The sequence below is a fragment of the Parasteatoda tepidariorum genome, chromosome 7 (genome assembly GCF_043381705.1).
Source record: "Parasteatoda tepidariorum isolate YZ-2023 chromosome 7, CAS_Ptep_4.0, whole genome shotgun sequence".
Lineage (NCBI taxonomy): Eukaryota > Metazoa > Arthropoda > Arachnida > Araneae > Theridiidae > Parasteatoda > Parasteatoda tepidariorum.
The window spans coordinates 4,697,893-4,842,071 of NC_092210.1; the positions used below are offsets into that span (position 1 = coordinate 4,697,893).

The following is a 144,179-nucleotide window of genomic DNA, read 5'->3' on the forward strand; positions in this document are numbered from 1 at the left end:
TTCATTTCCTAAAGGTACTTATATAGATTATGATTTATCTAGTACTGTTGTAGATAAAGCTTCAAATAATTTCTGTATTATGTGTAAGTATTTTTTTAAAAAATTGATTATTGGAGAATATAATGCAAATAATACTTATTTAAAATTAAAAGAAGATAAAAAAAGTTATTGAAAAGAGAATTATTGCATTTAGTGAGAAATTAAAATTTAAGTTAAATAGGATTACATTTCCATATTTATTTCCAATTGTTAAATTTCATAAAAATCCGATTAAATTTAGGTTTATAGCGTGTGGTACTAATAGTTATAATTTTGATATTAGTAAAAGGTTTTTCAGCTTTTAAAAATTATTTTGCTTAAAATTAAAAAAGAGAAAAATATTGTTATAAAGAGTAATGTTGAAGTTTTGGATTATATTAATAATAATGATATTTCCAGCATTAATACTTTTGATTTCGAAAATTTGTATACCAGTATACCACATGGAAAGATTATTAAGATTTGTGAAGGAATTTATGATAGGTATTTATTTAATGAGAAAATTGATAAGTTTAATTGGTTGGATTTATGTAGGTTTAATCTTTTTGAGAATGTTCTTTTTAATGGTTTAGATTATTATAAACAAATTATTGGAATTCCACAAGGTAATTCCTTTTCTGGGGTTTTCGCCAATATTTTTTTGCATTTTTTTGAAGCTAAATTTCATGAGCATAATGAATTTAATGCTTTTAGATATATTGATGATTTGTTTAATTGTGATAATTATAATTTTATTTATAGTATTTATCCTGGAGATTTGGTCTTGAAGAAAACTAATGAGGATTGTTTTAATGTTGAATATTTAGATTTTAAAATTGATTTTGTTAACACCTTTATTAAAATTGGTGTCTTTGATAAAAGAAAAGCTTTTAAATTTAAAGTTATTTTTTTCTGCAACTTTAATACTAATTTGTGTAATAAAATATTTAAAAATTTAGTTTTTTCACAATTGGTTAGAATCAAAAGTATTTGCAATAATGTTGAAAGTTTTCAGGAAGCTGTGAATTGTTTTTTAAATAATTTGAGTAATAATGATTTTCCTTTTAATTTTTGTAATGTTAATTTTTTAATTAAAAAAATGATTGAAGGATTCTAGGTTTTTATATTTTTTTCTTTTAACAGGGCGCAATTCAAGTCTTAACTGAGCAGCCCCAGTTAAGCATTCTATTAATTTGTTACGTATTTCTTTCTCTTGACATTTTTCATTTTATTCTTCATTTGCGCATTGTAATAGAGGGCGTTGTTTTCTTTAGGTTTTAGTTTTTTCTTTTCATTCGGCTTGCTTGTGAAATTGATGTTTGACCTGTGACTATGTGAGTTTTTATTTTTCTGATGATTTTGTTTGAGTTTCTTTTCTTAATTTGTTATTTATATTGCTTTTTTTTTTTCCTGGACTTCTATGCAAAACCATCGGGGTACTGAGGGAGTTAATTTAAGCATTTGCTTCTCCCTCAATTAGAAATGGTTTTGTTTTTATGGCTACCGGAGCCGGTACCCCCTGAAGATGTCGGCTTCGGTGGTCATATTTTCATTTTTATTTCCTTCATTTTCTTTTTCTTTATTCTTATTTATTTATTTTAAATCCCTGCTGAACTTAACCATATATTCTAACTACATAAAATATCAATAAAAGAAAATTTCGATTGAAATTAGCAAATTTTGTTTGATCTTACAATCTCAGCTTTACGAACACTATAACTTAATTTCTTTCGCAGAGGAAAAATATTTACGCCCGGCATTTTAACTGTGTGCATGAGATTTTTCTAATTACTCTGTTAAGAAAAATAAATAAACTATTTGTGAGTTATTTTTTCTCCCTATAGTTATAGAAGGGACCTTTGTTAAAGAACACCGAAATAAATGTTCTAATTTGCAATTTGTTTGTTCTTAGACAAGGAACAAAAAGAGAAAAAAAAAATATGAGCTTACAAACCACGAACACCGAAACAGAATGTTCTGAACAACATCTTATTCCCTCTGTTTTATGTCCATAATCCTCTGATAGATGAGGACGCAATACGACCGACTAATCGTCTGACAAAGTATAGGATGAAGCTTACTTAACACCTTTATGATAGTGGCCGCCATCACATTTATTAGAATCGGAACGGTGAGTTAGGTTTTGCGCCAAATTGTTCTTTTTTTTTCTGCTTCTCCCAAAACGAATATTTCGTGAGTATCGTGAGAAAACCCCCTCAATTGCGATGGAATTTTTTTTTTAGAACAAAAATTGGGGAGAAAAAAAATAGGATGCATTGAGATGTCTCGCCATTTTTTTTCCTACCAATGAGTTGTAATCCTCCAAGCGTGTTTCTTGACTTAAAGATTTGGGGTTAGTATTTTAAGTTGAATTTAGTATTACATAATTCTGTCGATGTCTCTTATTAGCGGAACTTGAAAAAATTTTCAGATCTTAAACAGTACTTCTCGCAGTTTTAATGTTCTGTGTGGAAAGGATTTCAGTACAAAATGAATATTTGTAAACTTAATCACATAAGCTTCATAATTTTATTTTATTTTATTTTATAACCGTCGTTGAACAGCCGACCCAATTTTGGGTTTACGACTACGAATATTTCACTCCGTATCCTTGTAATTTTAAACCCAGTCCAGAAGATAACTCATGGATCAAGTATTCGGAGAAATTTGTCTTTGTGGAGGACTTTTTGATGGAACTAACCCGCATTTGCGTTACATGGAGAGGGAGACCACGAGAACCATCCACGGTTAACCTGATGGCAAAGGGACTTTTACCCATGATCCGTCTACCACGGAGGATATTTTACGTCAGCACCGTGGTCGAGGCGAGTTGGATGCTGAATTCGTATCGGTCAGTCATCGCTGGGATTCGAACCCGGTTCACCTCAATGGAAGGCTAACGCTCTATCCCCTGAGCTATCGCGGCTCTGAGCTTCATAATTGACAAAAACCAGCGCTAAATCAGTCTATACCTCTTATGAGCAGAACTTTAAATAAACTTTCAGAGCTTTAACAAAACTTTTCTAACTGCACTTTTTAATATTTTATTTTGTTTTAGTATTTTGAGTTAAACCTAGTACTAAATCAAACAATACCTGTCATAACCAGAGTTTTAGGTAAACTTTTAGAATTTCAACATGCGGATGCTGTTTCATAGTGTCCATGAATCTTAGTTTGTCTCACTATTTAATCTAAGAGTTCCCCTGTCTTCTGGGTTAAGTTCAAAGTTATGAGGACTTGGAACTTCATATTGATGGCCGTAAATACAAAAATGGGACTGCTGTCATCGCAGGATATAAAATAAAATTAAGCCTATGAAGCTTGCAGAAAATATCATGATTTCGTATAAATTGAAGATTTCTTATAAGTTTAAGAGTTAAAAAGATTATATTTAAACTGATGCATTACAATATAAAGGAAGTCGTTTTTGGAATTCTTATAAAACATTCTCTATATACCTCGGAATAAAAGGAAAGACAAGGCCCTCATTGAAAATTCCAGTTTGTCTATGCAAAGAGAGACACGGGCACGGGGATCGCATACCATTTACATACGCTCAACTATTGTAGAACCAGATGGAGTGTTCGATATACCCCTGAAATCCAAGTTTCAGATAAAAGAGGTTAATGCCGCTCAGAATCGTCTGTAATTCGTGTCTCTACCCTGGGAATCTATATCGAATCAATCACTCGGTGGACCAATTTTTGTCATCTTCTCTTTTTGACCTCCGATACTGTTTTAGCCTGCCCGAATAACTCTCGAATGTTTAAAGTTCCTCTTTCAGAATAATAATGAGGGTTCGCTTGCTAGAGTATGTTCGCTGTAAAAGTCAAATCGAACATTTTTATTCTATTTTATACTCTTCCTCTTTTTTTCTCTCTTTCTTTTTTTTAGAGAGATGAAAGTATACTATCTTCATACGGTTTAAGGAAAACGGGAGCTTTCGGGAGATGATCAGGCTCCTTTTTTTTATTATTGGGGGTAACATTTTCCTTTCTTCATTTTTTTTTTAATTTTATTTTTTTAAAGGGGTTCGATAGGGGAACATGCAAAAACTCAATTGACATAGAAGTAAGTGGAAAAAAGAGCAGAAAGATGGATGTGAGGTTTTCGGATAGAATGGACATTAAGTAAATTCTGGAGATGTCAGAGACTGATTTTCGATATCCTCGAACTTTTTAAAATGATTGGGAGACAATGTTTGACGTAAAATACTACGTCAAGAATATACTGTCAAATTACCTTTCCCTGGTTGGAAACAATCAAGTTTTTAATTTTACATTTTCTGGGAAAACCAAATGAATTTCGAGATCAAAAAGTTCTGTTTTGTCTGTGGCATGCAGAAATAATTCTAGGAAAGCGTTTTTTCTCTTTTTCTGCGATATTAAAATTATTCTCAAAAAGTATTTTTTCTTTTTCTCTCTGGCCACAAAATTATTCTCAAAAAGTGTTATATCTTTTGCTGTCTCAAAATTGTTTTAAATAAGGTGTTTCGCCTTTTCTCCTTCATGTCAAAATTACACTTTAAAAGTGTTTTTCCGTTTCTCTATTATTACAAATTGGTCTCAAAAAGTATTTTTCTTTTTCTCTGTGGTCTAAAAGTTATACTCAAAAAGTGTTTTATCTTTTGTGGTCTCAAAATTGTTCTAAATAAGGTGTTTCGCCTTTTCTCCATCATGTCAAAATTACACTTAAAAAGTGTTTTTCCGTTTCTCTATTATTGCAAATTTTTCTCAAAAAGTACTTTTCTTTTTCTCTGTGGTCTCAAAGTTATCCTCAAAAAGTGTTGTATCTTTTGTGGTCTCAAAATTACTCTTAAAAAGTGTTTTTCTCTTTTTCTATGATATTAAAATTATTCCAAAGAAAAAATGTTTTTTTTCTTCTGTGACCTCAAAAAGTGTTTATCATTTTTGGTCTACAATCGTTCTCGAAAAGTGTTTTTCTTTTTCTCTTTTATGTCAAAATTATTCTTAAAAAGCGTTTTTCGTTTTCTCTTTCATGTCAAAATTATTTGTAAAAAGTGCTTTTCGTTTTCTCTTTCATGTCAAATTTATTCTTGAAAAGTGTTTTTCGTTTTCTTTTTGGTGACGAATTATTCTCGGAAAGTGTTTTTCTGTTTTCTCTATGACATCAAAATTATTCTTGACATATGTTTTTCATTCGCTCTGCGTCGTCAAAATTATTTCATTATTTTTGAAAAGTAATATTCAATTTTACTACTAAATAGTACGAAGTAAAATGTAGTAAAAAGTGGTATTTAGCCTAAATATTTCAAACATTTTTTTTAGGGGAAGTAACAAAGTTTCCCGATTTCAATCAAATAGAAAAATACCTTCATTATTCAATTCCTACTATTAGTTCAGACTCTCCCTATATTATACTTATATATCTTGTTCAAATTTTCAATCGTTAATAAAATACTTTTTATTTATCCCCTCGAGTTCAAATAAATTTTTTTAAACTTGATGTTAATGCAGTTTTGTTAATTCTTTAATTAAATTTACATTAATTTTAGTTCCATATGTGAGAATAGTTATTTAATAAAAAGTTACTCAAATAAAATGTTTCTTTGTTGACCTAAGTAGGAATTGACTTTGCATTAATTAAATTGATTCAGTGATTTTACAGTAAATATTACAGTAAAAATTACGGTATATCATATATTTTATTCTATAAAGTTTCACGGTGCACTTTTTACAGTGCACTTCGTTTTATCTGTGGGTGAGAGTTTTATTTTTTTCTCAATCACTTTTCTTTTAAATGTAATAAATTAAAACCATACTAATATAAACGTGTATAACAGCATGATAGAAAGTTTACTTTATTAATTTATTAGAAGAGCTAATGATTCATTTATACTCATTTAAGCAATTATTAAAAAGGTTTATCGAAGTTACAATTGTTAGAAATCCGATTTTATAGCCATCAAAATGTTTTGGAAGAAATTTTTTTCCATTGTTGGGTATTACTTATTTATTTACTTCATTTATTTTTACTTTTCTTATTTATTTCTATTTTATTTATTTTTTCACAGAAACAATTTTTATGATAACTACGAAATATCCTGTAACATTTTTATAGTAAATTTCTCAAAAAAAAAAAGAAAAAATAAATAAAAGAAATAAGTAATAAATAAATAATAAAGAGATAATGCAGAGTCACAAAAAAGTAGAATTTATTATTTTTATATTTCGTAGCTTAAAACAAGACGATCGCCGCTAGTTTGTCAGCTAGTCAAAAAGTTTAGAAAAGCGAAAACTGTATGAATTTCGATTGAAGATAGATTTTGATTTTCTTTGGCGATGAAATGACGATTAATTTAGTAGTGGTAAAGAAATGATCGAAACCTACATTTTCACCAAGCAGTTCGAGATTCGAAGGCTCTAGCTAATCAAAAAGTTGAAATTTCGTTCCTCTTCGCAGCTCCGAAAACAAGAGAAGAGGAAGTAGTAAAATATTAAAGTGCCCACCGTTTCATAACCTTTGCACCCAATCTCTGAAGAAAAAAAAAGAAAAAAAAAGAAAAAAGAAACGCAAACCATCAAAATTCGGAAAAATCAGCAAAAACAGTGATTCCACCACATTGTTTAACTAATAAATCACGGCTATGCTTAATTAATTACTTCAACTGTTAGCAAGAATGGAAGAGGGCGTTGGAGGACGCTATTTTCTTGATCCTTTCTACCGCCAAAAGGTATTTTAAAGTATACTTTTAGAAACTGGGGGTGGGGTAGAAGAACGGAAGCAGAGGGGGTGGAGCCGCGTTCCCATGACAACCAGCATGATGGATCTTCTACAAGAGAAAGGATGGTTTACTAGGAGATCTTCCAAATCAAATGAGATCGAATCCGAATTTTTCATTTTACGGTCGGACTCTTGTTAAACGCGACTTTGTTCCCTTAGAAAACTATTAAATTGAAAAGGGGGGGATTGAAGAATTAAGATTCCCTGTTTTAATTCTAGTCCTCATTAATTCCTGGTGGCACAGTTGTAAGTAATTAGTTACTTTATAAGTTTTCATTATCTTCCATCCAATGATTACTTCATTAGAAAGGATCCGCCAATTGATGGCGAAAAGATTTTCCCCTCAAGTTATGCCCTCAATTGAGGATTACGATTATTTTATTTTAATCGTTCCTCCACTTGTCCCGCTTCAATCGATTTAATTTAAGATCCCATCATTCATTCTATGAGGGGCATCGTCATCCTATTTATCGAAATTAACGGTTCCCCCTTGGTGGAAGTTTGTGTCCTCCAAATGGCAACGTCTACGAAAATGAAGTGCTCTTCGATGGTAATTGACTTAATGATTTTACGGGAACTTTTCAATTTTTAAACAGTTGTCTTTTCCCTGCAGGGTTGTCTCATGTTTAGATTGATTTGCTTGTTCTTAACAGTGATCAAATTTATTTGAAAGTTACGCTTAGTTTGAAATATCTGTCCTCATATTTTGATTTTGAAAATGCAATCGGTGACAAGAGAGTGTGTCACAAAAGTTGAAAAGAAAAGTTGATCAAAAATGTTTCAAATAAAATAAGTCACTGTAGTTGAAAATACAGTAAGTCACTGTAGTTCAAAATACAGTCAGTCACAAAAGTTGAAAATACAGTCAGTCACAAAAGTTGAAAATACAGATACAGTCGGACATGAAAGTTAAAAATACAGTCAGTTAAAATAAGTTCAAAATACAATCGTCGGTATTATGCCTACATTTTACAGAATTGTGTTATTCATTTTATTGCAAATTTGTGCAGATCTATAACTTATGCTAAAATTTAAACTTAACGTATTTTAGTGAATAACAACCATTCTAAGAATACCGTCATTCGGGGCTACTTTGTGCAGCGGGGGCTACTTTGTGCAAATTCGAATTTGGCATTTTTCAAGTGCTGCTATTCAGTATTATGTTTATTTCACGTTAAAAATGTGTGGAATTTGAAGATAGAAGTCTCTTCTATTACTACAAACATTTTTTTGAATTTTAAAGCAGTCTCAGAGTGTGTTTCGTTTATCCAATGTCAACAACTTTCCGAGGACGTCGGATGTCGAAAAGTGTGCGTGGAAACTTTAGCTGTGAAATGCAAAGACGTTGATAAAACAATNCAGTCAGTCACAAAAGTTGAAAATACAGATACAGTCGGACATGAAAGTTAAAAATACAGTGAGTTAAAATAAGTTCAAAATACAATCGTTGGTATTATGCCTACATTTTACAGAATTGTGTTATTCATTTTATTGCAAATTTGTGCAGATCCATAACTTATGCTAAAATTTAAACTTAACGTATTTTAGTGAATAACAACCATTTTAAGAATATGTAATTTTATGAAGAATAAGAAACTTATATTTCGTTTCCACGCAAAATAAGTTACTTAAATATTATTGTTTCAATGTATAATAAGATACTTAAATATGTCTTTTTTTGTCGATAATTATAAATAACCCCAGAATCTATAATCAAGAAATTTAAACAGCAGGTGTGAGGGGTGGTTTATCTTCCAATTCTGAAAGTTGTTTCAAGTTTTTTAATCATTATATATGATTTTTTGCGTTAATCAGGTCGATGACATACGGGGGGGGGAGACACCTAATTAGTCATTAGGGAGCTGCCAGAAATCAGGTATACTTTGTTTTTAGTTGCGTTTTTAAAATGCTTTTATATGAACCTAAAAATGGCAAGTCCATTGGCATTTAAAAAAAAAAAAAAATTAGGAAAGAAAGTTAAGGTGGAGGCTATGCACTACAAGCCGATTCAAGTGCCGATTGCGATGAATCTGGACTGTGGACAAAGCTTGACCGCTATCTATAGGATTATTTTCAGTGCCCAATTATTTAATCTTCGCGAATTCATCTCCTAAAAGCTTAAACATAATTAATATTTTATTTTATTTTTGATTTATTTTTTTATTCTTTATTCTTCGTATTTTTTGTTTGTTCTTTTTAATTTTATTTTTATATAATTACTTATTTTTTTATTATTTTTTTAGTTATTTTCATTTTGCTCATTTAAATTTTTTTTATTTTTTTATTCAGTTTTTTGAGCTTTTTCATTCTTTTTTTTAATTTTATTTCATTTTATTTTACTTATTTTTTTATGAATTGTTCTATTTTTTTAAATTATATTTTATTAATAAAAAATATATTTTTTCATTTTTTTATTAATAAAAAAAGTAAATTATTTCAGATTTAATTGTTAAGCTGCATGCAATTTATATTTATGTAGTCTTAATTAATATCCATTTATTCATTATTTAATTTTTTTTCCACCTCACACAAAGAGCGGAGATTCAGCAATCGTAGAATGAATTACTTAAATTTGATTGTTTTTATGTAGAGTAAGTAACTTAAACATGATAATTTTAATGCAAAACAGAAAGAAAAGTTCGTGTAGTATTAAATATCTGCTTGCTACATTACAAAGAATTTTATTATCCAATGAAAATGACTCTCTTAAAAGATCTTTCGCTCAAAAAGAAACTAAGCGCCTAACTGCTTTCGTAAATATATGAACAAATCTTCCATAAAATTAGAAAATGCAAATTCTGAAGGAAAAAAAACGATTATATTTTACTCATTTTACTTAAAAACAAAGATATCTAAATTACGTATTCCACATACAAGCAATGATATCTAAATTACGTATTCTACATAAAAACAATGATATCTAAATTACGTATTCATCATAAAAACAATGATATCTAAATTACGTATTCCTCATAAAGACAATGATTTCTAAATTACGTATTCCACACAAAAACAATGATATCTAAATTACGTATTCCACAAAAAAAACAGTGATATCTAAATTACTCATTAATCATAAAAACAATGATATCTAAATTACGTATTCCTCATAAAAACAATGATATTTAACCCTTCCTACTCTACTTTTGCAGCATTAAAATTTAAGTATGGAAAGCAGTTTATGTTAATGCCGACATATTAAAACAATTATGCTATGAGTTTAAAGTTTTAAACTTTTCTCATTTTCCGGAATTTTACTGGGACAATATGTCCCAATCGTCTTGAATATAGTGTATGGGAATAACTAATGAAAATAATATAAATGCATTGAATTATTTATTCTTACCAGAAGTTGCCTTACCGGAAGTTATGGAAACCAGAATTTACCGTTATAAAATACTCAAAACAAAAACTAAAATTTTGTTTTATAACATTTTTATCACTAATGGGATATATTGTCCCACTGGTAAGTACGATTGGGATGTATTGTCCCAGTGGTAAGTATGACCGGGATATATTGTCCCAATGGTAAGTACGATCGGGATATATTGTCCCAATGGTAAGTACGATCGGATATACTGTCCCAATGGTAAGTACGATTGGGACAATACGACTAAAACGAGATTGACTGGCGTGCTCTCAGGCAGAAGTCCGCCATTTTGAAAATGAGAGTGTTGCCAAGTTTTAGTCATATTTTTATTCCGTAATGCCTAAAGAACCCTGAAAACATAAAAACCCATGCAAAATTGGGATCTGTTTATCCATTAGGGAGTAAAGTTTATTCTTTGGGACGTATATATCCCATTTGTGGGTCGAAAGGGTTAAATTACATCTGACGTCTTTAAATAATAATCTTAAATAAAATGACGTCTTTTTTCTTCAGTTTCTTATCGGAACCTTTTTTTCACTTTTAAACCTGAGCTTTTTTTTTTTTTTTTCCCCGCAGCATTTTTTTTTTACTATTCTGCATTTCATCTCGATAACGTCTTTTTATTTCTTCAGTATCTTTCCTTATCGGAATTTTTTTTCTCATCTGAATCTTATCTCCTCGGCTTTCTTTTTCCCATAGCACTTTTCTCTCTTCTGCATTCTATCTCGGCGACGTCTTTTTTTCTTCAGCATCTTTTCTTATCGGATTTTTTCTTTTTCTTTTCCACATCTGAATCCTAACTTCTACGCTTTTTATTTTTCTCTCTTCTGTATTCTTTCTGGGTGATGTCTTTTTTTCGTCAGCATCTTTTCTTATCGGAATCTTTTTTCTTTTCCACTTCTGAATCCTATCTCCTTGGCTTTTTATTTTTTTTTCACGGCATTTTTCTTTCCTCTGCATTCTATTTCGATGACATCTTTTCCCTTCATTATCTCTTTTTATCGAAATCTTTTTTTCTTCCATTTCTGAGTCTTATCTCCTCAGCTTGTTCGGCTTGTTTTTCTCTTCAGAATTTTTCTCTTTGTATCTTTACTGGGTGACGTCTTTTTTTCTTCAGTATGTTTTCTTATCGGAACTTTTTTTTCGCTTCTGAATTTTATCTTCTCGTCTTTTTTTTCTTTTCACAGCATTTTTCTCTCTTCTGCATTCACTCTAGGCGACATCTTTTTTTTTCAGTATCTTTTATCAGAATCCTTTTTCTTCACTTCTGAATACCTTCCTCGGCTTTATTTTTCTCTTTAGCATTTTTCTCTCTTCTGTATTCTTTCTTGGTAACGTCTTTTTTTTCTTCTTCCTGCATCTCTTTTTTCATCTGAATCTTCTTTTTTTTTTCCTCTTTTGAGTCACTCACTTATTTTGATCTGCACTTATCAATTAGCACATTTGAGGTCCTTTTTGTGAACCATTAAAAGACTTACAGGAAAGAAAGATTAAAAGATCAAATAGATCAAAATAAGCTAGTTATTCAGACTGCTCCTTTTTTCTAAGCATTACCAGAACATATTCTGCAGTATCATTAATTAACAAAGGGAGATTTAAACAGTTAGCAGAGAGATGTTCGAAACAACCAACCACAACAGCAATCCATTGATTAAATCATTAATTTCTTTCTCTTTAAATCATAAATTCTTGAAGTCATCTTCTTTAAACTTAGCTTAATTACAATTGTTTCGTTTCCAAAAAATAAATAAAAACAGGGAAAGCAGCAATAAAAAAAGAACATAATTTTTTTATAAAATTTAATTTTTACTTAAAATTGTGATAAATCAAGAAGTTTTATTTATTTTTTCATTTCATTAATTATTTATTTATTTAAAAAAATATTTATTCTGAAACAGATATTTTAAGCAAAGAATAAAAGCTCCAAACCATAATTGTGTAGTGAACAATTGATTCTTTACCGACGAACAACCCCTTCTGTAACCAAACAACAAAACACCCACTCCACCCCCAACAGGATGTTCCCGACAAGATCATCAAAAGAATAAGTACTTTCTCACAAACTTCCAGCGACGACTCACATACTTTAACTTTAACCGCAAGAAATGAAGGATGAGAAAGAAAAAGATCTTTTCTGGAAAACTGGATATTTTCTATTCTCCCCGGAACGAAGCCATATTCCCTTTGTGTGGGAACCCCAGCCCCGTCGGGGACCTAGGGGGCGTTTCACCAAAAGGCCGTCATGATGAATTCGCCTTCACCACCACTCGCACCTAATGTTTTGCGTCATCTCTGTGGAGAGCTTTCGATGAGGTCCGCGTTACAGACAACCCCCTTTTGCGAAATTCTTCTGACTTATTTTATTACAAAATACCCCCTCCTGGAAAAGGGGGGAGAAAAATCTGCTCATATAGCTATAAAATTTGAAAAGTCCTCCCTAGTCTTCCTACATTTTCGAACGAAATTCGAACGCGTGTGTTTTTGAAAAGCCGTGATGAATGGCTGTGGGAGGTGGTGAGAAAATTGCCGCTTTGGCGTTCGATTTTGCACCTTTTTTTTTCACGCTCTCTAACCAAAGTCTCGCCATCCACTTTTCCCGATCTTCTCTGGAAAATTTCGGGAAAAATCTCAGTAACTCGTGTTAAAACTTATTTAAGGAGGGATAAAATCAAAATAAAAGTTTTGAAATTGAAATCTTTTATCTTTTCGATTTTGTGCGCGGGGAAGCCTTTTCTAAGCGATGTTTGTTTGTGGTGTATGGGGTTGATTTTGATAAATGTTCGATAAGTATTTCGAAAAATGGAATATTTTGGTTTCCATGTAAAATTAATATTTATTCACAGTCTGCCGTCATCGGTTATTGTTTTGAGGAGATTAAATTAATGAAGCCTTTCGAACGTTTTTGACTCGATGTTTGTATTTTGTTCGATTGAGTAAGTCCTTGTTTGTTTGTACAGAATAATATAAAAGTTTTGCAGGCTTAAAAATAGAATTTTTAAAGCTGTATTTAGAAACTTTTTTTTTTACCGAAATAAAATGAAATACAATTTGATTCCTTAGACTTGAATTAAAATTTTTTTCATTCTATATAAGCTATTTTTCTGAAAAGAATTGATTCTTTCTGAAAACGAACATCATATTTAAAAAAAAAATGATTTTATTTTATTTTTATTTCTAAAATTCTCTACAGGATGACATTTTTGAAAGAAAAAAGAAGTTCAAAATTTGATTACTTTAAACTTGAAATAAAACAATTTTACTGTATGTAAACTATTTTACTGAAAGAACCTTTTCTTTAGAGAAACAAATGTTTTTTATAAATTGAAAAAAAAATTATTGGTTTATTGATTTTTTTAAAACTTTATTTTCATTATTCCTATTTTATTACTTTCTTTTTTATTTTATTTTAAATTACTTACTAGACCACATTTTTGGAAGAGAAAAAAAGTTAACAATTTGAGTAATTTTGAATAGAAATTTAACTTTATTAGTTGCTGAAAACAATACTCTTTTGGAAAACAAAACAGATATTTTCAAGAATTACAATATATAATTTACGTTTTAGAAAATTCACAGTGAGACGATATTTTTTTTTGACCAAAATGGGGAAAAAATTCAAACCATTAATAGGTTTCAATCCTTTCATGATTGTAAACTTAAAAGGAAATTCATATAACTTGAAAGTTTTAACCCTTTGCTTACTGTGTACTATGGTATGACATGTGGTCCACATGTCATACCAGCCGTAAAGAAAGATTAATAGACAGCTACGATTCCCTGCATGTTATGCAAATATCTTGTCACTGATGAAAGTATTGCTTAGTAAGAGTCTTCAACAAGCAATTTTAACCTCTTCGGGACGGGCGTTTCATACATGCATTGGTACAGAATGCACGTATGTCGTCTCGAAAAGGTTAAAAAAGAAACCTATTTTGAAGAATTACCGTTAACTTTTTTAGCACACATCACTGCAATTATCCTTAAAAAGAGTATTATTTATCCAGACCTATTACATAATTTATTCAAAATATCAGGACTTTTTTTACATGCTTCTAAATGTAACAAAATATTTTTTTAAACTTACTCAGTACTGTTGGCACAGTAAATAAACTTTTCTTTTTTGTTGTCCCAAGTCAAAATTTTTGATGGTTTTCCATTGATGGACCAACATGATCTTGATGATAACTATCAATAATTCCATCATAAACCATTTTATTCTTTGATGCTAACCAACATAAGTAACCATCACTTCAATGTAGGAATTCGGACAGATTAACGATGGGCTAACATAAGAATAACTACTTGTTTTGATGGTTTGTTCATGTTGAACCATCACGAATTTCAATCATAGTATCTTAGAAATCAAATGTTAGAACGATCATGAACAACCATCATTCCAATGTAGGAAATCTGACATATTTTTGATGGATCAACATAAGAAAGCCAAAACTTTTTTGATGGTATATTCCTGAGAACCAACCAGAATTCCCATTAACCCACCATGGAAATGTATAGTTTTCACCAACATGAACCTTCACGGATTGTTAGTCCATGAGAGTCAAACTTCTTCTGATGGTTAACCATCATAGTATTAAAGTAACATTTTCCATCGTGGAATGTAGGAAGTTCGTTGGCATATCAAAAACTAAGAACACGTAATGGAAAATGTTGGATGATGGTGATCATCAAATGATGTTGGACCATCATGAATCGCACTGAAACCAACATAAGCCATCAAAATGTTTTGATGGGACCATCAAGAATGTGGACTTGGGAAGACTAAGAACTGCGGTAAAAAATTTTTTTATTAACTTATAAAAGATCCGTGTGTTGTAGAAAAGCTGATGCGTAATAAATTGATTGTTTAAGTTCTAATTCGAACACACAAAATAGCATTTTGTTGTTGTTCTTTTTCGAATGACATGTGTAGAAATACATGTTATTGAACCACCGATAGATGGCGGAGTTTATCATTAGATTGTAACCGTAACTGCAAACTAAGATTTTGTAAAAAGCAAGAGCATCTACATTGTAATGTAGTAGTAGTTATGTCTACCATTGTATCGTATTAATCATGTCAACGATTTAAATATATTTTTGTTACTTACCCCTTGGTAATTATTGAGCAGTTTTCCTGTGCCGTCAAGAAAACGAGAAAAAGGATATATTCACTAAAAATAGTAATAAATCTTCGGTGTATTTACCCTATTAGAATAGCTTTAAGTTGAAAAGCGAAAACATGCTATCTTTATGACTGTTTTATTTTATATTTTATAACCGTGGTTGAACAGCCCACCCAATTTTTGGGGTTTGCGTCTACTAATATTCAACTCCGTAGCCTTGTAATTTTGAACCCAAACCACAAGACAAGCATACTTCTGGATCAAGTGATGGACTAAATTTACTTTCGATGGAACTAACCCGCATTTGCGTTGCATGGAGAACGGGGAGATAAACGAAAACCTCCCACGGTAAGCCTGACGGCAAGTCGACTCTAACCCGTGATCCGTCTACCACTGAGGATATTTTACGTCAGCACTGTGGTCGGTGCAAGCCGGATGCGGAATTCGTATTGACCAGCCATCGCTGGGATTGGAACCCAGTTCACCTGATTGAAAGGCAAACGCTCTATCCCCAAAACCATTACGGGTCCTTTATGACTGTTTTGCGTTTGCAATAGTATTTCACGGCTGTTTAATGAAGTTAAGCCTTCCTTCAGCCAGCTCATTCAACGCTCATTTCTGAAAGTCGCAGTTTTGTGAAAATACAAAAGTGTTTCATCTAATTTTTTGTAAGAAAAAAACTGATTTGGGGGCTCATTTAAATTTCCAAAAATTTAGAATCATTCATAGATTTTGATAATTTTCATCTAACTCAAAAATACTTACCAAATAACCGATTTTTTGAAAAAAAGTTTAATACTCTTTCATCTATTTTCTCCGTTCTAAGGCCCAGATAATTCAGCATAGCAAGATGGTGTATATAATTTAATACTATAGCTTTGCCTCAAGTGTGAAGCACTCAAACTGCTTATCTTTTTGCTTTATTTTCCCCGGTGAAAGAGCTTCAGGAGAAACTGTTAACTAGCCCAATTCAGGAAAAATAAACTTGACTTAATATGTTCCTACGTTTTATGATGCAGTTTTTGTTATTTTACAGTGATTTCCGCACATTCGACAATATCATCATCTTTTCATGCTCCCCGCTTATAACATTCAACGCTAAGAGGACGCCATACCAAAGGAGAAACTTTTGACAGCAAATTTTCTTTCACCTCCATTACTAATTTAATTTTTTTATGGCAGGTCTTGGACTTCACCTCGGAAGATGCCGGAAGTGTTGCCCATTTATCGTTACCCAGTGAGCACCTGTGAACCTAAGTCAATGAGGAGAGCAACATTACCCACGCCACACTGCCACAGATACCCGTTCATAGGGTGGGCTACATTCACACATCACACAACAGAGAACACACAGAACCCATGCCCTGAGCGGGATTCGAACCAGCAGCCACTTGCTTCACAGTCAGGCACGCTGACCGCTCAGCCACCTGGCCGGCAATTTAAAATGTAAGAGAAAGAAAAAATGAATGCAGGCAAACTTAGAGTAAGCAATGAAGTTTCAATTGCCGAAAAATCGAGATCAAGTTTCAATTCAAAATGAAGTTTCAATTGCTGTTAACAAATTATTGGAAGAGAACTTCTCCGCTCCGAAATCCTAAGTTATCTTCTCATAAAATATTTTCATTTGTATACTTTAAAAATTTCTTTTCAGTATTTGAAACATCATTAGTTACTCCAGTTTGCCTGTGAACTCACTTTCTCTCTACTTGAATTTTTAAATTAGTAATGAAGGAAAAAGAGAATTTGCAACGAAAATTTTCTTCCGCGTTGTGGCGTCCTCCTAAGCTACCGTAATAATAGGAAACTTCGAAAACACAAATCAAAGGAAAACGCAACGTAAAAATGAGTAGGCAGCTTCTTAAAAATAAAAATAGGGTGAGAAGAGAAAATCTTATTCTTTCTTTAAGATAATAAATTCTAAGAACCTTGAATAGTACATTAAAATTATTTTAAGAAAATTATCGGCATTTACTTGAAGAAAAAAATAAATCGACACGTACGATTACATAAAAAAAACACTCACCCCTCCCTGCCTTCTATCGACTTGGAAAGCTCTTAACGATAAGTTATTAATTGCAAAAACAAGCGGAAAATAAAACATAAAATCTTTTGATCAAAAATTTTTGTTTATTTTTTTCACGGACGTCGTTATTAGTTAGCGTGCTTTGGCATCAGCGCCGGTCTTTTCAACGATGCCATTTTCAATTGAGATTTGTTTACATTGACTGTTATCTATTTCTTCTTTTTTACAAATGCTCCTGTTCCTTTATGCCGCTTTCAATTCTTCTTTTAATTTTGCTGTTATTACTCGCCAGAAATTGTGACGTTTGCCGATTCTTAAAAAGATTACGTAAATTGCCAAGTGATGTTGGCGAACAGACGAAATTTTTCAACACCTCATGCGATGTGTGATAACATTCCCGAATGTTTCTTTTTTTTTTTTCATTCATTTTCAAATTATCGTTTTCTTCTTTTCTCCTCCATTTTTTCTTAATATATAGGGGGGGGGGCGGGAAATAGAAGGAAAAAATCGAAAAGGATAATTTGAAAATAAATGAAAATTTTTTTTCCTTCTGAATATATAGGGAAGAGCCGCGAATTCTCAGTGGATAGAGCATTCGCCTTCCAATGAGGTGAACCGGGTTCGAATCCCAACGATGGTTGGTCGATACGAATTCCGTCTCCGGCTTCACTAACCACAGTGCTGACGTGCAATATCCTCAGTGATAGTCGGATCTTGGTTTAGAGTCCCCTTGCAGTCAGGCTAACTGTGGGATGTTTTCGCAGTCTTTCTCTCCATGTAACGCAAATGAGGGATAGTTCCATTAAAAAAAAATTTTAAAGTCCTCCACGAAGGCAAAATTTCTCCCAATACTTGATCCAGGAGTTCTTTTGTTTTCTGGATTGGGTTTAAAATTACAGAGCTGCGGAGTGAAACATTAATAGTCGTACACCCCAAAATTGTGTCGGCTGTTCAACGACGGTTATAAAATAAAATATATAGGGGAGTGAGGCTATATGGCGTAGCTATTAATATACACTGCTATTAATATACAAATGTTGCTGTGAATGACGGAAATCGGTGGTTGTTGAATTTTAACCGGTAAATGTAAGCAATCGCATAGCCGCTTTTGTAAATACCCGAAATATATTTCAGGTGTAGTTAAGTACCACTGCCCAGTATACTCTACACAGATATTTTCGTAAGGTTAAGTGCCACTGCCTGGTACAACAAACAATGATATTTCTCCTAGTTTATACTCAGCAGATATTAAAACATCGAATAAATATAAGAATATCAACGAATAAATTAATATCAAATCGGATATTACAAATATTTTGGACATTCACCAAAGCTACTACGTGATTGTAGACATTCACCGGTGAAAGTCGATATTCTCTTGATTTCGGCGATTCACCGTAACGCATACACAACAGATCTTCTGCAAACATTTGAAACCTTATAAATAAATATAATACTGAAACTCCCACTAATATTTGAACTTGGTCATCTAAATTCCTAACATCTCAGCTGTGTTACAATTATTTGAGCTCTCACAAACATTTAAACTTTTACAATTATTTGAATTCCTATAAATATTTGAACTCCTGCATCAGGACTCCTATTAGCATCTAAGCTCCCACAATTATTTGATCCCCTACAAATTTTTCAACTCTTGCAAATATTTAAATTCCTGTATTTGAACTTCTATTTTACTTCGTAATGGGCAAAACAATTCTGAGTGTACGATTATTGAAGTTCAACTCCGTTTCCTACGAATTTTGAACCCAATCCAGAAGACAAGGAAACTCCTGGATTAGTACCCCTAGAAGATGATTTGTTATGAGAACAAGGAGGACTTTGTGACACAACAGATTAAAATATCTTACAATGCATAATCGTATTTTTGCCACCTTTCAAATTTTTTTTTCCGTTTGGAGTAATGCAATAATTGATTGAAAATAAAAAATATAATACGTAGCTAATTTATCATATTGATTACATTTACCAGAAAATTTAAGTTTTAAATGATTCGAAAATAAATTTTGATTACCCTAAGTCCAGTATACTGTTGCACTAAGAAGGAAAAATAAATTACCAAACTAAAAAACTTTTGCAGCTTACTAAAATTGCTATAAAAAAAGTATTATAATTAATATAATATTTATAATTAATGTATAATAACTATAATTATGATTAATATAATAAGTATTATAATTAGTAAAAGTATTAATCAAAAAAGTGCTTTTTTTCTATTATTATATTTTCTAATTAGTGCTAAGTGAGCAAGAACAGACAATATCGATAACTTTTACCAAATATTAATTTTAGCTATGTTATTGTGTTGTTGATTATCAATAAATATCGATTATATTTCGTTAAATATTAATTTTTCTATTTCTTATTCTAGTAATAGTTGATTATCAGTAAATACTCTTTTACATTTTCGAAACAATAATATATTTCGGTCCCTATAACTTGTTGACTAAACAATAAATATCTACTATACTTTGGCCCCGTAGTGGACTGATCATAAAGACACGATTCCCAGTAGAACACCAAAGTCGAGCAACACTGGATGCGGTCAGTAGGAGGATGGGTGACCAGTTTGATTAGCCTGCGTAGAGAGCGAGGATGCGCTGTGTCAGTCCTCGTTAAACTGTTCTACAGTAAAGTGCTCGACTTCGCAAGCAGGTCGTCAGGCTACCAAAATGGAGGAGGCATTCCCTATGCAGAGGATCAAAATTGAGATGGCATGTCTTCGGATTTCTCTCAGGGATGTTTTCCAGACCGTCGCCAATTGTCCACTGTGCAATTCTTGTGCGACGTAAATAATGTACCTGCCTATAGTTTGTCTAAAGTAAGAACTCCCCTAGCCATTTATCTGGACCCATGGGGTTGACTATGGTAATGAGGTGTAACTATTTCAAGTAGGGGTGTGGATAGTGGTTTAGGACAGCCTTTGGCTCGAGATGGTGAGAGAAAGGGAATCTTTTTCTTCAGTCTATTGTGTTAGTACCCAAGAATGAAGAGAGGCTACCCTCCTTGAAATACGCTATTCTTGTTTCCATAGCAGCAGACAGCCTCAGACTTCGTGGAGGGGGGAGTTCTTACCGAAGACAAACTATACTACTATACTTTGAAATATTTATTAGTATAACTTTAGTATAGAGCCTTCTATGATTATTGATTATCGGTAAATATATCTTTTGTTGATGACAAAAAAATATGTAATAGTGATGAAAAAAATAAGCTATAACGCTTAATGAGGAAACAAATGCTATTAAAAAATAAAAGAACGAAAGCAACAAAACAAGAGAGGAAAACGTGATTTATTAAATATTTGTTATTTACAATGCTTTGAGAAAGAGAGAATAATATTACTGGTGATATTATGCCCAGAACTATAATAACAATAACATTATTTACAGGGCGCGTTATATATATGTACATAATTTATTCTGGATAATAACTATAAAAAAAAAAAAAAAAGAAACATACTCTCTCTCTCTTTGTAGGGAAAATGCTTACATTAAAGCTATCACAGGCAAGTGATATAAGGGGAAAAGGGATCATTCTTTCTTTATTCTTGGATATTAAGAGAAGAAAAACAATTCAAGGACTTAGTGGAAGAATGTGTTATGCGCCATTTTGAAAACTCTGGTTTTTGAGCACTATGGAGTGTCCTTGTAAGTACTATAAAATAAAAATTTATTTTACCAAGTTTAAAAACAAGGTGGCTATAAATGGAAAATGATGTATTGCAAATGGCGTTTTTTTTTTAATAATTACAATTAGAATGTCGCTGAATACGTTTTTCCGTTAAGCTTCTCAATTTAAGAACGTTTTGGAAGAACATGTTTTTTACTATTTTGAAATCTTTGGAATAACATGAGTTTCGAACATGTTGTTTACTACGTAGTAGTAATTTACTAAGTGTTTAATTAGACGTTTTTAATGTAACAATTAAAATTTCGCATATTACGTTCTTCCGTTAAGCTTTTCAATTTAAGAACGCATCGGAAGAACATGTTATGCACCATTTTGAAATCTTTGGAATAACCCGAGTTTTGAACATGCTCTTTATTGCATAGTACCGAACATTAATTTACCAACTTCTTAAAAAAAGAGGTTTTTGATGTAAAATTATGCATTGTAAACAGCCTTCTGAATTTCGATATATCTTAACTGATTTTATCCAATACTTTAAAAAGTACTTTACTCATTCTTCCACTAAACTCGTTCTTAATTTAAGAACATAGTGGAAGAACGTGGTTTATCTTTGAGATTGTTTAATTTTTGAACACGTTTATTGTCTCTTGTAAGCACTACTAAAACACTAATTTATTATGTTTTAAAATAAAGTGGTTTTTAATGTAAATTGGCGTATTGTAAACAGCTATTTCTTAAATCAATACGTCTTAAAACTGATTTCATCAATTGCTTTAAAAAGTTACACAACACATTCTTCCAACGAGCTCTTCAATCTAAGAACATAGTGAAAGTACGTGTTATGTGCTTTAGAATTTATAGGCAATATTTTTTTCTTTTTAAGAACATCTTTATTGTCCTTTGTAAGCGTTAGAGAATATTGATCTATTTTGGTAACTTTTTGAATAAAGGTTTTCTTTATTGAAAATGAGGCATAGGCAAACAGCAATCTGTCATTTCTATAAATCTTAAATCTGATTTAAGCAAATACTATAAAAATTCACTTTACACATTCTTCCACAAAGTTCTTCAATTACTTTATAATTTGATTTAAATAATTTATAGATATATATATATTTATATATTTACAATATGCTAGTTAAACACAAATCTCCCCAAACAAGAGATATGAAAAAAACATTTTCCATAACTTTTAATCCAATTTAACTTCTAAAACATTTTATGTAATATAATACAAAGTGCAACTAAAAGGGAAAATATATCGGGATACAATAAGGGAAATCGCATCGTAAATAACATTACATTAAATGTATGCTGAAAATTGCACGAGGATATGTAAAACAAGTTGAAACATGATTTCAATGTCAGACAGACGTCTCTTTTTTAGATTTGATTTAACCCTTTGACGCAGGTGGAAGAACGGCGTTCCTTTTATATATTTTTTTTTCTGATGCTTTTATTACTAGAAAAAGTACATTTTGAAATATTTAAATTAAAAAAAAAACAGTCTAATAGTTCCTAAAAAAAATTCTACTAAGTTATCGGAATTAAATTCAAAAAAATTAGTTCAAAAATTTTTTTTCATTCATATTCAAAAAATTATCAATAATTGATTTTCAATGATTAAAAACTGTTTCTCTCAGATATAAATAATTTCAAATAAGTGTAACTTTAAAAAAATTATTGTTTGGAAGTGAATAGGTTTTGAAAAATTTCACCTCTAATCCCAAAAAGAAAGAAGAAAAAAACCACCTGTTTTTCATGTATTTTATAACCATAAATTATTAAAATACTAAATATAATATTTTTCGCTTATTTTGACCTAAATTAATATAAAATAATGAAAAAAGTGTGAAAAATATGTTTAATAAAAATTCTGCGTCAAAGGCTTAGTTGTACAAAATTAAATTTGTTTCAGTAAAATACTATGAAGCAAAAACTGACATATGTTAATCCCTTTCCAGTTTTTGCATCATAATATTGGAAATTGGATAATGAAATAAAGGAATTGGAATAAGTATATTGGATAAAGTGTGTAGCGAACTGCAATGCGATTACTTACATAACAGTGGTCATCACGTTTTTAAAAAATAAATATTTTGATGGTTTGAAGATAAAATAAGGAGAAAATCGCAATTTTGTCATGTAAAACTTTGATTAACTTGCAAAAAAAGAAAAAAAAAATTATAAAAATAATAGTTTTGTGAGTTTTTTGTATGTAATATTTATTTAGGGTAAACTAAATTTTAAAAACAAGAATGAAAAACTAATTGATTGTAACCTATTACTTGAAACTGCATTGTGGTTGAATAACAGTAAGAAGAAATAAAAGCAATACTATAAGTATTAACTCTTAAAAAAATAAAACACTGCGAAAATTTCAATAAATGTGATAACTATTTAGCATTATTATCTATCAAAGATAGTATTAATGAAGTGAAATTAAATTTATCAGATAAATTAAAGAATAATAGAAAAAGTAGATAAATTTGAAACATATCGGACTAAAAATAAATAGTGTGATAACGTGTGCTAATTGTGTTTTATTGCAAATACAACACTTGTATTATATTAGTCTATACGATTTGCAATGAACCATAATTATTTTATGTTCGGGGGGGGGGGATGATAGTGACCCTGTATCTAATCTTCAGTTTTTCATTTGTCCGAAAAGTAGTCATGAACTTTCCATACAAAATATTTTATGTGAGTTTGCTTTGAAGTTTCTGGAAGAAAACTACCTTGAAAATTTAGTTGCACAAAAAAGAGTCTTTTTTTTTAGTAAAATGATTGCAGATGAATGTCTTTATTGCAGGGATGTCGCCTTGAAATGTCCCGTTGCAGAATAATCCTCAGGTAGGGATTCTTGTCTAAAGGACCTGCCATGACTGTTTGCAGAATAAGATCCGCCGTTTTTACTGTCTGCAAATAAATAGTTTACATCAGAAAAGAATAAATTGGAAAAAGAAGAGATAAGTTTAAGTAAGAACAAAAACACATAATTTACATCAATAGTATTTAATTTAGGAAATTAATTTCGGGTGTTCCAAAAATGACAGACGATTTAAAAATTTATTCAAAATGGAAGAGGATTAAAATGATACAGATGAGATAACCATGCATTATTACAAGCAAATTTTAAAAATCTTCATCAGCTGATGGCACTACTAACCAAGAAAAACGGCTGCAACAACGTTTTCAAAATAACCAGCATTTGCAGCAATAACGTGGATAAGTTTTTGCAGTGCCAACTTTCACTCTCGCCGAGAATAGGTTTTCCAAGTCCTTGTTTTATGGTACTTCGGTTTTTCGGTACTGTGGTCGGTGCGAACCGGGAGCAGAATTTTTGTTGACCAGCTGTAGCTGGGATTAGGACCCTATTCAAAACTTGCTGGAAGTGACTGAGTGGAAACAAAAGTTTGTTAATTTATAACTTGTTTTTGTTTCTTCTCTTTCACGTCAGGACAGGCCTTGAGAATGGGCACCTATTTTTGAGCGCTAAAAGCATGTCGAGTGGTATTTCCTATTTATATATTTTTGAAGGGAAAGACGTTTTTTAATCAAGTAATACCTTTGGGATTATTTATTTTAATTAAAAAATATTAAAAATAATCACTTTCAACATAAACGGGTTACCACATTCATGTCTGTAATTCCTAAGAGGATTCATTTGCTTTACCGCAAACTTTCTCAAAGGTACTAATGTACCCTCACTACAAGAAAGCTTTTCTGATGGTTATCACCCAATCTTTACGGGCTATTGCTCCTCTTACCCCCCTCCCTAAATGTCATTCTAAACGGGACAGCTGGAAGCAACAGAAATAGTCGAAAATTGATATTTAACAGCTGTTGCTAATAATGACTTCGGAAGAAAAAATTACAATTTTTTATTGTTATTTTACTAATGAAAACCGAATGAAGTTTCGATAATTAAACTTTTAATACAAGTAGTTCTAGAATGCTATATGTTTGTTTAAGTAGACAGTGATAATATTTTTTACGAATTACTTTCTGTATCTTTCTGAAGAGATAGTTATCGCAAACACTTTTCTCCCTCACGTTAATTCTAATCACCCTGAATGTCAGAAAAAAATCTTTATTCATGCTACCGTTTTCCGTGAACTAGAATCGAACCGTTTCATTTTCCGTGAATTCAAACTCTTCTTATTTAAACTCCGAAGTTAAATTCTTCCGGTCGCTTTCTGCTAACCGTGGATTTAACCCTTCTGTAATTGATCCAGCTCAAGCTAAACTCACTAGACCCAAATGTCCCTCTTATTCCTTACAGAGAATGCGTTACTTTACCATTTTTTCCTTTCGTTTGTATTAAAATTGCTAATACCCTCTCCGTTTTAAGGCTATTTAACCAAATTAAAGTCTCTTAAATATTCTATTAGTTTTAATAATCGCTGGGGAATTTATCACATTCCTTGTCAGCGTGACCTAGACTACATCAGACAAACTAGACATGCCTTGAAATTTAGACTTAATATCAATGGCTGCACATTGTAGGAATCTTGGGACAAAATTATTATCACCAGAATCACATCATCTCATATTGCCCAGGAATCTTGTTTCATTTACTTATTTATTCATTTTTCTAACTGTCATTGGACAGCCAACCCAAATTTGGGTGTACGACTACCAGTGTTCAATGCCGTAGACTTGTAATTTTGAACCCAATCCAGAAGACAAGAGAACTCCAGGATTAAGTATTGGGAGAAATTTTGCCCTCGTAGCCAATTGCTTATGGAACTAACCGGCATATGCATTACATTGGGAAAGAAAACCACAAAAACCTCCCACGGTTAGCCTGATGGCAAGGAGACTCTTACCCATGATCCGTCTACCACTGAGGATATTTTATGTCAGCACTTGTGGTCGGGGCAAGTCGAATTCAGAATTCGTAGCAACCAGTCATCGCTGGGATTCGAACCCGGTCCACCTCATTGGGCGGCAAACGCTGTATTCCCTGAGCCATCACGGCTCAGATCTTGTTTTATTCATATGAATGCCGATTCCCTTACTTCCTCACCACAGTGCGTGGAAACTCATTTCACCCTGATTTGTCCTTCTGTGGTCCACTGTGGATTTTCTATATTTGTTTTTGACCTTCACGTTTTCATTTTTCGCTGACAACTTTACGTTTTATGTCTTAAATCACTTTTGCTTCTGATCATTTACATCTGGCTGGTCTTAAAAATCGGAGCCAATTTTTGAAACGTGTTCACTGTTATTTCCAATTTGTATCGTTGAAGTGATAGTTGGCAGCTTCAATTTCTTAGGGTCCCACAATGGACTGATCGTAAGGACACGGGTCCCAGTAGAACACAGAAATCAAGCATCACTGGCTGTGGTTAGTAAACGGATGGGTCACCACTTTGCTCAGTCTGCGTAGTGACCGAGGGTTAAACTGTTCGACCGTAAAGTGCTCGACTTTGCGTGCAGATCGTCTGGCTAAGAAAGCTGGGGAGCCATTCCCTCTGCAAAGGATCAAAATTACGTTAGCATGTTTTCGGATCATCCTCAGGGATGTTTCCCAGACCGTCGTCAATAGCCAGTTGTGCAATTCTTGTGAGTAGGGGAAAATTGAGCGTTCAACCCCACTTTTTTTACTATGGGATGAGCGTTCAACCCCACTTTGGGTCGATGTCCTCTTTTACTCTAGTTCTATGGGATGAGCGTTCAACCCCACTTCGGATCGATGACCTCTTTTACTATAGTTCTATGGGATGAGAGCTACACCCCACTTCNCATGCAAATGAAGAATGGTAGAGTAGGGCTCTCACAAATTTATTCCGAGCATGTTCAATACTTGTTGGAATCACAATAAATGATGGAATTTGATGCAGAAAACTCAGATAAGTATTAGAAAAACAAACCAGAGGCATGCTGAACAAAATCATTCTCTACTCGTTGCTCTCCCGCTACTGTTTCAATTTAACATCTATAAAAGAGATTAATTCAGCGGCGTGATAACCCATAGAGGAGCAAGGTCTACTGTGTTCATCCCAGTTTTCTTGTTCTTGCAGCAGGAACAAATGTTCCTATCGGGTGTTCAGCTATGCTCGGACCCACTGAAGATGGAAAGAAGAGATGAGTTAATCTTGTCTAGTCCGAGTATTGAACCCTGGACCTGTAGCATGAGAACGCGAAGCTCTACCTCTCAGCCATCGCACGGCCAAATGGGACATCACTACTTTTATATTTTATAACTGGAGTTGGCATTTAGTGACTACAACTTTTTTCCTAATTAGAAAAACTACATGTCAAAAAAAGTTTCAGCTCTTGGAAGAGGTGAAAAAGATGAAGATGGTGGTAAGCGAGTATGACTGGACATACGAAAACTGCCACAGCGAATGAAAAATACCTCGACGAATTTATAGAAAAATTGAAGAAAAGTTCAATCTTAAAAGTGATATAAATGTAATAGTAAACTAAAGTGCATTAATTTGTATAAATATAATAGTAATTTAATGAGGATTAATTTTTGCTTTAATGAAAAAAAATCCTGAATTCAGCTTTCGTGTAACGTAAACGTGGATTAGTTCCACTGAAAAAATTCTCCATTAAGGTGACTGAACTTAGTTTCTCTGTCTGAGTTTGGTTTTAAAAAGTTCTCTGAGTTTGGTTTTAAAAAAACAGTAGTTACAGATTCTAATCACCTCCTAAAACTTTTAGAAGTCCTCACGCAACATCATAAAAATAGTCTGCTTAGCTTAGCTACTAAATAGTACATTATTTAAATTATATAACTTTTTAAACAAAGAAATCAATTTTAGTAAGTTTGGGTGTTCCATACTGAACGCCCTTATTATATAATATTAGAATTCTTGTTAAAAGATGAAAAAAAAACATATACAATGGAGGACGTCTCAAATAAATATTTAATCAAGGTAATAACTATTTCAAATATTTAAAACTTTATCAAAAATTAAATTATATTAAAAACATAAGAACCTGTCTAATAGCCAGAGGTGACCCAGAAGTGACTATTAAAAACACCTTCAGGTAGGTGTGTCAGCTGGTCAAGAAGATTGCTGATTTTAAAGTCAAGTCTGAGCAGACTATCTTTAAGATCTCGTGTGGAAAGTTTCAGTCTTAGAAGGTGATACTCGAATCCATCATTTGAATAAACTGTTCTCATGATATCATTAATTTAGAAAAAGCAACTCACTTTGAATACTAGCAGATACACCACCGATAGCAGATGATTGATATAGATGACCACCTTGTCCACCCAGGAAGCCATTTGAGCCGGATACCTTCATGTTTGGTGGAGTTTGAGGTGGTGTGTCCGTCTGAGGAGGCACAAAACCTTGAGCAGATGAACATGACCCTCCGTGACCACTAGGGGGCGATGCGAATGACCCACCAGAGTGAGGATGATAACTTCCAAAGCCACCTAAGGATGCTGAGGCATTGGTCACTTGGTAAGGATTCACCGAAAACCATCCACAGTGTCCTAACATGTCCATCATACTGCCGGATGTCTCTTGAGTTGGACCACCAAGCAGAGGAGGGGGACTTTTACTCGTGGCTGTGTCCGCCAAAGACCATATTTTTGGTTTATTGGCTCCAGTCATGGATCGACCGGACATGTCCACGTCTTCGACAGCAGAAGGCGAGCTTTTCATCGAGTCCATGCTCGTCCTGTCTTTGGCTTCGAGGGGGGAGGTGGTGCGCATGAGGGCCTGAATGTCCGGCAAATTAGGCGATGAGGATGAGTCAGTAGGTGTGAATTCGGAGGTAGCGATGAGGGAAGTACTGTCCCTAGTACTGTTTTCTTGTTGTTGAGCACCGTTTGGAGTTATTTTGTTTCTGTGGTGAGGCAGGTGGGGATAGGGTCGTCCAGTTATGTGATTACCTGAGCCGTAATGTACTGCACCATCAACTGCAAATAATAAAAAAAAAACATTATCAAGATTTGATTCTGGTATTATACGAGATTTGAAAAAAAAAAATCAATTTTTAAAAACCGCTAATATACATTCTTCGATCGTAACTTTCGATTTATTGAACGGATTTTCAAGCATCCCTAAAGAAGAAACTTCATGGCAAATTCCCTCCATTGATAATTCAAAATACCAATGGTTTAGGTTTACGAGAACTCACTTTTCTCTAGAGTAAATGCCAAAAAAAAAATTTTTTTTTCTTCGAAATCTTAAAATGCAAACAAATTTTAACAGTTATCGTGAGCAAGCAGATATTCTGAGTAAGGTTGATACTTTGAACATTTTTCACCATTTGAATCTCCATAGTTTAATCTAGGTTCACCGAAACTTACTCTTCTCTATACTTCATATTTTAAATTACGAATATAAGTGAATTGGGGATTAAAGATTTCCCCCCGATATAACGTCCTTTTAATGGTTGCATGAAATATGAATCCAATTTAGAAGACAAGGGAACTCCTGGATCGAGTATTGTGAGAAATTCGCCTTCGTGGAGGACTTTTTTTGATGCAAATAACCCGTATTTGCGTTACATGGAGAGGAAAACCATGATAACCTCCCTCTGTTAGTCCGGCGGCAAGGGGATTCTAACCCATGATCCGTCTACCACTGAGGATATTTCACGCCAGCATTGTGGTTGTTGCAAGTCGGATTCTGAACTCGCATCGACCAGTGATCGCTGAGATTCGAACCGGGTTCACCTCATTGGAAAGCGAACGCTCTATCCCCTGAGCCCGCCCAAGCAAAGTATTCTAAGTAAGCAAAAGTAAAAAGTATTGTACCAATTGAATATACTTAATTTTCATTTTAATGGGATGAACTTCGAAAAACATGTTTTTCTTATTCTTAAAATGTAAAACCACCGAGAGAGAGAACCAATAATGATTATGAAACTATTTGAATTATTTCAGCTTTATCCATCGTGTCGGCCTTAAACAAAACTCAATGCCTTCAAGTTTGGTGCATGATTTTGTAGTGTTGACAAACACTAATTTAATGTTTAGTTACTTTTTTTTAACCCCGTGCGAAGAAAGTGTATTCAGCTAATATTTTTATAACTAACAATTTTTAAATAACATTAATATTTCCTATTAAATCATTCAACTATTTGAGACATATTACACTAGGCTTTTAACCGATTCATAAAGCTTTCAGCGTTGCTATTATTATAATAATTAAAAGTTTTTTTTCGGAATATTTTGTCTCTGGGATTTGTAATTAACACTATGATGCTGATAAGGTACTGACTTTTACGGATTCATTTTATTAAGAAATAAAAATCATCAGAACGAAATTAAAAGCTTATTTGCGAATTTAACGGATTTATACAAATATTTCAAAAGAAAAACTTTATATAATAGTTGTTGAAAAAAAGTAAATAAATACTATTAACAAGCTGACAAATTATTAATTTTTAACTGCGCCTCCATTTAAGGAGGCTTTTGCACCACAACTTCGCCAAAATTGGAGAAAAATACGCCGCCTAATTCTTGCATAATTAAACACAAGGAGACAACAAGTGGAGAGACTGGGTCAAAACAAAATCTCGGGTGCAGATAAATTAAAACATTTTCCAGGCGGAAGAAAATGTAATTAGGTAATGAATTAAAAGGAGAAAATGAGTACAAGAAAGAAATTTAAATAAAAAACAATTTAACGTTAAAAAAGCGTTGAAAGATGGTGAAAATGGGTAGATTAGCTCCACAGAAAGACGTGCGAAAGGTTGTGGGGGTGTGGAAGTGGTGTCGTGGGGAGATGGGGGGAGGTTTTAATAAATATGGCCAGCCGGGGGAATTTGTTCCGAAAGCTCTAAGACGGGAATATCTAAAAGGTGGGGGGGGGGGGGGTCNGGGGGGGGGGGGGGGTGGTCTAGGGGTGGTTGAGAGAGACCAGATGATCACTCCTGCTCAACCGTTTTCATTTACATGCAAATGAAGAATGGTAGAGTAGGGCTCTCACAAATTTATTCCGAGCATCCCTTTGAGATAGGGGATCATGTTAAAAATTGAATACTTCCACTTCGCAGGTGAACAGACCTCCCCCCAAATAGAACAAGGATTGCTGATAGAAGATGAAAATAATCTTCACTTTGAGAAGCCATAGTCGGCTTTAGTTTTTTTTTCGTACTGGCAACACGACTCGAATGGAAATCTTGCATGGGTGATTAGTTTCAAGGAAAGTTGCGTAGTAAAAGTGAGTGGGAAAGAAAATTTGCTTATTTTCATTTCTCCCTAGGATAAGCAGCTCGAGACTCATATAATTCCATCAAATTTCCATACTCATAACTGTGCAGTATTTTGATGGACAACAACTTATCCACAAGGAATCATATTTCAAAGTCTCATATCATTCCATCAAATTTCCATACGCATAACTGTGAAGTATTTTGGTGGACAACAACTTATCCACCAGGAATTATACTTCAAAGTCCGAATCAATGACAACAAATCACACTTTTCAAATCAAAAATTATAATTCAGGGTTTCACTTGATTTCTGCATATTCAAGTGCATGAAAATTGAATAAGGATTACAAAGACAAAAATAGTCAAATTTTTGCAATCCTTCTTCAGGGCTGTTTACACCCTATTACACAATGCATTACCGTATGAAATCTTTCAAAAACATTCAACAATCAAATGGCTCAATCTATTTCTACTATAATTTAGATGTGAATCGAAGTACGCAAGATAATATGGCAGAGAAAAATTACAGAATAATCGAGAAAGTGTGAGAAATGTTATAGTCGGTTGTTAGCTTAAATCTTTCGTTACCATTTGATGTTTCTAAGACTGACATGTTCTTTCATTATTTTATTTAACATGCCAATTTCAATAAAGTAATTAGACAAGTTTAGTCAGGCAAAAAATACTAAAAACTAACAAAAAGCGCTTACTGGAATCATCACACGATGCTGTTCTACGATCGCTTTCGTCTTCGCTTTCACATTTTGTCGTTCTGGACTCCCCATCAACGCGATCGTTTCTGTCCATCCTGTTCCTTTTAGTTGCTGCATCACCGTCATCTTCGACGTCATCATCATCGTCATAATCCTTGACGTCATCAGCGTCCATTTTGTTCCTTGGCTCCCACGTCATTTTGTTCTCTTTTTTCAGCCTCCTGCGAGCATTCGCAAACCACGTTGAGACTTGTGTGAGAGTCATTTTGGTGATGATGGCCAGCATGATCTTCTCACCTTTCGTCGGGTAAGGATTCTTACGGTGTTCGTTGAGCCATGCTTTCAGCGTGCTCGTTGAGTCTCTTGTTACGTTTTTCCGCCTGGCGCCATTGAAATCTAAACCACCATACCTATAAAAAAACACCAGTCAATAGAATAATTAATGATCTAACTGTAAACCCTATACTTAGTTCTGAGAGCTAAATTTTTTTTTTAAATTTTAGACATAGCTATAAATGAATATTTAAGAAAATGGATATAGCTTGCAAGGTGTGTTTAAAGAAAGTAGACATAGCTTAAAATACGCGTTTTTAATTATGGTATGTAGAATAGGATGACTGTTTATTTTTACAAACTATTCCTTTACGTACTTTAAAATTAGTTGCAGCGTAGTGCAGTGAAAAAAACAAAAGCAATTCACCATCGATCCTTAAAAAAAAAAAAAAAAAAAAAAAAAAAAAAACTACCGGAAGTTTTGAGGTCTTCTTCTGACGTCATAGCATTGACGTGACTATTTCTTCTTTTTTTCTATATACTCGGAATACCTAGTTGTTCTGAATTTAATTTATGTCTCGTGTTTTTGCGAAAAATATGTTCCTCAAATTTTTAAATATCAGATGAAGATATTAAAAAAAAAAGTACTTGGGAAAATTATAATATATTGATATGCAATTGCCGGATCGTTGAGATGCGGATTTATACAATTTAGTTTACAGCAGCAGAAATTCTTCTACCTGAATCTTCAACCGGAAGTTGAAACAACCTCTACAGACACTGCCCTCTACCGAGGAGAACATGAAACACGACCGGGAATAAGGTGAACAATGAGTGTGCATTTTGATGTCCTTTTTTTCAGCATTTGAAACTTTATAGCTTACTCTGTTTGCATTAACTCAGTTTTTCCCATTCTTTAAATTTTAAATAGATGTTGTAAAAGTTAATAGAAAGTACTGAAAATTATCAGTTATCAAAAGCATTAATAGGAAAAACATTACAACTAGATAACTACGCGATAAAAAAATTTTTTTTTAAATTATTAAAAGGGACAATTTTGGAACGTCGGAGAGTAGCAGATTTTTTGTAGAGATTGGTCTTTTTTCTTCTTTTTTTTTTAAGCTGTGTACTAACCCGTTACGGGAATTGTAAATGATGTAAGCCTTTTTATGCGTCGTTGATGTATTAAAGAAATATTTTCTTTTCATAAATACTCTTTCTACAGTACAGTTTGGTTCAGTACAATGTAAAACAGAATTTGCCATAAAAAATTCTCTTATCTTAACACTAAACATACCAACACTTAATGTATACCTATTTCTACCGTAGCCGATCAAATGACCGGACTTTATGTTTTTTAATTGAATATATGAATTGTGGATGTTAGGAAGGAAATAAACTAAAAACATTTTATTATAATTAGACAAAATTGAATATTGCCAATTTTATGTATTGCAAATACAAAGAATAAGATTTTTTAATTCATTGCTCAACGCATTTTTGACATATACAGGGTGTTTCCATTCTACGTTTTCCGCAAACATATTTCTTCTAATTATTATTCTTTCTATAATTCTTATAATTATTCTTATAATTACAAGAATTATAATTATTCTCATAATTAATATTATTTCGGGAAAAATATACTTGAGGGTGTCCCTTGGCGAAATTGGCGACTTATGTTTGGCGCCATACTTGTTTGTCCGGAACGCCGTGGTAACCCACAAACAGGACATTTATATCTATTACTAATTAAACCTTCATTCATACACCAGTCAATCACTGTTTTTTTTTTCATTGTTATTAAAATCGTACAGAAGCTTAAGATTTATCTTATTGACAGTATTCATTTTTAGTACCAGAAGCAAAAGTAACCTTACCAGCCGGTATCCAAAGTAGAACTAACGGATCTCTGAAATGACATTTAAAAATTCATTTAAAAACAACGCTAAATTCTAAACTAATCAGAATCACGATTAAAATCTAAACCAATCAGAATCACGATTGGTTTTCAACATCGCCCAGCTTGGCGATCAATCGCGATCACAACTTGGCGGGGGCACCCTCAAGTATAGTCTACCCATTATTTCTTCTAAGAACTTGTGCTGTCTTGATTGTTTTGACATTTTTCTGGATAAAAACTAACAGTTAGTTAGAAATGAAGTAAAACAATTAAAATAAAATATAAACTATTTACCAAAATACTTCGCTTTCGTCACCTTTTCTGACGCAAAAATGCCTAACTAAAATTTTAGGTACTTTCTTGAAATTTGAACTCATAGTTGTTAGTTCTGATTGAACTCACTATGCAACAGCCTTTGCAGAAATGGGCAACTCAACGAATGCAATACGTTGAACACTCATTACATCGTAATTTCTGATCCGATAACCTTATAAAGCAATAAATTGTTCTCCCGGTCAAATGACCGGTGGTGGTAGAAATAGGTATACGACAAGTATTATTCGAAACAAACAAAATACGAAAATAATAATAATAATAGAATATGAACTGCATATAATTGTTAGAAAAAGTCATGAAGTCAAATGTGCAAAAATGATAACATAACAAGCTCATTTTCGATGAAAAAGTTCTTAAACGGTCATTTGACCGGTAATGGTATGTTTAGTGTTAAATATGCATTTTAAACTATGTACAAAATTATAAAAGTTCATTGACGTTATTACAGTTGGGCGAAAAGGTGGGAAAGGAATTTTGTCTTATTACCAACTTTTATAAAATAAAAATAGAAAATGGAAACAATGTTTTATTTTTTTATATATTTACCCGTAAGCAGCCAGGCTTGGATCATAATAATAAGAAGCAGATGGCGTAATTCCTCTCCACGGGTCGCCAGCATCTTTCATACCATAGGCTGTACTCTAAACAAACAAAAAAAGAATAAACAATTTTTAGTTAAATGATCACATGAAGTTGCATTATAAGTTGAAATCGAACGGAAAAATTTAACACGATTCATACCAATGTCTTGAGTTATGGGAAGATTTAGAGAATATTTTTATTTGGCATACAAAAATAATTATCGAAAATTCTTTGAATCAGCTTGAGCCATAGCACAGCCCAAAAGAAGATCTAAGTGAAAAATAAGGTTAAATAACTATTCGAAATTTTCGAAATTTCCTGTTTTGAGAAACGATTAAGATGAAATTATTTGAAAAATCGTTCCATCTAGAAACTATTTCAGTCAAAGGTAATAATTAGTTAATGCTCATATATAAGTTTTAGTTAAATGCTCAGATGAAGTTGCTTTATAAGTTAAAATCGAACGAAGAAATTTAACATGATTCATACCAATGTCTTCAGTTTTTGGAAGATTTAGGAAACAGAATATTTTTATTTAGCACATCTATATAAAAAAAATTTGAATCAATTAACCATAGCACAGCCCAAAAGAAGATCTATATAAGAGATGAACGTTAAATAACGATTCGAAAACTCTCTAAATTTCCTGTTTTGAGAAATGATTAAGATGAAATTATTTGAAACATCGTTCTGCCTAGAAACTATTTCGTTTAAAGGTAATAATTTTATCTTACTTTCTTTTATCATATTCTCTAAATACCATTTTGTGTATAACAGAGGTTTGACGGAATTTTCGTTTTCGACAGAAAATCATCCCTCATGCCAACCACCCTCATAAATCACAGAAAGAGTTTTGACAACATCTTTCACTATCGTGACAGACATCAACCCCCAAAGTGTAACGACTTCCACCCTTCTGTCAACGGAAGAATTGCAAGAAATGCAGCACACGCAAATAGGAAGAATAAAAAGAAGCATCGCCCAAACAATGCCGAAGAGGTTAACAACAAGAGGCAACTGAAATCTAATTTTAGGTCAGAGATTTCCAAGGAATCCTAATTACGTCGCCGACGTCGAAAAAGAAGAACCAAACTTCAGGCTGAGCCTTACGCCAGAGAGCGCATACCTCATTATGGGGGTGACGAACGACTTGGCTACGAAAATATTCCTTTTTGACAAACATCTTCATAGTTCTTTAAGTAGCGCGTAACAGACACCCCTGTTAATGATGCTTGCAAAAACCTCCTGGGCGGACAAGAAAAAGAAGTGTTTTTGACGTCTGTCCTCTTGCCCATCTCGTGTCTGAATCACAATCCCAAAAACACACCCCACATCTCGCAATTGTTTCTCCAGATTATGGAATGTCATGCCAAAGATGAGGCACACGTCCGCCCTGATTCCAGTTTTTTTGTTATAAAAGTAACATAGAACACCTCCTTTGTGCGACACACACTATATGACTCACAAAAGATTTTTAAAATACTCTTGTCTCATTTCACTGACGTACCGTACCAACCATCTTTGCAAAACGTCGACGTTGAATCAAAACGCTCATAATAAGCGGTTTCTGGTAACTTTGAGTTTGTGTTTAGTTAGGAATTATTTTAGTGAATTTTGAAAAATTCAGTTAAGAAGTATCAATGGGGTATCGATAATAACAAATGCTTAATAGTGACTATGACTGAAAGTTTGTTTATATCGACACAATATATCATTTTCAAAATATTTTTTAAGAAGTATTAATGGGTTGTCAGCAATAAGAAGCCTTAATCGACACTATACAATTAAAACTTAGTTTACATGAGCAGTTTATATGAATGACAGTAATGAAACTGCTCAAAACGATCTTTCAAAACTGATTAAGTAATGAAACTGCTCAAAATGATCTTTCAAAACTGATCAGTAATGAAACTGCTCAAATTGATATTTCAAATCTGATCAGTAATGAAACTGTTAAAAATGATGTTTCAAAACTCATCAGTAATAAAACTGTTCAAAATAATATTTCAAAACTAATCAGTAATGAAACTGCTCATAATTATATTTCAAATCTGATCAGTAATGAAACTGCTCAAAATGATGTTTCAAAACTGATCAGTAATGAAACTATTCAAAATGATATTTCAAAACTGATCAGTAATGAAACTGACTCAAAATGATGTTTCAAAACTGATCAGTAATGAAACTGACTCAAAATGATGTTTCAAAACTGATCGGTGATGAAACTGCTCAAAATATTTTAAAACTGCTCAAAATGATATTTCAAAACTGATTAGTAATGAAACTGCTCAAAATGACATTTCAAAACTGATCAGTAATGAAACTGCTCAAAATTATATTTCAAAACTGATCAGTAATGAAACTGACTCAAAATGATGTTTCAAAACTGATCAGTAATGAAACTTCTCAAAATGATATTTTAAAACTGCTTAAATTATATTTCAAAATTTCTCAATAATGAATCTGCTCAAAATGATACTTCAAAATTGCTCAGTAATGAAACAGCTCAAACTATCACATACTTCATATCGAACATAACATGTTTCTTCGCCACAAATTCCGGTTGTTGTTGTTGTTTCTAATGTCACATTCCTATACCAGCAAGCGTACTTGGTAAAACCAAGCGAATTTAATGCAGAGAGTACGTTTTTTGTTTCTCAGTGGCGCCATTTATGGCCAAGAAAACGATTTCAGTCACACACACGTAGCAACCCGTTTACAAGGGCGGACCCATTTATTCATTCACAGATCGTAATTTTAGCCTAAACCAGAGAAGAATTCATCTCCAGTTTAGTAATTCAGTGGTATGATTTATGAAGGACTTTATGACCCGACAGATTTGACGTGCACCAGTCACCATTTACTACACGGAGAGTGTTTGGTCAGTGGAGATCGAACTCGCGACCTCTTCAACATGGCTCTCCTGGCCCAGTTTATAAATCTGATAACCTCATGTATAATACAACGTACGACTATAATTTCTGAAACATAACTTCTTAAAGTGTTACTGATAACTTTTTCGAATTAAGTTTTATTTCGATAGAATTAAGAAGTAAAGCTCACTATTCGCACCACTTCCGATTCTGTACATCGTCAGTTAAGTTTCTTATTTATTTAAATTTCCAGCCAAAGTTTTATCTTCCGTGTGTGAAAGCTTTATTCGAAATAAAAACGTTCTCTGACAGATTTATGCAGTCGAATTACTCAAAAATACTCACGTTTATAAAGAAACCCTAAATGAAATGATTCATTCCAAATGTCGCCACACGCGAAAGAAACATCGCCAACACGCAATCCTATTTACTTTAACAAGTTTGACTATTGGAAAAAGCTGGCGAAAACAGGGATTTTGTTTTTTCACTTCTGGTTAACAAAGATTCTAGGTTGAGTCATGATAAGAACAGAGTTGATTGATATTCCAAAGATGTTGCTTTGTCTGCAAACATAATTAACTTCCACCAAACGATTGTTCTCGACTTATGTTTTTGGAATGGTTTCTTCGTAGTCGTTAAATAGCCATTTTGTTTTTAAAATTCTTGTATTGAGGGCTTGTTCAAGTAATTCATGTTTGCGTCGAGATTAAATCTGGAGTTGTAGAGGTTAACCAAAATCTGTTTGATAGAGGGCGCTGCTAAGCACTTGCTAGTCTGATGCATAGAAAAATAAGAAATTATTTTTGAAAAGAAGGCTTTCCGCGACTTAAATTTCATAATATTTTTAAAAATAAATAAATAAATATGTGTAAATGTGTTAAGAAATACTGCATCAATAAATTCTGCTAACCATCTATTGGTTTCAGCTTCTACTTGGCAAAATTAACTATAAAAAATAATAGTTATAAAAAAATAGCATTCAAAATAATAGTACCTTTAATGTTAAGCACCTTTTTACACATCTGTTTTTCAAGAAAAAAAAAAAGGAAAGATAAAAACTTATTTTTGATCTCTTGGCAGTTCATTTTGACTCCCAATTATGCTTTGATCCCTAAAAATTTTTCGAAACTGTTTGTTTTTAAATTTAACAATTTTTTGAACTAAAACACAGTTTTGAATTTGTGTGGAAAAAAGAAAAAGAAAGTTAGGAATAAAAAATAAAAAAATTACAATGTACTTTCGGAAATAAAGTACCTTCTTCCAGATTTCTTTTTTTCTGAAGATCAAAACTAAGTTTTTATCTCTAATCCGACCTGTAATAATCTCTAACAATTCACTAATAATATTCGTTTTGGACCGTAACTATGTTTTGACCTCAAACGATTTTACAAAATTATGTTTCGGAAAAGTTAAACAATTTTTTGAAATAAACCACCGTTTCGATTTTTTTTTCTGAAAAGAAAAAGAAAGGAAGAAGAAGAAGAAAAAGAAAAAGAAACTGCAACATGGTACTTTTGGAAAAAAATAGAACCTAAAAATAAACTTCTGAGTCGTATTAAAATAAATTGGGTCTTTGATTCTTTAAAATAGCAGATAAATAATTTTAAAAAATTACAAAATTTGGTGGTTGGTGCTTAAAACATACGTATGAGTATTAATTTTAAATTATGTATATATTTCAAGTTTATAGAAAATTAGAATTAGTATCGAACTTAAAATTCTTACTTAACTGTGTTTAAAAATGCTAATTTTTTTATCTTTTTGCATAAAAAATGAAAGGCATCATCGGTTATCATAAAAAAAGCAATATATCGTCGTCAATTCAATCAAAATCTAAAGAACACCTTTCCAGTAATTTTGCTTCGATTACTATTCTAAAAACACCTTTATTATGAGCTTGTTTTCAGGTACTCTTGCTTTTATGTTTCTAAACAATTATGACATTTAAGTGATCTGAAAGTTTACATAAAAGTGAAGAGGTTATGAAAATTAATCATTATACGATATTACTTTCACCTCCTAAAATGTTCTAAAAAAAATCAAAAATGTTGGAAAATCCATGCTAAATTGAATATTCAAAACACTTATCCGTTCCACAGTTCCGTTATCACCAAGAAAAAATTTAGGTTGGTACAGTTTGTCTCCGGTAAGAACTCCCCCACCACGAAGTCTGAGGCTGTCTGCTGCTATGGAAACAAAAAAAGCTCATTTCAGGGAAGGTAGCTTCTCTTCACTCTAGGGCTAACACAATAGACAGAAGAAAAAGATTACCTTTCTCTCGCAGATCAGAGCCAAAACTTGTCCTCAACAATGACCCCACACTCCCATTAGAAACAGTTATACCTCGTTACCATAGTCACCGCCACGGGTCCAAACGAATGGCAAGGGGAGTTTTTACTTTAGACAAACTATAGGTATTTTGTTTACGTCGTGACTAGAACTGCACAATGGGCTATTGACGACGGTCTGGGAAACATCCCTCAGGATGATCTAAAGGCATAACATCGCAAATTTGATCCCCTGCTTTGGTAGCCCGACGACCTGCGAGCAAAGTCGAACACTTTACTGTAGAACAGATTGACGAGGACCGACATCACGCACCCTCGATCCCTACTCAGGCTGATCAAAGTGGTCCCCCATCCGCTTACTGACTGCAGTCAGCGGTGCTTGATGTTCGGTGTTCTACAGGTAACCGTGTCTTTATGATCAGTCCTTTGCGGGACAGAATAAACTCAGACAGAATCGAAACTTCTTACACATTATATTCAGATGATAATCTAGAACAGTTTTTAAGAAACAAATAGACTATAGTGTTTTATCATACTAAAAATATTCCTTAAGAGGTCTTATCCCATTTCCTTTTTTCTTATTTTTTTCCTAGTCTAGGAGATATGGAAAGGGAGAGGAAACCTCGACAGTGTGGTGACCCCGTCGAATGGTTGACACCACCTGTCAAGGCGGAAACCCCTTAATCCGACCCCAACTCCACCCCCACAGTTAAACAGAAGCCTCTCTATTGCACTCTCTGGAGGAGGATCATTTATTTTAGCTTCACTGATATTACTTAGAAAAGAAAATATCGAATTCAATCACTCTTAAGAATGCCACCAGAAAGACGGTACAGTAAAATAAATAATTATTCTTAAAATTTATAGCAAAAAATACAATTTACAGTAAATTTTACTGTTAAATCAATATTTATAGAAAAAAATAGATATGGGATGCCTGACGAGGAACTATGCAGTCATTGCCAGGATTCGAGCCTGTAAAACATGTTTTTAAATCCAACACGATAACCCTATACTATGGTGCACAAATAGTTAGTACTCCATGCCCTATACCATCCGGTCAGCTAATCTACGATCTAGCGGATTTCAACGACTTGATCTCCTTTTTGGTGATTTCTTCTTCGCTATAGTTGGTATCGAGCCGCGATGGCTCAGGAGATAGAGCGTTACTCTTCCAATGAGGCGAACCGGGTTCGAATCCCAGCGATCACTGGTCGATACGAATTCCGAATCCGTCTTGCAACGACCACAGTGCTGACGTGAAATAACCTCAGTGGTAGACGGATAATAATCATTGGTTAGAGTCCCCTTGCAATCAGGCTAACCGTGGGAGGTTTTCATGGCTTTCCACTCCATGTAACTAAAATGCTGGTTAGTTCCATCAAAAAAGTCCTCCACGAAGGCAAGTTTCACCCAATACTTGATCCAAGAGTTCCATTGTCTTCTGGATTGGGTTCAAATTTACAAGGATACGGAGTTGAATATCAATAGTCGTAAACTCAAGAATTGGGCCGGCTGTTCAACGCCTGTTATAATATTATAATTACAATATAGTTGGTATCACTTATAATGCAAGCTTCTATTTCTTTAAAAATGTGTTACTCTAACTAAAAAAAAAATGAAGAATCAAGTAAACAAAATGTCGAACGGTTCGTTAAGTGGCGCTGAATTGGAAATCGCATCACAAACAGATTGTGAAAAATTCTAAAAAGAAATGAATAAGTTAGAAAAAACTTTATGACGTCATAGTAAATGAGATGAAAGGTACTTGTTTAGAGGCATCTTAGTTCACTATCACTTTACTAGATTGTTCAATTTATTCAATTAGAAAAAATAGCACTCGATAATTTCTGGAACTATAATGGATTTCTTTTTTCTTAGAAATGTAGTGCAACAAGATTATACTTTATACGGTTTTGAGTGATTTTTTTTTTCAGTAAATGTATCTGTTTCTAGTTTTTTTTTTCTTTTCATGTAATTTTATTATTCTTGAAACTAATAAAATTGGATTTCAAAAATGCTGAAAATTGTTTTAGACGTTAAGTAAGCAAAAACAAAGATATTAGACAAAAAAAAATCTAAAAACAGATGTATATTATACTAAATAACCTTTCAAAGCGTGCTGATTGCAGAATTGTAGTATTGGTACAATTTTCACTTTACTAAATTAGAAAAAACTAGTGGGCTGCGCCCCTGCTCGCTAACGCTCTCCAACCCCCGAACATTGCTACGCAATCTTATATGGTTTGCCTCGCAAACCAAGCTCGCTTCGCTAGCTACTAACTTAGGTACATTGCAAATGCACAAAATTCTAAGAATTCAAAACAATCATTCAAATTCATATAACAATTTTTTCTTTAAAAAAAAAATCTTCTTAGTAAATACTAAGTCATTAAAATAAATTTGAATTCAAATAAATGACATGTAATTCGTTAAACCTATTAGAAATGTGCGATAGTGTAAAATCTTAAGATAAAATTTTCTAAAACTGATATCTCTTCAAAAATGTTAAAATTTTGGTTGTAATTAAGTCTATTAAAAATTGAAATAAGTGAATTGCAATGGAAAAACCTGCATAAGCAAAACGTTATGTTTTTAAAAAATAATAACCATGAACGATTCACAACTTTGTTAAAAACGTAAGTATAAGTCTTAGAAGTTTGACATACAAAAGAAAAACTTGCAGAAACTAAACATTAATTTCCAATAAATACTAAATGCGAACAAATACAGAGAAAGATTAAAGGTTTAGCAAAAAAATAATAGCAAAAAAATAATTACATGATCTAACCCTAGAGATGCCAACATTAAGTTGTCCATGACTAAAAACTGGTTTAGTTTATATAAATTCGTGAAAAAAGGCGCTTTCGACAAAATACTAAAATAGAGATCTATCGACAAAGATTACTCATTTCTGCCTAGCTTGATAGTATGAGATTGCAGCAGCTGAATTAAACAACATGCTGATGCTCTCTCTGGTTATTTCGGTTTCCGTTCTTAAAAGCGCTGTATGTTGAGCCACCTCNTGTTATAAACCATACGTAGGTTATTAAGATTCATGAAATTTAACTTAAAATAAATATGAAATATTAAAACTGCATTCAACTCATAACTAATAATATAACAAAACGTGGAATAGTAAAGCGCTCAATTCAAAATAAAATAGCAATAGCATAACACTTCTCATTTCTGCCAATGAAAAGGAACTATTTCAGTACTCATAACCAACCAACCGTTTTTTTCTCGGTGACAATCGGAGATAGATAGACATATGATGCTCACTACCTGATCTTGCGCGCCGAATCCAGTCAATTAAAAATGAAAACTGTTACCAGCGCGAGAAAAGAAATATCATCGGTTTTATTGATACATACATACGTACGTATTAGCGTTTTATATAATAAGATAGATACACTTACAGTCCCTAGGCAAATTATTAGACGCACTGTAAGAATTTATGTAAAATCTTAACTATTAGGTGATACTCTACAGCTTTATTGTTTTTTGCGTGGCTGAAACTGTTTTGCACTTATTTATGTTTGTGTATCAATGAGTTAACATTGTAATGCAATACGTTAAAAATAAGTACAAATAGGAAATATAAAAAAAATCTCCCGAATAAAAACCCATTACATATATGTTTAAATATAAAAGTATTGCCTATAAACTCGTGCAAAACATGTCATTATTGAAAAACTACAGTGTGTCTCATAATTTGGTCTAATTATTATAATGTACTAATATAATACCTGATAGAATAAATATTCTGTAATTATATAATATATCGTCTAATGTACCTAATTGTCAAATATGTATTATGTATCGTCTAATTTAACCAATTGATACATGAAAGGTAAACAAGTGCAAACCAGTTTCAGTTGCGTAAAAACAATAAAGCTGTAGAGTATCACCTGATAATTAAGTTTTTACATAAAATCTTATAGTAATAGTCTAATAATTTGGCCAGGGATTGTAAATACAATGCCAAAATCAGAACAGGTAATATAAAATTAAAACAACCGTGCATTTTAATGCAATATCTAGCATTTAAAAATATACCGGCATTTCACTTTGAACAATATGCCCATTTAAATGTTCAATTCGTCTTATTTTATGAGTAGGACAGATTTAAAAGTTTTTTAAAGTAATTTTTATTTCCGGGGGTCATTTTTAAAAAAATGAGTGAACGTACATAAATGTAATAAGCATACCCTTTTCAAGAGAGAAGAAAAAAAAAAAAAAAAAGAAAAAACGGAATTAACTGAGAGGAGCAGTAACTTTTAAATTCTTTTTGATTATCCCCTTTAATATTTTAAAATAATTCCCCTCTAGTGTTTGTACTGATAGTAAAAAATTAAATGTTCAAAATATATTTCGCTCAAAATATATTTCATTCACAATTACTTTTGCTTCTAAAAAAAATAAATGCTCGTTTTAAAAGCCAGGTACCAAAAATTTTATGAAATTCTTACAAAAGTTTTAAAACGTGATTAATGTGCTTCTGTCAAAGAAAATCAAAAATTGCAGCATTAAAATTTAAAGTTGCGATCTCGCATAAATCATAACATTTGAACAATTTATTGCATATTACCAAAGTACTGTATACTTTGGCAGGTGAATAATGGCAAAGCAATTGGTAAATATAACTGTTTACTATAAAATGGGAATTAAACACTGGGGGTTCCGCGTTGGACTGACCACCCAAACGGAACATCTGCTCTTGCACCCCAGAGCCCAAAGGTCAAGAAAACGATGGGCACAGTAGGCCTTGGCCCTCTATGGGCTGTAACGCCACTGAGTTTAGTTTAGTATGAAATGTCGTAATAAATCATGAAAATAGTACAGTGAAACCTCTAGTAAAGACGACCTCTATTTACGAGCACTTTATGGGAGGCACGGAATTTTTTCCATAGACTTTGTGTTGAAGAAAACCTTTAGGAGATACCATTGAAACCTCTCCAAGTGACTGGGACAATCTCTGTACCCAATGCGGAAAAATATCAAATGAAAAAATTTAACAAAACAAATTAAAATGTATTCAACATATTTGTGTAGGGCTTATTTACGACACAACCTCATGTTGCAGTCAAGAGTGCACTGAAGACGATGCTATCAATGATTTACTTTTACAGTAAAATTAGAAGGAAAAGTTATTTTAGAAAAAAAAACAAGAATCTCAAACAAACAAGCCTCTTCTCATCTCTTAAAACTAACTAAGCACAATTAATTTTTATTTATTTATCGAAAATTATAAAGACTTCATTTTCTACTCCAATTTATAAGGCTATGACAATCATAAAAAATTCGATCAAATTGAATTTTATGTTGCATAAATTGTTAAGAATGCCTTGGTTAATAAGAATATCCTTTCCCTCTTTTTATTAAAGATTTTATTTTGAACTTGTTAGGAAAATACTAGCAGCTTTTTTTTTTTTTTTTTAAATGAACTTTCCCGTCCTTTTAATGTAGAGATAGAGGGGTGGGGGATGTTGATTCGCGCCGTAAGTAGTTAAAGGATTAAAAAAATTTCGATGTACATGAAAAAAATATTTAAAGCAATTTTTTGAAATAAAATATAGAAATTAGTATTACAAAGAATAGTTTTAGAATTACAAAAAAAAAAAAATAAATAATTGTTGCTTTGCTTTCAGTTTTTATGACGTATACCCTCCCTTATTAACTTAGTCTAAGTTTCGTCGCAACGAACGAATCAATTATCCAATAAAGCAGATGAGGACGAAAAATGACAGATCTTGGAAGCCGAGGTTGAGAGAGTAAGTTCCGCCTCTACTCAAGATGTATCTTCTGGGATTTCATACATCCTCAGTCTTTCTTCCTCGGTTGCGATGGTACAAAACCCTCCGGTAAATCCTCAAAACTTAAATGGTATATCACGACCTGGCACTGGTTAGCAAAATTTATAGATCCTACTTAATTTATATACATAACAAATTAATCATATTAAATTAATATATATATATACATATATATACAAAAAGAAAAATGAGAAAAACGACGAAAAGTAAGAAAATCAATAAGTTTTATTTACTGCTCATAAGCAGCAAGTATATAGAACTCATATAATAAGTTCAAAATGTATAGAAAACATGGGAAAAAACTACAGAATAATAAAAAGAAAAAAATCCGGAGAAAAAATATAATAAAAAATAATAAAATCCGAAGGGAAAAAATATGATATCTCTTCATCAGCTCACACGATTATATAAGAGTGCTTTCTAATATTACATTAATAAAGCCAAAGCAAAATATATCAATACAATAGTATTAGGAGCACTCAAAAAACAATTTTGTTTTAAGAAACAAAATAGAATCGAGCACATTAAGTAATAAAAATCACGTAAAAAACAGAAAATGAAATGTAATGAAAAAACAGAAGAAAAATTTTTTTATTGGATTTTTATTAATTTTCTTTAAAAATAATTTTCATTTTCTCTTTTTTCATTATTCTGTAATTTTTCCCTTTGCTCCATTGTTATCCATGGAAAATCTCATCCCTTTCCTGTAAAACAGGATCGGTCTTGCGACATATACAGACAGTACATACTTACATTAGAACACAGCCAGAAGCGAAGGATTATAGATCCCTCCCACAAACAACTAATCTGCCTTATTTATGATTTCTGTTTCTGTTTTATTTTTATTTTACTTTTTCGATTTTGGGATTTTTCCTATGTGTTTTAATCTTTTTAATTTAGTATTTTTACTTTTCTGTAGTTTGGTAGTGTTTAGTCACGTGCAAACGGGTAAAACCCTTATCGGCAAATTCCTTCGGGGGTAGGTCGGTTACTATTGCTCTTATTTATGATTTTATTATTTGTGCGCAGAAAAAGTGACAATTCTATAGAATGTACATTTCCGAAACTTGCTAAATAAAGTGAGTAGACAACTTTGCCACGGTTTACAACCTTATACCGGTTAATAAAAGTTACGGATCATGTAAAATTTGTAAAAAAAATTTTAAGCTTAATTTTGAAGAAAAAAAAAGTAAAAAAATACTACGCAACAAAGTGAATAAGGCACAAAGAAATGTACAAAAACAGCCATTCTATAGTTTCTATCTTGGCCAAGGAATACGTTTCTATAAAAAAGAGCCTTACAACAACCTATAAACAAGGACTGGGATAGTCTGGTTGGTAGGACACTGGACCTATGTCCAAGAGGTTGTGGATTTGATCCCAGCCGGCCGAAGACTCCCTGTGTAGTAAATGGTGACTGATGCACGTTGAATCTGTCGGGTGCAAAAGTCCTCCATGTTCCCATAACAAATCAATACCTCTGGGTGTACTGATCAAGAAGTTTCCTTGTCTTCCGGTTTGGTTCAAAATTACAAGGCTGCGGAATTGAACATAAGTCGTAAACCCAAAATTTGGGTCGGCTGTTCAGCGACCGTTTTAAAATTAAAAATAAATAAATAAACAAAAACAAGAACCTTTCTCAGTGTCTAAATACCAAATGGTGTTTTGAGACTGAAGAAGGTTCTTTTTTATCCCTTTGGAGTAGATGGGACACCGGCGTCCCTTTTATATATACTTTTTGACGTTCTAATTACAAGCAAAAATATATTTTAGTATTTCTTAACTATAAAAAGTAGTCTAAAATTATTTAAAAAAAATGTTAGATTGTCGGAATTATATTTGAACTAAAATACAGTATTCAAAAAGAATAGTTTAAAAATTTTATTCTTCAAAAATTTATTAATAATCGATTTTGTAAACTAAAGAATTTTCAATGATGAATTGCTTTTTCTTTTAGATCTAAGTAACTGCAAATAATTGCAAATTTGAAAAATTATTGTTTAGCCGTGTTTAGAAGATTTTACATTTAACGCAGAGAAAGACAACGGTGTTTCATGCTGTATTTCATAACAATAAATTATTAAAATGCTAAATACAATATTTTTCACTTTTTTTTACCTAAATTAATACGAAACAGTGAAATAGTATGTAAAATACAAAATAACGTAATAGTAAAATTGATTCAAAATAGTGCATTTTTATCGTGAATATTATATAGAAATTGTTTTTTTTTTTTTTTCCTTTTTCTTAAACATATTTTTGAAACTAAAATTTGCTTTTAATTTAATCTATTTATTTTATTACCTTTTGATTTTAAACAAAAATTTAAAATGATTTATATAATGTGGGGTTTTAATATTCAACAGTTTATAAAATATTAATCTTCGCAATTTTTCCCGTTAAGCAATACTTTATTTCTTTACAATTATAATTGTTTTCGAAATCATGAGGAATTTTATAAAAAAAAAAGTTAAGAGAAAAACAGCTAATTTTTCAATAGACAGATATCTTCTTTTTCTTATAATAAACCTTAAAAAACATCACTAACATAACAATAAAATAAATAAATAAAATTTATACGATTCTAAGCCACAACTTTTTCAATCTATGAATTTATTTTGTCGACCTCATCACTTCTTTAAAAAAAATTTCAGCCATATTTTAATTGATTTTAACATCATAAACTCATTTAGCATCATTCATTTATTAACATATACAATAAATTACTTAAAAATTACAATAATAAGCTGATGTATCGATAATTTAGCCACTTATTAGAAATAAACAGGTAAAACTATTTTTTTAAAAAAAGTACTTATTTCTGGATGAATTACAAATTTACGAACTGCACAGCATGTGCTGTATTATTCCGTACTAAGTAGTTTAAATTTAAAAAAATATCATATATTGCTCAATTGCTTTGTTTCACTGTACTTCTCTATTCAAATTGCCGACTAAATGTGAGGCTGATTACAATAAGCCTAACCAAATTCAGACCGATTGGGTAAAACTTCATTTTTTCTTAGCTTAAACATATAAACTCATTGTAATGCCTGGAAAATGTCAGGCAAAATAAAAACAGGAGACTTTTTCTATGGGCCTAGTGCATTGCAAAATAGGGCATCATTTTAAAGCTGGCTCTTTCAATTAGCCTACAACGAGACTACGTGGCTCAGGAGACAGAACTCTCGTCTCCCAATGAGGTGACCCAAAATCGAAGCGATGGTGGGTCGATACGAAATCAGATCCTGTCTTGCACCAACCACAGTGATGACGTAAAATATCCTCGGAAGTGGACGTTAAAACCCCCTTGTTGGCTATGTGAGCTTTCGTGGTTTTCCTCCACATGTAGCGCAATTGCGAGTTAGTTCCAGCAAAAAGTTCTCCACGAAAGCTCATTTTTCGATAAGCTTTACCTAGAACTTCCCTTGTCTTCTGGGTGGGGCTCAAAATTTAAAGACTGCGTAGTCGTAAACCCAAAAATACGACAGCTATTCAATGCTGTTTGTAAAATAAAATTAGCGTGAATATTTTCAAAATCGAGATAACAATTGCAATCAAAGATTTGAGTTTTTATTTTCCTTAGGAAACAATAAACTTGTTACATCACGCATTTCCAATATATTATTAAATAATTGACATATCTTTATCTTTCAGTGAGTGTATATCCGTGCAAACAAGGGCACGAGAGCGGCGTTCTTTATCGGGATACAGTCGGCGAACTACAAAAGAGAGAGAGAGAGTCCAATCGGTCTTTTATCGGCGCGGACAACACGTGTTTCAATATTTACAACTGTACTGTGAAAAATACTCTTCAAAATTCTGAAGTGTTTTTGTTAGTCATCACAGTTTAGACGTGGTAAACACATTTCTAACTTCTAAACGTGCTAAGATAATGCGTCTCAAAGATATCTCATACGCCGATATCTTAAGCTCCGGTGCAGCTAATAATCGTTTGGCTAAGGACCAGATGTGGTATGAAAGTTCGAAATTTCGGGGAGGGGGTGAGAAATCTACTTGACAAAACCTGCATTTTATGTGACTAAAATACATAGATTTTTAATGATAGAATTATCTTTCTTTCCCTATCGATTGCATTCCACATAAAAGGAAAATATATACTTTAGAAACATCATTCTATACTTTTTGGCAACAATTTTTAAACACAATAATACATTTATTGAGTTTAAAAATATACTAATAATTAACAAATAATTCTAAAAAAAAAATTAAATCAATTCCTACTTGAATCAACAAAAAAAAAAAATATTTTAGTTACTTTTTATTAAAAAATTAAAAAAATTTCTCCCATATAAAATTAAAATCAATTAATTACATTTAATTAACGAATTAATATTCGAAAACACGGTATTAACATCAAGTGTCATCGACTACAAGTTTAAAGAAAAATGTATTTGAACTTGAATGGGTGATTAAAAAATATTTTATTAACGTTATTTTATTATTTGAACAAGATATAGGGAGAGTGTGGACTAATAGTAGGAATTTAATAATAATTAAAAACATATTTATTTATAAAACAAATTAAAATTAAGTTATCTCGTCGCATCATAAAAAAAATTCCAGATAGTAAGTATGCTACGCTTAAAAACAAGCCTTAGAACTCATAAATTAAAATGAAATAAAAACTAAATTTAGAGTAAGAAAGCTACTAACAAGCCATTTAAACAAAACAACAATGATCTTTAAAATCCTCATATTTAGCGGTTTTACTGTTTTATGTGATTTTGAATAAATACGTCATAGGAATTTAATTTTCAAATACACAATGGCTTTGACACAAGTGATCAAACTATAAGCATTCTTTGTAAGCATTAAATGTTGATTGAAAATCAACATTAGACCTTAGAAAATACATTAAAACATACATCTTATAGTGACCATTAGGATGGTTTTCATTAACATGGTGGAAAAAAATAAATTTTTTTTCGTCAAATCTTTCACTGCACCCCCTTAAAAAGGTGCCATTCGAATTAAAATTTCGAAAATTTCAGCTCAATAAAATTATATTTTGATACCTCCCCCTAATTTCAATAACTGAGATAAACTCGATTTTTCTATTTGAAAAAAAGCACATTTTTTGCTATAAAATAGTAGTGTAGAAACTCATAGTTATAAAATAGAAGTGTAGAAATTCAGATATGGTTTCATTTTATAGATAACGTTAATAAATAGACTAAGAGATACAAATGTTATCCTCCAAGTAAAATCAATCTTCTAAAAAGTGTTGAAAAAAGTGTATATTTTATTAAGCACCATAAAATGGCTTATAAGTAAGATTTATACTAATGATTTTGTTATTATATCGATGGAAAAAAAATATATCAGAGATTGATAAAAATACAAGTGAATAAAATCAGCTAAAATTGATTGTCAGTCAAATGTGATTAATTCAAATGTGATTCATTAATAGTCACTTTTTTATTTCGAACAATAAACTTATCCTATTATTCCTATATAAAGACAAAGTGTAGTATTAATAATATCTACAGATGTTACTTGATGTTGCTGTTCGAATAATGAGCATCTTGCCCGGGTAGCCCGGCCAAAATGGAACAATCTTCTATTTTTGTTTATGTTAAGTTATTATTATTGAACTTTATTATTTATTTATTTTCTGTATGAGGTATGTAAGAGCAATGTTCCCACTATATGTTTACAATATAAAAGATATAAAATTGCTCTAGTTTATTATTTTTTGAACCAAGTTTCCTTAAGCTGTCCATCTTGCCCGCTCTTCCCCTACTTTATAATTTTATTCTAAGAACACAATGACAACAATGTTTATACGATGCTCATACGACAACAATGCTCGTAAAAAACGTACTAACTATTTCAAGAATAGTAGTTATAAGTTCAAAAGGCCAGAGCTAGGTCTGAAAATGTTTAAAAATTTCAGAAGGTCACAATAAAAAAATATGACAATTGCAGAAGAGGAAAACAATCAATATCATAGTTACTATTATTTTGAACGATAGTCATAATTTTGAAAAACCAAAGCTGCGTCTGAAATCGCTTAAAATTTGGAATCACCTTGTCAAAAAGGGTAATTTTTAAGAGAAAAAAATCTGTCTTATAATTTGTATAAGAAACCATAACTTATGAACAATTAAGTGGTTCTGTAAGTTAGAATTTTCTAAAAATCACTGTGTCGAAATGGCAATTTAGGAGACAAAAAAAAGTTCGTTATAGCAAAAATAACAGAAAAAAATTAATATGAACAATAAATTGCGGCACTAAAGTGAATATTTCATGAATTATTCAAACAGGGTGATGGAGAAGAGATGCTGAAAATGTTCGAAAATTCCTGAAAAATGTCGTTAACAAACACTTCCTTGTGTCTCATTTTTATATCTTTTAAAAAAGAATCTCAAACTTGAAATGGCATTCGAAAGAATCATTCCTTGTCTGAGATGTCATGCTTGAAGAGACTCATCATCCCTCATACAACAACCGAATCTTTACCCTCGTTTCTTGACACTTGTTATCGCTCTTTTTTCTCTCCTATTATCATCTATTATTTTGCTTTTATTAGATACCCGAAATTGCGTTGCCATGTTTACTCTTAAACCATTACGACTCGACAAAAAAAAAATCCCGCCTTATCAACCATCCCTCATTTTCCATCGATTTATATTTATTTATTTTTTTTATTATTTTTTTTATGACAAAGCTTTCAACCCCCTCCACCCAGTCACATGACCCATTTCAACGTCACGTGATGGCCCTCCGCCGTCGCGCCGATTGGTCTGGGGGCGGCGCAGAGCATCCGCTGATAAGAGAACGGATAATTTGCGTGATTGGCTTTTACGGCTGTCGAGCAGAAAAATTTGAGGTTCTAGGATTAGGAGAGGTTGTTTTTGCTAAGCCTTCGAGGTTTTTATAAACGTACCTTTATGACTGCCCTTATCAGGGATTTTATATTTATTTCAATGATTTTCAGTACTTGAAATTTTAACATCCGGATATATTTGTGGTATAACGTTTAGTGCACTTTTAAATGTATGATCAGACATTAGCCGCAAAAATGGAATTCTATTGTTCAGAATTCGAAGGTGACATCCGGCTCAAGAAACATGAATATGCTATAAAACTTCAGCAATAAAATCTAATTTTCATTGTAATGAAGGTCAATCGAAATACGGGTAATTATCCACAAACTAAAATGGTCAATGCTTGTCCTAGAAATAGGTTCCGTTTCACTTTATGGGGACAAGACTTATGTATGAGGAATGACATGCAAAAAAATTCCTTCCAATCTTTTTCTCCCGCATAGGAAAAAAAGTAGTTAATTTTAGTAAAGTTGTCTCATAAATGAATGTAAACACTGTAAAATTTTTAATATTAAGTTTACTTCAATACCAAAAATGGTGGCAACAATACACTAAAATTTTTACTGTGTGGTGTGTAATTTCTATTCTCTTAGGTTTTGTTAAGCCTAGTTCGAATTCATCTTGATATTCTCCTTGCTCTACGCGTATGTTTGATTTATAAATTAATTTTATTAAGAACTCTACACTGTAAAAATTTTAGTGTATCTCAAAGGCAAAAATGGTAGTGACTATTTTATACCAAAGTGGTTGTATAGTAGTAGAATAGTTCCCAGCATAGTAAAATATCAAGAATATTCTTTACGCTACTCAGTGTAAATTAACTACAATTTTTCTTATTCAGTAACACTAACATTTATAATTACAGTAAGATAAGATGCACATACGAGACACTTAAGTAATTTTTACAAGACAATACAAAGTAAGAATCATTAATTTAGAATGCCTATAATCATGAACTCTTATAATAAAATTAGTTTATCAATCAAACATACGCGTAGAACAAAGAGAATATCAAGACGAATTCGAACAAGGCTTAGCAAAACCGAAACGGATAGAAATTATTCATTACACAGTAAAAATTTTGGTGTAACTCAATATTAAAGATGACAACTACTTTACACCAAAGTGGTAGTACAGTAGTAGGATAGTTCAAAGCGTAATAAAACACCAAGAATATTTATTACATTACTCAGTATAAAGTAGCTGCCACCATTTTTCGTATTCATTAACATTAAAATTTATAATTACAGTACGATAAGATGCACTTACGAGTCAATAAAAATATTTTTACGAGACAATATAAAATAAGAATCATTAATTTAGAATGCACTTATATACTAATTCTTTAAATAAAATTAATTTATAAATCAAACATACGCATGGAACAAAGAGAATATCAAGACGAATTCGAATTAGGCTTAACAAAACCGAAACGTATAGAAAATACACATCACATTGTTCAAATTTTAGTATATCTCAATGTTAGAAATGTTGGCAACTACTTTACACCAAAGTGGTAGTATAGTAGTAAAATTGTTCCTAGCGTATTAAAACGCCAAGAATATTCAGCGTAAAATAGCTACCATTTTTCTTATTCAATAACACTAAAATTTATAATTACAGTAAGATAAGATCAACATACGAGACAAGTTATTTTTATGATACTATATAAAATAAGAATCAATAATTTACAATGCATATAATCACTAACTCTTATAACAAAATTAGTTTATCAATCAAACATACGCGTAGAACAAAGAGAATATCAAGACGAATTCGAACTAGGCTTAGCAAAACCAAAGCGGATAGAAATAGCACATCACATTGTTAAAATTTTGGTGTATCTCACTGTTAAAAATGGTGGTAACTACTTAACACCAAAGTGGTAGTATAGTACGTAGTAGGATAGTTCCAGCTTAGTGAAAAACCAAGAATATTCCTTACATTACTCTGTGTGAAGTAACTACCACCATCTTTTGTATTCTGTAACGCTAAAATGTATAACAACAATACTATAAGATGCACATACAAGTCGATTAAGTTATTTTTACGATACAATATAAAGTAAGAATCATTAATTTAGAATGCATATAATCACTAACTCTTAAACTAAAGTTAGTTGGCAAATCAAACATGCGCGTCCACGTAGAACAAAAAGAATATGAAAGTAAATTCGAACTAGGCTCAACAAAACCTAAAATTATTTGTAAATGGCTTCGTGACGTTTCTATACATTCTAAAGCCAATTTTCACAAATAAGTTAAAACGTTGCTTTTTTACTAAGTTCTTTAATCATGACTCACTATTACTCAAAACCTATTACATTTAAATTAACAAATAAAGTTAATTTTTCGCCAACTGTCATCTTTTTTCGTATTAAGTACGCCAACGAAAAATCCCAACACTTCATTTGAATATAATTGAAATGTTTATCAGTCCTTGGCTCAACCTGAATCAGTCAGGATTTGTTTAAGTTTTATAGTAATGCTGCGAGGAATACAAACATGTAAAATATTATTCACCTTTATCAGTAAGGAATAAATTTTAAGCTCATCCAGGAAAGAATATCTATTTCTGTTTGTTGGTTTTCGATAAAATACAATCGAGATTTATTTCTAATCGCTATGCACCAGTGCATCGTTTTTTTATGTGTTCCAGTTTTATTGGTTTATATTATTTTAATAAAGGATGCGGCATATCTTCAATCTTGATGCAGTAGCGAGGATGGAAGTTGAGCAGAATTGAAATGCCTTCATTATGTTCGCCTCCATGAGCCAACCTTACACACACCCTGATAAGCAAATATATAGTATGTATGGGATGCATCTTATTTAATTCGTGTCCTTGTTATCCCTGATCCAGGTAAACTTAGTTTCGCTGAATTGTTCTTTAAGTAAAGCTAATATCATAACGATATCTATGTGGATTTAAGAGTAATTCAGTTTGATTTGTGCAAATCTCTTGAATAACATGATGAGGGAAAATATGTCAAAAGTACGGTGAGAAAATTATTGCATTTATTCGTTTAGCTGTACTAGGCTTTAAAGAAAAACCTGTAATTTGTGCTAAATTATTATTCCGACATAAAAATGAAGTTACTAAATCAGAACAAAATAAAACTTCCTTTAAATAAATATATTATTTTTCTTTCCCCCCTTTTTCTCTCCATTATTTGATGTATTTGGAAATAGGGTGATTGCCACAATACGTATAATATGATACGTATTGTGGCACTGGTGTAAGAAATGAGGAGAATCTGCAGACTTGGTTGATTATCTCTAGAACTACTGAACCAATTTTAATGAAATTTGATATGTACACACATCGATGCAATACAAAACAAATAACCGTTCAACAATTGTAATACACACGCATGATCGTGCGTCACACTCGTTGGAGTCGGATGGTATGAAATTGCCACAGGACAATTCAAGCCAATTGCCACAGGAAGTGATAAACGGCCTTATTGCAACTATCAAATGTTGCTGCAAGGCCTGTATATCTGTAAGAGGGGACCATACCTATATATTCTATATTTATAATAAATACTCTATATAATACCATAAATATTCTATATTTATGTAGTATATTGTCTAATTTATCCTATCGTCAAATTTATATTATATATCGTCTAATTTAACCAATTAATACACGGACGTGAACAAGTGCAAACCGGTTTCAGTCGCGTAAGAACAATAAAGCTGTATAGTATCACCCGATAATTAAGATTTTACATCTTTTTATTACAGATTTTTAAGATTTAGAGAATCTTATAGTGCGTCTAATAATTTGGCCAGGGACTGTACAACTAATAACAACTTAAGTCTTAGCATCAAAAGACAGGCAAAATTATTCCACATAATTCTCTTCACCCCTCGACAACATTCTAATAACAATAAATAGAACAGCCACCCCTTTTAGGAAGAAAAAAAAAAGGAACTCTGTATTAATGTTGCTCATTAAAAATCTCATACTTTCATATTTGCTCATTTACAAATAAGTCCTTTCTTTGACTCTTTAACCCCGGGTAGGACTAATTAATCATTTTGTCAAAAGAGAGGGTAAAATCTCAAAGTAAATGGATGTTGGAACGTTCGATTAAGCGCACCTGTCTCCTTTTGGTAGGGTCAAATCTATAAAATGGAGGGGAGGAAGGGATGGTGTGTTTATGAGGGGGGCGTTAATTGCGCCCCAATTCTCGGCATCTGTGTGTCCTAAGGAATGAAGTCGGGTGAACAGATTGCTCACCATTTAGCTCCTATTGTAATAGAGCTTGAAAGGGTTATTACCAGATTTTGAATTGGGGGTTTTGCTCCAATGGCACTGCAGACAAAAAAGGTGAACTTCTATGTTCGTAAAATTAAGCTTCCTTTTTTTTCCAATTCCTACTATTATTTCACACTCTCCCAATATCTTGTTCAAATTTTCAATTATATATAAAATACTTTTTATTCATCCACTCAAGTACAAATACATTTTTTTTTAAACTTGTAGTAGAAGACACTTAATGTTAATACAGTTTTTTTCAAATATTAATTCATTCATTAAATTAAATTAATTAATTTTACATGGGAGAAATTTTTTTATTATATAATAAAAAGTAGCTAAAATAAAAAAAAATTTGTTGATCTAGTAGGAATCGACTTTAAACTTTTTTTTTTTATATATTTCTTGTTTCGAAGAATACTTGAAATCCAATTCGTTTGAATTGTGAGTAAGGATCCTTAGTTAGACATTAACTTTGTTTAGAACTTTAAATTGATCAAAGGTATCCGTACACGTTAAAAAAGTGAATTTTAGCCAAAAATGACAATTTTTTTTTATTTTATATTACGAATCTCCGTTTATTCTAGTTTTCAAAACAGTTTAAATTTTAACTGTGCGTCAATTAGAACAAAAGTTATGATTAAAAGAATATTAGTCGATAACTAAAAAATGAAACGGGAAATAGCATTCCGAAACCGGAAGTGGGACAAAAACAGTTATATTTATCTTTATTTTGGGATAATTATCTTTCTTTGACTTAAATAATTATTATTTTAATGTTGCTAGAAATGAACCTCTCAATTTATCATTTATATTAGTAGCCTTAATGGCATTATTTGGAAATTTGTCCCTAAGGAGGTGTTCGTTGAATTGCAAACATTACAATTTGGTGTGTATTTGGCTGTTATTCAGTTTAATAAAGGTTTTCTGGGACTGAAAAGCATACTCGACATAGTTGGAGTCAGCCGTGGCAATAAAACTTTAAAAGGTTTTACAGAACTTGATTTTGAGCGTGTGTATGAGTCTCAACGCCATTCATTAACTAATGTAAAAATTGTCAGAAAAAAATAGGGTTGCAAAAAAACAAAAAATTTGCAAAATTGAGAAAAAGGAAGGTATCACATACAAATCGGGAGAATTTTAGAAGTATTGAAGCATTTTTAAAATAGAAATGATATAATTTATACTTTAAATGCCTTTTTCTCAGAATGTAATTTCACGCAAAAATAGTAACTTTCAAAATTCATTATTAAAAAAGTTGTTGATATATTTCAATAAAATTTTGTATGTGTATTATGTATAATGTTTTCTAGTGCTTGTGCTACAATTGAATAAAAATACTTAATAGCTTTTTATTATTGGTCTAAAATGTGAAATACGACGTAAAAAATTTGACAAAAATCTCATAAAAAGTTTTCAATTCTCTATAAAAAATTTAATTTTCCAAATATTTTTATGATTGTAGTCAAATCACTAGACAAAATTCAGCTCTTTATTTTGATAATAACACTTTTTTGATACAATAATTTTGTTGAAGTATATCCTTTCACAAGTTTTATGAAAAAAACATCATTTTTTTCTTGTTATTTAGCTTTTAAAAACAAAATATAATATAAATGTCTAATTTCTCTTATTTAATATTAGTTTTTACATATAATAAATATAAAAACATAATTAAAGTGTTCTGAAACTTAATATTTTTAAAAAAATCCTCCGAACGAGTTCGTTTCGACAATACTTGATCGAATTTTTTTCGTCGGCATTACTTAGATGTGAGCCGCGGTGGCTCAGTGGTTAAGGAACTAATATTGTAATGTACCGGGGTTCGATCACCTCTGGCACTTGAAGCCCAACCAGTTTCAAATCGATAGGTGCTAGTTTGTCTGGAAAGTAAAGGCAGACAGTACGCAATGCTGACCACATTGCCAAAATCATGCAGTTGATCACGAAATTGTGAAGAATTAGCCTCCATGGTCCCCCATGGTACACAACGGGCTGTTACAGGACTGCTTTAATTTATTATTTGGATGTGAATACTTCCGTGAAACAGAAAAATCAATGCGAGTGACGCAAATTTCAAAATTGAGATTTTTATATATTTTGCATTTTTGTATGTTCAGTCATAACAAAAAGAAGATCTTTTTCTCTACTACCTTCAATTGCAACAAAAAATTCTTTTCAAAAAACACTTTTTTTACCAGTTTACTAAAATTCTAATTTTTAATATTCTAATCTAATTTTTACAATTGCGCTTGCTTTTGAAAAAATCATGTGGAAGTTAACAGGAATAAAAGTTAAGTGAAAAACAGTAAATTTTTCACTATCATCGTTTTATTAGTATAAATCTTTAAAGAAAAACATCACCTACATAAAAATAAAATAAATAAATGAAATTTAAGCGGTTTTAAGGCACAACTTCTTCAATTTATGAACTTATTTTGTCGACTTCATCACTTTTTAAAAAATATTTGCAGCCATTTTTTAATTGATTTTAACATCATTAACTCATTTAGCATCATTCATTTAATAACATATACAAAAAATTATTTAAAAATTATAATAAGAAGCAGATGTATCGATAATTTAGCTACTTATTAGAAATAAACAAGTAAAATTATTTTTAAAAAAAGTACTTATTTCTATAGGAATTACATTACAAATTTTCAAACTGCAACACGTGCTGTATTATTCCGCACTAAGTAGTTTAAAAAAATCGTGTACCCATTATATTCTAAAAAAGCAACAAATGAGTAAATCGATAATAAAGGGCATTTCACTAAAATGTAAAAAAAAAAAAAAAAAAAAAAAAAAAAAAAAAAAAAAAAAAAAAAAAAATTAGTCATTATTTTTATTTAAAAAAAAGCCTATTCACTCTTCATAAAACGCCAATGTAAAATCAGAGTTAAATATTAATTTATTTAACCAGCCAGCAATCCTACTAATAAACCATTATTCTTTATAAGAACTCCATTACCTATGAAATTAGTTCATAGCGCTTTGAAGCAGATGGGACACTAGTATCCCTTTTATAAAAAAAAAATTTGATGCTTTAATTACAAGTAAAAATATATTCTGACACTTTTTTATTATAAAAAATAGTCTAATAGTTACCAAAAACATTCCGCTACATTATCGGTGCTATAGTTGTATTAAAATATAAAATCAAAAAAAAATAAAAAATAATAATAATGATTTTTTTTCATTCATATTGAAAAATGTATCAATAATTGATTTTGTAAATTAAAGAAATTTCAATCATGAACAACCGTTTCTCTTAGATTTAAATAACTGCAAATTTGAAAAATTATTGTTTGGAAGTGTGGCGTGTTGCGAAGAGTCTGCAGAAAAAGACACCGGCGTTATGTTGTATTTCCAAACCATAAATTATTAAAATGCTAAATATTTTTCACTTATTTGACTTAAATTAATACAAAATAACAAAACAATTATGAAATATATCTTTAATAAAAGTTCTGCGTAATTTACATAAAATATAAAAATATAAAAATTTTGCGATTTGCAAATAAAAATTCTGCGATAATTACACATAAAAATTCTGCGATTTACAAAGTAATTTTTTTTCCTTTGTCATCACACTTCATAACGTGTTCTTTTTTGAAAATCTATTTTATTCTGATAATAAAACTATGGATGAGTTAATATTGTAGCATACTTTCTACACGCGCACCAAAATTTCTATAAGGATTAAAGGATTAATGACTTTAATCGTAATCTTTCAGTCGTACCTAAAATTAGTCTACTGGATTGCTTAAAAAATTCATTATTATTTGAAAAATTATTTATTTATTATTATTTATTTATTCATTAGATTAAATATATTAATTTTTTAAAAGAGCTAATATACATATGAGCATTTTCAAACTAATTTTTGATGTTTTAATAGTTTAAAATCGTATTGTTTAGGGGAAAATTAATACAGCTCTGGACAGTGAATTTCCAATGTACTACGTATACTTTGCTATAAATAAATTGCTAATTGACTGCGAAAATATTATTACAATTTGAAATTTTATAAATATTATTTAAGCCGGTTTCAATAGTTTATTAAACAAATTATGTATTATATTATGAATTTATTAGAAATAAATTTAAAAAATTATGTTTTCAAAAATACGAATTCAGTTATAAGTTACTTAATCGCCAATCCATTACTATTATGCACTGTATCAATTTATAGTTCACTGCTTTATTCTGGTAAATCACTAGCAAGTTATGAATAATGAAATCTGTAATACCTAAATTAGTTGATGAATTGTTAATTAATAATGTTCTAATATATTACTGTTTTTTTACATCAAACTTTTAATTTATATATTAGGCATACAAATTACGACTTCATTATATAATGTTAAATGTTATCTACTTTATTTCGAAAAATAATAATGTTAATAAAATAATAATGTTGACTTTTTCCATCAAATATTTATTTATTTAAAAGACATACAAGCAAATTACTATTTTATTATGTAGAATTAAAAGTTATCTACCTACTTAATTGAGGAAAAAAAATTATATTTTGAGTACTTATGCAATTCACACTCTAAGCATATAAAACTCAATTCAATCGCTGAAGATGATAATAGTATTTTTATCTTCAAATACTTGAATTAAAATATTTCGTTGGTATGCGGATCATGGGTTAGAGTCCCCTGGCCATCAGTCTAACCGTGGGAGATTTTCGTGGCTTTCCTCTCCGTGTAACGCAGTTGCGGGTTAGTTTCATCAAAAAGACCTCGACGAGGGCAAATTTCTCCCAATATTTGATCCCGAAGTTCCTTTTTCTGCTAGATTGGGTTCAAAATAACAAGCCTACACAGTTGAACATTAGTAGTCGTACATCCAAAAAATTGGGTCGGCCATTCAGCGACGGTTTAAATAATAATATTAATTATGAATAGAGAGCGGTTTTGTTATCCTGGGCATAGGGCTCTTGCCTCCTAATAAGGTGACCGGGTTTAAATCCACACGATGGCCGGTCGGTACGAGTTCTGCTCCCGACTCGCAACGCAAAATATTCTCAGTGGTAGATGGATCATTGGTTTAACTCTCCTTGCCTTTGAGCATACCGTGGGGTGTTTTCGTGGTTTAAATCTCCATGCAGCGCAAATGCGAGTAAGCTCTATCAAAAAGTTAATTTGCCCCAATGCTTGGAAAAGAAGTTTCCTTGTCTTCTGGTTTGGATTCAGAAGCACAAGGCTACGGTGATGAAATTTGATAGTCAAAAACATAATAATAGCTATCATATCATTATTATAATGCATAGTTAATTAAATGTCTTAGTTTTTTTTATACAAATATAGAACTAAATTACCGTTTAGCACTCAAAAAAATTTGCAACTAAATTACTAATTAACATAGAACTTCTAATTATTCAATAAGTAAATGTTCGTATAAATGTCTTGCTTTTTTATTACAAAATTTCGTTTTTAAAAATTACTAATTTACATATTCTTAATTCACAAGATTTACAAACTATTCGTTACATAGTTTGTAAATTCGTTACGTAGATTACTATTCATTACATAGTTTGAAATTAATCTACCTATTTTATTGTGGTAAAGCATTTAATGAGAGATTTATTTGAGATAGTCCCCTAAAAGACATAATTTCTCTTTTGAGGGAGTAAAAGAGGGGAATGAAGGGAAAATGTTTGTTCCATTTTAATGGCATCCTTCTTGTTCACAAATGATGGCTATCAACTCGACGCTTAACTTTCCTCCCCCCATTCTTATCCTCATCCCCACAAATAGTCCCTCGTTACACTCCTTAAATTTAATCCATTTTCCAGGAGTTTAGATTTCCTGGAAATATGCGGGAGGCACCCTGTGTCACGCGACATTAAAAGAATTATTGAAATCGTTCATTTTTAGAAAAGCGAACTTTATTTGCGAGATATAATTTGAAAATTAATTTAACACTATTCTCAAATTGTCGAAATATTTCTATTAAAAAGCAAAAAATAATAAAACTACTGTACTTTAATTTTCATAAGGGAGAATTTATTTTTAGAAACTATGTAAAAACATAAAATTTTATTTGGGAGACATATTTTAAAAGCTGCTTTAACGCTATGTGCAAGTTGTCAAAAAATTCGTATTACAAATTAAATGTTAAGAAACACTTAAATAAGTGGGACTCAATTTATTTTTAAAAACATTTTTCAATCTACAATATATGAAATATTTCTATTAAAAAACAAGAATTAAGGTAACGAGTCGTTTAACTTAAATAAGCTACACTCTATTTACTTTTTGAAAAAGTTTTTAATCTATAATATATATATATTTCTATTATAAAACAAGAATTAAGGTAACGAGTCATTTTAAATTACATTTTAAATTAAATTAAAGTATAATTTAACCTCGTTTTAAAACCTACTTTTAAGAAATAAAATTTTTTATTTTCGAGGCATATTTTGAAAGCTTTATTTTCAAGTTTCCAAAATCTTTCTTTTGTAAAACAAAAAGTAGAATATATTTTTGATGTCACAAGTAAGAACTTATTTATCTTCAGAAATTAATGTTTAAAAATATAAAATTTTTATTTTTAAGGCGTACTTTGAAAACTATTTTTACGTTATTCACAAAATTTTGATAGCAAAACAAAAATTAAGAAAATTATAAAATGAAAATTTCGAAGGTAAGAAGTTATTTAATTTTCGAAATAAATTTCAAGACATGAAATTTTTAATTCGCGATATATTTTAAAAGCTGCTTTAGCGCTATACACAAGTTGTCAAAAAATTCTTATTACAAAATAAATGTTTAAAAAAAAATTTTAAAAAAAACTTAGACTTTATTTACTTTTTAAAACAGTTTTTAATCCATAATGTGCAAAATATTTCTTTTACAAGACAAGAATTAAGGTAACTAGTTATTTTAAATTTCATAAATACAATTTAACTTCTTTTTAGAACATGGTTGCGAGGTTTAACTATTTCAAGTTATGGTCATTATTCAGGGCAGGTTTTGGCTTGGTTTGGCGAGAGAAAGGAAACCAGATGAGAAAAAGCTCCTCTCTTTGAAATGCACGATTTTTTGTTTCCACAGCAGCAGACGGCCTTAGACTTTGTGGAGAGGGGAGTTCTATCTATGGACAAACTATACTTTTTACTATGAGAATTTTGAAATCAACGGCAGTTCTTATTAAATAACCTCCGCTTGGTGTTACCACCTAGTCATGATGCGTGGACTTACGTGTGTCAAGAACCCACTGAGCTATGCCGGCGGTAGCGTAGCTACTGGTGGGGCCTCCCAAGCCGGACAGGTCAGTGAGGAGACACCAGACTAAAGAGTAACGACTTCGCCCTCCAGATTGGGGGTTGAGCAAAGGGTTAAAAATCCTATCTCGTAAGCCTCGTAGGATTACAGAAACTAAAATCATGCTTTATGAATAGCAAATGTGTTATAAAAAACATAAGTAAAAAATAAGTAAAGAGTTACATATTTAAATAACAATTGCATTTCAAAAGTATCTAAACAAATCTAAATCGTTATCAAGGATGTTAAACCTTCTCAAAATAATCCATATTTACAAATTTAAAAATTCTCAACGGTAGTAAATCCTTTTAAAATTATTCATATTATTTACGATGCAATCTAAAACATAGCAAATTCTTCGCAAACTTATCAAAATAACCGAAAAAGCATATTATTTATAACTTTAAAACATTCTAGAAGACAGTTAATCTTCTAAAAATAATCTCATTGTTTACGATTCTATAGATTGAAATTTTATAATATTTTTATTACACTAAAACTTTTTAAAATAATTTAAAAACTATAATTTTGAAAAATTTTCAAAAATATTAAAACTCTTTAAAATAACTTATTAAAATAAGGTTATTAAGGCTTTAAATCATTTTCAAAGATACCAAAAATTTCTAAACATAAATCCAAAAGGCATATTATTTATAATTTGAAAACCTATTCAACAATCTTATAACTTCTCAAAATAACTTCTAAAAGGATCTTTAAATTTTAAATCAATGTCAACGATACCAAAATTTTTCAAAATAATCCAAAAGGCAAATTATTTGCAATTTTGAAACATTTTTATTGTACTAAAACTTTGCAAAATTATTCCAAAACAATTTACAATTTTAAAAATTTTCATCAATATCAAAACTTCTCGAAATCACTTCTAAAAAGGTTTTCAAATTTTGAATCATTCTCAACGATGCCATAACCTTTCAAAATAATCCAAAACGTATAATATTTGCAATTTTAAAGCATTTTTTTTATACTAAAACTTTTCAAAAAAATTATATTTACAATTCTAAAACCTATTCAACAATATTAAAACTTCTCAAAATAACTTTTAAAAAGAATTTTAAATCATTCTCAACAATGCCCATAACCTTTCAAAATAATCCAAAACGTATATTATTTACAATTTTAAAGCATTTTTTTTATACTAAAACTTTTCAAAATAATTTTAAGAGGTATTTACAATTCTAAAACATATTCAACAATCTTAAAACTTCTCAAAATAACTTCTAAAAGTGTTTTGAAATTTTAAATCGTTGTCAACGATGCTAAAACCTTACAATATAACCCAAAACGTATATTATTTACAGTTTTGAAGAAATTTTTTTTTTTTATACTAAAACTTTTCAAAATAATTCTAAGGTATTTACAATTCTAAAACATATTCAACGATAGTAAAACTCCTCAATACACTTCATCACATCATTGTATCCCATGGAGCAAAAAGTTGGGACATCGTTATTTTAAACTAATAAATCGTCTCGACATGTAAGCAAACAGTGTGTAATTAATGACGTCAAGCCACAAGCCACATTTTTCAAATAAATATAATTTCTGGTCACCCTCACAAAACTAAGCATACGATCTCACGATTCCTCAACCCCACCAACGAGGATGAAGTGATGGACGACACGAGGGGGTCAGGGCAAGTCAGGTCTACCCATAAAAAATGACGTCAACCTCCCGCAGGTACTCCCTCGCCATCGTCTGCCTTAGAGCACCCCTCTCTCTTTCTCTCTCTCTGACCTGTGTTCGACCCTATCTTCGTTTGCAATCTCTATCCTCTGATATTTCGGGCAGTTACAGACAATCTTATTTTGTTGTTCCCAGAAAATAGATATTTGAGTTTAAAATTCAGGTTTATATATATGTATATTTTCTTTTTTATATTATTTTATTTTATTATAAATGTATATATCTACATATATATAGGTAATTTGGGCAATGAAATGATCAAACAAATGAAGTTACATAATTTTAATAAAGCGTATAGAAACATTGCTATTGTTCCTGTAAAGTTTTTATTTTCCCATAAGCGAGAGCATAAGTAGGTAATGTGGAGATTATCTAGATAGTTTGTAGATCATCTAGGTAGTTCGTAGATTATTTAGGTAATTTGAGAAATGAAACAATTTTTGTGCTTTAAAAGGAACACCCTAGTTAATAAGACGATCTTTATAACTAATTTCTACACTTTAGTGGTAACATTTTCTCAGACTAAAGCTTATACTACAAACGTACTGACAAAGAAAAGAAAAAAAAACGCAAAATATTTTTTTTTAAAAAAATTCAGAATTCTAGTAATAAATTTTATGCATAAAATTCCAAGAGCTATTTTATATGTTTCCACATCTGTTACTACATTTTTTTCTTTTAACACGAATGCATTTTCTCTCCCTTTCACTTGCGGCATACAAAAATATGTCTCGAATTTATTCCACTTGTTATCTGTGGAGCAAGAAACATGTTTTTCTGAGTTATGGCATCCAAATTTATATGTTTCTATTCACAACTTCTATTCGTGGAAAATGTGAAAGTGTAGTGAACAGGAAACTGTTTTGCTCTATTTTTTTTATAAGTATTTTAACTCTTACCCATTTGTGTAAGAAACATACTCTACATTTGTATGTATTTATACTTGAATTTTAGTAAGAGATAGAATATTCTGCAATTTTTCTTACATTTGAAGCACGGATAGCCTTGTCAACATCAGTATGTGGCAAAACCCGTGGAAGAATATCAATGCATTGAATTTTAAAGGAAGGAATTCGTGCTTATATATAACGATATATAAATACGGAGTTCATAAAATAAAGTTTAATAAAATATTTGCTGTAGCTATATTCGAGCGGAAAGTTTTTTTTTTTTTCAATGAATTCTTTTTAAGAATAAAACGCGCATGCTTGGCATCAGGTCAACTTGAATACGCATAATTTTCTGAAGAGAGAGGTGATAACTCGGATAGAGCGTTCGCCTTCCAATGAAATGAGCCGGGTTCGAATCACAGCGGTGACTGGTCGATACGAATTCCTCACGTATCTCGCACCGACCACAGTACAGACGTAGAATATCCTCAGTGGTAAACGGATCATGGGTTCGAGTTTCCTTGCCGTCATGCTAACCGTGGGATGTTTCAGTGTTTTTCCTTTCTATGTAACGCAAATCCGGGTTAGTTCCATCAAAAAGTTCTCCACGAAGGCAAATTTTCTCTCAATACTTGATCCAGGAGTTCCCTTGTCTTCTGGATTGGGTTCAAATTGACAAGGCTAAGGAGTTGAACATTATCAGTTGTAAAACCAAAAATTGGGCCGGCTGCTCAACGACGGTTATAAAATTAAATAAAATAAGTGTAATTTCCCGAAGTAAGTAAATCGATTGTTTATAGGTGTGGTCAATTGAAATAGGTTGGGTTTCTTTGCTAGAATAGCGAACATTGTAAAAATTTCAGGAAATGTTCGAGAAAAAAATAATTGTAAAATGTAATGTCTACAGCAATTTTTAACTCTAAACAAACTATTAGCAACAAAGCTAAAACTCTAAAAATAACGGGTCACTGTTAGTTTTGGCTTCAGCCACTAACAACAGAAAGGCTCCTGTGTGTTTGCAGGCAGTGTGTCCCCTGATGAAGAACTGTTCTGCAATCACACAATTATATTTTATTTTTTATTATTAAGTAATTTTGTGTTTTTACTAATAAATAAAAATAACAACTAACACTAAAAATTACGAAGCTGTCTAGTTTTCTAAATTGCATAAATTGTACCCAAGTGAGCCCTCTAATACAAATTTTTATAGTTTGAAGGAGATAAAAAACGTTACGAAATACAAAATTTCTTAGTATTTAAAAATAAAAATTTTAAATGTTATCCAGATAAATTTTTTACTGTATATTACATGCAATTAATCTCGACCGCAACATATCTATAGTTCTATCACATTTTGTATTTCTAAATTTCTCTTAAGATAAAACAATACAAAAGAATTTTGAATTTCTGAATGTATATGAATATATATCTGACTATAATAACTATAATATATAGTTAGCTATTTTAATTGGATGACTGAGTATAATGGAATTCAGAATATCGAATTGTGTACTCGAATATTTGGTTGAGATAACTCAGAATAATATAATTCTTTATACTGAATTGAATATTCAAATATTTTATTTAGATAGTTAAGCAGAATGTACTGAATCATTTGATTTCGGTAACTGAATACAATTTAATTCAATATACACTCAAAATTTCATGCCTTCACTCAAGCGGGAGAAAATGTGACCAGGAAATAAACCAGTATTTGAAAATAATTTAAACAAAAAATAATTAACTTTAAATCTATAACACTGAGACAATAAGCGATACGGATTATTTGAAAGAAGCAACTAAGGCTTTATTGGTTGAACATAATTATTTTATCTGAAGATAATGTTGTTTGTATCGCTTCAATACAATGGAGAATAATTATCCATTGTCAAAATATTAAGATGATGAATAACAAATATACATAAAATGATTTATGATCCTAGCTAAAACGAAATGATTATATACGTTGATTGGAACACTTGTATCGTTAAATAGCCAAATTAGTATATCAAATAAGCATATAAATAGGTGAATGCTTCTAATTTGGAGTTATTAAACATGAAGTATCAACTTATTCAACAATTTTAACGGTGGAAAAAGTAATCAAAAAACATTAACTATTTTGCTTGACTGTAAAAGTTACTTTATAATTTATTTTAATTTACGGTACTTATCTTTCAAAGCGGGCTGCGAGAAAATTGCCGTACTGTTATTAACATCAGTTTTAATTAATTATGCTGATAGATGCCATTGGTATTCTGTTGATTGATACCTGAAATCGAATTTTTCCAAATACAACTTTTTAAAATTCGATAACTCAGAAACTAGTCGACAGATTTTATTTCAAATTTGTTATTTTGTCATTTAAAATATATTTACTTCAAAATATTGCAAAAGTTTGTATACTTTAAAATTCAAAATTTTTTTCAGTATATATTTCAAGAAATTATATAGGATAAAAGATTATTGAAAATTATTTTTTTTAACTTTTTTTACGAAGTAAAAAAGTATTGAAAATTATTTTTCACTTTGCATTACTTTTGAATTACCACATTTATAATTGCGCGCAAGTTTTTCAATTTACTTAAATATTTCTCAAATTATTGCAAAAAAGCTCAAACTTTTGGGACCTTATTTTACAGATTGAGGCTACCCCGTACATTTTGAGGTTATCCGAGTCCGGGTCTAAAAAAGGTTTAAAAAAAAAAAAAAAAAAAAAAAAATGAAAAAAAAATAAAAAAATAACGTGTTTGATTCCCAACATTTTTCAACATTACTAACGGGTATATTCTTATAAAATCATTACTAACCGGTATATTCTTATAAAATTATTGCTAACGGGTATATTCTTATAAAATTACTGCTAACGGGTATATTCTTATAAAATTATTACTAACGGGTATATTCTTATAAAATCATTACTAACGGGTATATTCTTATAAAAATGGAATTGAATATAAACTAGAATATTTGTCGTAATCAACAGACGATTAAAAACTCACCAAAGAGGGATAAAAGGCTGAAGATTCAACTCCCGTGAAGTTGGGATAGGCTTGATGCTCGTAGAGCCTAGGATGGTAGGTTGTAAGTAGCCTGGAGTCGTAGGTGGCAGGCAGTGAACAAACAGCTGAGGACTCCACCACCCCCGAAGACGTTCTCCCCGAAGAATCTCCCCCGCAGCACGGGGAGGAGACGGAACTCGTGCTGGTGCTCCCTACCATCAGCTGCAGAAAGAAGAAATGTAATTAAAAAAAAAAAGAACAAGAAGAAACCATAGCAAAGATATTCGATTACAACCACTGCTTATTTATTTGGAAAGGAAGGAGGGGCTTAAGAACGTCATGAATGTATACGGGTATCGTCTGAGAAAAAATAAGGTTTACTCTCTTTAGAACATTAGAGTTTTTTTATGAATCGAATGCAGTACAATAAGATTTACGATACAATATAATAAGAATGCAATATAATAAGTAAAACAACGCAAAAACAAAACTAAAAAAGCACAAATATAAATACAGAAATGGACATATGTACTGTAGTTTCCGTTCCATTTTATATCCGTCGTTGAACAGCCGACCCAATTTTGGGTGTACGACTTCTAATGTTCAACTCCGTAGCCTTGTAATTTGAACCACTCCAGAAGACAAGGAGGCTCCTATATCAGTACCCCCAGAGGTTTTGATTTGCTATGGGAACATAGAGGACTTTGTGACTCGACAGATTTAACGTGCATCAGTCACCATTTACTACACGGAGAGTCTTCCGCCGGCGGGGTCATTTCAAAGGAAGGATATTATTGATGCACTCAATTTCTTAGAGGAAATAAAAGAGCATTAAAAACACTTCACGAAATTGCAAGCATTTGATAATTTCCAGCATTTCTCAAATTAAATATTCGCTGTTAAGACAGGCATGAAAGGTTGAATTGAATCAACAAATTCGAAAGAAAAAAAAAGTTTTAGAATAACAAACCGGTTCATGTAAACATGATTAAATATTTATGTTTAAAGTACTTCATGTTTAATATAAGCCAATTTTTCTTATTCAAAACCAATTTGAACATAGGTGAAAATTAATTTATCGGGCAAAGATCGGTTCCTTAAAGTAGTCACTACATTTCGAAAGTAGTTTATAATCATTACATTTAAAAAAAAAAGTAGCTGTAGTTAACTTCATTTGTAACAAAGTAGTTGTAGTTAATTACAAAAATAATGTAGTTTTCCGACCACTGGCCTAGAGGAAGTTTTTCTTGTCTATAAAACCGAAATTGTGGTATGCTCTTTTCCGTACTTTGCTAACGTTGTTTTTCTTTAATCTATGTAGAACAAAGTATATTCTAGCATGTATTTTTTTTTTATACAATAAGTCAAACCCTATAGCACTAAGTTTTCATTACTTGAATTCGTATTCTGAATAGTCGCACTGTAAAAGAAGTCGAAAGCAACATTACGCGCGAAACCAGTTAGATTAAAATTTTCCCCGACAAAAAAATGTACCGTAATTTTATGAGATCATTTTACGGTCATGAAACTAAATTAATTAAATTAAATTAGTTTTCCGAAACTTTCTTAGGTGCTTAGTTAAGTTGGGTGGATGAAACTCAATTCTGATACAAATATTTTGCGGGGCTTCCAAATAAGTTGGATCTTTTTAAGAAAAAAAATGATTCGACCGTTTCTTAAAAAATATGTGACTTGCCTTTAGAAAACTACATTCGATTTAAAGTAAATACTGGAATTAATCGGTTTGAAATTAATATATTTACTGGTCTGTGGTCGTAAACAAATTTTGATTTTCTTTTCTTAATTTTTTAAGTAAATTGTGCTAAATATTATAATTTACTTAAGAATAAGCTATATTTTAATAAAGGAGCTATATTTTTCAATCGAAGTGAAGTAAATATATAACGTTAGATAGTAAGACTGAACTACGTATAAAACTTTAAACAAGCCAGCTTTGTATTTGTTATTTGTAGCCAATTCTACAAATTAAAAACGTGAAGAAAACTAAACTTATTTCACTTTTTTCTTTATTCTGATTTCCTTTAAAAAAATAAAAAAAAGAAGAAGGAGAAAAAAAGAAAGAAAAAAATATTTATATTAATATTGAAAATCTTTTTTTTTATGAAGATTGCGAGAAAGTTCAATATAAGTTATAATATTGCATTACATTTGTTAAAGTTGTTTTCGAAATTTAAATTTTAGATTACAGAATAAACGAAAGTCATAAGCTATGTTTAGAGGAAGAAAAACACATCGTTAATATTCAAATTTAAGAACATGCTATAATCAGCTGTGTTTATTATCGGCACTTTTAAATAATTCAGGGAAATCTTCATGAAGTGATTTTTATTGGGTAAAAAAAAAAAAAAAAATCTTGAAAAACACTTCTTAGTACTTCTAAAAACGATTTTCTCAAATGTTTTCAAATAGTAGATTTGTTAAAAGGATATCCTCATTCTAACGACTTAAAATTACTGATTAAACTATTTCAAAGCATGAAATATTAAGAATTATATATCAGGTTTATTGTTCTCTTTTTTTTTTNTTTTTTTTTTTTTTTTTTTTTTTTTTTTTTTTTTTTTTTGCAGATGCTTTCTTTCTTTTTTTTTTCTTTTTTTTTAACACAAAAAAAAAATAAACTTCATATAAAGTTTTCCTTCCTTTATATTTTATAGTAATATTTAATGGGAATAAAATACTAAATTACGTTGTACTTTCTACCTAAGGCTGCCATTTGCATATATTAGTGCAAAAAATATTTTTTCAAACAGTAGATTTGTTCTAAGGATACTCTAATTTCTAATTACTTAAAACTACTTCACTAGAAAGACGGAAAATTAGTATATACCTATATTGCCGAAAAGCAGTCAAAATGACTAGATTGTGAAGGCGTCAATAAATTTGTTTAAAATTAATTTTTAACATTTTTTATATTATTTACAGTTTATTAGTAAATATTAACAATAAAAAAAATTAAATGTTGTTCAAAAAGTCACAAAACTATAAGAAATTGTGTCATTGTATACATCATTGTTCTTCTAATTGAAATTAAAAGCAGTCAAAATTACTTCCTTAGACAATCTAATGTTAAATAATACTAAGTAGAAAAAGAATTTTTACTTCTTCTTTACAAACTATTTGTTTTTCCAGCATGTTAAGATTATTCTGAAATCAAACACTCATTTAAATAAACTCTGTAACTGGTTTTTCAAAAGGAAGAAATACTACAAGGAAACAAAAAGAGTTAAATGAAATATAGCATGAAATTAAAAACTCTAACCTTAACCTAACTTAAAATCTTCCCACACATCATTCAGACAGAGATTTGTTTTCCAAACTAACCGAATCGGTGATTATTCTCACGCTTTGATTTAGAAATGGCGTTGCTTTTTGTGAGCAAATCAAAAGAAAAAAAATGAAAACAAAAAGAAACAAAATGAAATAGCAATTTTTTTCCCGTAGTTTCAATCATTATTAACCTTTGAATGTGTACAGAGGGGGGTACGAAGGCGAGAAACCGGTTTTCCTGCCAACTGTACATAAATATCTCCTTAGCTTGAGAAACGAAATTGATATATTTTAATTCAGAGACAATCTCTATACGTGATTCGGTTTTGAGTTGATTTTCTAGAGACAGCGGGATATGGGGCATATACACACACTCACTTGTCTGAGACATCGGGGGGTCTTCTGGTGTAGAAATCGATTCCCAAGCATTAGGAAGGTCCCAGCCCGGATTTGGGAAGCCTCCTTTCTCATCATGGGCACCTTATTTCGCGCCCTGAAACCTGAAGTGTAGAACAACCTAATTTGCCACCTACCCACTCACGAGAGTCTTTATGAGGCTGTTAGCCAACGTTTCTCATTCATAAATCTGCTACTGTGAATAAATTTAACATGGTGGGGGGAATTTAACTCAACTAGCGCTCTCTCGCCGGGATCTAATCTTCATTACATGAATGGAAATAATTCTAGGAATTTATGAATGAGTTCGTTTCAATTACGTTGATTTTCTATTCACATTCTATTTTGGCGGCGAAATTAATCATTCAGTCGCCAACTGATTCCATTGCTTATGAATATGATCTCATAAAGTTAACTCGAGAATATGATAGCATGAAGTTTACAAAAGAATATGATCATATAAAGATTACTAACGAATTTGATAACAAAGATTACTAATAAATATGATCACATAAAGATTGCTAATGAACATGATCACATAAAGATTACTAACAAATTTGATCATATAAAGATCACTAATGAATATGATCATGTAAAGACAGCTAATGAATATGATCATATAAAGATTACTAATAAATATGTTCATATAAAGATTACTAATGAATATGATCATATAAAGATTGCTAATGAATATGATCACATAAATATTACCAATGCATATAATCACATAAAGATTACTAATGAATATGATCATATGAAGATTGATAATGAATTCAATCGTACAAAGAGTACTAATGAATATGATCATATAATTGATTACTAATGAATCTTTTCACATAAAGATCACTAATGAATATGATCATATAAAGATTTCTAATGAATGTGATCACATAAAAACTACTTATCTGATCACATATAATAATATTACAATTGAACAAGATCCACAATGTGAATATGGTTTTGGGCTAGAGATGTGAAATTTTTTGTTATATTCTTTTGGAAAATAGTATTAGGAATATTCTCTTCAAATGGAATGTTCGAAAATATTCTTCTAGCCAACATGTTAATTATAATTAATAGTATTTCACAATTATTATTTAAATTATCACAATTATTATTATTCCCAATTATTATTCACAATTATTATTCAAAAATACAATAATAATAAGAATAAATATAAACAATTAATAAATTGGATCACATTATATAAATATTTTAGTACATTCCATTCAAGATTTATTTTTCTGGATAAAATAGCTATACACTAATGGAAAATGAAAGAGAAATATTTTTCAGAAAATTGTTCTCAAAACGTTAAAATAATTATATCATAGTCAGCCTTTAATAATGTCTCAAAAATAAATAAAAAATGTAAAAGGAATAAGCATAAATATAATCAATTAAAAAATTCAATCATATTTTTAAAAAAATAATACTTTTCATTTGAGATTGCAAAAAAAAAGTAACAAGGGCTCAATAATTAAAATGAAACATTCTTTGAAAACTGTTCTCAAAATTCTGAGTGACAAATTTTAGTTGAAGATAATTCTAAGCCAAAAAACCAACCAGAAGCGATGATCTTTTAAGATTAATCATAATTTAGCATTTTCATACATTCTTCAAAATTATGCTATAATAACAGTATTATAATTATGGCATATTCTTCAAAGCTATGTTGTAATAACAGTAACTATAATAACATAAAAATGCTTTGTATAAAAGGTAGGATTTAATTACTCATTCTTTTGGATCATACTATAAGTCTGATAGGAAAGAAAATCTTTTCACTATAAACTTAACCCCTTAACGCAAAGATTTTTTGAAAAAAACTGGCCAATAAGAATCAATTTTTTAATGTTAAAAAACACACTTTAGAACATTGTCTTTCCTTTTAGTGGACAATTTTGATATACTGCGTTTTTGTTCCATGGAAAAAGGAGAATGCCAACTGCTCCGGACACGCCAAAATATTTTTTTTAAAAAATATTAAATAACTACAAAGTAAATTTTGCAAATATTTGACTATTTTTGCTTGCTTTTTAAAAGGTATAGCAGTACATAAGTACTATATAAGCCTACGAATTATTTAGAAACAGTGTAGGATAAAAATCTACTAATTTGAATTTATTAAACCACAACTGATAAACTACCACTTTAAAATATATATTTGCTGTCCAGAGCAAGTTGGCATCTCTGTATATTTTATTCTTGAAATTAAATAAGTGTTATAGCTTACAATCCTATATAAATGATAAATATCAATAAAACGATTTTTTTTTCTTAGCTTTCACATTGTTATTTTCAATTCTCCATTATATTCGAGTGTGAAAAATTATAGCAGCATAAAATACAAGGCCGCTCGAATTATCTCGAGTGTGCAAAGTTTAGCCTGTTTAGCGCGCTCGAATTAACTCGAGCGCACAAATTAAGGGGTTAATACAAAAAGTATGATTTTGGTGTTCAAAAATATAATGCTCTGAAGAAAACGATAGAAATGATTTTGATACCTATGAAAAACGGGCCATAAATTCTGCGCTGTAAACCGAATATAAAAATAAATACACTTTAACCATTGTAGAGTTAAATTTTGATTTTATTTAACATCATTACAAGGGAAAAAACACGTTCACAAAATAACCTGTTTGCTAAAAGTTTATTTCCTCAGAATGAGATACTTTTTTCGTTTTTCTTTTGTTTTTAACACACTAACAAGCAATTTAAGTAAACAATTTTTTAATAAGTTATCAAGTTTTTTTTGTTTTCAATTATTAATGTTCGTTCTTCAATTTATATGGTTTTCATGTTTTACCTATATAATTGTTTATATATATATATATATATATATANATCTAAAATTACATTTTATATATATATATATGAAAAATGGGATAAAATGAAAACTGAAAGAATATGTAAAATAAAAATAAAGAATGTACTGAGACATGCACTCAAAATGTAAACAATTGTATAAAGAAGGATTGAATTCCAATGCTTTCTCAACTCATTTGACAAAATGCTTAAGACTGAGATAAAAAATTAAAAACGATTCTTCCTTTTCCTCATTTTTGCCGATAAAAAATAATGTACGTACAATAATTAATTTATGAATTTTACTCACTACTGATTGAGTAAGGAAAAATAAAGTTTTGTAGTATTATTTTCATGAGTAAAATTGTTTTAACAAAATTAGTAAATAAATAACACTATTTCTGAAAGCTTCAAGCATGATATTTCTAATAGTGCCAGCAGTTTTGCCGTGTAAAACCTTTCCAAACATATGCTGCTTAGTGAAAAATTGTTTACATAGAGTTAGTTTAGTTAGGAAAGAAATGTTCGTATCATTTTGTAGTTGCCATTTCGCGTGCTTTTAAAGATATTTATTCAATTCCTACTATTAGTTCACTACTATATCTTGTTCAAATTTTCAATCGTTTAATAAAATATTTTTTATGCATCCACTCAACTTCAAATACATTTTCTTTTAAACTTGTAGTGGATGACACTCGAATGTTAATACAGTTTTATTCAAATATTAATTCATTCATTAAATTTAATTAATTAATTTTAGTTTTACATGGGAGAAAAAATTTTCATTATTTAATAAAAAGTAACTAAAATAAAATGCTTCTTTGTTATAAGTAAAAATTGACTTCAATTTTCTTTTTTTTTTTATATATATATATATTACTTGTTTCCTGCGATAGTTGCATAACAAAATTCCGTCAACACGGCAGAAGAACATTTACTTTCGTCATCATTCATAAACATCTCTACCTAATTATCAGTTTATTAACAAGTTTGATTATTTGATACATCCTGAAGTTTAAAATCCTTTCAAATCACATTCATTAACAAAAGAAACAGTCGACCGCTACGCAGAAGGGAAAAAAAACGTAATTTTGTTAAAGAGTTTCTTCAATATTTTATTTAACGTTTAATCCAAAATGCTAAACTAAAACTCCTGATTACAAACTAACAGGAATTTCATAGTAAAGAATAAATGAATAAATAAATAAATAGATAAATAGCAACTCCAACAGTTTTAACTAACCTAAATTCTGAAAACGGAAACCTAGAATATAAAATCAGTAGCATTATTATGGAACGTTTAGTTTTAATGAACCTGTTCCTAGATTACACGGTCCATTCTAAGACTAAAATACATAATTTAAATAACAGAAAAAATGTCAAATTAAAAAATATTACTATCTAACAAATTCTAAAAAATATAGGCGTTCCTTAATTCCGCAGGTTTTGATTATAGAAAGAATGAACTCTTTCATTTATAGGTCAAGTCGAGTGACGTATAATATGAAGTACTGCAATTTGACAATCTAATTTCAAAATTGCGGGGGGGAAGGGTCATTTTAATACCCAATCTATAATTATTTTTTTTAAATATAATATTAATATTTAATTTATATTTAATTATAATATTAATTATATATTTATATTTATTATTATTCATTAATAATAATATTATTTTTTTAAATTATTTTAATAAATCAAATTTCATGAAACTCTGGACTTAGGTTTAAGAAAAATCTGAAAATTTTTAATATGTTAGAATTTTTATACCTTACAATTCGATATATGTTTCATTATTAGCAAATTAATTAAGAAAAATTCTTTACTTCACCCAAATTCTAGATCACATTAGTTGTTTGTTTTGTGGCTTATAACTTTTTGTGATATAATTATCATAGTTTAACCATTTAACCAAGAATGTGAAACATCAAAATAACAAATTTTTGTACCGTTATAGCGGTTAAACAATAACCAGCTTTTCAAAACTGTGCCTGCTCCCCCTATTTCGGGGGTGGGTGATAAATCCAAATTTGATGGGGGAAAAACAGTTTCAAATTTGATGGGGGGATAAAACAGTTATGTTTTTTCTTTTTCTTCAGAAAAAGTGTGATTTTTGGTGAAAATAAGCCTAGTCCACCATAGTAGCAATAAACTGTTAGACAGAAACTGTTGTTTTGAGAAATTTATTTGAAATATTGACATAGCACTTTACAGTATCAAAATTCAACCCATCGTTCAAATATTATAAAATTAATGTTCTTTTTTTTTAAATCTTGACTATACAAACAAACATTCATTGATTATTGAATTAAGCTACTTGATTGTCTTTTGATTTCAACATTAAAAAAGAACAAATTATCTGAATAAATTAACATGATTATACCTCTCATGATACTTTAAAACAACTTCCAGTGCATTTAAACTTTTCTTTTTCAACTTAGATACTCGCCTATTACTCAAGAAACAAGGAAATCATATGTAACATTTAACTTACTTTGAAACGTTTCGATTTTGTATCAAATAAGAGGATTCATGACGTTGTTACGTACTCTTTATATAATTCGCTGATAAGTTAATTGCATTCCTTTGTTCGTTGTTTACGTTTTTCTGCAGTTAATGGATTATACTGAATTATTCATTCATTTCTATTCTTTTAAAAGATTAAAAAAAGGAAGAAACATTTCAGTATTGCGCCTGAATGTCTCATTTATTTATTTTATTTTTGTATACTTTAGTTACTTTCTTCATTTTTAGATAAACATTTATCGGCTATTTTTTCCTTTCAATTCTTTTGTTCCAATAATGTAGCGATAAACTTCTTATTATAGTACATTAAAAAGTTAAGATATTTCTGGGAATTTCGTTTCTGGAAAAGAACAATCATTTATGCATCGTTCAGGGACAATTATCTGTATCACTCTTAATANGATGCAAAATTTTTAAAGAAATATTAAATAAAAAAATGCGTGTAATACAATAGTGAACAAAACGAACTTTCAGACCTGAAATTATATAGGAGCATTAACTTCATATCTAATACTTTCATTTGTGAAAAAAAAAAGTCACTTTAAAAAAAATCATGATTTTTTTTAAATCTTATAAATTAAATTTAAATTTACCATGCAACCTAGCTATAAAAATATTTATAATTTGAAAGAAAAATTATGATTTTATTATTAGTTAAAAGAGAACAAGACGTTTTGTCTATTGAAAAAGTGTGTAAAGTTCTTATTCGACATTTGTTAATAAATGGCGTTTTCAAAAAATGTTAAGCAATGGTTTATGCAATTGTTAAAAATACCATGAAAGTAGAGTTTTAAAAATTTAGCAGACAATTTTTTTTTTTTTTTTAATATAGTTCCAACATATATATTTTTGATCTAAAATTACATTTCTTCTTTACTTAAAAATTTTTTAAAGGAAAGTTTTTTTAGTAAAGAATTATGTTTTAATTACTGATTAAAAAAGTACCAGATGTATCTTCAGTTGAAAAAGTATGTAAATATAGCAACGCATCTTAATACAGCATTTGTTAATAAATGGCCCTTTCAAAAAATCTTGGATCTTGGAAAAATATGATCCAAATAGTTTAGACAAGAGAACAATCGGAAGTCTGGTCTATATAATGATGATTTAAAATTTTTTTTTCCTCACTGAAGAGCTTAAAAGGGTCGTATTTTTAAATTTTCATTTCTCTAGAACATTTTCGTTTAAATTTTGGTTTAATTTTTATTTAATTTCTGTTCTGTTTAAATTTTGGATTTTTTCATTTTTAATTATATAGTTAAAAATGATAAAACCTGTGTAAGTTCTAATTTAAAAAAAAAAAAAAAAAAGAATTTCTTTATTAATAATAATAAATAATTTTTATGATGTATTTTGTAGCGTAGAATAGTTTTGAGTAAACAAGTTTTACAATTGTTTAAAGTTGAAGTTCTATAATTTACAAGTTTTATAATTAAATAGTTTTAGGAAAAGGGACCCTAACTTCCTATAGAAACCCTATTTTCCAAATCGGGCCATAGGGGTCTATATTCTGATCAATAAACCAAATCCGTCAAAAAGAAGATGTGTTTATTCAGAGAAAGTACAATTTTCTGTTTGTTCAAGTAAGGGAACAGTAAGTAATCATTAGCACTTAATAACATGTTAACGTATATGACAGCTACAGTAGTCCGATTTAGTAGTCCGAAGGGAACAGTAAGTAATCATTAGCACTTATTAACATGTTAACGTATATGAAGGCTACAGTAGTCCGATTTTTGTAGATATAATACAAATGACGGCTATAGCAGTCCCCGATGGTTTTACCATCTCAAACAAAATCTCTTTTAGAGGATCTGTTTATTACCATTTCTTTTTAAGAACTAATTCCTATTCCTCAATATGAAATATGTTGGAGAAATTGTATCTTAAAAATTAGTTCAAAAATGCTTGAAAGTTATCAAATTTTGAAAAAAGGTCACGAAAATTTTTTTGACCGGTAGACTCTCTGGTCCTGCACATTTTAATTATTAATATTAGGGACATCATTATAAAGGAACAACATCATTAATGCAAAGGAACATCATTGATACAGAGTATACGGACACATTTATGCGTTAATTATTCAATAATAATCGTAAGAGATTCATATATCATGCATTATTCAATATATCGTAAGAAAATGTGTATCATTGCATGCAAAAAAAAATTTTTTTTCTTGGGGGGGGGGGTAGAAAAATATCATCAAGGAAAAACTGTGACAGAAGGCGATAATTCTTTACTTTCTTTTATACACGTCTGACGCTCAATTGCATATGGCAGTTAAAACAGTTGAAAAAAAAAATATATTTTGCGTCAAGATCTCTAGATTAAAAGTGTAAGGCAACGTGCGGTGTTTGAGATCACCCCATTGAGTAAAAATCCGATTATTAGAACAATAGTTATGCAGACTAATGTCGTTTATATTTTACGCGTAATAATTCTTTTTTTCATTATTATTCCTTTATAGGAGAATCAATCCAGCGAACTTTTGTGTTGCGGCTCATTACCGCAATAAAACATAAATCTGAACTCTTAAATCAAATGAAAAAGTTTTTTTCTGAGGGTCCTATTTTAAAATATAAATTTTATTGTTTTATCACTTTACATGTTATTTTATAACCGTCGTTGAACAGCTGACCCAATTTTGAATTTACGACTTTTAATGCTCAACTGCGAAGCCCTGTAATATTAAACCCAATCCAGAAGACTACCGAACTCTTGGATTAAATATTGGGAGAAATTTGCCTTCATGGAAGACTTTTTAATGGAACTAACCCTCATTTGCGTAATATGGAGAGGAAAACCACAGAAACCTTCCATGGCTAGCCTGGCTGCAAGGGGACTTTTACCCATGATCTGTTTACCACTGAGGATATTCTACGTCAGCACTGTGGTCGGTGCGAGCTGCTTACGGAATTTGTCGTCGGAATAGCGCTAGAATTCGAATTCGGGTCACCTCATTGCGAGACGAGAGCTCTATCCCCTGAGCCACCGCGGTTCAATTTACTAGTTATGGTATCCGGAATATTAACGATCAGCACCAGTCACAAGGCGACTAAGTATAATAAATGATAAATAAATAAAAATTCCCTGCCAGTCGTTAAAGATAAAGAATAGCAATTTTCATAGGTGGGTTCGATCCTCGCCGGCCGAAGACTCCCCGTGTAGTAAATGGTGACTGATGCACGTTAAATCTGTCGAGTCTCAAAGTCCTCCATGTTCCCATAACAAATCAATACCTCTGGGGGTTCTGATCCAGGAGTTTCCTTGTCTTCTGGATAGGTTCAAAATTACAAGGCTACGGAGTTGAACATTAGTAGTCGTAAACCCATTAAATTGGGTCGGCTGTTCAACGACGGTTATAAAATAAAATAAAATACCCGTATACTGATATCGGCTGCATAAGTATCCCCCCTTAACACTAGATTGCCCAAGGAAGTCATTTTGACTGCTTTTTAATTTCAATTACAAAACAATTATGTATATAATGACACAATTTCTTAGAATATTGTGACTTTTAGTACAACATATAATTTTTTTTCTATTGTTAATATTTACTAATAACTTGTTATATAACTGGAAATATTTAAAAAAATATTAAAAATTAATTTTAATCAAATTTCTTTACACATTAGCTATTCTTTCACACAATCCAGTCATTTTGTCTGCTTTTGGGCAATATAGATACATACTAAGTTTCAGTCTTTCTATAGTGTTGAAATCGAGTCTTAGTGCGTAAAAATCCAATCATTTGATCAAAAGTTACTTTCGTGTTATGTTTTGTAGATTTGCTAATTACTGAATTCTTCGAAAGATTCCAACTTCTGATTCAAATAATGTGACAAACAAATGTTCCATCCATTCAAGGCGAATCGAAACACTGTTTGCTATAATAATACATAGGCTAATGTAAAATAGATTTCAATTTAACTCTATCAGCCAGATTACTATAATGTACCTTTGGATCAAATAAAGAGGACGAGGGAAAAAAAATAAAGAATGGGGGATGTTAGAGAAATCTTGCGGGCACACCTTCCCCCTCTCTCTTTCCTCCGGGAGATCATGCTCCAGGAGCGGGGAGAAAAGTCAACCCCCCGAAGAGCAAAAACCGACACCGCTGACACCATAATGACTTTTCACACAACTTTTCTATTTTTCGCTTCCCTCTTCAACCCCAGCCCCACCCCCTATCACTTTCATTCACCTTTCCCCCACTTTCTGTAGACCCCCCTTTCCTTTATACCGTCCATTTATTGCTAATTCGCCCTCTTTTCATCTGGAACTGTGAGGGGGATATGGCGTTAAAAAGACCATCTCGCCTTTGTTGGGCCCTACTGACTTATCTTCTACTATTATTATTTGGTTTATTTTAATTCTTTGTGTCATTTTTGATTCTCTTCCCCCCCCCGTCCTTTCTAGGGACCCTTTTGAGTGACAAATTTTCATTTTATGTAGTATGCTTTTAAAGGTTGAATGAAGGTGTCACAACAAGACATTTGTCCCATTCTCTCTCTTTTTTTTTTTCTTTTTTTTTTTGTGAGAACTCCACTTTTTGAAAATGTTTAGCAAAATAATTAAGAAGCACCCCATTAAGAGGACGTTATACACCGGAAAAATTTTTTGATGCAAAATTCTGTTTCTGCTCATTTAGAAAGTGTGGAGTAAAATGAGTTCAGATAAACTGTAAAGTTTGAAATGTTTAAAGAAAAAAATATCTTCAAAACCTTACTGCGAAATCCTGCTATATGCTCTCATTTTGGAAAAATTGTTTCTGCCTTTAAAACTTCGTAATGAACCTGAATTCACTTTTTTTTTTTATGTTCTTTCAATTTTAAATTATTAATAGAGATAAAACGGAATTTGCCATGGAGTGTTTTTCTCGGTATATCGTTCCATTAAAATCAATACTACATTCTCAGAAACAATTATTTAATGTTGACACATAATATGGAGTCGTAAAACTATGATACGAACAAATTTGCTATTAAATTAAACAATGTGTTTATTTAAATTAGAAAACAATATCAAGTAATCAAGTTTAAGTTGAACGATAATATGTTTAAAATTAGCGCCCTGTTATTTTCAATTTAAAATTACTAACACAGATAAAGCAGAATTCGCCATGAAGCGTTTTTCTCGGTATATCGTTCTATTAAAATCGATACTACATTCTCAGAAAAAGTTGTTTGATGATCAGCCATAATATTAGAGTTTTAAACAATGATATCAAGCAAATTTGCTGTTAAATTAAACAATGCGTTTAAATTGGACCACAATATCAAGTTAATATGTTTAAAAATTTATAATATACGATTATATACGAAATAAAATATACGAAAAAATTTATACATTATGCGATAATATGTTTAAAAATTAGCACCATATTTAAGATGCAGTAAATTGTACGATATTGTGGTTCAACCAGAAATACATCGTTAGTTCACAGTTTCTACTTTTTCGAGATATATTCGCTATAAGTTATAAACTTTTAAGTCATAAACTATTCTTTCAAATTTTATAAATGGCAGTACGTATCAAGCAATAAAAATGTTTTTTTTTCCCCCCAAGAAAATACTTTAACTTTCTTGAAAATACTTTTGCAAATGTCTAGAAAAATTTTAAGTTTAGTTTTAAATATTAATTAATTTGAATTCATCATCTTACTAAATATTACAGTGAAAAATATTTTTCGTTAAATCATGAAAACATTTTTAAAAAATTTGAGATTTTTTTTCACATTTTGATTAGCGTTGTGAATTTATGTTCAATTGACAATTTAAAAAAAAAAAAAAAAAAAAAAAAAAAAACTTATACATTACATTCACAGTTAATCTAATAAATATTATTAAAAAATTGCAACTTAATCATAACAAGTAAACACAACCTTCACAACTCAAATTTAAATGCGAAAAACATTTTTGTAAAATTTAGGGGAATAGAAAGAAAAGCGTAATTTTTTTTCTCCGTTTGCTTCCTTAAAATATTAAACAGTTTCATTAAACGATCACCGCAATTCCTAATTAATTTCTTCTAAGAGACGTTTTTAATGGAATTTTTTTCAGAAACGTTCAAAATTCAATTGTTATCAGAAACGTTCATAACTGATCTCTTCTCAGAAACGTTCAAAACTGAATTGTTATCAGAAATGTTCATAATTGATTTCTTCTCGGAAACGTTCAAAACTGAATTGTTCTCAGAAACGTTTATAATTGAGTCAAAAACTTTTATAGTTTAATTCTCTGAAACTTTCGAATCGATACATCGTTAAACTATTAGAATATAAATTCTCCTAAATAATTGAAAAGTTAACAAAGCAATAACCAAACCTTATATCCCACTTTTTTCTTTGACTGTAATTTAATATGAAAAAATTAAAAATAATTTTCAAACTAAATAATAATTTTTTAATAGAGTGTTTATTAATTTTTTTACTTTTGGGTAAACTTTTTGAGCGATGTTTTTAAACACTTCATTTTCAACTTTAAGAGCATCTAGCACTAACTTATATTTGCCAGGTTAAGAAAACGTTAAAAGCATCTAGCACTAACTTATTTTTGCCAGGTTAAGAACACGTTAAAAGCATATAGCACTAGCTTATTTTTGCCAGGTTAAGAACACGTTAAAAGCATCTTGCAATAGCTTATTTTTGCCAGATTAAGAACACGTTGAAAGCATCTAGCACTAGCTTATTTTTGCCAGGTTAAGAACACGTTGAAAGCATCTAGCACTAGCTTATTTTTGCCAGGTTAAGAACACGTCAAAAGCATTTAGCACTAACTTATTTTTGCCAGGTTCTTATAAAAGCTATTTTTAATGAGTAAAAAAGTCGTAAGTTAACTGCTTGATATTTCTACAAGTTATAGAAATAAAAAAACAAAGTTATATACAGATGCTTTATATAATATTAAACTACTATTTTAAGGAAAGAAAAAATTAAAGTTAATTTTTAAAAAAGGGAATGTTTAATTTATAATTTTTTCTTCCTTTAATTATTTAAATTAGTTTTGGATTTGAAAAAAATAAACTGTTTTTTTGAGATCATACAGATACCAAATACCAAACCAAATACACACCATACCAATAGATACCAAATGCATACCAAACACAGCAATATTAAGTTGTTGTTTTTGGTCTGTGACGTTTAGTAAGCTATTATAAAACTCAAAAATTTTAGAACTAAAAAAATTTTTAATTTTTCATTATTTTAGTTTTTTTTAAATTATTTTTTAAGAAAAATGCGCTTTGAGATTATATGGTCTGTTGACTATGGTCTAAAGAATGTCATATATTATAATAAAACTCGAAAAGTTTGGAGAAAATTTTTTTTTTATAAAAAATTTTTTTTTGTTATTATTTTAATTCTTCAAAATGAGTTTTTGAAAAAAAAATTATATACTTTGAGTTTATTTAAGTTGTTTATTTTGGACAGTAGAGTACCATAAAATTCAGGAAATATTGAAAAAATTGTTAATTTTTTTACTTTTTCGTTATTTTAAATTTTTAAATAACTTTCTGATAAAAATGAAATATGCTTTAAGCTCATATAGGCTGTTGACTTCAGTCAGACAAGCTTGATAGGTTATTTAAAAGCTTGATACTTAATAAATGCAAATTTTTTGTAATTTAATCTAATAATTAGGCTCATTGTATAAAAAGTAACCTTCAAAATTTGTGGGGGGAAAAATAAATGAAAATAACGAGGGAAAATAAATTAAAATAATAAGGGAAAATAAATGAAAATATTAAGGGTAAGCGAAGTCTTGTTTGTTATATAAGATCACATTCCTTTAAATTAAATCTCTTGTCTTAAAACAGAAACAAATACACCAGGTCCTGATTCGAAGAGCTCTAGGCCTTGCACAGAGTACTTGATTTCGAGTTCCTCATTCAAAGTCAGTACTGACTTCACTGATTTCTAAATCCTTTTTAAAGAAAAAAAATTAAGTGTAAAATAAAAAAAATAAGAAACAATAACAGCGAAAGTCGTAAAATATATTATTGCTGGAGTTCAACGAATGATTTAGAATTTATTAGAAATTCAGTTGGAAGAATTTGTTTTCTTTCTGTTTTCAATAAAATTATCTTAGTTGAATTATTAGCTAGATAGTCATATTTCAAATCACTTTTGACTCTTTTTCATCCACAGTCTTGAAAATGGGAGCCTATTTTAGAGCGCTGGAAACATGTCGACTGTTATTTCCGATTTGAAGGTTTTGGGAAGTGAATGAAGTTTATAATCAAGTACCTCTTCAGTTTCTTGACATTATTTATCTAAAAGTTAGCTGTGTTAATAATACATAACGTAATAAGCTTCGAGAAAAAAAATAATTTTAAAAAAATAATCTAAGCTTTAATTTCAATAAGTTATTATTAATTGCAACGATACAAGAGGTAAGGTACACGTTTTCATGAAGCGGAACTAAAATTTAAAAATAAAAAAAAATGAAATGAAAAAATTTAAAAGAGAAAAAAAAAAGAAAATTTAAATTTTAGGCAGTGATATTCTAGGGCCACAATATGCCGGACTCAGTGCCCATATGTCCATGTAACCAGGCGCTATAGGAACACAAATAATACCCATATCCATGCAATCACAGAGTTCATTAACATTTTTTGTAAAAGAAAGAAGAGGAAGAATTTACCTGTGTGCTAGGCGTAAATGCTGCGTATCCAAATTGAGCGTATGACATACTGTTCTAAGAGTTCTCAACTTGTCCAACACAACTTCTGTTCTTTTTTTTCTGTGTTTCTATTTAAAGTCCATTTTCGAATGCATTCATACGGGAACAGACGTTACCCAAACATCCCTAAAATACATCATCGCGGGACGTTTCGACGTCGATTTATGATTTCGATATCGAACTCACTAAGCCTAACCGCAACACTCTGTTTGGGCTACCAAAAGGATGCTTTCTGGGGGGTGGGAATGGAGCTTAAAGGGGGTCTGAATTCACGATAATCCCCCTAATATTCAGATTGCGGATTGCGAGTGCAGTTACATCAGCAAACAAATACTAACTGACCAGACTACGACACGCGCCCGAGGATTGTCAACGCCCACTTCTGACGCTCTGGGCGGAAACTAGAGAAATGAATACTTCTCCGCCCACCGAAGAAGCAGAATGGAATGATTGACGTAAATGAAACTCCGCCTTAGCTTTTTTTTAATCCAATCAAAAAGCAGTATTTTCTGTAAGTGAATCTGTGGATCACAAGAGGTTGTTTTCTTGTAATTCCAGCTTTAAGCTCTTATAATAGGGTTGTCGAACATCAGTCGGTGATTTCGGCGGAATTTATCGGTGATCTTTCACCTTTTTTCAATCACTGTGGGGAATAGAAGTAGGATTTTTTTTCTTTTTGTTCAAAGTAATAAACATTTTATTTTTGTTTTCGTAGGAAATTCTTCCGGTAAAATTAACAAGCGCTAATCAAGGTAATATTTCAAAACTAATGCTAGTCTATTATTACTTTTTTTCTTTCTTCGCTTTAAAAGTTGTTGATTTATTGTATTACTAATATTAAAATATTAGTAATTTATTTTCTTAGAAAGATTTTCTTCCCCTTTTTTTTTTTTTTTTTTTTTTTTTTTTTCTTCTTTCTGAATTGTACTGGGTATTAGTAACTAATTCTAGTAAAATAAAACTTTTCCAGCCTCAGTTTTACTTTAAAAAAAAAAAAAAAAAAAACTGTTAATTTATAAAAACAAATTTTTTATAATTTAATGCATTCATTTTTCTCGTGGTGATTTTTTTTTAAATTTTTTTTTATTCATTTAGTCATTTCCTCAATTAAATTTAGCAAACAAAACAAAAATTTTAAAACATACATAATTAGTCTAACTTTTTTTCGCGTTTTATTTTGCCGTTATCGTTGTTAACGTATGAATCTTTTTCTTTTTCGTCTTTTTTTTTCTTCGGGTGAAATTAAATAACGTTTAGCAAGCGGATATTTCAGACCTAAGGCCTTTGTTACTCTTTATATTTTAAATGTTAAAAATTGTTAATTTATATTTATAAATAAAAATTGGCTGACTTAAATAATTTTATGTATTATCGTGCAAATTATTCCATCCGCACATAAACACAATTTTTCTCTTTTTTTTTTCTTTTTCAAAAAAAAAAAAAAAAAACAGATTTAGCCACATTGTGAGACACTTGTCTTAAAATAATTTTAATAATACTTTTCGCAGTTTTTTAGTTAAATTGATGCGAGTGAAAAGAAGTCCTCTACACTGGGGTTGACCTGTTTGCGAAGTTATCGACTCAAATTATTTTTCAACAACTTTCTCTTCTTATTTCCCGTAACTATAAGTTAAAAAAAAAGAAAGGAAGAAATTATTTTGTTAAAAAGGTATTAACATCATAAAGTTACGTAAAAATTAAAGCTGTTAAAAAGATAAATTTTTTAATAATAGAAGAGCTGTGCATTATACGTTTGAGAATATAATACATTCAAAAAAATAACATAAATTTAAATCCCTCCCCATAATTTTTTTAGTAAACTGAATATTCTGTGTAATATATGTGTCGAATATCGTATGTCGTCGTCATATGTTATAAATACATTTGAAATGGACCAGTCAGAATTTGTTATCGCTACAACTTTTTTTAAGGATGACAATTTATAAGAAATCGAACAGATTAAAATTTTTAAAGAAGCATTCTTTAACTGTTTGACAGGTATCTAAAATCGTAAAATTTTCACCTGCGTTCAATATAGAGTTCAATGACCCTAGAGAAGCGACTATATTGCGCCAACTTTAAACGACAAGATGTAACGTTTTTGTTTTTAAAAATATTTCAAAATGTTCAATATGAGATAAAACGAACGAACGTTAATGCTTTAACTTATTTATCCTACATATTTCGGGATGTTCTAGTACAAAGGCCCAAGCGTGTTTTACACGTGGTGCGTTTACTTAAAAAGAAGAAAATTAAAAAATATGCAGCCTACATAAATTGACCGAATGCTAGGATTTTTATTTGGATTTCACTAGGATTTTATTAGTAGACCTAACCAGAGAAAATTTTTATAGGTCTAATAGGTGGCCCACAATGTGGTCCAATAGGTTTTTTTTTTGTATGTAGATATATAATAGTGTGTTCAATAGTTTTAAAATGAAGAAATTCGATGTCAATATTGTTTATTACAACATGGCCCTATATCTCCCCTTAATATTGACCCATAATATTCATGGATAGGCTTCCACCATTGAATAGGCTGCTTTGTGGGGTTTCCTCAGTTACTTTGAAAACAGTGACAGCTCGTCGGGCTACTTATTTTTGGCACTTGATTTTGGCAGCAAATTTGGCAAATTTATAGGTATATACGCGTTCATGTAGTAATTACTTTCCATATTGCGCATGCCTATGCATAGACTTTATAAAGTGTTACCCATTTTTTATGTTAATTTAAAATGTTCTGGTGGCTCAGGAGATAGAGTGTTTTCCTTCAATGAGGCGAATCGAGTTTGAATCCTCCAGCGATGGCTAGTCGATAAGAATTCCGCACCCAGTTCGCACCGATCCCAATGCAGACGTAAAATATCCTCAGTGGTAGACGGATGCATCAGTATACTCTGTATTAATAATGCTCCTTTGCATTAAGGATGTTCTTTTGTCTTAATAATGTTGTTCCTTTATGTTATGATTTTTCTTATATTAATAATTAAAATGTGCAGGACCAGATCGATACGAATTCCGCAACAGGTTCACACCGACCACACTGCTGATGTACAATATCCCCAGTGGTAGGCAGATCGTGGGTTGGAGTCCCTTTGCTGTCGGGCTAACCCTGGGAGGATTACGTGATTTGATTTCCTCTCCGTGTAACGCAAATGCTGGTAATTTCCACCAAAAAGTCCTCCACGAAGGCTCGCAATACTGAATCCTGGAGTTCCCTAGTCTCCTGGATTGGGTTCAAACTGACAAGTTAAACATTGGTAGTCGTAAACTGTAAATTTGGTTTGCTGTTCAACGACGGTTGTAAAAAAATAATAAAAAATATTAACTAAACATTGTGAAAATGAAAATAAGTGTCCCTAACACAATGTAGAAAACAGATCGTCTTTATTATGCCAACGGGATTTCTTACCGTGCCTAGGTGGGAGGACAGGTATAAAGCAGTGCCTGCAACACTGAAATCTCCTTTCAAAATTCTTTTAAAATGAAAAATAAACAATACCGTAATGAAAGTTTGGAAAAAAATTTCAACTATGAAATTATATTTAAAATTACGGAGTGAAAAAAATTCGTCAATGAGTTTAAGAGACCATCGAAGGAAAACACAGAAGATTCCTTAACGAATATTAAACTCTAAATTAATTTTATGAAATGAAATAAAGCGCAAATTTTGTTTTACTCGAAAGGAAATTTTATGAGGAATTAGATTCACACTGGCTGACAAAAAAATAAGGGAAATGTTCTTAAACTGGTTGAACGATGTACGTATTATGTATATGATTCGACCTGATTTCATGAACGATATATGTGATTTTGAGATCGGGTGATTTTTTAGAACAGCTAAGAGTTGGAGAGAATCGAGAGGGACTTGAAAGAAGGAGGTTACTCAATGAATTTTCGACTACGACTTCAGATAACTAAATTATAATACAAATTGTTTTTACATTTTACTCATCTAATTAAATATTTTTTTGAATTTAAATTTTTTTCTTCCTTCATAAAATTCATTTCTCGACTCCAAACACCTTTCTTTGTCCCTTCTTTCTAATTACAAGAAAGAAATACGGAACAATTTTTGGATAGAAACGATTTAAAACTTTTCTCTGTATTATTTATTTAAAAAAAAGGTCAAATTGCATTAATATTGGGAATTCTTATCAAAATAATCATACATGAATATTCATATTAAGGTTTGCAAATATTTAGACCATGAAAAACTCATAGAAATCTAGTGGATATCTAGCGAATATCAGGAGGATATATAGCGAAACCAGTTTGATTGTCCGATGAAAATAGACGTTTCTATGACTGTTCAACTTTTCTCTTTTTCTTCTGGCAAGTGAGCAGGTTTTGAGGTTTTTAGTCCAAGATTTCATGAAGTTTTTTGCTTCTCATTTTAATACCATTTGCGACTACAAAAGAATATGCTTTTCTGTCAACATTTTTCGACAGGGATTCGAAAAAATATATATCAAGGATGGTGATTAAGGGACACCCTGTATTATGCATAAATCATTCTTTAATTTACTTTCTTTTATTCTTTTTCAAATAAATCTTTCCGAATTATGTCAGCGATTCCCAACAGGTGTTCCGCGGAACGTTGGGGCCCAGTGAAAGTTTCACAGAGGTTCACATTTTTTTTTAAAATTGTAATTATACTTAAATCTAATCAAGTGTACGTTATTTATATAATATTTCAGATTTTTTTAATGAAGTTAAACGCTATTAAAAAGGAAATGTCGAATTTTTTTTAAAAAAATATATCGAATTTTTCTGACATAAAATTAATTATGAAAATGACAGAGAATCCAGAAGACAAGGGAACTCCTCTATCAAGTATTAGGAGAAATTTATCTTCGTCTAAGACTAGTTGATGAAAGTAACCCTTCATCCATCTTGAGGATATTTTACATCAGAATTGTGGTCGGTGTGAGCCGGATACGGAATTCGTAGCGACTAGCTATTGCTGGGATTCGAACCCGCTTTACCTCTTTGGGAGACGAGTGCTCTAGCCTTTGAGCCACCAAGACTCATTTCTTGTAATTGTAGTTCCATATTAATTGAAATAGTTAAAATAAAAATTGTAAAGGGCCATTCAAGTACTACGTAAGCATGTTATCGGCCATTTTTGAAAGAAATAAGCAAATCTCAAATCCCCTCTCATACTTGCGTAAAAAAAGTCGCTGCAATCCCCTTGTATGTTGACTTTGACTTCTACTGCTGTAATTTAATTTTAGGGTCACACTCAAATATACGATGTCATTTGCAAGAGACGAAATTCTTTTTGCTATTTATTTTATCAAATTTTTGAGTCAAATATTCTTTCGAAATCTTTTCTGTTTTCCTTTTAAGGTCTGTTTTCCTTTTAAGGTTATAACCCTTTAACTTAGAAGCTTCAAGACTAAAGAAATAAAAAAAATAAACCTTCACCTTCTCAAAACTATTATTTTCGATATAATGGGATTTTAATTCTTTACGTTTTGAAAATAACGTGATTTTAATTCTTTAAGCAAACATTGCAAACAAGCAAATCACAAATCCCTATCACCCGTTAAGCGCTTACGTTATCTTAGACCGGCCCCCCAGTTTTTAACTGAAATTGCTTAAAATCAGTATTAAAATTGTAATTGGTAAATCGTATTAAAATTGTTTTGTATAATCCCAATTACAATTATATATATATATATATATAGTCTGTTAACCGTTTGGAATCATTATGTTGATGAACTGCCGTATGATGTCAAAGAGATAATTCTGGTAACCTTAAAGGCCAGCTAAATTGTCATTTCTTTTTCACCTAAGTCAATTTCATTGGGTTGTCTGGAATGTACATATCAATTTAAAGAAGAAGAAAAAATAAATACCATTAACCATTTGACACAGAATATTTTTAAAACATATTTTTCATGCTTGAATCATTATTTTGTATTAATTTAGGCCAAAATAAGTTTTAAAAAATGCTGTATTTAGCATTATAATAATTTATAGTAATGAAATGCAGTGGTGTTTTTTTCTGCAATAAAGGTAAAATCTTTCAAACACGCTCACTTCCAAATAATATTTCAAATTTGCACTTATTCGCAGTTATTTAAATCTATGAAAAACAGTTATTCATCATTGGAAATTTTTTCGAATTACAAAATCGGTTATTCATCATTGGAAATTTTTTCAAATTACAAAATCAGTTATTGATAAATTTTTGAATATGAATGAAAAAAATATTGTAAACTACTCTTTTTGGATTTTATATTTTAGTACAAGTTTAATTCTGATAATTCAACAGATTTTTTTAATAACAATTTGACTGTTTCTTATAATCATAACATACCAAAATATATCTTCGCTTGAAATTAAAGCGTCAGAAAAATTTATATATATGAGAGACACCGGTGTCAAAGGGTAAAATGGTGTTAGGTCTAAGTTTGATAAATTTAAAAGAATAATGAAATAAATTTATTAAAATTTCTCTTATTTACATAAATTTTAGAGTTTGCTGGTTAATAATAAATAATGTTTGCTGGTTAATAATAAATAATGTTTGCTGGTAAATGATTTAAGATAACCCCTTTTTTGTTATGAAGTTGGTAAAAAAGTTTTAATGGCTGATTGCAAATTTTTATGTAATAAACTTGCTAAAGAGTTATTTAAGTAACAATGATATGTTTCAGGTTATGGTTTTGTTGATTTTGAATCTCCTGTGGCAGCAGAAGCAGCTGTTAAAGCTTTAGCAAATCAAGGTGTTCAAGCTCAAATGGCTAAAGTATGTTACACACGGGTAATAATTTTATGCGAGAGCTCTTTCCTCTTCTTTCTGTCTTCTCTTTCTTTACTCTTCAAGGTTTTATATCTTTTTTTCTTTCATAGAAACTTTGCTCTAAGTTGTTTTCAATAATTTTTTCTTAAATATTATTACTTAAAATTTGAGTGATAACTGTGTGTTAGATTTAGAGTGAAACTTCATTTTTGAATTGACTGGTAATTAAAGTATGGCATAATTTAATATAAAATTAAAAATAATTTTATTAACTGTTTGATTGGTTGAGTTAAAGTGTAGCTACAAAGCTTATTTATTTTTAATACTGTAAGAATCAAATTAAATTAAATATCTTAGTTTGATCATGTAAGTAAATCTAAAATTATTGTAACAAATTATTTGCTATAAAATTACTATAAAATTTTTATTTAAATAAAGGCCTGAATTAAATGTGACTTTTAATTAGTTAACAGTTGTTTGTNAATATATATATATATGTCATTGCCGAGAGGTCTTAGGCAGGGAAAGAGGGCACAATATTTATTATTTAATAATTCTTAGAGAGATAACAATCATTCAAGTTGTTGTCCACCCCAATAAAAGTAGGAGAAAATCTTGCAAAGTAAATCCGTAAAATGGTTCGTTTTAGGGAATAATGGAAAACTTAGTAATTATAATTGGTCTGTTAAATAGGTCCAGGGAAAAAGTCTTTTCCACGAGTTAGTTGGTGGGATAATCGTTTAAGCGTTAATTAATGCATACTTGAACTAAAAATAGGTTAAAAGACAGGATGTGAATATATTAAAGTGTGAGAAAGAGCGTTTTCTTTTGAATAATGAATTTAAAAAAATATTTACAGAAAAGGAATAACATAAAAAGTTTAGTTGAAGCTGTTTATATATATATTTGAACAGAAATAACTATTTTTAGTCAAAATTGGCTTAAAAAGCTAGTCGAATATCTTAAATTGGAAATATAAATGAATAACAGAATAATTGAAACATAAAATTATAAAGTTTATCTGTTAGTGCTGCTTCAAAAGTTTTGTAGTTTAATATTTAATATCAGTTTTGACTAGGAAATATTTAATTAAAATTATGTAACATTTTATTCCAAATTTCAGCTTTTTGATTTAAGTAAAACTGTTAACAATTCGCAATTGATTGATCTTGTGTTCAGATAGAGAGCAATCGCAAAAAAACAACAAAGACTAAGAAAGAAATCCAATCCATAACAGAAAATTGAGTCTAATGAATCTTTCGCAAGTGGTTATATAAAAATTTAGGTTTTGTTTTATTATAATTTTTTTCATAAAAAAATCTTATATCAAGGCCATTCTTCGATAAAATTTCTCAATTAATCATTCATTCCTTTCTATATTTTGTGATATACTAACAGTTTTATTTTATAAGGAAATTTTTCTCAAAAATTAATAAATTAATAAATCTATAACAGATCAAATTCTGTCTTGTTGAAATGAAACTGGAGCACAAGCTTCTTTAAGTAAACGAATACTATAGAAAAACTGGAGTATTAAGAGTATTTTTAGAATATTTCAAACAAAAAGCTTGAGTCATCGTAAATTCTGCAGGCTTTATTTCGTTACTTGAGCAAAACACAGATTTTTTTTTTAAAATCTGAATCAATTTTGGAACTTTTTTAAATATTAAAATTGTTTTAAAATTTTTGGAAGTCAACTTCACGTCGTTACATTCTTGATCAATTTCATCAACAATTAAGTCGTTTTGTTGATGAATTACGATAAAATTCATCAAAAAACAACTGATATAATCTAGCTTAAATGATCTCATAACACTGAAAATCATCCGCTCGAAGTAACACTATAAAAATCAACTTTAAAATGTAAATAAAAACGAATTATTGTTGTCCTCGAGGATTATGCAAAAAACTTCACGCATATGCAAAAAGTTAATCAACTATTTTTCACATAACTATAAATGAAATCAGAAATTGAAATAGCACATTTTGAAACTAAATACTTTTATAACAATTGCTTATTAAACATAAATGCGAAAAGAAAAAAAGAAAAGATTGCATGTTACTTACGATTTTATAAACTGTGTTTGGAAATAATACCCACTTTTACTTAATTATCGATATCATCGATTGATGATTGATCATTTTCTTCACAAATACACAGATGGTGTTGTTGTTAATTTACGTCGCACTAGAGCTGCACAATGGGCTATTGCCGACGGTCTGGGAAACATCCCGGAGGATGATCTGAAGATATGCCATCACAATTTTGATCCTCTGCGGAGGGGATGGCACCCCCGCTTTGGTAGCCCGACGACCTGCGAGCGAAGTCGAGCACTTTACGGTAGCACAGTTTAACGAGGATCAATACCACCCACCCTCGGTCCCTACGCAGACTGATCCAAGTGGTCACCCACCCGCACACTGACCGCAGCCAGTGATGCTTGACTTCGGTGATCTACTGGGAACCGTGTCTTAACGATCAGTCCACTGCGGGACCGCAGATGGTGAGATTCTCACTTTTATTGGGCAGTGGTAGCCTAGTGGTTAGCGATCAGACTTCGATCCGGAGGGGCCGGGGATCGATCCTCGACTCCACTAAGACCCACCGAATACATGCGATATACGTGCTAGTAAAATCTGTGGAATCGAGAGTCCTGTGGTCGGTCACTGAGCAGTACCGTGGGTAAAGGTATCTGGAAAAAATTTCCTTCCCCTTCAGATCTATGTCTAAATTGAGTAAGTGGCCTCACAAAATTTTGATAATATGTCTTCGGATCACCCTCAGGAATTATTCCCAGACCGTCGCCAATAGCCCAATGTGCAGCTCTAGTTTAGTACCTACCTCACTTTTATTTTTCATTTTTTGCCGGAAACTTTACGTTTTATATTTCAAATCACTTTGGTTTCTTCTGAGGCCTCTCTGGTCGAGAGGTATCGCCCTCCAAACACCGGGAGGTAGCGGGTTCGAATCCGACAGTTCATTGGACTGACTTGCTCATATTGCAGCATTTGGTTTTAACCCTCTAGTAGAGAGACTTTTAAATTAAGCTATTTCTTACTGTTACATTTCTTAACATCAGGCTCAAACCTTTGATTTATTATCTACAACGGCATAGAAATTTGTGGGACATTTTCTTTGGTTTTTAAATATGACATCAGAAATTTTCTATTTTAAACCCGAAAAAAATGGGGGGGAAAAATGTATTTTTCAGGTTTTTCCTAGAAAGAAATTTTTTTCCGTGTTCAACACACCAAAAAACATAAATGTACAAAAATGAAAACTCCCACTGAAATTTTTCTAGATCATGCACTTTGTTGTCTGGACTATACCTGGATTGGTTCAGTATCAATGTTGATAATTGTTCAGCGATAAAAAAAGAAATGCCTTTTAACAACTACGAAACATTGGTTTTAAGAAATCTCAAGAATCATAAATCTATAATGTAAACAAAAGCAACAATTGTTTTTTTTAAGAATTAAAAGGAAGAGATGCGTCTGCGCTTTGACCGGAAATTCAGTACTGAGTTCGAATTATTACATTTTATTTTTATGTTTACAAACATGATATTGAAGAAAAAAGAAAATTGATATAAAATTAATTATTGAAATTATAGGACATAACTCTAATTAAAATACAACTCATTAAAAATATTACAAAATAAAGTTATTAACAGTTATTAAAATACAATAAAAACGTATTAAAAATGTAATTCACGCAACTTTAAAATTAAACTTTATTTTTACTATTTATTTCTTAGCTTAAATGTCAAAAGTGGTAGTTTAGTCCATGAATGGATCATTATTGCCTTCGGATTATGACTTAAAATGAATTCCAGACCGTCGCCAATAGCCAATTAGATAGATCTAGTTAACAATTAAACCACTACTCACTTGAACCTCAATTTATGAAATTCTTAAAAACGCAATGCACATTTTTCAATCATGTATTTCAATATTTACACAGCCTTTTTAATGTCATAGAATGTAATAGATTAGCACATTATTATTATTTTTCTTTTTCATCACATTTTCAAAAAAATTCAATCACCACATCTTTCAACTTTTCATTTCTACACTATCCCTCCCATGAAGTTTTAGTTTATTAACTCGAATTAATTCCGAGAAAATCATAAAAAAATATTTATTTGATTAATTAATGCTATTTTGATTAATTAATACCACTTCTATTTAATTAATTAATAAATACTTATTATAACTATCCAAAGATAGGGACGTGGTGGCTCTGAGGATAGAGCGCTTGTTTCCCAATGAGGTGACCGTTAGGTTCGAATCCCAGCGATAGCTGGTTGATAAGAATTCCGTTCCTGGCTCGGTGCTGACGTAAAATATCCTCAGTGGTAGACGTATCATAGGTTAGGGTCCCCTTGCCGCCTGGCTAACCATCTGAGGTTTTCGTAGTTTCCCCTTGATCACAAATTCAGCTTAGTTGCATCAAACAGTCCACCACGAAGGCAAATTTCGCCGAATAACAAGAGTTCACTCGTCTTCTGAATTGAGTTCAAAATTACAATCTGCTATGGAATTGAACATAGGTATTTAGTCAATTCAAAATTCAACGACGCCGACAAAATAAAATATCCTGAGATATTGTAGGAATAGAAAAACTCGAGAGGAAAAGGATCAAAAGTCGTAAATTTTAGAATAAATTCCCGGCGCCAATTAGTGGGTACCGTTTATTTTTAAAATCACAGAATCAGGCTATAAGAATCTTCAAATATTCAGTTTACCTTCTTCAGAAACGATCGTAAAAAAATATTGCTTTTCAGTTGTTTACGGTTTGTGAAGCTAATAAAATAGAGAAACAAATTATCGAGTCATTTTTATGACTTCTTAATTTCATCTTATTACCAATAAATAGTTTTTCAAATATAAAATATAAAGCTCGCCAGTAGGCTAAAATTTTCCCCCCTATTTCTAGAGGGATGTTATTATCATCCTCTTCCTAGAGTGAAATTTTTACATTTAATGATCCGTATATTACATTCATAAAAGGAGGTAAATGATCATAATAAGTTTAGTTGTTTATTGCTGAAGAAAAAATTTTGTTTTTTGGGTAGACCTGAATTTTACTTCTTGAGTAGTAGTAGTTTTAATCAAAACATAGGCTTTTAAATAAAATTTATGAATTTTTTTTAAATTCATTAAATATACAGTATAGTGATGTGTATAGGATATAGCATATCGCTTAATGGGCTTCGTGGTTTTACTTACCCATGCTCACTGTTAAAATTTTAAATGTTTATTTTTTATAAATATCGCTGTTTAACGTCACCTTGTTATCGTTAAAGCAGTGAGACCAAAACCTTACGAATCAAAATCTTCAAAACATGTTTGATTGATGGGATGTGATCTATCAGAAACACTTTCAAATGTCGTCGAGTAGTGCAAAGGGTTTTGATGTTTCTAATAACGCCTTCCTCAATTGGAAACGCTTACGTTATTTTCCTTTCTAAAATATTAGTTTGCAATCGCAAGTATGCATACAATATTGAGTTCAATTTTGATTAAGGGGTTGGAAAAATTTCATTTTTTATAACTACATATCTATTTATTTATCTATCTACCTATCTATCTATCTAAGTTCAAAATGAAGATAAAGCAAAGGAAATTACAGACATACGAAGAAAAAAAAAGGGGGGGGGAGAAAAATAATAATAAAAAAATAACAAACAACTGGGGGGAAAAAAAGGATAAATTTTTTTAAAAAATCCGGAAAATAAAAGATATAATCTTTACATCAGCCCACACGATTATATCCGCAAAAAAGAGTGTTTTCTGATATTGTATCAATATAGCCAAAGCAAAATATATTAATACAATAGTGTGAGGTGCACTCAGAAATTTTTTTAAACAAAAATTACAACAAATAAAATAGAACACAATAAGTAAAAGTAACACGTAAAAACAAAAAATAAAATAAAATAAAATTAAAGAAAAAGAAAAAACAGAATAACACATAATCTATAAAGCGAGTGGCGAATTCAAATGTACTTACATGAAAGGGGAATTTTTCAAGAATGATTTACAAAATATTTTTGTAACAAGATTGCCAGATTGCAAAATATGAAAACAAAAGCGCAAATTGAACGTAACTAGACGAGTTTTGTTTTAAAGTGCCATTCTTAATGCATTGCTGAATTGCGTTTGATTTGTTAGTTACCAAGGATGGGTCCGAAATGGATGTGTGCAAGGTAATATTATACTGGATAATTTAAAGAAGTTGACCATAAATAATTTTAGAAAATAAATATTTATTTAAGAAAAAAATATAAAATAGAAAAGAGAAACATGAATTGCCTGTTTTGCGCATAATTTTAGCCACGGATTTGCCCGAAATGGATTTGCACATGGAAAAATTATATAAATCAGCGAAGAAAAAATTTTTTAGTTGATAATTTTAACACGGATTTGCGGATTTGCACATGGAAAAATTGTCTAAATTAATAAAGAAATTTTTAGTAAATAATTTTACCCACGGATTTGCCCGAAATGGATTTTGCGGATATAATCGTGTGGGCTGATAAAAAGATTTCTTATTTTCCGGAGATCGAACTGGAAGAAACTGGGAGAAAAATCTTTTATTTTCCGGATTTTTTTAAAAAAATTTATCTTTTTTCTTTTGAATTCTTCCCCCCTGTTGTTCGTTATTTTTTTATTATTATTTTCCTTCCCCCCCTTTTTTTTTCTCCATATGTCTGTAATTTTCCTTTGTTTTATCTTCATTTTGAACTCATCTAATGCTTACTTGCAGCTTATGCGCAGTAAATGAAACTTATTGTTTTTCTTAATTTTCTTCGTGTTTCTTTGTTTTTATTTATTTTGTTGTATATANTATATAGATGATTATGAATTATATTATACTCATAATTATAATTATATGTATAATTAGGAATTATACATATAATTATAATTATGAGTTATGATTTATACCATACTTATGAATTATACCGGTAAGAATACATTGTACGATGTTGCTAGTTTATTTCATCATTCATCGTAATTTGTTTTAGTTCTGATTATGTTTATTTTTTCTCAATCTTTTTTGTTTCAATTTAATTTTAAAAACTTAAAATTAAAGTGTTAATTCTAAAAAATTCATACTAAATAAAAAATTTATGCTATTTTATTTTATACTTTTATCAGATTCTTATCCAAATATATCAAAATTTCTTTTATCTTATCTGATTTAGAAAACAAGTGAAATTTGATAATTTTATCATGATATCTTAGAGCATGGCAAAAAATTATTTCTTCGGTTAAATTAATATATATATATATATATATATATATATCAGCAAACATCAAAACCCGTTTGATTACCGAAGGAAACAGAGAAAGGTGGTTGGTGGCTGCATGTTTCTTATGGCAATTAAACGGGTTTTGATGTTTTTCATTCTGTCTTCCCTACTGGACAGATTTTTAAAGCATTTTTTTTTCTTTCCCGCTTAAATCTTACCCTGCGATTCCTAATGCGTTTACTTTTTCAACTTATTTTTTCACATAAGAACGTTGATTGCTTAGTATACACAGTAAGATCCGCAAATATTGCAGGACTCAGGAAACAAAAAAGAAAAATGCTCTTTGCGCCCGATGCTGCGTGCAATTTTTGTTCACTTTACATATTTTAATTACATATCGCGACATATTTTTTCTCTTTTATCTTTGAGCTTTATAGTTTCGGCTTTTTCTTTTACGGATAAAGTATTTCATTTAACCATTTGTTGTTGTTGTCATAGACCAATAAGGCAAGAGGTGCAATGTTCTTATTTTCCAGTGGCGTCATCTATGGACAAGAATTTGACTTCCGCCACACCCATACGTCCCACCCGTTCATAGGGCGGACCCATTCATACATTCATTCCTTCATCCACAGATACTAATTTTGACCTGAACCAGAGAACGATCAATCTCCAATTCAGTACTCCTCAGATGTATGATTTGTTATGGGAACTTGGAGGTCTAATGTGACTCTGACAGATTTAACGTGTACCAGTCACCATTTATTAAGCAGGAAGTCTTCGGCCGGCTGGATTTGAACACCCGTTATAACGAACGTGCCTCCAGTGCCCTGCCACCCAGGCTACCCCGGCCCCATTTAACCATTTTAAACAGCTGAATAAAAAGTGAGCATTTAAGAAAAAGTAAAAATCGGGGAAAAAACAGCTTGCTAAAAGAATACGTTTGAGCACACTTATAACAATATACCAAGCAAAACAATCCATCTTGCACGTTAAATTAAGAATCTCCTTGAATGCAAGGTCGGTATAAGTATAAGTATCTACTGCATTAACGTCCTCATTTTAATACAATCAAGTAACAGTTTTTCTAATCAATTCAATTATAAGACTATTGTGACCTCTTATGGAGATGTTCAGGAAATATTGCAATCACCCATTAGTCTTAAAAATAATATTTCAACCCCAATATTTATATACTCATATTAATATATTTAATTAAAAATTTATATAATTACAAAGTTATTTAATTAATAATTTATTTAATTAATTCAATCAAATGACTGTTGCTCCCTCTTGTAAAGATATTCATTTCGAGCAAATCTTGGCATAACTCCTTAGTCTGTAAGAATAATCACAACCCCAATATTTACATTTTCGTTTCAATATATTCAAATAACAATTTACATAATTACTCCAATTACAAGTGTATCGTGATCTCTAATCGAGATATTCAAGATCGCCGATATTTACATTCTTGTATTAAATATTCAATTAACAATTCACATAATCAATTTAATCAAGAACTATTGTGATCTCTTAAGGTGATATTCGAGAAAATCATTGGCATCACGCGTTAGTCTTAAAAATAATCCCAACTCCAATCTTTACGTTATTGTATAATTAAATTCAATTAACAATTTATTTGATGAATTCAATCATAAGTTTATCGTGACCTCTTATGGATATATTCGAGGAACTCTTGGCATCACCCCTTGGTCTTAAAATAATTTTCCCCGCATCTCTCTTCTTGCATAATCTTATCACAAATCTTGTTCCCGATGAAATTTTTGCACAGTGGGGTGACTTATGGGCCTATGCCAACACATGCGCAATCAGATTCATTGTTTTTCTTTGAACTCCGAAGATAGTTTATCAGTAGTCTCTCACATAATAAGAATCGAAAATAATGGTGGAAGGGGGGCGAGCACTTCCGTGTAGTTTTGCTTATTCTGAAAGCGTAGTAAAATGATATTTCTAATTTCCCGCCGCGCGTCTTGTACCAGTAAAGCCACCCGCTGCATACGGGACACAGTGGCGTCTGGACCCTGAGTTGTTAAGAGGATAGGATGGCGCCCTATATCCCGTTACCCCCGAACACAATCTTCTTCCCCAGCATCCCCATCAGGGATGATTTTTTTGTGGATCAATCATCTTTCATAACGAGGCGGCGGCACGATGCTTCTGAAGAGGTCCACATGGATAGATGCCGTCCTCTTGGCGTGTTTGTTTGAATTCGCAATCATTACCGCCTCTTTACGAATCATTACATCTGTTATACGCTGTTTTAGATCTGATGAAATGTCTGTTTAAAGAATCCCCCGTATACGGAACTCGTTATGCACGGATCTAAGATTTCTGTCGCCCCTGTTTTTGTCGCTCTCCGGATGCGAAAGTGTCGGACAATTTAAATTTTATTTTAATGATATTTCCGATTTCGATGTTATATTCATATTATTTCTAATGACAGAGGGTTAGGCCAGGATAGCCTGGTGGGTAGGGCACTGGGCCTATATCCAAGAGGTCCTGGGTTCGATCCCCTCCGGCCGAAGACTCCCTGTGTAGTAAACGGGGACTGATGCTCGTTAAATCGGTCGAGTCTCAAAGTCCTCCATGTTTCCACAACAAATCATACCTCTGGGAGTACTTATCCAGGAGTTTCCTTGTCTTCTGGATTGGCTCAGAATTACAAGGTTACGGAGTGGAACATTAGTAGTCATAAACCAAAAAATTGGGTCGGCTGTTCAACGACGGTTATAAAATAAAATAAAATGACAGAGGATTCCGCGCTGGACTGATCTTAAAGACACGGTTCCCAGTAGAGCACCGAAGTCAAGCATCACTCGCTGCGATCAGTAAGTGGGTGGGTGACCACTTTGATCAGCATGCGTAGGGACCGAGGGTGTACGGTATCGGTCCTCGTTAAACTGTTCTATCCTAAAGTGCTTGACTTCGCTCATAGGTGGTCGGGCAACCAAGGCAGGGGAGCCGTCCCCTTTGAAGAGGATCAAAATTGCGATGGCATGTCTTCAGATCATCCTCAGGGATGTTTCCCAGATCGTCGTCAATGGCCCATTGTGCAGCTCTAGTGTGACGTAAATAAAGTACCTACCTAGCTAATGGCAGAGGACTTAACAAAATATAACAAGTATAAACAAAGGAGCAATAAAAATGATATTAAAAAGTCATCGTCTCACTCGGCCCCTCGCCCACTAGTTTGACCAAGATAGTACTACGAAGAGCTCCTCAGTAGTGAATATATTTTATTTTATAGCTATCAATGAGCAGCCGACCCGATTTTTTGGGTTTACCACTATTAATGTTCAGCTCCGTAGTCTAGTAATTTTGAACCCAATCCAGAAAACAAGGACATCCTGGATCAAGTATTGGGAGAAATTTGCCTTCGTGCAGTACTTTTTGGTGGAACTAACCAGCATTTGCGTTGCATGGAGAAGAAAACTGCGAAAACCTTCCATGGTTAGTCTGATGGCAAGGGGACTCAAACCCACGATCCGTCTACCACTAAGGATATTTTACGTCAGCACTGTGGTCGGTGCAAGCCGGGTGCGGAATTCGTATCGACCGGTTCACCTCAAAGCAGTGGTGAATATAGTGACCATCCATAATGACGTGCTCCACCGCAATGCAAAGGGATCTGAAAAGTCACCAATTTTAAAAAGATGTCCAACCAGGCAGTCATGTTGGGTCTCAACATCGAGTACGCATATTTTACTTTAAGAATGACCAGCTTTTGTGGAAGGTTCTAGTCACAGTTACTCTGCATCTACATTACTATCATCCATTACTACTTGTTTGTTGTATATGTTACCGTGAATGACCGAAATCAAGAAAATGTCAACTTTCACCGGTGAATGTCGACAAGAATGTCGCATAGTCGCTTTGGTGAATGTCCGAAATATTTGTTATATCCTATTTGATATTAATTTATTCGTTGATATTACTGTATTTATTCGATATTTTAATATCTGCTGAGGGTAGATTATAAGAAACATCAGTGTTTGGAGTTCCGGTTAAGAGCATGCAGGGCAGTGGTGCTTGACCTTAAAAAAAACATTAATGTATTGCATACCGGGCAGTGGCACTCAACTAGACCTTGTATATATTTCGGCCACTAACCAAGGCGACTATGTGATTGTCAACATTCACCGGTGAAAGTCAACAACCACCAATTTCAATCATTCACTGTAACCTATACGCCAGCATCCTTTTTCGCCAGTCTTACACCACAGTGGCCCGGGATCCACCGAAGAGCAATGTTCTAATTTCCCGCCGCGAATTTTTTTAGGCTGTGTTGCTATTTGCGTAACTGTTGCGGATTTTTAACAGTTATTCATGACTGCTAAGTTTTCACATTTAGTTATGTCTTAATTATGTTTGATCCCCATGTCTTAAGTATGAAAATGGGTCAAAGCAACAATTAATAAATAATAACAAAATCCACAGTTTAACAAAAATGAAAAGTATTCGTGATCTAAATTTCTTTTTTTTAATTATTAGAAAAGTCACACTCTAACGCTATAGGCTCATGTTAAGCTCATTTGGTTCGGCAAAAATTTGAAATCATTCATTGATTTTAATGATTTTCATTTAGAGTAAAAAATTTTAAAAGACTAACGATACTTAAAATAGTTTATTATTATTATTTTTTTTAATACTTAAGCTATTCGTCTCTTGTAATGCCTAGTTAATTTTGTACGGCAAAATATAATAGAGGGCATTCCATTAAGAATACATTTAGAATTCTTCTCAAAATTAAAAGCAAAAAAGTATGCACTTTGGGGGTTGTAAGCTAACATTCCACCGAGGGAAAAACATAAACGTTATTAAAATTTAACAAATGGGGGCCGGGATAGCCTGGTTTGTAGAGTGTTGGGCCCATGTCCAAGAGGTCGTGAGTTCGATGCCTGCTGACCGAAGACTCACCGTGTAGTAAATGGTGATTGGTGCACGTTAAATCTGTCTGGGTGCAAGATCTTCCATGTTTCCATAACAAATCAAACCTCTGGGGGTACTGAATTGGAGATGATCGTTCTCTGGTTTAGGTCAAAATTACGTTCTTTGGATGAATTAATGGATGTATGAACGGGTCTGTCCGATAAACGCTGTGACGAATGTGCGTGACAGAATTCGAATTCTTGCCAATAGATGGCGCCACTGGAAAACAAGAAGAAGCTCACTTTCTGTGCCTTAATGGCATGCGACAACAACAACACCAAATCTAACAAATCACAACAAAGAAAGGCAAACGTAATAAACGACAGTTTTTATTGGATGGAGGACGATTCTTAGAAACACCTTCAACATCTAATTAAGCCTGTTTTGTTGTCTGTAACATGTGCTTCCCTTTACTTCAATTTGCCAAAATTCATTTTTTTTTATATATATTATTTTGCGACTTCCACGAGTAAATTTTTTTTGTTTTCATTTCTTTTCAGTATTCTAAAAATGCATGTTAGAAGTACTTTTTGCGGATTGACCTGTATACACTACACTGTTTGAAATTATATCTGCTTCCAGTATAACGCACTTAAACAGTAGAATTTCTATATTTATTTTTTTTGACGAAAGAACTTCGAAAAAACTCAATGAAAGTCATACATTAAGTGGTTTAATTTGCAAATTAACAACATATTCAAAACATGTAGATTACAGTAGAAAATAGAATTGAGTACTGATATATCTCCAAAATGCTATTTCTATTTACATTAAAGCAAACGGAAAAAAAACACGCTCCTCCATCTGAGGGTAGGGAATACTTTGTGCTACGAAGAATAAAGTTAAACATGAATAAGGCACAAATAAAGGTACAAAAAATAGACATGTTGCAGTTCCAGTTCTAAAAACAAAAACTGATTCTCATGGCTCGCCCAGACCACAGTGCTGACAAAAATCATTTTCAGCGGTAGACGGATCATGGGTTAGAATCCCTTTGCCGTCTGGCAAACAGTGGTAGGCTTGCGTGATTCTCCCCTTCCATGTAATGCAGATGCGGGTTAGTTCTACATAAAAAAAAATCATCATCAACGAAAGCTAGTTTGTTCCAATGCTTGATCCAGAAGTTTCTTTGTCTTCTGGATTGGGTTCCAAATTACAAGGCTACGAAGTTGAATATAGATAGTACGATACTCAAAATTGGGTACACAATCAACTCCGGTTTTAAAATAAACTAGTTAATTCAATGAGTTCGTTCTCATTTGAAATAATTCAAATATTTTGGCAGCTCCCCTTGAGTTAGATCTAAAAGAATGAAAAGAATCTCTTTGAGTTTAGAACCGAGTGTGTTAGAACTGTCATTAAAAAACGGAATTCGACCGAATGCTTGTCGTAGATGCACGTCCAGAACAAATAATAGGCCTGTTGGTGCATTTTTACACATTTCACAGAGCTAACTTTTCTAAAACATAAAACTGCAATAAAAACCTACATTTTTTAAAGTTTGCAGCATCTAGAACGTCTGCAGCGTCCAGTTTGCGTCATGATTTGTTTAGAATGTTTGAAATCTTTTTTTCAGCACACTATCAAAAGATGCAAGCAGCGCCTCCATCATAGGAACCATGTATAAAGACAGAATCTTTCTTTATGGAATAAAAACGGTGCACTAAAGATATTTATGATTCAAAATGAATTGTAAAATATTCTTAGCATTACTTTGCATCATTATCCATAAATACTGAAATAAAGGGATTTGTTAATTCGTTTTACATTAGTTTATGAAATTCCCGTAACCAGATTATTATTTTTCGTTTTAAATTTAAATATCGAATAGAAATTCTAAATAACAAATTGTTCATTTTCTACTTGATGCAAAAGTATTACTTAAGTATTACTTTCACATATGCTCTGGATTTTGGCTAATTTGTTCACAACTAATAATTTTTAAAAATATTTTATAAATACTTCTTGTACTACATGGAAAATATTTTTGAACATTCTTAAAGCAATGTGGTGCTGTAAAAAAATTCTAAACAATTCATAAGTTTTCTACCTCAGAATATCAAGTTATAAGACTCTATTAACAGAATGGGAAAGTAAATGCAAATTGACTATATTGCGCTATAGCTTCAGAAAAGAGGTAAATTGAGGTATGTTTCCAATCCTTAAGTTCTACTTGCATATTTTGGACGGAATTGAAATTTTAAAAAAATGTTTTATAAACATTCCTTGATATATAATGTTTTAGATCAATATGAGACCCATGGAACCGGTTTTAAATGGCTGTGGTGCTGTAAAAAAAATTTATTTTTTATCAGTCGTTGAACAGTTGACCCAATTTTTCGGTTTACGACTGCTAATGTTTAACTCCGTAGCCTTGTAATTTTGAACCTAATCCAGAAGACAAGGGAACTCCTGAATCAAGTATCGGGAGAAATTTGCCTTCGTGGAGGACTTTTTGATGGAACTAACCCGCATTTGCGTTACATGGAGAGGAAGACCACCAGAACCTCCCATGGTTAGCCTAACGGCAAGGAGACTCTAAGCCATGATCCGTCTACCACTGAGGATATTTCACATCAGCACTGTGGTTGGTGCAAGCCGGATGCGGAATTCGTATCGACCAGTTATCGCTGGGATTCCAACCTGGTTCACCTCATTGGGAGGCGTACGCTCTAACCCCTGAGTCACCACGGCTCTCCTGGTCACATATTTTAATTTTATAACCGCTGTTGAACAGCCGACCCAGTTTTGGGTTTACGACAACTAATGTTCAACTCCGTAGCCTTGCAGTTTTGAACCAATCCAGAAGACAAGAAAACTCCTGGATCAGTACCCTCAGTGGTATGATATATTATGGGAACATGGAGGACTTTGTGACTCGACAGATTTAAGGGGCACCATTTGCTGCACTGTCTTTGGTCGGCCAGGATCGATCCCACGTCCTCTTGGACATGGGCCCAGTGCCCTCCCAACCATGCTATCCCTGCCCCTCCTGGTCATATAGGAACATTTTAGAACAATATGACGAATCTTAGAAATGTAACCAGATAACATTATCGCCTTAGAAGCAATCGCTACATGCAATTTCCACATTAAAGAAGACCCGCTGTGGACTGATAACTAGACACTGTTCCCAGTTCAATTTTAATTACTTTCTTTTTGTGGTGTCGTTATTTCTTTATGCATTGCAGTACATACTAGACATTTTTGTTTTTTTGTGAAGATGCATAATGAAAGTTTGAATTCAAATATTTTACTGTATGATCTACGAATATATTTTAAAACTTTTTTATGATATTGCAGATAAAATAAGTTCTTAAACTGCATTTTTTTTTAAAAAAAATATTCGGAGGAAGACAAGATGTGTTTTAATATTTCCAAACTAAATACTAAAATATTTTATTAAAAAAAGCCCTTTGTTGTAACATAATAAAAAAATCGCATTGACGCATTTTCCAAAGTTATATTAACATCGTAGTAAAAATTCAGTAAAATGCTAAATAATCTTGACGTAATTAAATCTTCTACAAGTAAAATAGAATTAACGTTTTGCTTGTAAAATATTCAGAGGAAGACAAGATGTGTTTTAATATTTCCAAGCTAAATACTAAAATATTTTATTAAAAAAAGTTCTTTGTTGTAACATAAAAAAAATCACATTGAAGCATTTTCTGGGGTTATATTAATATCATAGTAAATATTAAAAATAAATTCTGAATTATCTTTACACAGAGCCGGATTATACCTTTCGTAGGCCCTAGGCACAGCCGTTTTTGGGCCCTCCCCTCCGTCCCCCACTCCTCCCCTCTTTTCAAANTGTTTATTGAACTTTATCCAAAAATCGCAAAAAAGTAATATATTAGATCATAAGATTCTGCAAAATAATTTATTACCGAAATATATTATATTTTTACTTGTATCTTCATAATTTTGTGCAAAATACACTTGTTGTTTTTAAAGCTAAATTACTTTTGTCAACAAATTTTTTTCTCACAATTTTTTCGTAGGCCCTAGGCACGTGCCTAGTGTGCCTATAGGTTAAGCCCTGTCTTTACATTATTAAATCTTCTACAAATGAAGTAGAATTAACGTCTTGTTTGTAAAATATTCAGAGGAAGACAAGATGTGTTTTAATATTTCCAAACTAAATTCTAAAATATTTTCTTTAAAAAAACCCTTTGTTCCAACATAAAAAAATCACATTGAAGCATTTTCTGAAGTTACATTAATATCATAGTAAACATTGAAAAGAAATTCTAAATTATCTTTACATCATTAAATCTTCTACGAGTAAAATGGAATCAACGTGTTGCAGATCGTCACTAATGACGTCACTGATTTCATCACAACTTTCCTCCTTCACAGACAGGAACCGGAACTTGTTTCAATAGAAGCGCGCTGAAAATTTGTAAATAATAATGGCCGACGAGTTAACGTTCACAAGTGAATGTGTTGCTAAATATATAATAGAAAATGGAGGCAGAGTGACTAACCATGAGTTAGTAAGACATTTCAAGAAGTTTTTAAATGGACCCAATAGTTTGCGTAAGTGTTATTATTTTATTCTATCATTTTCACTGAAATTAAACATCCAAATTTCATGTCATCTCTGAAAGGTCGTCTACGAACTTTTTGTTGTAAAACCAGTTACTCGTGGTAAGATGATTACTTTTCCGCATTGGAAGCATAAAATTCATATTAAATTGCTGTGATTTATTTTGTATAATATGTAGGTCACTGTGTTTGCGTATACATTTGCTATGATTGATTAATTTACTAAGATGAAATATACTGATTGATTCAGCATCTTTCTATGTTTATTTTTATAAAATGCCAGTCAAATTCGTTAGCAATTGTGATTGAAAGTTCAATTTTAATAATCTTTTCAGAATGTTTTATAAAATTTGAATAAATTTTCTAAAATCAGACTAAAATGTGACGTTTATTTTCATATCATCATTGAAAATTCGAATTAAACAATGTTTTTATTATGATTTAGGTTTTTATTTGATTTTACTTAATTCATGAAATTTACTATGTTAAGGCATTTCAATTTTAAAGAATTTTTGGATTCATTGGTTATATTTCTAAATCCAATGATAAACAATGTTTTGATTTCGAAGATACTATTTCAATGCTTTTCAAATTTAAAAAATTTTATCATAATAAATTTAATTGTGGATATTTCTGTATCATGATCTGTCGCGCCAACTACAATTGCCAAGGTGCCAAATAGATTTTGAACTTGCTCATTTTTAAAAAAAAAAACATGCAGATGTATGCCCAGGGGTGGCTACGAGTCATATTTTTCTAGTTGGCCCCTTTCTGTGATCTTCTTTTTAGTTTCTCACATACTACTACTAGTGAGTTGCCAAGACTTGGCGGTTATTCTGCCACAGAATATGATACAGAAATCTCCCCTTTTCATCTTTCATAAAATTTCCTATGATAAAGCTAATGAATGCTTGAATTTGCTGTTCATATTCCTACCATAGCACCTAAATCAATGATATGGTTGAATATTTTATTTCAATACTTTTTATGCATCGTTTATAAACTTCACATAAACTTCACTATGATTAAGCTTTCTTAGTTTTAACGAAGGCTTGGATCTGTGTTTATAAAGATTGTATGTTTTGTTTAAACCATTCTGAAAGGTCTCAATTTTAACTCCAGAAATTCACCATTTAATTAATTTAATGCTGATTAAAAACTATCATATGTTATAAAGGTGATATTTCTATGTCAGTATCTATTCACACCAACTGCAATAGCCAAGGTGCCAAAATAGATTTTTAAATCTGTAAATTTCTATTTAAATGTAATTAATTGTTGAAGATGGCTGTAAGTTATAGTCTTTAACTTGGTCTTCTTTTTTGATGCTTCTTTGTTTGCATTTTGCCAAGACTTGGAAATTATTTTGGCACACGCATCAGTATGAAAATCTTCATGTTAAAACTGTCATAATACCAGTAAACGCAAAGTAAAGAAAATATTATAACATAACACGAAGACAAAATACAAATATTTGAAATAATTTTAACTCAAGTTCAATGCAATTTATATCCAATTTTGAAAAAGATTTCAAGAAACAAGTTTTACTGTTAACTAGAAACTTAAGGGGAATTTATTTTGAATTCTTCCAAGTATTTCGGAAATAATCTTTTTGTTGTGGAAGAATTAATACTGCAGGGTGTTGTCAAATGTAAACAATAATTATTGGTATCACCGTGTATAATCAAATGTAATGAAACAAAATTTATTGCTAAAATTATATAAATCTTTCATTACGACTTGGACATAATGTAACATTGATGTAAATAACTTGGCTTCTTTACTTCAAACAGGACATTTTGCAAGGAATTTGATTGTTTTGTGTTGTTCATTGCAGTTTTTAGCACTTTCAGCTTTAAGAATAATGGGATTTGATACTTCTTACATTTAAAACTGTGTTTTAGTTAGATAAGTTTATCGTAAAAATTTTATCGTAATGAAACTTAAAATAATTACAAGATTTATGATTTTTCTTTTGTCTTTTGTTGATTAAATGTTTATTATACATATATTTTCTTTCATTTCACTTTTTTCTGATTTATCTAGTATTGAACGTCAATTTCTTATTACAGATATTTTCAGTAAGCGTTTCCAATTTGCTGAAATCAAAAATTTTAACATCATTTTCATCAACCATGTAAGACTATTATTTATTGTTAAGTTATTAAATGAAGCTTGTATTAATGGTGCAATATAGAATAAATAAATTTCAATATCATTTTCAAGCAGTAATAACGTAAAAGAACATTCTATTTGAAGCTGTTGTTGATCTCCCCATACTATATATATTTAATTCTTTTAGTGAATAAATTTTGGAATTTGGAATAATATAGACATACTGAATATAATAATGAATAAGAATGTCTTTCGTTTAAAATCTATGTATATTTTATTTATTGTGTTTTTAAAATGACTAATGAGAAATATTTGTTTTGTAGCAAACGCTCGTGCTGTCTTCAAAGATTATGTCAATGCTGTTGCTTCAATTAAGACAGAGGATGTAAGTATAATAACTGTTGTGCTGTGTTATAAGATTAAGAAAAATTTTGTATCTTGGGGCACACAATCCAAAAATATCTGCAAGCTCATAATATTTTTTTAGTACGGAATGAATGATAAAAAGCCCTCATAATATTTTTAATGATATTTTTTTAATACAGAATGAATGAAAAAAAAACATTTAACATATTTTTTCCTGACCAAAAATATATATATGTGCATGCACATNGTTATCCTAGTAAAATAGAGCATAAAATTACAAATATTTTGATACCAAATACTCAAAAAGTCATTTTTTGCACTTGTGCCGGTATCTTTATAAACCATCGATATGTGCATGCACATTAAGAACATTCGAGGAAGATTATTATATTGATCGAGATATTTAGTTATAAACAAAAATGAAATTAAAGAACTGTATTGATATTAACACTAAACATTCCATAACCGGTCAAATAACCGGCTATTGTATGTTGTATTGTTAAGTGTTGGCACATTAGTGTTTTATTATCATATTAAGAATTAAGTAATATTAATAGTTTTGCTTTTGTAATTCTTCTCCTCAAAATTCATTTTTAACTTTTATTGTCAGACGTGGGTAACTATGTTTCATTTTTATTTAATAAATAAAATTACATTAAAAGATATCCTACTGTCACCATAATTCTTTATTTTCGTTGCAAAGTGATAGCCTTGTCCAGTTGTTTGCTCATCGGCTAACGATGGGATCACTAATTTTTGGGCTAAATGAGCAGTTGTATCTTTTCTCCTCAGTAGCAGCACGTATACAACTTCTTCTACCTTGCGTGAATTATAATTATGTTGTCTGCTTATCTCATTTTTTTCCCTGCCACCGTTTTTTATTTTTTGGATACTTTTTTTTTATATTACAAAAAATATTATTAAACAAAGTACCCATAAAATTGGAGAATCTCTGCCAGTGTATCCGCAAAATTGGAGAATCTTTGCCAATATATCTGTGCACTGCATTAATCTATTTTATCTAACTATGCAACTGAGCATTATGCATTGGAAAAATATTGTATGAAATTTCTCTATAGTGTCTTCCTTTTGCATATAATTGGAATAAAATAAAAGTACTGTGTAGGAAATCAAAATAAACTCATAGGCTGTATTTTAATAATTAGTGGGTTAGCGATTCTGATAAATTAGGTGTATATTTCTTGATATTAATATAATGGTCTGGATTTAAATTTATTATAAGTTTTTTTTTCTTCTGTTACTGTCTTGGTATCATTGTGTATGATTTTTATTGTTTTCTTGGGAATTGTTTTATTGATTAATTATTAGGGTTTATTTTTAGTAAATAATGTAATATTTTTTTATGTTTGTTTCTAATTCAATATATTTTCTAATTTTTTCTTCTCATATCTGGTTGTCGGGCTACTTGCACAAATATTTCCTTTCTGAGCACTCTTTATTGAATCTCTCTAATCTCTATTGAACTTTTTAAAGAAAAATTGCAAAAATGTGTTGTAATTTTTTTTTAGTAACTGTCTTAGCGTCACTGTGCTTGATTTTTATTGCTTTGTCGGAGTTGTTTTATTCATTTATTAATAGTTTCTTTTTTAGTAAATAATGTATTTTTTTCATGGTTTTTTCTAAGTTAATATATTTTCTATTTTCTTCTCATGTCTGGCTATGAGGTACAAATATTTCCTTTCTGAGTAATCTCTATGGAATTTCTATTGAATCTTTCTAATATCTATTGAACTTTTTAAAGAAAAATTGGCTTGTTTTTCTAAAAAGCAATAAGGCCTTAAATTATTTGAGCTCGTTTTTAGGTACTTTTTTAAACAGATTCCTATGTTTAATAAACAGATGTTTTATGAATAGTTGCTTTGTGACTATTCAAATATTCCACAATCATAATTATGGCAGTTTTGAACTCCATTCTCGTCAGCAAAAATCAGCAAATCGCAACCTTTAATTTTGACTGCAATTGTGATTATCTAATTTTAAGGTTAAGTTCATTTTAATGTCTTATGTAAACATTGCTTATAACCCTCTTATACCTTTGTGAGCAAAAAATAAGCAAATTGCAAACCTCTTTTCGTCCATTAGGAGTTAACATAATTTTTGAACAGCCTCTTTACTATTTCAATAGTAAAGGAGCCTTAATGATAAAATTGTAATAATAATAGTATTAGTAGGATATGGTATGATTGCGAGTTTCAACAGGTTCTTTTCATTTAAGAAAAGCCTTTTCAAAATATTCTTATTGCAATCCTATCTTGGTTGTTATAAGGGATTTTTCATAGGCTTATCAAATATTATTATGTTGAATAAATAAGCAAAACATAAGAAAATATTTAACCATTCAAAAAAAAATTTTCTGAAGGGCTTAAGAACATCTATTTTAGCAATGTACTTGCTAATTCGGTTGATAAATGAAAATTCCATATGTTTTTTTAGAAAAAAATCATAGAGAGATGTTTTTGAGATGATTTTTTTGCCTTTGGTTTAAAATTATGTAAGTTAAAGTTAAAAGTCTGGCTTTTTCCACTGGCAGAGAACTTGACAAAATGTAACAAAGAAATAAAAACAATGAACAAGGCGAAAAAATCATTGTCTCATTCGCATCTCTCTGAACTGTTTGACCATGGTAGTCCCACAAAGTGTTCCTCAATAGAAAATATGGTAGCCATCTATAAGGATGTGATCCTTGCAAAGAGTTACAGTAAGGGTCTAGAAAGGCATCGATTTTAAAAAGATATCCAGTTCGACAGTCATGTTTAGTAAAAATTTAAATATCTGATTTTTTAAAATATTTTTTTAAAATTTTTTTATTTCCCATGCCCACCTGTGTTAACATTTCGTCAATTCAGGTATATTTATAGAGCAGATTGGTTGGCCACTCTTTCAGGGGCACCATATTAGGAGGACCAACCTTGCTCCCACAAATCGCTTATCAATAAATGTTAGTTACAATGTATTTTTGCCATGTATGAGGAATTATACACAATTAAGTCATTATTAAAAAAAATCTTGTTGCTTCTGTGTCAATAAAAGGTAAGCCATATTACATTAGTTCAAAGAAGCAATGTTCTAATTAATTGTATTGAAATTTAATGTGCGTTGAAGTTTGTAATTACTTTGTATTCTGCAGCATTTGGTTAATGGTATGTTTCATATGGGATGCATTATAGGTGAATGCTTATGTCTCTGAATTTTTTTTTAATATAAGTATGTAAGTGGGAATTTTTTTTTTAGTATACCAAAAAAAATCACATATTTCTCAACTTTATATTTTACCAATTGGCTTAGACTGAACATTTAATTTTCTTACATTCATTGGCTGAACATTTAATTTTCTTACTGTATATTTGTGATATTTTTTTCTGAATGTTTTTTTATTTTATAAATCTATGTTGCATGTTTCATATGGGACGCATTACAGGTGAATGCTTATGTTTCTGAATCTTTTTTAATATTAGTATATATATGTGATTTTTTTTTAGTCTCTTTATTTTTTTACCAATTAGCTTATAACTTATGAGCATTTAATTTTCTTACTGTCCATTTATGTAATATTTTTTGTAGGTATTTTTCTTATAAATCTGAATAGAATGTTGACAGTAAAATAATTTAATAAATTTTTTCCAGGGTGTGAAGTATGTTGTCTTAAAGAAAAGGGGTCATGAAGAAAAGGTTCAAAATTCTTCTTCCTTTGAGGGGAGCGAAGGAAGTCTTAATGAGAGAAAAAAATGCAGATTGAGCGAAGACCCGGATTGCTCATCAACAAAAAACTCAACTCCCTATGTTATTTCACACAGCAGCTCTAGTCCCTCTGTTCTTGGTACAACAACATCCATGGATCCTGTCACGACCCCAACATCACCGATTCTTTGGAGTTCAGACTTACCTCCCGGGTTGGTACCACAACCACCTCCGAGACGTAAGCATTCCATGAAGGGGAAGGAGAATAGGAGTAATAAATTTGAAGCTAGTTTGAAAATAATTAACAGTGAAAAAGAGAATGCAGTAAGTAGCATTTGTTATTTATGTCTTTTATTTATCATCTTTCATGCTAGGGTTTGTAATCTGCCTGTTTAGTTAAGAACTAAACTCAGTGGCACGACAGCCCATAGAGGGCCAAAGTCTACTGTGCCCATCTCTGTTTTCTTGACCTTTGGGCTCTGAAGTGCAAGAGCAGATGTTCGGGTTGGATGGTCAGCAAACGCAGAACTCCCAGTGTTTAGCTCCCAAGCTTGGTACTCATTTAATTGACCCATTAAAGGGATGAAAGACTGAGCCAACCTTGCCCGACCCGAGGATTGAACCCAGGACCTGTGGCACAGGAGCACGAAGCGCTACCACTCGGCCACCGGGCGTCCTGTTTAGTTAAGGGTCATTCAAATTAGGATATTTTTGGCAAATTTTTGATTCTCCTCCCCCCTTTGTCAGCAAAAATAAGCAAAGAACAATACCCTTTCCATGTCTGCCAAGTCTCCTGTTTTTTAACGAAGACTCCTGTATTTTATGACTATCTCCTGTTTACCTGTATATTCTCAAATTTCTCGTTTTTGTTGAAGAAATTTTGAAAAAAATTTGCTGATAAAATATCCACTGATGGCAAAAATACTTCTCTTATTCCTCGACAGATGGTGCAAATATCAGTATATTTTTTGTTAATTGTTTTAAGTCGAGCCGTGTTGGCTCAGGGGTATTCGCCTTCCAATGAGGCAAACCAAGGTTCAAAACCCAGTGATGACTGATTGTTACTTTTGTAGTAAATACAAATTTTTAAAAATTATTAACTGATTAAGTGGCTAAGCTAGAGAAACAAAATTAACTTGCATTAAAAGTATATTTTTAGTTTATGCCCCGGTCTCGACCCCCATGACTGTTGAATTCGTTCGGAAGCAGGCATCCGTGATTAAAATCAGCATGATTCCAATCTTCTGATTTTTTTAAAATTATTAGTTTAAATCAAATATTTATTTTTGAAAGAAATAGAAATCCCCAATTTTAAGATTTATACAGCATTTTAATGAGATAATAAATTTTTTTTTTATTATATTAAAATTTGTTGTAAATATTTTGCTATTTAATAAATTTCAGTAAATTTATTTAATAAATTTATTAGATTTCTACTTGCTGTGTAATAAATTACAGTACTTTTGAAAGGCAATTTTGGAAATCTTATTCTTTTAGTACTTACATTTATAAAAATTAGTAATTGTATATGGATTTATTTTTTCCTGTAAAAAATATGATGAAAATCCCACCAATTCCTGCTTTTAAAACTCAATCTTTAAAGCAAAATATTATTTAAATGTTATAAATATTTTTCTGTATCTTAAAGTAAGTTGAATTTTAAAAGAAAACTGTTTAAAGATAAATTCATATTACCTTTTCTTATTTTTTTTAAAAAATTATTTCTTAATTAGTATTTTATTTAATTCATTTTGTGCTTAAATATATGACAAATTTAAGTTAATTTATTTGATGCCTAAATGTTTGACAACCTGTAGTTAATATCTCCCTTCCTTCCGCAATGACACAACAGCCCTATGTGAGCCTTGGCCTTCCTTAGAATTTTATTCCAGGCTATCTACCCATCTGATTCTGAGAGGACCTGTTTTTTGAGTGCCCTTTGGTATGGCTGTGAAATTTCTCTCAGAGTGTTGGCATCGAGCATTCTGATCTGATATTGTGACCAACACATTTCTATTTTTGGATTTTGACAAAATTTATTATATCCGAATCTTTTTTTATGTGCAATTAAAACTATTTTATTTTTAGATGAATTCTATAAACAGTTCTCTCTAAGTATCCTTAAACCAGAGTACCTTGGTTTCGGAGGAAGAAGGCCTGTTAGGAGAACGCTATAATCTCTCTTACCTCCATTGTTATTTTGAAGTTTAGCGAAAAATTTATACTTATTGTAGTTCGAATGATCAAATATTATAAAGAAGAAAAAAACATTATTTGAAACTTCGTTGTTTAATTATAACTTTACTGGAACTTACTTTTCTCTAAATTTTCAATTACTTGTGAAGGAGGATTCGGCATGAAGGATTTCTTTATCGGTTTAGCACCCTCTTGTCATATGCGTCAGATTACTAATTTTCATTTTTTAAATGATCTCATTTATAAAATTTAAACTCAGTATAATTTCTTTTATTGATTGTGCTTAATTATATATTAATATGTAAATTTTATTTTAACTCTTTATGTCAATGATAAAAGCAAAGTGTGGAATTCATTACACAGTATACTCTCGATATCTCAAAGTTGAAGGGACGCTAAAAATTTTTAGAGATAGCGAGTTTTCGAGATAACAAGTTCAGAACTAAATATGTTCTAAAAAGTAGAAATATATATTTTAAAATATTACTCTATTAATAGAGTCATGATACATGAAAATAACATTAATAAATATGTTTGTATTGACAGTTGACTGTAAGTCTAAATACAACAAGGATAATTTTATTTTTAAGAGTATGTAGTAAATAATTATGCTGTTGCTGTTCATTTACGTCGCACTAGACCTGCACAATGGGCTATTGGCAACGGTCTGGGAAACATCCCTGAGGATGATCACAATTTTGATCCTCTGCAGAGGGGATGGCACCCCCGCTTCGGTAGCCCGACGACCTGCACGCGAAGTCGAGCACTTTACGGTAGAACAGTGTAACGAGGACCGATACCGCGCACCCTCAGTCCCTACGCAGACTGACCTTGCATGACTATGCATTAAACAGAAAAAAATAGGTCTTCATTAAATTTGCATTGCGATTTTTCCGAAAAAATGCATTTTTTATTTCGAAAAAAAAAATCGACATAACAAAAGCAGTGTGCGTAGCGATTTTAAAAAGTGCTTAAATGTGCTTATTTTTGATTTACGTTTTTTAAAAGCCCTTAAAGGCGCTTTTTTTTATTCGGGATTTGTAAAAAGTGCTTAATTTTCTATCTTTTAAAAAAAGATTTTTTTCTTTGCCGTTGTCGATTGTCGTTCTAACTTACGAAAAATGCATGATTTTTCACAATTTACTCTGCAATATTTATCAGAAACTAGTCATTTTATCATGATTATGTAAAGTTTTTGAAAATGTTTCTGAATTTTATATGTTTATAAAGTAAGAGCTTTAAAAGGTAGAATTTTTTTTATTTTTTATTACTGCACAGGCTATCCTAATTAGTTTTTTTTTTTGGAAAGTGATTAAAAATATTTTTTTGAGTGCTTAAGAAGTACTTAAAAGGTGCTTATTTTTTGTTGAAATATCTGGCTACGCACCCTGAAAAAGTTTTGAAAAGAAACTCTTCAACATAGGAATTAAAATTTAGATTAGGAGGCTATATAATGCGACGGGGAAAAATATTTTTTCGACATAACAAGGTTTTCGAGATATCGAGAGTACACTGTAATTAAAAATTTTGTGAAGCGAGAGTCTGGTCACTTGAAATCGCATTCAGTTTGTTTTCCTTTTTGTCCATTCCTATTTCCGCCGGATGCAAAACTTTTAACCACTTGTTTCCTTCGCACCCTTTATTATATCGCTTTTAAAACCTACTTGATTTGAAGAAAGCATAGTTCATCTTATTGAACATATACTTACTGATACATATTTTGGTTTTCATTTATTCTCATGCTTTGTGTGCTGTTGCCAGTGGCTCAATACTAGTTATCATAGTTTGTATCAATTAACTAGGATTGTCTAGCACTGTCTAGCTTCGTCTTCGACTATATTAGTTTTTTGTTTAGTGTATTTCTATTAATGCTTTAGTTCTTGCAATTATCATATTAATTAACATTGATAATGTAATGATCTTAATATTTTTGTCTCTGCCTAGCGCCGCAATAACGTTTTTCTTTATTTATTGCGTTTACAGTTTCATTGCTGTANCACCTCCGAGGCGTAAGCATTCCATGAAGGGGAAGGAGAATAGGAGTAATAAATTTGAAGCTAGTTTGAAAATAATTAACAGTGAAAAAGAGAATGCAGTAAGTAGCATTTGTTATTTATGTCTTTTATTTATCATCTTTCATGCTAGGGTTTGTTATCTGCCTGTTTAGTTAAGAACTAAACTCAGTGGTGCGTAAGCCCATAGAGGGCCAAAGCCTACTGTGCCCATCTCAGTTTTTTTTACCTTTATGCTCTGAGGTGCAAGAGCAGATGTTCGGGTTGGGTGGTCAGCCCAACGCGTAACTGCCAGTGTTTAGCTCCCAAGCATGCTTGGTACTAATTTAATCGACCCATTAAAGGGTTGAAAGGCTGAGCTAACCTTGCCCGACCCGAGGATTGAACCCAAGACCTGTGGTACGGGAGCACGAAGCGCTACCACTCGGCCACCGGGCGTCCTGTTTAGTTAAGGGTCATTCAAATTAGGATATTTTTGACTCTCCTCCCCCCTTTGTCAGCAAAAATAAGCAAAGATCAATACCCTTTCCATATCTGCCAAGTCTCCTGTTTTTTAACGAAAACTCATGTATTTTATGACTATCTCCTGTTTACCTGTATATTCTCAAATTTCTCTGTATTTGTTGAAGAAATTTAAAAAAAAATTTGCTGATAAAATATCCACTGATGGCAAAAATACTTCTCTTATTCCTCAACAGATGGTGTAAATACCAGTATGTTTTTTGTTAATTGTTTAAGTCGAGCCGTGTTGTCTCGGGGGATAGAGTATTCACCTTCCAATGACTTAAACCAAGGCTCAAATCCCAGCGATGACTGATCGTTACTTTTGTAGTAATTACAAATTTTTTAAAATTACTAACTGATTAAATGGCTAAGCACTGAAACAAATTTAACTTGCATTAAAAGTATATTTTTAGTTTATACCCCGGTCTCTACCCCCATGAATGTTGAGTTCGTTCCGAAGCAAGCATCCGTGATTAAAATCAGCATGATTCAAATCTACTGATTCTTTTAAAATCAGTAGTTTAAATCAAATATTTATTTTTGAAAGAAATAGAAATCCTCAATTTTAAAATTAATTTATAAAGCATTTTAATGAGATAATGAAATTTTTTTTTATTGTATTAAAATTTGTTGTAAATATTTTGCTATTTAATAAATTTCAGTAAATTCATTTAATAAATTTATTAGATTTCTTCTTGGTGCTGTAATAAATTACAGTACTCTCGAAAGGCAATTTTGGAAATCTTATTCTTTTAGTACTGACATTTATAAAAATTAGTAATTGTATATGGATTTTTTTTGCTTGTAAAAAATATGAAAATCCCACCAGTTCCTGCTTTTAAAACTCAATCTTTAAAGCAAAATATTGTTTAAATGTTAGAAATATATTTCTGTATCTTAAAGTAAGTTGAATTTTAAAAGAAAACTGTTTAAAGATAAATTCCATATTACCTTTTCTTATTTTTTTTAAAAAAATTATTTCTTAATTATTATTTAATTCATTTTGTGCTTAAATATTTGACAACCTTGAGTTAATTTATTTTGTGTTTCAGTATTTTTGCAACCTTAAGTTAATTTATTTGATGCTTAAATGTTTGACAACCTGTAGTGAATGTCTCCCTTCCTTCCGCAATGACACTACAGCCCTATGTGGGCCTTGGCCTTCCTTAGAATTTTATTCCAGGCTATATACCCATCTGATTCTGAGAGGACCTCTTTTTTGAGTGCCCGTTGGTATGCCTGAGAAATTTCTCTCAGTGTTGGCATCGAGCATTCTGATCTGATATTGTGACCAACACACTTCTATTTTTGGATTTTGACGAAATTTATTATATCCGAGTCTTTTTTTTTTATATACAATTAAAACTATTTTAATTTTAGTTGAATTCTGTAAACAGTTCTCTCTAAGTATCCTTAAACCAGAGTACCTTGGTTTTGGAGGAAGAAGGCTTCTTAAGAGAACGCTATAAAGCGAGAGAAACTTCTCATGGCAAAATCTCTTTTACCTCCATTGTTATTTTGAAGTTTAGCGAAAAATTTATACTTAATGTAGTGCGAATGATCAAATATTATGAAGAAGAAAAAACATTATTTGAAACTTCGTGGTTTAATTATAACTTTACTGGAACATACTTTTCTCTAAATTTTCAATTGCTTATGTAAGTGAAGGAGGATTCGGCATGAAGGATTTCTTTATCGGCTTAGCACCCTTTTGTCATATACGTCAGATTACTAATTTTTATTTTTTAAATGATCTCATTTATAAAATTTAAACTCAGTATAATTTCTTTTATTGATTGTGCTTAATTATATATTAATATGTAAATTTTATTTTAACTCTTTATGTCAAGTTTTCGAGATAACAAGTTCAGAACTAAATATGTTCTAAAAAGTAGAAATATATATTTTAAAATATTACTCTATTAATAGAGTCATGATACATGAGAAAATAACATTAATAAATATGTTTGTATTGATAGTTGACTGTAAGTCTAAATACAACAAGGATAATTTTATTTTTAAAAGTATGAAGTAAATAATTATGCTGTTGCTGTTCATTTACGTCGCGCTAGAGCTGCACAATGGGCTATTGGCAACGGTCTGGGAAACATCCCTGAGGATGATCCGAAGAGACATGCCATCACAATTTTGATCCTCTGCAGAGGGGATGGCACCCCCGCTTCGGTAGCCCGAGGACCTGCACGCAAAGTCGAGCACTTTACGGTAGAACAGTGTAACGAGGACCAATATCGCACACCCTCGTTCCCTACGCAGACTGACCTTGCATGACTATGCATTAAACAGAAAAGAATAGGTCTACATTAAATTTGCATTGTGATATTTCCGAAAAAATGAATTTTTTTTTTATTTCGAAAAAAAAAAAAAAAAAAAAAAACTAANAAAAAAAAAAAAAAAAAAAAAAGAAAAAAAATTTGACACAACAAAAGCAGGGTGCGTAGCTGTTTTAAAAAGTGCTTAAAGGTGCTTATTTTTGATTTACGTTTTTCGAAAGCCCCTAATGGCGCTTTTTTTTCTATTCGAGGTAAGTAAAAAGTTCTTAATTTTCTATCTTTTAAAAAGAGATTTTTTTCTTTGCCGTTGTCGATTGTCGTTCTAACTTTCAAAAAATGCGTGATTTTTCACAATTTACTCTGCAATATTTATCAGAAACTAGTCATTTTATCATAATTATGTAAAGTTTTTGAAAATGTTTCTGAATTTTATGTTTATAAAGTAAGAACTTTAAAAGGTAGAAATTTCCTTTTTTTTATTACTGCAAAGGCTATCCTAATTATGATTTTTTTTTGTTTTGGGAAGTGATTAAAAATATTTTTTGAGTGCTTGAAAAGTACTTAAAAAGTGCTTATTTTTTGTTGAAATATCTGGCTACGCACCCTGAAAAAGTTTTGAAAAGAAACTCTTCAACATAGGAATTAAAATTTAGATTAGGAGGATATATAATGCGACGGGGAAAAATATTTTTTCGACATAACAAGATTTTCGAGATATCGAGAGTATACTGTAATTAAAAAATTTTGTGAAGGGAGAGTCTGGTCACTTGAAATCGCATTCAGTCTGTTTTCCTTTTTGTCCATTCCTATTTCCGCCGGATGCTAAACTTTTAACCACTTGTTTCCTTCGCACCCTTTATTATATCGCTTTTAAAACCGACTTGATTTGAAGAAAGCATAGTTCATCTTATTGAAGTCATTTATTTCTTCTTGTAACTTATTGATTTAGAGACTATTTTCCTCACTTAGTAGTTGTTGTTACTTTTTGTAAGTATTATTAAAATTTACGAATGTGTTTTTTTTTTTTTTTTAAATCTCGTATCTAGTGATCTTCCCTTGAAAAATACTTCCTCAATGCGAATCCTGTTTTTATTTGTATATTTTAATTAAGAATAATTAAAGCAAAAGGCGTAAATGTTCTTGTATCGAATATTAACTAGCATACCGATTAATTTGGGCTAGTAATGCGAAATTACCAGACTCAACTGGATTTTCCAGTAGACTACTGTGTTTTGGTAGTTTCTCCTGGTCTACTGGTTCAATTAAAATTCTCCTGGTTTTTGTACGTTTTAGAAAATTCTCTAAAATTGAGTTAGTTTTCTAAAAAGAATCCCTATTGAAATAGAATTTTTGTACACATTATTGCTTGAATATTTAAGTAAGTATTACTAATACAGCGAACCTCATTTATAAAACTCAGTTTAGAACTTTTTTATTTCTAAAATGTCCAGTTTATTTTTATTCAAGGCTTTTTAAATTAATTAAAAAATCTTTTAACCATCTTTGATGAAGTAAATGCCTTTTAATATTCAAAATTATGAGTAAACATAACATTTCAAGTATGTTTAATGTCAATCAAAACTGGAAAATATTGCAGTTTTTTTTATTTTGATGACTATAAAAATCTCTAAAATTCCCTATGTGTGAAATATTTAGTACATTTTGCAACAATTATCATGAAATGTATATTATTTTGTAAAATCTACTGCATTTTTTTCCTATTCATATTATCAGCTATGGTTACAAAACCAAACTTTGCATTAACATTCCTTCTTTTCTCGACGAACTTGGAATTTTAACTATCAAAACATGGATGATATTCACAAGCTGAAATTTATGATATCGACGGTTTTATTCCGCGGAACCCTAGGGTTCCATGAGAGGCTCACAGGGTTTTGCGAGAATTAGGACTTTTTTTTTAAAAATCAGTAATGATCACTCTTGAACTTTATATCCTCAATAATTTAAGCTACTTTATTCAGAGGTAATTATGTAAACAATAATAATTATTTGAGAATTACTTTTTACCGTTTAATGTAATATTGATCAGAGAAATTTTGCATTGTAAGGCATGCCAGTTTTTACATAATTTTAATCGATCTATACAGATATTTCTTTTTTACGGTAACAATGAAAGTCCTCATTTTTTCGCTTTTGCAGCGAAGAATTGCAATATCAAGTGTGTGATGTGTCATAAGCATGAAAGGGTATACTCACTTGTTAGAAAATTTCTGCATGAAAATTTTTTTCTCGTGTGGACAACGGGAAGTTCAAACAAACTGAGCTATAAGTTGGGTAGCATTAGAAGGTTAAAAGCGAATAGCTTAGATACCAAAGAGTGTGTTCTATATTATGTTTTAATTATACTTATGTTCAATAATGATAACAATCATACTCAATAATAATAGTAGTTTTATAGTTGTAAATTATATAATTGTATTTTTAATAGTAATATTTTTTTTAAATATAATTGTTTTGTTTCTGCATGTTTTTTTTTTTTTTGCATATTTATTTCAATTTAAAATTTTTATTTTAATTAAGTGTTATTGACTAAAAATTATTATTATTATTATTTTAAAGAGGAATTCGTTTTGAAAATCTTAATAATTCATTTATATTTGTAAGATTTTGCCCCAAAACACATTTCAAAAGGATAACGAGCATAGTTTGCAAAGCATACCATATAATATTGCATAGCAAATAGGAGTTGGGAGCGTAGGCGAACAGGGGCGAGCCCTAATGTAATTTTAAATGACAAAATTTGAGCAGAATCGGTTAAGAAGAATATTTAATTTTTATTTTTATAAATTAGAATGGAGAAATGGGGGGGGGGGCGGTAGCCTGGTTGGTAGGGCACTGGGCCCATGTCCAAGAGTTCGTGAGTTCGATCACAGGCCGGCCGAAGACTCCTCGTGTAGTAAATGGTGACTGATATACGTTAAATCTGTCGAGTCGCAAAGTCCTCCAAGTTCCCATAACAAATAAATACCTCTGGGGGTACTGATCCAGAAGTTTCATTGTCTTCTAGATTGGTTAAAAAATTACAAGGCTACAGAGTTGAACATTAATAGTCGTAAACCCAAGATTGGGTCGGCTGTTCAGCGACGAATATAAAATAAAATAAAATGGAGAATAAGATACTTGCAAGTGACGTAGTGTGGGTATCTCGATCCTGATTGGTTATTTAAACTTGGCATTTGTTTACGTTAGTAACTGTTCTTTCCATTTTAGTTCGAGTAAGTCAAGTCCTTCAAGTGTTCACTTAAGTGACACATTCTAAGTTCTTACACGAAGATTTTTTCTCAAAGAGTTCAATTGTTTCACTATCACAGAGACTTAACACAAAGACAGACGCGAAGCCATAAGGAACGTAAACAAACTTATTATGCATCGAAGTTGCCAGGTGCACAAAACAAAAATATATCACGGTTACAATAAAACACATAAATAATAAATAAGAAGTTAAGTAAGAGAAGTAGAGGAGATAGAATTATATTTCAACTCATTCGATGGGCGATACGACTCTATATTTAATTAACTTTCCGCTAATTAACATTCTAATTTATGTAGAAAAACTCAGCTCATTTTTAATTTTTATGGAAGAAATTAAATAATTGCATGATTATTCTGTTTTTTTTTAAAAAATTAAAGCAACACTATTAGTTCTATTGATAATTAATTTGTAAACGAGAAAAACGATGTTTTTCGAAGCTCTGACTCCAAGAAATGTTTTTAAAAAGCCGCAGTTTAAGTGCCTTACACTTGAAACAATGCAGTGATTTTAAACGATATATATAATCTTGCCGTGAAGAATAATCTGAGCTTTAGAACTAACAAATAACTTAAATATTTTAAAAGCTATTCATTTTTTTTTTTTTAAATCTCCAATCTGGCGACATTTTAACACCTTGGTGAATATTTTCAAAATTACTGCCTTATTCTCAGTTTTTGCAATTTTGTATAATTATGCTCAGGTGTCGTCGCGGGCCACATATCGAGAGCTGGCGAGCCGCGGATTGTGCCGAATTTATTATTTATTGGAAATGTTACGGAGCATAACTATTAATTTTAAGAATTTAAATTTTCAAATGTCTAATAATTAATTGCAATTTTAATTTATAAAAACTAAAGGGAAGAGTCCTGATTTCCTTTTTAGTTTGCTTTTGAAAATTAAATAAAATAACAAGAAATTAATGTATTAATTATCCTTTTTTTTTGCTTAGGTTTGTTTTTATTTCCTTATTATCTAATTTTAAATCTATGACAGTGAAGTTTTTTATGATGGAAGTCTCTAAAAAGCATATTTAATATTCTCCCTTTTTTATTTATTCAATTCCTACTATTATTTCACACTCTCCCTATATATCTTGTTCAAATTTTCAATCGTTAACAAAATATTTTTAATTCATCCACTCAAGTTCAAATACATATTTTTAAACTTCTAGTGGATGACACTTGATGTTAATACAGTTTTTTTCTAATATTATAATTCATTCATTAAATAGGGATGAGAAAAAGCGATATGGAATTTCCTGATGGGTTGAGCGTTAGTCATTGTTTTAAATTTTTCTATAAGCTATTCAGTTTTTCACAAATTTTTAAAATAACATCAGCTATAATTTCTAACTTATAATTCTATTTGAACAAAAAAAAAGGTCTTTCACATTTAAATATTTAATTATTTTATATTCGTTGTGTCAAATAAATTCAATAAAGAACATTACGCTGTAGCACGTGTGGTTCATGTCACCAAATTTATACTTATATTGTCTGATACCACGCGCCTTTTTTTTTTTTTTCTTCAATTCCTACTGTTACTTCTCACTCTCCCTATGTATATTTATATATCTTGTACAAATTCTCAATCGTTAGTAAAATACTTTTTATTCATCCACTCAAGTTCAAATACATTTTATTTTAAACTTGTAGTGGATGACACTGGATGTTAGTACAGTTTTTTCAAACATTAATACATTCAANAATCTATGACAGTGAAGTTTTTTATGATGGAAGTCTCTAAAAAACATATTTGATATTCTCCCTTTTTTATTTATTCAATTCCTTTAATTAGTTCACACTCTCCCTATAATATTTTGTTCAAATTTTCAATCGTTTAATAAAATACTTTTCATTCATCCACTCAACTTCAAATACATTTTCTTTTAAACTTGTAATGGATGACACTTGATGTTAATACAATTTTTTCAAACATGAATTCATTCAATAAATTTAATTAATTAATTTTAGATTTATATGGGAGAAAAATTTTTAATTATTTAAAAAAAAGTAACTAAAATTAAATTTTTCTTTGTTGACCTAAGTAGGAATTGACTTAAAAATTTTTTTTACATTAATTCTTTATAATTAAAATTAAAAAAACACAGATTTTTTTAAGTACTTTTCAGCGTTGGTTAATAATCCCTCAATTTTCTTCCTTCTATGATTAAATATGTGACACACTGGCTTATACTGATATTGTGATTCTATTTGTGTGTTCAGCTTTCACTCGATTTGGTTAGTCGTGATTCTGCATAAAGTTTTCGTGTCACGGGAGGGGGGGGGGAGAGAACATGGCAAAGGAAGAAAACAAATGTCACGTATAATTTTTGTATAGTGTTCGATTTCAAATAATCTATAATTCATCATTTTTGAGGGCTTTTTAATTTCTCCTATTCTAAGAGAAGTACGCGAAAGAGTTTAGTACTGTGTATCTGAAGTTTGGAAGATAGCATATTTATACTAGATTAGACTTTTAAGTAATGTGTGTTTATCTGTATCGATACTTTTAAGAGAATGGATTAGTGTTTAGTTTTGTGTGTGTCTATATCTATATTTTGCGTGTTCAGGAGTTTGAGTATACATTGGACTTAAATTTCAGTTGTGTGTACCTATAGTTCAAGAGATTGGCTATATATTGGATTAGAGTTTGGTTGTGAGTATCTATAGTTCAAGAGATTGAATATATATTGGATTAGAGTTTAGTTGTGTGTAACTATAGTTTAAGAGATTGGATTAGAGTTTAGTTTTGTGTATATACCTATTGTTCAAGAGATTGGATATATATTGGATTAGAGTGTGGTTGTGTGTAACTATAGTTCAAGAGATTGGATTAGAGTTTAGTTGTGTGTACCTATAGTTCAAGAGATTAGATTTATATAATTTTGAATTTGTCAAGAAATCGAAGTAAAAGTAATTCCCCTTATTTTAGTTCTTTATATATATGCATGTATATATATAATAAAGTCAAAGTTAAAAAAAGTTTTTTTTTTTAAATTTAAGAAAAGGCCAAACAGGAGAGCGGATCGTTAAACGCCGCTGGATTGTAAAATCACAGCCCAGAACGATTAAAAAAATTGTTATTTATTTTGGGCGGTAATCCTAGCCTGCCTGATATCTATATGATTTTTTTGAGGGAAAAAAAAATATAGAAATATAGAAAAAAAATATGGATAAAAGAAATTCGACTACCCTATTTACAACTTTGGAATTTCGTGTCTAATTTTGGTTTTAGTTTGAAAAAATCATTAAGGCCGTCGACAAAATATGTTTCTAAATCTTCTTTGTCGACTATTTCTTTTCATATTCCCTATCACTAAGATTCCGTCAGATATATAATATCACCTTAACATACTCTGCCCGATTTCCATTTCTGTAATTTTATTTTGAAATTTTAGTTTCTGTTTGAAATAAATTAAGTACATCGATAAAGTAGGTTCCTTAATCTTTTGTCGAGTATTCTTTCATTTCCATTGTGCCAAAGATTCCATTTGATCTGTAACTTCACCAACGCTTCATCTGTCCTATTAACATTTCTGGAATTTTATTTTGAAATTTTGGCTTTCTCGGAAAAAAATAATTGAAGCCTCCAACAAAACGTTTCTAAGTTTTTTGTCCTTCAATTCCATATTTTCTAAGATTCCATAAAATGGAGAATTTCACTTTAAAACTGCTTTTTATTTATTTTATTTTTTGTAGTCTGGTCCAACTAAGGACGAAATAAGAGAGATCTGCAGTCCCGGCAGCGTGAAGGAAAAAGCTCATTTCCTGAACAAAATGGCTTCTGAAAATGATGTATCCAAACTTTCAATAAGTAATAGGAGAAGAGATCGTGATGACAAGGTGAGTTTTTTTTTAAAAAAATTAATTACAATTGATTAAAATTTTATTCTTTTTACTAATTTACTAGCTTAATACCCGTTCTCAGTAGAGGATGGAAAAAAAAAATTAAACTAACAATAAAACACTACTAAACAACACTACGAAATCATGCGCAAAACTGAAAGACGCATAACACAATTAATAAAGATAAAATAATTCCTTTTTCTATTTATTATTTTTTTATCCCTGCTGGTGACTTTCCGTTATTAGATCAAGCAAAACACGTTTTTAGTAGTTTATCCCATCTGAATAACGATCAACTGTATTCTGTATCTTCTGAAATGATGTTATTGCTCGACGCCAACTCATTATGGTCAAAATTTACCTCAATCAAGCGATTTTCTCTGATCTACCTATTCTTTCGAAGTCCCTTAAAATATGTTTTTCAGCAATATATTTATTAAAACTTTACAGTTATGCAGTTTTAGTAGGTACCAAATATACTAATTATGCCTGCATTGATATGTTTGGTATTACATTAAATTGAAGCGACTACCATAAGTGTGTGTTACCAAAAGTATAAGCGTTGGCTTCAATAATAGTATTGCGATTTTTTACTTTTTCCCTAAACGAATTCGTACCATATCTCTATTAGTTTTGCTATTTAGTGCATAGTCTGTATTTTTCTTCTAGGTTTACCTATTACCAAAATTAATTTAAGCTTCGTGGGCATCAATATCAGTTTGGCGATTTACTACGCTTCTCCTAAATTAATTAGTATCATTTCTCCATTAATTTTCCATTAATTAATTTTAGTACCGACCCCAATGCCGACGTGAAATGTTCTCAGTGCTTGGCGGATCATAGGTTAGGATTTCCTTTCCGTCAGGCTGACAGTGTGAAGTTTTCGTGGTTTCACCTCTATGTACGGATTAGTTCCATTCAAAAGTCCTCCATGAAGGGAAATTTTCCCAATGCTTGATCCAGGAGTTCCTTTGTCTTCTGGATTATGTTCGAAATTACACGGCTCAGGAGTTGAACATTAGTAGTCGTAAACCCAAACGATTGGTCCGGTGTTCAACGACGGTTAGGAAATATAAAATTAAATTTGCTTTTAGGGATAACTGTGGAGGCTCAGGTGATAGAGCGTTCGCCTTCCGATGAGGTGAACCGGCTTGTTCTAATCCCTTTGATGGCTGATCGATACGAATTCCGCACCCGGCTCGCGCCGACCACAGTGCTGACGTAAAAAATATTCTCAGTGGTATACGGATCATGGGTTAGAGTCTCCTTTCCGTCAGGCTAACCCTGGGAGGTTTTCCTCTCTGTGTAACGCAAATGGGGGATAGTTCCATAAAAAAGTCCTCCACGAAGGCAAATTTCTCCCATTACTTGATCCAGGAGTTCCTTGTCTTCTGGATTGGGCTCAAAATTACAACGATGCGGAGTTGAAAATTAGTAGTCGTGAACTCAAAAAATTGGGTCAGCTATTCAACGAACTTTTAATTTGAAAAATATTGAAAAAATTTGATAATATAATAAAATTCTGATGTTCTCGAAGATTGTGACTAAAAATTGATAAAATCCTATTTATAGTTTTGAAATATTTATTTACATTTTATTTTATTATATTTATTTTAATAATTAATTATTTTTTAAATTTAAATATGGAAATTGCTTGAACACGCATTAATAAAGTTTCTATAAAAATGTTTTAAAATTTTTTTAATGGCATTATTTTTTATTTTGTGATCAGTTTTGTGCTTTTCAAATGCTTTTTTTTTTGGCATTTTTTATAGAACTTTTTTGTCATCAATATGTTAGCTCTGATAATCAGTAATCACGAAAAAAAACAACAACAATTATTTAAAGTCACTTTTATGTAAGTTCTAAGTTCCCAACGTAAGTGGGGGAAAAAAATCCGATAGCTACACCTGATAATTCACACAATAAAAATATCATACGAAGACAGTTTCAATAAATTTCATTCTTTATTTATTATCGTGTTCGATGACACGATAGTAAATTGTAAAAATAAAACCGTTTGTTTTAACTTAAAATTTATGCTTGCCAATTTGACAAACCTTATTTATTTCATACTTCCTGTTCCAAATGGGATTCTTTTTCCCCACCCGTTGCCATTCAATGGATGAAAAGTTAAATTAACGTCTACTCTAATAACTACTTCAGTATTATCCAATTAAGCAGTCACCAGATTGTTTCTTTATAAATTTAGATTTATTAACTAATTCAATTTAATGTCATTCGTATAAAAGCATAAATTTTTTAGAGGTAAGATTTCTTTAGAATTAAACGTGCCATGTTTGTTAAAAAAGTGTTTTAATTCTACAGTTACTATTATATATTTATGTTTTTATGTGTATTTTTTTATTAATTTTATTCTTTTCAGGGAGGAGAATATGATGATATGTGCTCTGTTTCTAGCGTAAGTTTGTTTTTATTTCTTTATGAATAGCTAATATGTATTATTTCACTTTTGATAAAGGCATATTTAACGTTTCGCTGTTTGTACTGATATGCTAACTAATTGTAATGCATTTGGAAGCTGCAACTAATGTACTTTTAATCAAAGTATTTTTTGTTAAGGAAATTTAGATTATTTTTGACTGGGATTTTTTTAATATAAAACTATGTAACTGGTAAAAACTTTTAAAATAATTATTATTAATAATTATAATATTTATTAATTTTTTTACTTTAATTAAAATACTTTTATAGCACTTAAACAAGTTAATTTTGATATCTTTTAACCAAGATTCTCTTTGATGAATACGCAAGTGTCCCAATTCAAACCAGAAATAACAAAATCAAATGACACTCGGGATTATTTATTTATTTATTTATTAAAACTGCTCTTAAAAAATATATTCCCATATTGTAAGTAATAAGTTCGTAATAATAATGAGTGACCCAATAAGTAAGTAATAATGAATTTCAACTTTATTCTTATAATTATTTAGATGAAATTTTCAAGCAGAGTTTAGTATAAGTGTTTCTCAATTTCAGAGATTCAAAGTCTAATATCCTTCTTCTAGATAAGATATAAGTGGTCTTAATCTTTTAAACGCATGGGCATATTCGATTTCAAAAACACAAAAATCCACTGAAAAAAGTACTTAAATTCTCTCCCCAATTAATCGAACTAAATGGGTATTATGGTCGGTGTTTGTGCCACAAAATAGCATATTTCATCATAATTGTGGACTTAGCACACTCTTAATTGTAATTTTTTATTTAATGAAAAATTACAATAATGATGTTCACAATTATGATGAAATATGCTTTTTTGTGACAAAAACACAGACCGTAATATCAAATTTTAAGAAAATTATTTTGATGAAAACAAATGAACGGACCAGGGAAAAACCTTATGAACTTGTTACTGGGCTATAGGACCATAGGAAATTTCTACCTCTGACTGGTATTGCTAAAAATATTGTAATATCTTTTATTACATAAAAAGTCCTAAGGCGGTTTGATATTTTTTTTCCCAATGTACTGCAATAAACAATTTTGATAAATATGTATACTTGTTATATTATTTGAAAAAATATTCAGTACTCAACACAGTATATTTTTTACAGTATATAAAATTGCGGTATATTATATTATTTGAAAAAATATTTAGTATACTCAATTATTCAGAACTCAAATAAATATTCAGTACTGAAAAAAAAAAATCAGCACTCAAAAAATACTCAGTACTCAACTCAGTATATTTTTCTCAACAGCTTGATCCAAGACGAAAAGAGTGGATACTTAAATCCGCTTCCAGTGATTATCACGAATTAGTTAGATTATTGCGAGAAGAACCTAAACTGGTGAATGTCACTGTAAGTATTCATTTTATTTTTAAAAAATTTACTTTTTAATTTTATATGGAAGTCTTGGGACAATAGAGTGATTAGCCATGCTTTTTCTACTAGGCGCAATTTTACAAACCGTACCTTAGTGTTGTTTCCAGATTGTTACTTTAAAGTTTCTGGAATTTTCATTCGATGACATATTTGTGTATGAATATTATGTTTTTCTTCAAAAATACCCTTCTAAACAATACCGAATATTTCCTGATATAACTTATTTAGGATAAGAAGCCCTTCAAATATTGTGTAAGCACATAAAGAGGTTTTTTTTTATTAATTTTGCTGACAATGGGGGAAGCATATGAACAATGCTTACGCAAAAAAAAAAAAAAAAATCCCCTTTTTGAAATTATTTTTAATGCAAGAAAAGGGAGGGGGGAAAATCAGTTTCGGAAAAATTTACCATTTGGAAAGATACATTTGGAGAAATAAAAAATTTGAAAAACAATATCTTTAACGAGTTAAGTTTCATGAAATAGTCATTATTTTTTTTAATAAAATACTAGAGGACTAAGCCCCTAGTTCGCTGACGCTCACCAACCCCGATGATTGCTTCGCAATAATTTCTGTTTTTTGTCATGAAATAGTTGAAATTATTCGACTAAAAATATATGTACTAAAAAGAACATTTCTCCCGCCACTTCCCATGTCCAAATATTTCCCTCCCTTATGATATACTATTAAGATCTATTAGTGAATTTAAATCATTTTTCTAAGTAATCATTTTTTGAAATAACATTTAAAATTATAAGTATACTGTTTTAACAAATTTTTGTAAATTCACAACTGTGATTTAATATTTTTGCTTACCAAACTAACGGATGTATAATTTAAATAGAATTTTTGCATTCATCACTTTGTTCATGAAGCTGAAAGTTAAATTCTAAATCACTTAACGAATCTCTTTTTACCTTAATTCATAACAGTATAGAGTAATTTGCACCTAAAAATTTTTAATTTTTTTTTTAAGAAACGAAATTAAACTAAATAAATATTAAACACATAACTAACTATTCAACACTACTTAAATTATTATTTGAGACAATCCAACCAAATGAATTACTATTTATAACTACAATGTTGCCAATTTTGATAAAGAAATACCCGATTTTTACGGTGCCACGTAAGAGAAAAAAATATAATAGATAAACGTATTTAAACTTATAATTTGTTGTGGGGCAGCCGAAGACCCCATTTTATTTATTATTTTTTAAAAAGTACCTTATAGTGGAAAAATAATTGCGTGTCTCAATCACTAGAATCCCAGAGAGACCGCAAAACATTCGATACGAGCATTAAAAAAAAGCAAATAGAATTTTTTTTATAGTTGGCCCAAAAGAAACTGTAGACGGTGAAGGATATACGTAAATCTACGCCCACCCTACTCGTGCGTGCAGGTTATGTAGTGCGCGTGCCAAAAATTCCAAAGTCAACGGGTGGGCACCTAAAAATCATCTCGTCTGCAAGGGGGCTTCCTGGTAATATCTTTAAGACCCCCTGACAGAAGAAATATGTGGTGCAAGTGAAAGGTATGACAGTTTTCCTCGTTGACTTGGTTATGTGATGGTGTTTTAAAGAAAATGTAGGCGTGTTTACATGCTATGGAATATATTTTACTTGTTAATCTTTAGATCGCTGTAACCGTGATTGATTTCACTCCAATGTGGCTGGGTAGTTTCGTCCTTTAAAAAATGTCTTACTAAAGATTGTAATTTGTAGTTTTTTTTTAAATTTATTTATTTTTCTTTTTGTTTTATTTGAAAGTATGGGGCTGCGATGGCAAGTTTTTCCATCCATAAATAAGTTTCTTCCATCCCAAGTGGAAGAAAGGGAAGAAAATCTTTAGAAATGTAAAGAATTAAAACGATTATTTTAAACAGTTTATTGTCGCACTATACTTTAAATAATAGTTTTAACTCCGAAGCTTTTTAATGCATTCTTAACACTAAACATACCAACACTTAATATCTACCTATTTCTACCTTAGACGGTCAAATGACGGGACTTAATGTTTCTTGATTGAAATAAGAAATTTTAATTCATTGCCCGATGCATTTTTTACATATACAGGGTATTTCCATTGTACATTTTCCGCAAACATATTTCTTCTAATTATTATTATTTCTATCATTATTATTATTTCTATAATTCTTACAATTATAAGAATATATATGAGAATTATAATTCTTATAATTATTCTTATAATTAATATTATTTCTTCTAAGAACTTGTGCTGTCTTGATTGTTTCGACATTTTTCTGGGTAAAAACAGACAGTTAGTTAGAAATGAAGTAAAGCTATCAAAATAAAATATAAGCTACTTACCAAAACATTTAGTTTTTGTCACTTTTTCTGTCACAAAAATGTAAATCTAAAATTTTAGGTACTTTCTTGAAATTTGAATTCACAGTTATTCTGATTGAACTAACTACGTAACAGTCTTTGCAGAAATGTGCAACTATAATCGAATGCAATACGTTGATCACGCATTGCATCGTAATTTCTGATTAGATAACCTTATAAAGCAATAAATTGTTCGTCAGGTCAAATGACCGGTTGTGATAGTACAAGTATTACCACAAAACAAACAAAATACAAAAAAATAAATAAATAATAATAATAAAATATTTACAGTATATAATTGTTAGAAAAAGTCATGAAGGGAAATGTGCAAAAACGATAAGATGATAAGCACATTGTCGATGCAAAAGTTCTTAAATGGTCTTACAAAGTGTTAAATAAGTGAAAACTAAAAAGAAGTAAAAAACAGTTAGTGTAGGGATGCATTAACTTTTTTTTTTTTAAAATTAAAGTGGTATGATTGTCCAAAAACCTCTCACGATTTATTAAAAAACTCTTACGGTTATAAAATTTTTTTTGGGGGGAGGGGGAGAAATAATTTTTTTAATAACTCGATTTAATTCCAAGATACACAATATGCTTTTTTTTTCATGACGGTATTTCTTTTTTTAAAAAAATAGCAAGTTCCAAAAGTATGTTTTCTTTTTAAAAAATTTTTTTAATTTTATTTTTCGATTCCATCTCCATTGAAAACATCTTTTTTTAAAATGTTCCATCTTGTAATTAAATGTAGATGTCGCTTCACTTGTTTGACTAGTCAGCGATCGCTCGTGAACAAATATTGAAGCGATGATTTTACGGAACAGTTGTTAATGATCCATCGTATTAGCATGAGTCCATATCGAATTTGCATCGTCATTATTTCAATATCAGGAAATGAAAAGCGAGAGATCCGGTTCTTAGTGTTTACATTTTCGATGCTTCTAACATTTGCATACCCGGCTGTTTTTTTCATATTTAAGTTTTTTTTATTTTTTAACCCTTTGCATAGTATTTCTTAAAGCGTTTAACTTATACTCTTTTGATGTTTTTTTTAAGGGGGGAAAAAAGAATAATCGTTGCAATAGCAAAAATGAGTGCCTCATCCCCTTTGTTTTGGGGATCCTCATAGAGGGATCTGTTACACTTTCCAATAAACACATGTTTCTTTGCAATCACAATTTTAGTACATTTTATTCTATAATACATTCCGTTTATATTTCAATATATATCGTATATATCAATGTTCAACTCCTTAGCATTGTATATGGAAGTCTTGGGACAATAGAGTGATTAGCCAAATTACCTTAGTGTTGTTTCCAGATTGTTACTTTAAAGTTTCTGGAATTTTCATTCTATGACATATTTGTGTATGAATATTATGTTTTTCTTCAAAAATACCCTTCTAAACAATACCGAATATTTCCTGATATAACTTATTTAGGATAAGAAGCCCTTCAAATATTGTGTAAGCACATAAAGAGGTTTTTTTTTATTAATTTTGCTGACAATGGGGGAAGCATATAAACAATGATTACGCAAAAAAAAAAAAAAAAAAAAAAAAAAAAAAAAAAAAAAAAAAAAAAAAAAAAANATTTTTACATATACAGGGTATTTCCATTGTACATTTTCCGCAAACATATTTCTTCTAATTATTATTATTTCTATCATTATTATTATTTCTATAATTCTTACAATTATAAGAATATATATGAGAATTATAATTCTTATAATTATTCTTATAATTAATATTATTTCTTCTAAGAACTTGTGCTGTCTTGATTGTTTCGACATTTTTCTGGGTAAAAAATAACCTTAGTTAGTTAGAAATGAAGTAAAGCTATCCAAAAAATATAAGCTACTTACCAAAGCATGTAGTTTGTGTCGCTTTTTCTGTCACAAAAATGTCAATCTAAAATTGTAGGTACTTTCTTGAAATTTGAATTCACAGTTATTCTGATTGAACTCACTACGTAACAGTCTTTGCAGAAATGTGCAACTATAATCGAATGCAATACGTTGAACACGCAATACATCGTAACCTTATAACCTTATAAAGCAATAAATTGTTCGTCCGGTCAAATGACCGGTTCTGATAGCACAAGTATTACCACAAAACAAACAAAATACAAAAAATAATAATAATAGAATATTAACTGTATATAATTGTTAGAAAAAGTCATGAAGTGAAATGTGCAAAAACGACAAGATGATAAGAACCTTTTCGAAGCAAAAGTTCTTAAACGGTCATTTGGCCGGTTATGGTATTTTTAGTGTTAAATAAGTGAAAACTAAAAAGAAGTAAAAAACAGTTAGTGTAGGGATGTACAACTTTTTTTTTTTAAGTATTAAAAGTGATATGATTTAGGCAATTGTTCAAACACCCCTCACGGTTTATTGAAAAACCGCTTACGGTTATACCAGTTTTTAATTTTTTTTTTTTTTGAGGAAATAATTTTTTTAATAATTCATTTTAATTCCAAGATACATTTTCTTGACGGTATTTCCTTAAAAAAAAAAAAAAAAGAAGTTAAGTTTCAAAAGTGTGTTTTCTTTCTTTTAACATTTTTTTTTTTTTAATTTTATTTTTCGATTCCATCTCCATTGAAAACATCTTATAGTTTTTTTTTTAATGTTCCATCTTGTAATTAAATGTAGATGTCGCTGCTCTTGTTTGACTAGTCAGCGATCGCTCGTGAACAAATATTGAAGCTATGATTTTACGGAACAGTTGTTAATGATCTATCGTATTAGCATGAGTGAGTGTCCGTATCGAATTTGCATCGTCATTATTTCAATATCAGGAAATGAAAAGCGAGACATCCGGTTCTTAGTGTTTACATTTTCTATCATTTGCATACCCGGCTGTTTTTTATTTTTCATATTTAAGTTTTTTATTTTATTTTTTAACCCTTGCATAGTATTTCTTAAAGCGTTTAACTTATACTCTTTTGATGTTTTTTTTTTAAGGGGAAAAAAAAGAATAATCGTTGCAATAGCAAAAATGAGTGCCTCATCCCCTTTGTTTTGGGGGTCCTCATGGAGGGATCTGTTACACTTTCCAATAAACACGAGTTTCTTTGCAATCACAATTTTATTACATTTTATTCTATAATACATTCCGTTTATATTTGGATATATATCGTATATATCGATGTTCAAAAATTTGAACCTCAACTCAAAACACAAGGAAATTCATTGGAACATTTTGGTGAAACTATCCCGCGTTTGCGTTACATCGAGAAGAAAAGCACTAAAACATTCCGCTGGTAACCCAACGGCAAGGGGATTCGAACCCACGATCCGTTTACCACTGAGGGTATTTTACGTTAACACTGTGGAAGGGGCGAGCCGAGGGCAAAATTCATCGTCGGAACTTGAACCTGAGTTGCATCATATTGACCGAGTTCTTTATCCCCTGAGCCATCGCGAGTCTTTGTAGGTTTAATTTGGAAACCTGGCCCTTGTGAAATGTAAAAAGCCGGCACTGCTGGCATTCAATAAAATTTTAAAAAATTAATAATCAATTAAAAATTTATTATTATTAATTATAATAAGTAATGTGAGTTTGCATCATGCATTTGAGAACTAGTGCTTCACGAGGTTAATAAAATCAAGATATCGTTGTAGATGAATTGATATGCATTTAATAATTTGTTGTTGTTGCCGTAGGCCTTTAAGGCAAGGGGTGCGATTGTTATTGTTTTCCAGTAGCCAGGAATTCAACCATGTCACACCCGTATTTAGAGCGGAACCCTTAATACATCCATCCATTCATTCATCCGCAAATCGTAATTTTGACATGGAGGACCTTGTGACCCAACAGATTTAACGGGTACCAGTCACCATTTACTACACGGGAGTCATTGGCCGGCGGTATTAGAACTCCCGTTCTTACGAACGTGTGTTCAGCTCCCTGCCAACCAGGTATCCAGGCCTAATAAATGTGTTAAAATTTTTGAGTCTTTGTTAAAAGTATCGGGTGAATCCAACAATTCTATGTTGGGCCTATATTGGCTGTAACATATCGGGTGAATCGGACAATTCTATATCGGACCAATATCGGAAAATAACGGTCCTTTATACCCTTATTGAGCCAATATTCGTGAATATTAGTCCAATGAGGAAAGTTATTTTGCTGCTAGGGTTCGTGGGAAATATTATAATGGTTTTTTTTCTTCTTAACTTTGCCTCTACGATTGCTTTTTGGATGAGGAACACCAAAGCATTAAGTTCCTCAGCAGCGTGAAAAATTGACTTTAGTCGAGGGGCAGCATAAAAAAAGAAGACTTAGAGGTTTCAAGTGGGCGGTGGGATGTCCTGTCGAGCAGTTGATGGGAGTACTGAGCAAACAAAAACAGCGTGTAAGCAAAACAGTGAGTTCTGCTACGAGAAAGAATCGTAAAGTTGGGGACCCACAATTAAGAACAACATAGAAAGACAATAAAAACTCTTAACGTTATCGAGCACGTCCATCTTACTTTTCTGTCTCGCAGACATAAACCAGTTTGTTGGAGAGAAGTTAAATCTTGTGACTGCATGCTAAGCAGGCGCCACAAAGGAAATTCTTTTTTTTTTGGACTCGGAGACATCCTTTTATGAAGTAATTTTTTTAATGCTTAAATATTCAATTTTGCACAGAAATTCCATTAGACTAATGATTTGTAGAATTTTTTTATTATTTAATTATTTGCGTCAATTATTTTCAACTATAAAACACAAAAAGTAAAAATACTACTATGATCCAACTTAAGTTCGCATTCCTGATTGAACCATTGTCCATATATATTTTATTTTATAACCGTCGTTTAACAACCGACCCAATTTTTGGGTTTACGACTGCTAATGTTTAACTCCGTAGCCTTGTAATTTTGAACCCAATCCAGAAGACAAGGAAACTCTTGGATCAAGTATTGGGAGAAATTTGCCTTCGTAGAAGACTTTTTAATGGAACTAACCCGCATTTGCGTTACATGGAGAGGAAGACCACGAGACCCTCTCACAATTAGCCTGATAGCAAAGGGACTCTAACGCATGATCCGTCTATTACTGAGGATATTTCACGTCGGCACTGTGGTTGGTACAAGCCGGATGCGGAATTTGTATCGACCAACCATCGCTGGGATTCGAACCCGGTTCACCTCATTAGAAGTCTAACTCTCTAACCCCTGAGCCATCGAAGCTAGTCCATATATATTCCAAAATTGTGACTCGACTTTTATTATGACAGCTGAGAAAAAGTGTGATTATTGACAGTGTATATTTAGAATATCTATCAATGATTGAGAATATTTTAGTTGCTTTGATTTATTTGGATTATGATTATTTCGTCTTTAATTATCCTAATTTTTAGTTTTTGGTTCTGATATTTCTAATTTTTTTGTTGTGCGTTGAATAACCCATTTTCGAAGAATACAAATGCGATTTTAAAGAATCTAAAGATGAAGATTTCCAAGATCCAACATCATTTTATTTTAATTCCCTAAGTTGGTGAAAATAGCTGAATTTTATAGTTCGAACTTAGGGGCAATCCATTAATTATCTACACGTTTTCATGCTTTCGCTTTTCAACTTAAAGCAATTCTAATAGGGTAAATACACCGAAGATTTATTACTATTATTAGTGAATATAACCTTTTTCTCGTTTTCTTGATGGCACAGGAAAACTACTCAATAATTACCAAGGGGTAAGTAACAAAAATATATTTAAATCTTTAACATGATGAATACGGTACAATGGTAGACGATTACTACTACTACATTACAATGTGATGTGCTTGCTTTTTACAAAATCTTAGTTTGCAGTTACGGTTACAATCTAATGATAAACTCCGCCATCTATCGGTGGTTCAATAACATGTATTTCTACACATGCACGCATATATACATATATGGTTTATGTATAGATGGACATATACAATAATATGCTTGCGGGCAAGGTTATATACATGGTTCATGCTTAACCGCAGGGCTCATTGTTTCAAACTTGTTACGAATTCAATTTTGTTTCTTATAAATAAGAAAGCACATTTAACAATTCTACATTATCTAGTGATGAATTCAGGGGTCATGTGCTTACATATTATTTTCAGGAGATTGCCGTAACAGATTTTGTAGGATTAGAGTTTTATACTTTAACAAAAATATTGATTCACTTTCTTCCTAATTTTAAAAATGTGTCAAGTATTTTTTCGTTCTATAATTTGTCTAGGTACCTAAAATGATTCTAAACTTTTGAGAGCTGGTTTTTAAAATTCGAAAGTTTATCAAAAACAGGGCCACTTCGTAAAGTGGCTTTAAACGCGGATCCAGACAAATCGATTACAATCGATTATCTGTTGAAAAGATGCATGCTCGAATAATTTATCCAAAATTATTGCAGACCAATTTATCCTAGCTCTCTTCCGGAATAAGTATTTTTCAAAGAAATGTTTCATGTCTGTACCTAGTCCTGTCGGTTGGTCGGGATGCCTGAGGCAGAAGTGGCCCTTCACCACTTCATCATGAATTGAAAAATCGTTGTGTTGTGGGAGTTCCTTACGGTCCTCCTTGTTACCCTAAAAATAAAAGTAGATGACCAAAGATGTCTGTACCAAAACAGGCTTC

At 30.9% G+C, this 144,179-nt stretch overlaps 2 protein-coding genes across 4 annotated transcripts in view; one reads left to right on the forward strand and one right to left on the reverse strand.

Moving 5' to 3' along the window:
- Positions 1-20,571: 20,571 nt before the first annotated feature.
- On the reverse strand, positions 20,572-96,418 carry LOC107439315 (iroquois-class homeodomain protein IRX-4). 3 transcript variants are annotated; one of them, XR_011637176.1, is made up of 6 exons: positions 87,510-87,924; positions 69,850-70,071; positions 34,841-34,935; positions 31,780-32,192; positions 27,890-28,823; positions 20,572-23,851 (listed from the first exon to the last, which is right to left on the reverse strand). XR_011637176.1 is itself a non-coding variant. In XM_016051870.3 (6 exons), the coding sequence occupies exons 2-6, from the start codon at positions 70,066-70,068 to the stop codon at positions 23,736-23,738; spliced, it is 1,560 nt and encodes a 519-aa protein (XP_015907356.2). In that variant the 5' UTR covers positions 70,069-70,071; positions 96,370-96,418; the 3' UTR covers positions 20,572-23,735. The 3 variants fall into 3 exon arrangements, 2 of the variants coding, with proteins under 2 accessions (XP_015907356.2, XP_042898294.1); XM_016051870.3 differs by lacking the exon at positions 87,510-87,924 and adding an exon at positions 96,370-96,418 and having other exon boundaries at positions 28,107-28,823; XM_043042360.2 differs by having other exon boundaries at positions 28,107-28,823; positions 87,510-87,958.
- A 14,424-nt stretch (positions 96,419-110,842) lies between these two features.
- Positions 110,843-144,179, forward strand: part of LOC107439313 (ankyrin repeat domain-containing protein SOWAHC) — a 127,419-nt gene continuing 94,082 nt past the window's right edge. Inside the window, exons 1-6 of the mRNA XM_071183008.1 lie at positions 110,843-111,059; positions 113,507-113,568; positions 117,195-117,572; positions 131,227-131,370; positions 133,760-133,795; positions 135,102-135,203. Coding sequence (XP_071039109.1) covers positions 110,933-111,059; positions 113,507-113,568; positions 117,195-117,572; positions 131,227-131,370; positions 133,760-133,795; positions 135,102-135,203 — 849 coding nt within the window. The 5' untranslated portion in view covers positions 110,843-110,932. The remainder of the gene's footprint in view (positions 111,060-113,506; positions 113,569-117,194; positions 117,573-131,226; positions 131,371-133,759; positions 133,796-135,101; positions 135,204-144,179) is intronic.

Bases quoted from the DNA above. Each gene is read 5' to 3' on its own strand.
- LOC107439315 (XM_043042360.2), bottom strand. From the start codon at position 87,557: ATGTCATACGCTCAATTTGGATACGCAGCATTTACGCCTAGCACACAG. The intron at 34,936-69,849 runs GTGAGTTTTTAA...TTGTTTGTTTAG, and splicing joins CAGCCTTTTATCCCTCTTTG to AGTACAGCCTATGGTATGAA. The intron at 28,824-31,779 runs GTAAGCGCTTTT...TATTATTTGCAG, and splicing joins AGCATCGTGTGATGATTCCA to TTGATGGTGCAGTACATTAC.